This window comes from Lathamus discolor, chromosome 3 (assembly GCF_037157495.1).
Source record: "Lathamus discolor isolate bLatDis1 chromosome 3, bLatDis1.hap1, whole genome shotgun sequence".
NCBI lineage: Eukaryota > Metazoa > Chordata > Aves > Psittaciformes > Psittacidae > Lathamus > Lathamus discolor.
In genome coordinates, this window is record NC_088886.1 from 100,187,963 (window position 1) to 100,326,916 (window position 138,954).

At 40.3% G+C, this 138,954-nt stretch overlaps 5 protein-coding genes and 1 long non-coding RNA gene across 19 annotated transcripts; 2 read left to right on the forward strand and 4 right to left on the reverse strand.

Annotated features, from left to right (window-relative positions):
• Nucleotides 1-955: 955 nt before the first annotated feature.
• On the reverse strand, nt 956-11,202 carry NCOA4 (nuclear receptor coactivator 4). The gene is given in 13 exon segments (XM_065670794.1): nt 956-2,754; nt 3,330-3,419; nt 3,901-4,902; nt 5,129-5,272; nt 5,898-5,969; nt 6,561-6,669; nt 7,162-7,250; nt 7,369-7,509; nt 7,959-8,112; nt 10,639-10,664; nt 10,666-10,747; nt 10,749-10,998; nt 11,001-11,202. Coding segments are annotated over 13 exon segments (2,352 nt in total). The 5' UTR covers nt 11,188-11,202; the 3' UTR covers nt 956-2,748.
• A 14,676-nt stretch (nt 11,203-25,878) lies between these two features.
• On the reverse strand, nt 25,879-63,027 carry GPRIN2 (G protein regulated inducer of neurite outgrowth 2). Of its 8 annotated transcripts, none has more exons than XM_065670800.1 (4): nt 61,676-63,027; nt 59,657-59,739; nt 58,926-59,030; nt 25,879-28,542 (listed from the first exon to the last, which is right to left on the reverse strand). In XM_065670800.1, the coding sequence occupies exon 4, from the start codon at nt 28,524-28,526 to the stop codon at nt 26,730-26,732; it is 1,797 nt and encodes a 598-aa protein (XP_065526872.1). In that variant the 5' UTR covers nt 28,527-28,542; nt 58,926-59,030; nt 59,657-59,739; nt 61,676-63,027; the 3' UTR covers nt 25,879-26,729. The 8 variants fall into 8 exon arrangements, 7 of the variants coding, with proteins under 7 accessions (XP_065526872.1, XP_065526871.1, XP_065526873.1 ...); XM_065670799.1 differs by having other exon boundaries at nt 58,926-59,482; XR_010610761.1 differs by lacking the exon at nt 25,879-28,542 and adding an exon at nt 58,134-58,688 and having other exon boundaries at nt 58,926-59,482.
• SYT15 (synaptotagmin 15) lies at nt 55,311-67,352 on the forward strand. Of its 3 annotated transcripts, none has more exons than XM_065670807.1 (9): nt 55,311-55,669; nt 56,091-56,217; nt 58,852-59,044; nt 59,706-59,848; nt 60,438-60,736; nt 61,775-61,945; nt 62,460-62,580; nt 63,941-64,120; nt 65,398-67,352. In XM_065670807.1, exons 2-9 carry the CDS (start codon nt 56,211-56,213, stop codon nt 65,532-65,534), a joined length of 1,251 nt encoding a protein of 416 aa, XP_065526879.1. In that variant the 5' UTR covers nt 55,311-55,669; nt 56,091-56,210; the 3' UTR covers nt 65,535-67,352. The 3 variants fall into 3 exon arrangements, with proteins under 3 accessions (XP_065526879.1, XP_065526880.1, XP_065526881.1); XM_065670808.1 differs by having other exon boundaries at nt 55,311-55,537; XM_065670809.1 differs by lacking the exon at nt 55,311-55,669 and adding an exon at nt 55,719-55,773.
• Nucleotides 67,249-82,185, reverse strand: SHLD2 (shieldin complex subunit 2). 4 transcript variants are annotated; one of them, XM_065670795.1, is made up of 8 exons: nt 80,356-82,185; nt 79,253-79,360; nt 78,819-79,013; nt 76,813-76,947; nt 73,939-74,145; nt 72,689-72,923; nt 69,046-69,161; nt 67,249-68,409 (listed from the first exon to the last, which is right to left on the reverse strand). In XM_065670795.1, exons 1-8 carry the CDS (start codon nt 81,863-81,865, stop codon nt 68,237-68,239), a joined length of 2,679 nt encoding a protein of 892 aa, XP_065526867.1. In that variant the 5' UTR covers nt 81,866-82,185; the 3' UTR covers nt 67,249-68,236. The 4 variants fall into 4 exon arrangements, with proteins under 4 accessions (XP_065526867.1, XP_065526868.1, XP_065526869.1 ...); XM_065670797.1 differs by having other exon boundaries at nt 68,297-68,409; nt 69,050-69,161; XM_065670798.1 differs by lacking the exon at nt 67,249-68,409 and adding an exon at nt 69,426-69,469 and having other exon boundaries at nt 69,072-69,161.
• Nucleotides 82,186-85,472: 3,287 nt separating this feature from the next.
• LOC136010122 (uncharacterized) lies at nt 85,473-101,090 on the reverse strand. The gene is made up of 6 exons (XR_010610762.1): nt 100,510-101,090; nt 98,892-99,041; nt 98,684-98,754; nt 90,992-91,224; nt 86,960-87,025; nt 85,473-85,630 (listed from the first exon to the last, which is right to left on the reverse strand). It is a non-coding gene; the product is annotated as an uncharacterized LOC136010122 (long non-coding RNA).
• A 289-nt stretch (nt 101,091-101,379) lies between these two features.
• Nucleotides 101,380-134,745, forward strand: GLUD1 (glutamate dehydrogenase 1). Of its 2 annotated transcripts, none has more exons than XM_065670810.1 (13): nt 101,380-101,879; nt 114,786-114,866; nt 115,692-115,747; nt 116,627-116,690; nt 118,387-118,481; nt 125,191-125,370; nt 127,009-127,146; nt 128,263-128,400; nt 128,513-128,593; nt 129,456-129,579; nt 130,555-130,646; nt 132,592-132,654; nt 133,302-134,745. In XM_065670810.1, exons 1-13 carry the CDS (start codon nt 101,453-101,455, stop codon nt 133,419-133,421), a joined length of 1,659 nt encoding a protein of 552 aa, XP_065526882.1. In that variant the 5' UTR covers nt 101,380-101,452; the 3' UTR covers nt 133,422-134,745. The 2 variants fall into 2 exon arrangements, with proteins under 2 accessions (XP_065526882.1, XP_065526883.1); XM_065670811.1 differs by lacking the exon at nt 101,380-101,879 and adding an exon at nt 105,620-105,686.
• The last annotated feature ends 4,209 nt before the right edge of the window (nt 134,746-138,954 follow it).

Consider the following 138,954-nt stretch of genomic DNA (forward strand, 5'->3'; position numbering starts at 1 on the left):
TCCTCATCAGGCACACTCTTAACTTGCAGAGTCACCAGCACAGACATTACACAGCCACAAAGCACTTCAGTTACTCTGCTCAGAAGCAAGTCAGGAGCATTCACTTGTTGCAGAAACACAGCTCAGGGAGAAGCAGAAAGTAACTGCTCCAGCTCCACTGGAGAGAAATGGAATTAAGCACTGCTCAGTACAAGGCATCAATCTGATAATCTCAGATTGTTCAAAGTAAGGTCTCCACATGTTTGAGATGAGCATTCTCTGCTCCCACTACTCTGCCCTCCTTGTCTTTGGGAAACCTTAAGTATTTCCCCCCGCCGCGTCTTTGAAAGCTAAACATTCAGGATACATGTCCAGGAGTTCCGCACGTGGCTGTTTCTAACAAAGAACCTCCAATCCACTTAGAAAAACTGCGCACGCACACCCACACATGAAATTCAAGGTAGGGTGGTTGAACGGCTGCCAGGCCCGGCTGCCTCATGAGAATGTTCTCTTCATGGTACAATGCAGCCCAGTGGAAAGAAACGGAAAATCCTCAGAGGAACAAAACATGCAGTGAGTTCAATGTCCAAAAACCAGGAAAGAAGCACCAGAGAGGAGCTAACTTCCAGTTGCACAGCCAGACCAGAGATGTTTCACAGCCATAGAGAAGAGGACCAAAGGCTGCTTAGACCCATATAGCCTCCTTAAGTATTCCAGAGCTGTAAGAAACACACGTGTCATGTTGTCTAAATCTGCATTTCGTGCTGCAGTGCAGTAACTGACAGGGGTTACCCTGGTGTGCTCCTGGTGCCGGGGTCCGTGCAACTGCGTGTCCTAGAGACAGGATGAGCTGAAGCAGACGAGTTGCAGTCCAGGGCTGGAGACAGAGCTGCAGCCACATCCTAACAGAGGCTACCTGGGCAGTGAGCCACAGCGTGCTGTGTGAACCACCATGCAAAGGAGATGTACCACAGCCTTTGGTTGTAATTATTTTTTAATGGAAAAGACTAATCAATGTTTTACATAAATATCAATTAGTGATAACAAGTTGTTGAGTAAGTAAAGGAATACATACCCTCAAGTTTTAAAGGCTCGTAATGAACTGATGAAGTAGCACACGATGATGACTACAAGGAATTATAAGGTGGGCTGCACGTCAATCACATTTATTAAGTTCAACTGCTAATCAAATCAGGCTGTTACTGGAGTTAGTCACAGTGCAGTCTTCCCATGCAGCAGCAAGGACACGTTCAAAGGGCAAAGAGAACTTCAGAAACATGTTACTGCTTTCAGCAGAAAGCCCTGACTACAGAAGCCTGAGCACTGCAGGTGGTCTGCTGATGTCCTTTTGGGGCCCTTTCAGGGCCTCTTTCAGATGTGCAGTGTCCCTCTCTCAGACTAAACTGACAAATGCACAGGTTCCGTCAGGCAGGCACATGTTCACACTGCCATGTGACACCAACATTGGATCTTGCTAATCATTTCTACAAGGTTGTGAAGAACAACAATCACTTTTACTCCTAGCCAGGCTGCTGGGCTGGGAGAAGGGGAGGTTGTTTTTATAGTCATTAAGAGCCAGTATAAGTTGCACCAGGAACTATGTAACTTCACAGTTTTTCATGCAAGCTGACAGGCGTGATCCACATTTCCATCTCCACACTCTTTCCTACGGGCTCAAAATGCTAAATAGCTGAAGAGGTATTGCTCGTATTATGTCCACAGCTACAGGAATCAGAATTACCCAACCCCACTTTCATATGCATAACATGGAATTCCACAGATAGATTAAATATGTTTAAAATGCACCAGTGGGAGCCATGCAGTTTACTAAGTTAGTGTCTCCCAGTTAAATAGCATCATATCAATCTGAGGAGAAGGCATCTAATTCCCCAAATATTACCTTTAAATATTATGTGGCTAAGACGCCTGCTTTCCAGTGGTTTAGTCAATAAAAGTTCACTATGAATTATCTAGAACCAGCAGGAACATACACATTTCATCTTAGAGCTTTTTCAGTGAAATTCAAATCGTTATAAAGTGCTGGGGACACAGCAGGATCTGATCTGCTGATGCATGAAGGTTAACACCCTCCCCTGTTCTCTGAAGGGCTCAAGGATCTGCAAGAAAAGTTTTCATTCACAACTAAGTTACTGATTCTCCTGCCACATGTCATGTCCCGTAAGCTCTTGTCTTTTTCAGAGTCTAGACTACACACACTCAGCCGGGAGATGCCCTTCTACAAGATGCAAATGGAAACTTTAAAGTTCGCAATTGCTCAATAAAAGAAATTAACTTTCAAATACAGCCTAAGTCATCCTGCAATCCCAGTAAGCTGGAACCCAGCTCACTTGTAGCTCACCTCACCTAACCTCACCACAAACTTGTAGCAGCTGAAAGGAACAGCAACACTCCTAAAGTCCCTGCCAAGGGTGAACGTTTCACAGCACCAGGGAGATCTGCTTTATATTTGCACTGGCTTCAAGTGACAACCCATTAAAAAGAATCACACAGTCCCATAACAGATACAAATTTACTAACATCTCTATAGTATTGGATTGTTTATGCTCAGTGGATATACATTTCAAAATTAATCATGACAAAAAGGCATCTTCTGCACTGTAACTCGGTTATATGAGTAATCTTCGTTATAATTTGAGAAGAAAAAGTGGATGGCCAAACACAAAACACAAGAACTCAGCTGGCTGCAGTCACTCAGCGGGATGTGCGATCCATCAGCGGGAAGGGGACGATTTCGATGCTTCCAGTTCTTCACATCTAAACAAATTTGAAATGGGGTTATTCTCTGGGGTAAACCAAAAGCAACACTTCTGGAAAAAAAAACGTGAGACACCCCCTGGGAAAAAAAAACATACTAACATACTTCCTGGAACTGAGTATCTTGCCTTCTAGGGCTTGCAATGCGCCCGCTAAGAAGGACTTCTTCATGAACTTCAAAAACAATGATAAAGAGTTATCTCAGCAGAAAGGAAAACATGACGTCAATTGGAAATACACTACTGAGATAAGAGAGAAGCTGCCTGGAAATTTAGACACTAATTGCACCTTCTAGTTACAGTAGTTACCAAGATTTTACCAAATGTCAATCAGCTGAAGAGTGATCTACTCAAGAACACAAGTAATTCCCTTCCTGGCTTGCGATCAAAAGAGGAGGAATGATGAAAAACTAGAATGGTCCAAGCTGTTAAAAAGGTGTGTGGGAGGGAATCACAGTGCTGTTAGACACTACATTTTGAGAACTGTGAAGATGCCAGTTAGCTGCCAGTGCCTGTATTCCATACCCCCGAGTTACATTTAGGCTCAGCTGTTCTCATACATTCTGTGCATCCTACCTGTAAAGGAGTCTGATACAGCCATTTCTCTTTATCTCCACTGAGTTTCATACAGGCAAAAAGGTCACAAACTGTAGGAAGGCCAAAGTCCTGAAAGAGAAGTCACCTCAATTACTGATCTCCAAACATAAACACATTCATGTTCAAAAGCATGTAGATGATGCCCTTAGTGACGTGGTTTAGTGGTGGACTTGGTAGTCCTGGGGTAAAGGTTGGACTTGATGATCTTAAAGGCCTTTTCCAACCTAGTCGACTCTATGATTCTACAATTCTGATGTATCTTCACATTCTGTCAAGTGTTCAAACAGAAAATAAAACTGACTTCTGAGACTTTGAGATACTTGCTTCATTCAGTAAAACATGATCTTGTTTTGTGTTAAAACACTGGCCTCATCTACGTAACTAAGTAATAATCACGAAAACATTACAAGACGTAAGACACCTAAAAACTGTCAGTCAGTATTATCCAGAAGAGCTATGAATTTAGAAGAGGAGGCAAGCATTAAATCTGGAAAAACAATAAACCTGGCACATCGGTTTAGGGTACGAAGTAACAGAAACTTATGCTCACTTGTGCTTTCTTGCGTAGAAGCCATTTATCTTCTGCTGGAGGCGGGTTAGCATTTTCTGGGTTGTTTGAAGTCAGCACCCAACTATTTACGTTCAAGGGGAGGTGGAAGAGGTCTAGGAAAGGACTCTTGAAACTATTATCTGCTTTTTCCCTACTCGCCTTTTCTTCTGCCCCTTCTGCTTTGTGCTCAGCCTTAACTAGCCAGCTTGTCAGAGGCCTTTCAAGCAATACTTTCAAGGGTTCTGCGATCTCTGCTGAATAATCTGCCTTCTCTGCACTAACAGGTTCCCCTGTGAGCTGCTGTGTGGGGTTAAGCCAGCTATTGGTAGCAGACTTGGCCTTCTCATGCTCAGGGCCTGGTACATCTTTCTGGCTGACTGGAATGCCGTTTTTATCCTTCCCTTCTTTCTTCAGAAGCCATTTACACAGAGCCACTTTTCCACAGTTTTCATCACACATGCATTCTGAAAAACTGGCACACAGCTCATTAGCTTTGCACACATCTTCCACTTTAAACGGGGCCTGGGGATGCTGAAGAAGCCAAGCATTCACAGCAGATGTAGGGGGTGATTTCTTTCCATCGAGATGCTCATTCAGGCACTTCAGATTTCCCAGGTTCTCAATTTCCACACTTTTGATCTGGCTGCCACAACAACTGGTACATGTTTCAGCTTTGAGGAGCCAATCATTCAGATTAAATTCTTCCCTAAAAGGTTTGAATTCATACTTCCATTTCTCATCTGAAGCAGTGCTTCCATTTTCTGTGTCAGCTGTAAGCAGCCAGTCAGAAAGGTCCATCTCTTCTTGTCCAAGGGATTCTAATTCCTCCACCTTTTCAATAGTGGAAAAGGACGAGCTGAAAGTAGAGGTGGAGTCCTTGTGGCCAGGGGAGTCTGTCTTCCCAGCAACATCCCGCTGTTGATTCTGCAGGAGCCAGTTTTCCAAATCTTTCAGATTTCCCCAGGCTTGCTCAAAATAACAAACTTTGGAAGAATTTAAATCCTAGTAAAGACACATTAGAACACGTGTTAACACTGAAAGGCAATGTTCAGTGACTGTTTGCACAGTACAGATTGGAGCATTCTGATAGCAAGTGCAAAAGTCTTAGTTCACCATGAGGCAGAGCGAAGAGAATTACAGAAGGTTTAATTCCCACTGCATTCTGCCTGCAGTCAGAAACTCTGTTTTCCCCTTTATTAAAAACTAGGTTAGTGCATAAAAGGCTTACCTGGCTGGGCTCTGATACATGGTTTTGTGCAACCCATTCTGCAAGATTGGTGCTGGGAACATAAGGAGCCTGGCAAGCACCCAGAGGTCTGCTCCCAAGTAACCAGTCAGCAAGCGAGGCACTCACTGTCCCATACAGTGTCTTCTGCGGAGAAAGAAAGTTCTTGGTTATGAGAAGCTCTTAACTGCTGAGGCAATCTATGGTGAACATCAGAACAGGCATTCAGCATGCATCAGTATTTCTGAACCAGAATCAAAATCAGCCCCTTCTAAGTAAGCAAAAAGATTGTATGACTTTAAACCACTGCACTGACAGATTGTTTTGTGATCCCAGATTCTTCAGAGAGCAAATGACAAGACAGCAAAGTGACAACTTCTACAATGCACAGTTCTGATACCTGTAACCCTCCTTCTGACCACAATTCCCAATTTACTACTCTCCTTCACTGAGGCTGTTTCTGTGCAGAGCCCAACATAAGACAGCCCATGAATTTCTGCATTAAAAGGAATCAGTTCCAATCCTGGCTTGACAACATTGAGGAACATTCAATTAGAAGATTCTGACTGACAATATCACTCCAAATTCCCTTTCACACTATGTTCTTGCGTGTCTGTTCCTGCAGCAGTAACATCGGATCACTGCTGCTGACCACAGCGACTTACTGGCTACTCAAGCACATTAACAAACAAACACAAGCAATCTAACCTCTTGTGCTCGAGTTCTCCTTTTCCCCTTTAATACAATTAACCATTCACAGACACAATCATACCTGCTCACAGTTCATTAGGGCACAGTTCTGCCCTGGGAACCAAGGAGAAGTATTCTCTTTCTCTGAGGTTTGCTGCAAGGAAAGAAAAGTTCATTTGAACCTCAGTTTTCTCCAGTTTCTAGGACGTATTCTACACAAAAGCAGAAGTAAAGCACAGTTACAACTCACTGGTTCTTTGTGGCTAACAATTTTCTCAATATTTAAAAACAGAATGGAGGAAGATTTACTATAAAAACACCACCTCCGGTCCATTTCCTTGAAGAAAATTATCCCAAACAATACAGGAAACACGCTGCTTATATAAAAAGCCCACAATATTTATAGCACAGAAAGCCATCTACGATGTGTAACCATTAATAGCTAAAGAAAACCATAACATTAATTTTCAGCTGCTGGAATAGAGTAAGAATACTAACATTATTTCCTCAGTCTCTGCCAAAATATATTAAGAGAACATGTACATAACTAGACTGAAGCTCAGTCAAAATCAGAACTGCATGCAATAGTTAATAAACCACTGGGTATACATTATACAGCTGAAACCATATGACTCATACACAAGATCCATTCAAGCTGTAACTAAAAGTAGAAATACCACTTGGAATGTGTTACAATACTGCCTTGGATTTTTTTCCAAGTATTCCAGCCTGGGATAGTGCTTACCATTGTTTTAATTGAACCAAATGAGGTAATAGCCTGGCGAAGGTAAGATGTGTCAGCCTCAAAATTCAGGATGGAAGACTCCTCTGGTTTAAGAGTAAGACTCTCCAATCTGAAAGAGGAAGATGATAGTGACATAAAGAAAAGTTAAAAAACAAAATTAACAATCTTCTTGCTTTGGAATGTCATGCTTTGGGAATCAGGCTGTTATTTCACAAAATGGCTTCCAACTGACTTGGCACTAATTAAGTAACAAAAAGACTTTTAATATTTGAATAGAGATGCCTATCCACAAACCAAGAACAGAATAAATAGCCAGCAAAACACAAGTTTCTTCTTACTTCAACTGCCATCAACAACTAATACGTGACATTATCTGCACAAACGAAAACCTCTCGTGCTCATTGTAGTCCCGTTTTTATAATTAAAGATAAAAATTATGAGAGGAATCATATCTCAGACTGCTCTGAAGATCTTACGAGAACTATTAAAAATGTAGCAGGTTAGATCTATTATTACTTCCGTTAGAATAAAAAAATCAGACTAAATTAAGAAATCAAAATAAATAGCAATTGTGTTAACTTGCATCATAAAACGTATTTACCTCTCCAGGCAAATAGAAATCTGGTTTGCTAGTTCGTTACTACAGGAGCGCTCCAGCTGATGAATAAGGCAGTTGAACTGTCCCAGATACTGCATGGAAGACAAAACACACATTATTGTCTTGGCTTCTAAGATTAAAATTGAGAAAATACTCACGAGGACAAAGTTTGCTTAAATTCCAGCGCAACAATTTACAACCAAATCATACCCAGTACAGCTGCTGCGCCTGCTGCTGCAACGCCTCTTCTTTGAGCTGCTGGATGAGATCTACCTGCTCAAAGAGCCAAACCTCACGACTGCGCAGGCATTCCAGGTGGCGGCTGATGTGGCTGTGGATCTTTGCTTTCACCTGTGAGGAAACATGTACCATCTCTAGAGCATCTGTCAAACATTATGAACACGCATGTGCTGCACTGATGATAAAACAGTATTTCCCACAGGTAAGTGTTATTTTTGGAGCAATTTGTTTCTAAAAAACGAACCAGTCGCCCACAGCATCAGGTGACTAAAGTTTGTAAAAGTTCCAAGGTCACCTTCAAAGAAGTATCAAAGAACGTTATTTGCCATATCTCTCTATTCTGATGTTTCATCCAACAGCTTTAAAAAATTCTGCGTGCCTAAGCTAGTAATACAGAAATACCTTTATCAAAAGCATGACCAAATTACACAGCAAGATGGCTGCAAGTCTCTAGGAAAGTTTTGGGCCATCACTGCAATAAAAGTACTCTGGAATAATAAGAATTGTCATTAGAGTTATACTAGTTATTAAAACATTTTTTACAAAGAATTTAAAATTACCTCCCGCCAGTTCTCTTTAATTTGTTGCTCAGCTTTGACAATTCCAGATATTGCTGTTTCCAGGTCCTTCTTTGCCTGAAGGCACTTTGCCAGAGGCTCACTGCTGCAAGAATTTCTGCTTCTATCTTGTGGTGGACTCATTCTTGAAGTGTTCCTAAAACACAGTGGAAAGAAAAATTGTAATAGTTTCTATTCCTCTTTAAGAGAACAGGAAGAGCATTGTACAAGGAACCATCTGCTCCACTTCACTATAAAGGTGGAAAAAAACCACCAACTAAGACTTGACACAGCTGCAAGTTTTCTAAACATAGATGAGGATTTCTCCAGGAGCAACAATGGTCTCTCAAACTCCTCAACCCACAGAACTTGCACAGTTACAGGAAAACCAACAGATATTTGCCAACAGCTTCAACCGCAAGAGCTTAGGCAACCCTCCCCTGCCATGCACCTTCCCCTGGCTTTTATGCCTAGACAGCAAACTGCAGCAGCTGAGGCCTGATTCAGGCAAGGTCCAGCAGCTCTGCCAGAGCTGGAGGAGAACAGCCTGGCCAGGGGAAGGAAATGTTTCAGTCGCCCTTTTTTCAGGTACAGCCAACAAACTGGCTCCCATAAATGAGAAAATTCTAATACCCTTTGACCAACTGGAAAAGCAAGTGTTGATACAAGGATCACGCTTTACAAAGCTGCAAAGGCTAAAACTTGTGGCAGTTGCCCATTATTTTGTGGGTAACAGCCAGGGTAACTTACTCAGCTTCAGCGTATCCTCAAATAAAAGGGGCTCAGGTACAAAATTTCTACAGAAGTTACCCTGGTAAGGATTCTGCAAGAAAGGGGGAAAAAGCTAAATATGGACTTTAAGTAAAAAAATGGGAAGCACTGATATATGCATTTTTCTAAATGGTGGGTATGTTATCAAAGAGTTCTAATTCTCCTGCTGGTTTTATGTGACTCCTAAGCACTAACTAAAGACTCACAGTACATGTTCTATTTAAAACGAGTCTTCAGCAATGACAGCTATGGAAATTCCCAGCAGAATTAATTAAAGAAAAGCTAAATACTTCATAGATTTTACCACCTCTCTGGAGGGAACTAAGTATTTTGAATATGACAAGACAACCACAGAGCTCGTGTTAATGAGCAGCTATTTGGTCTGCAATTTCCAAGCCCCATGACCTGCAACCCAAAAATTCTTCTACAGCCAAGACCCACCAGATATAACAGTTGTGTATTTCAGAGAGGAGAGGGCTAGGAGTAGTTTGCAAGTGGAAGCTGACAGAAAACCTAGGCTTGTTGTGAGGAGAGGTTGCACCTCCCTTGGTTCCCTCCAAACCACATGGTTCCCTCCAGACCACACGCTCCCCTTCTCCCATGTGCCCCCTGCCATGAGACACAGAGCAGACACAGGAGCCAGCCCAAACCCCTGCACACAAGTCACTGCCATGTTCATCATAACAGCTCATCTAGGAAGTGCAGAGCACAGCTACAAGAGAGTGACCTTGAATTTCTTTTTTAAGCTTATGTTAATTCTACACCAAGCTAGATGGGGTACAGAAGTCCAAAATATATCATTCTCCATTGCTATGAATGCCAGCTTTGTCCTTGTATTTGCATCCTCTCATTCATGTACAGGTTCAATTCTGTAAGGTTTCATGAACTTCACCTTACAAATGATGTTCAATAAAGGGTAAGCTTTCTCTTCACAACATCCCTTAGATTTTATCGTGCTCATCAACTCTCTCGTGTACAGTCTACAAGAAAAAGATAAGTAGAAGCCCCAGTTCTCAGATGTAATCTAAAAGTATTAATACAAAGGAAGAGATATACACAAGGATAGTAGATATATTAAAAGCTGTCATAAAAATAAAAAGGTTCATATCATTCTTTATCATTCCATTGATCATACTCTTACGTAACAACCAAGACAAAGTCTGAAAGGCTAAATGCAATTGTCATGCTTGCTTGCAGAGTAGATAATGTTTTGTGAAAATTATGTTAAGCTGCGTATCTACAAACGCCAAGCTCCAAGTATCCTGCATTACCATTTATGTGTTTGCTGAATTTATGCCACTAGGGAATTCAGCTCAGTGCCTGAAGAAATTTTTCACACTTTGCATTAGCAGCTTCATACAATTGAAGGAACATACATATGCTGCTCTAACGATCTCCGAGTACTTGTGCTTGTTGCTTTTCTGTTTTTTCATTTGCTTGCAAGAACCTCTCTCCAAAATGTACACAGAGAGAACAAATGATGCTTTCCTCCAGCCAGCCGGCTCCTGTAAGACGGCTGTTCTAATGCTTGGTCAAAAGTTAGTCAGTAAAACCACCATTATTGTTGAGGATAAGATTCAACCCTTCCTTCTTTTCAATTACCCCAAGCTTTTAACAGAAACAAGTGGGGGTAACCCCCTTTTCCTTGCTTCCCAATTACCACCAAACAGCACTAGGAGTTTTGAGACATGAAAATGTCCCACGCTCTGAAGCACCCGAAAGGGCACATTTGGCCTGAACACTAACAAAATACAGTTACTTCTGCAACATATACATGGTTGCAACAGTCACCGGTGCCGGCAATTTCTGTGTCATGGAACTGTTTCCAACCGCACGGAGCTGCCCCACCGTGGGCACGCTGCGCCGCGGGATGCACCGCCCTCGACCCCTCTCCGGCCGAACTTGCACTTACATTCCGAGCGAAGGAAGCAACTCACTCCCCAGCGTCCCGCTTACAACGCGGTCTCCATTTTCTACCCTGCACAAGCGAGGGCTCCAAAGGGTCTTTACAGAGGTCCCGCAACTGCCGCCAGTCCCGCCGCAAATCCCGCTCCAAGGGCCGCGACCCGAGCCGGGTCCGGCCCGCCCGGGGGAGCAGCCTGGCCCCCGCCCCGCCCGCGCGTTATCGTGGCGCCCAGCCCGCGGCGCGGCGCGGCCCGCCCCGCGACACCGCGCCCGCGCGTCAAGCGCTGCTGCCCGGCCCCTTCCCCCGAAGCCTTCCCACCGCGCGGGGACCGGGGCCAGGCACATCCATTCGAGCCCTGCCCTGTCCCTCCTGCCCCGTCCTGTCCTCGGGCGCGCCGAGCGCCGCCCCGCATCCCGCTGGCAGCTTCAACCGCAAAACCAGAACCTTCTGCAATAAACCCGCTATCGCTTGCAACCTCCGACGTGTGGCAACGCGCCTTCTTTGTGTAACAAATGCAACAAAGCACAGCCGAGCGCTAAGGCTGCTTAGCCACATACTGCTTCTGCAGCAACAAGGGCGAAAAGGGCCGCGAGCCTACACAGCTGCCAAATTAAACCTTCCTGGTGTGCCTGGCCACACACAAACTGCAGCACCGAGAGGCTCCCCAACCCAGCCCAGCCCCGAACCTCTGAAGCTCCAGAAATCCTTCTGTGACAAACCGCTTGGATGCCTTTAACTCCTGGAACGATCAAAATGACACTTCCACGCACAGTTCTTACTTATCACTTCTATTCCTGCTTCTGCAACTTCACACGCAGCTGAGGAAGGTGAACGTATACATCTGCATGTACTGAGTAAAAATGTCACAGCTATGAAACCAAAGCAACTTCCCGAATGAGGCAGGAAGATAATATTACTGTTCCACAGACTAACTGCGGAAAGATTTCTGTCTGTTTCTATTAACACCCAAAGCCTCACTCGAGAGCTGTCACTTCAGCCACAACTCCTGGTCACAGCATTACTTCTCCTGGGGCTCAGTACAACCTCCACCGGAGCTGTAACTTCCTCTATTTGTCCTCTTTTGCTTCTCTCTTTGTAGATCAGAAACTGCTGGACAAAAGTCGTATATCAGATTCCAACTAAGTCCCACGGCTGGGGAGCAGAGACAACCTTTCCTTGCCGGTGCAACTGCCCACAGGCCAGCACAAAACTGGTTTTACCAGCTTTTCACTTTTAGTACAACCATCCCTGCCACTGCTTGGCAAGATCATTGTTTTCCATTTCAAGCGGGTGCTGAATAACCACAAAAAGATGGCAGATTCCAGGCTTTACTGGGAAAAAGCTTCTGAAGGGAACAAAACCTCACGTTGAACACTCTATTTATAAATGTGTAATTTCTTTCAGCTGACAGGACAAGGCTGTTCCAAGGGTTTCTCTGACCTGACTTTATGTGGTTTTAGACCAGGTGGCTTGCTTAAACTGAAATCACCCCTCATTTCCATTTTACCCTGCCAAAAAAACAGTAGTTCCTCTTAAGCAGCTGTCCCAAACCGGGTGCTTGGGAGCTGCGGTCAGGGAGTGAAGTAGTCTAAGTACATGAGCTGAATCTCAGAACATTCCATTTACATCCAAACATAACAAGCATGCTGTACAGTACAGCATTCACATCACAAGCCAGGATCCGTGTGGAGCTTCTGCTGGGGAGCTCGTTTTGCTCCAAAACATGCAGGCATCACCATGTTTTTTAAGTCACAAGCCATGTGCACAAACAATTTAATAAAAAAAAAAAAAAAAAAAAATCACAGAATGGTTTGGGTTGGAAGGGACCTTAAAGATCATCTGGTTCCAACCCCCTGCCATGGGCCGGGACACCATCTACTACACCAGGCTGCTCCAAGCCCTGTCCAACCTGGCCCTGGACACTGCCAGGGATGGGGCATCCACATCTCTGGGCAACCAGTTCCAGTGTCTTACCAGCCTCACAGGGAAGAACTTCCCTACAGCTAATCTAAATCTCCCCTGTGTCAGTTTATGACCTCTAAAAGTTCTGAACAAGAGATGTTTACAAATATGTAAAGGGTGGGTGTCAGGATGATGGAGCTAGGCTTTTTTCAGTGATATCCAGTGATAGGACAAGGGGCAATGGGTGTAAACTGGAGCATAGGAAGTTCCACGTTAACATCAGGAAGAACTTCTTTACTGTAAGAGTGACAGAGCACTGGAACAGGTTGCCCAGGGGGGTTGTGGAGTCTCCTACACTGGAGATATTCAAGGCCTGCCGGGACAAGTTCCTGTGTGATGTACTGTAGGTTACCCTGCTCTTGCGGGGGGGTTGGACTAGATGATCTTTTGAGGTCCCTTCCAACCCTTGGGATTCTGTGAAAGTGAAATGAACCCCTTAAAGGACAGTAATTTTAACAGTTTCAGGCAATAATTTTCTAAACTTCAGGCAGTTTCTACTTGCCTGCACTGTATTGGATCTGTGCTGTAGACCTGAACACACACAACTACATTTCTAGCCTATTTTAGCCCTGGAAGAGTAAGCTCTTTGTGCATGTACACAGAACACATGTACTGAGATGTTTTCACGAGAGCTGAGTTCTAAAGAGCTGCAAGTCACCAGTACAGCTGTGACAAGAAGCCTGGTCATCATTTTATACCATCAATTGCAAAAACGTATTCCTTAAGTACAGCACAGCAAGCATGTAAGTAAAATCACAGAACATCTGAATACGAAGGCCTGAAATCACTATGCCATGATTATATATATATGCCATGATTATATATAATACCAAAGTAGGTATCCCAGAGTGGAAAAGACACATTGTTATCTTAACAGATTTCACATTACAACACAACTAGCTTTCAGACTTTTGTGTTTAAAACCCTTTGGAAAACAACTGCGAAATCCCTCACTCTGCTTGAAGCATATGGCCCCGGAGATAGCATAGCCATGCTCGGGATACATCCATCAATACATTATGCACTTGCAGAGTTATGAACAGTATTTGTATATGACTGCCAGCTTTCTTTCCCTTCCATGACTGCATACTTTACCCAAAACCCTACTGTAACAATCTTGCTCCTCTGTCAGCTTTTGCATGTGATCCCAGCCACAAATACAGAGTTTGAAGCTGAAAGCATATCAAACAAAATCCCCGAAAGCCCTGGCTCAAGCCACTTACCAATTACCTAGCAACATGCGCTTGCCAAACCTCCCGTAAACACAGTGCATGACCACTCCTGGTCATTGGAATCCAAACCCGGATTGCTACTGCTTGCACCTTCGAAAAGCGCAGCTGTTTACAAAAGATTTTGACTTTTCGATTAAGGGGCAAGATTTCTTTAGGTGTGCTAGCGGCTTAACTTCTCCCGGGCATAAAGAGAAAGCGAGATGAATGAAACAACCCATGTCTTCATATTCCATCAGCGGTAGCCCCCCACCACAGAACGCTGGCTTCCCGACCGGCCTGCCGGCTCATGCCCTACCCAACCCGTGCCGCTTCAGCGACTTTCAGCCCACTACTCCTGGGCCGCAAGCAAGGCGCCCGGGACACAGGTCACGCCGCCTCCCACCGGGGAGCGGCTCCGCTCGGTTACTGCCTCCCCTGCACGCGGGGCCCAGCGCCGCTCCGCCGGCCCTGCGCCGAACCCCGGCCGCGCCGCACGGGAAGGGGGGGGGGGGCAGCCACCTCCTCAAGCACAGGGCCGTGCGTCTCCCGCGAGCGGGCCCGAGCCTGCGGCGACACCGACACCGCTGCAAGAACACCCGCACGGAGACCAACGACACCACCTTTCCTGCCCGCAGCGCGTCCCCGGCCCCGAGCGCGCACCGGCAGCCAGCCCGGCCTGCGGGACCCACGGCCGTCCCCGTCCCCCCCGGCCCTTCCCGCCGCGCTCACCGCCGCCCGGCGTGATGTCCTCCCGCTGCCGCAGCTGCCCGCCGAACAACGGCCGCTCTCGCGAGAGCGCCGCCCCCGCCCGCCCCCTAGCGGCACGGCGGAGCGGCTGCGGGGCCTGGCGGCCGTTGGCGCCGTAATGGCGGCGGCTGGGGTTGTGAGAGCGGCGCAACGGGGTGCTGTTACACACACCGACCCAAACCCAGCACAGCAAACCTCCGCACACACCATGGCGGCCTCCAGCCGGGGCAGGGCGGCAGCAGTGCTGGCGGAGGGCAGGGCATGCCAGCTGCGCAGCACCTGGTGCGGCCCCCAGCAGGATGAGGCCTTGCAGCGGGGCACCTCTGACAACCCCGGCCCCGTACTTCCCTTTCCCATTTTGCCTGTCATGGTTGGGGGGGCTGCTAGGCAGGCGGGTACCTGGCGGGCTGCCTGGCTCCCACAGCCGCGCACTGTCCAAACCACACTGCCCAGCACAGCAGCAGGTAGCAGAGTTGAAGTGTACCATCACCAGCCTGACCTGCTTCAAAACCTCGGAGAACACTGGGCCTCCTTCCCTGCCTGCAACAGAACAGGGCAGAGGAGAAAGATACAGAACATACCAGCTGACGTGTAAGATGAGGCCCTCAGCAACATGGTTTAGGGGTGGTCTTGGCAGTGCTGGGGTAATGGTTGCCCTTCAGCATCTTAAAGGTCTTTTCCAACCTGGCTGATTCTATGGTTCTACGTAGCGAGTCTCAGGTTTTGGTCTTTTTTGTGCCTCTGGGAAATCCGCAGTGTGCATTGCCTGGTTTGGCCTTACGCAGGTGCTCTGTTTTGGTTTTGTATTTCCTCAGGTATGGAGCACAGCAGAATACTTCCTAATACCTGCCATCAGAGTTTTCATCTGATCTGGAGGGTAGCAAGAGCAGGCTGTACTGCCCATGCTTAGAGCTATTCAAGGCAAGGAGGTCTCAGCATTTCTGGGACCACCCAGCCAACATCTCTGGGAATGCATGCAGGTGTTTGCACAGTACTTAAAACAGACATTAACAGAGAAAAAGGGCATCAAATGGAAACCCAAGTAGCTGTGCAGCTCTGCATACATGTGGTAGCTGAGTCACCATTTCCAACACGGGAGATCCTCTGGGCACAGACCAAGGAGCTGTTCTTTTGGCCAAGACCTTACTTGTGGTTAGGGCTCATGGCTGCACAAATAAAGCAATGCTGACATAAGAGAAAATAGAGTCAGCCACCTAATCCCACATGTCCTGTTGCCCTAGGAACTTGCATTTCAGGCATTTGGCTTCCCCATCTAACCACGCAGGAGACAGGATGTGTTATATAATCCTGCTCTGTGTATTTGGATTTAAGAGAAAAAAATAATACCAACCCTGTCTGACCTTGAAAACCAGCAGCATTCACGTACCTGTGGTGTCCCCACAGCCAGTCACCCAGCAGGACTGTCCTGTGTAGAGAGAGCAGCCTCTCTTGGGCAGTCAGGCGTAGTAGACAAAGCAGTTTGCTGTTCTGTACTTGCCTGGTATTGGCAATGTCATAATCCAGGTGGTTTGCGTGGTTTTCGTGGAGGCACTCGTGCTAGCAGATTTGCTTCATGTGGTACATTCTCTGTGTGGATTCACTGTGGCTAAAGTTATGCTTTCCTAGGAGGATTCGCCAGTTGGATACAACTTCCATCTCCTCCAAAAGGAATTTCAGAGAAAGGAGCCAGACACGTATTAGTGTGCTCTTTCCTCCCACCACTGATGGCAGTGCACACCACTCCTCCCTCTGCCATACCTGTCGCCACACCAGATGATCCCCTTTACCCAAACTTACACAGCAGACCAAAAAATCTCTAGCCTAAGCAAAGGACAGATTGGCATTCTGCTCAAGGAGGGGCAAAAGACTGGGTAGGGATGCAATTTTATGGAAAAATAAACAAGATCTCCTCCTCTTCAAACAGTAGTGAAGATGGAGACTTATGTACTGTGTCGTTCTTTGGTACTCAATAAAACTGTGTATCAGTATTGACAGTAAGCCCCCAACCAGAGTACAAAAAGAAGCATTTTGGATGCATAAAAGGGATCTACATACACATCAGAAGTAGTTAATGAGTGTAAATGCATGCAGCTTTTCCCTTGAGAAGTGCATGACACCACATAACGTGCTCCTGTATCCAAAATCCTGTACTATTTCTTGCTGGATGGGAATCACACATGCAGTCCTGCAGCATAAAGCACACCTTCGTGACAAGCCATCACTTGGCTTTGCCTTGATTCAGCAAAAGTGCTTCATGACCCTCTTTGTACACTTCAAGACATTCTTTCTTGCTCTGCTGCAGTGTGAGAGTAAAAGGGAGGGCAGGATTCATCCCTTCACCCCTCCCCGAAACAGGCACCTGGGCAGAGAAGTGGAAGCTTTTCCTGCAGTTCTTAGGTATTGGCCTGCCAAACTGTACTACTCTGCACAACCCAAAACACAAAGAACCTGAGGAATGTTCTCTGCTGCAGTGATTTTATAGCAAAATTCAGGGGGTTTACACACATGTTCTTGAGGAATGTTTCTGGTTCCTGTTTAGACCATTCCTCTTTCAGTAACTACAGTAATTTAGTTGAAGAGAATCAGTTGTGTTAACTCCTGTTTTTAAAGCCCTGTAATGTATGTCCCTGTTCTGCAACTCTACCACACAGTTAAGCAGCACATAAAGAAATGCAGCACACTGATGTCAGTGCAGCAAGCATTGCTCAGCTGGAGGTGACGCCAGATGCTGAGGCAGACTAACAAGCTGAAGCCTCTCCTCTCAGCAACGGTCCCAAAGCAGAGTATGAAATTACAGAAGAGTTGCCATGGTAGGAATTATGCATCCATGCAGCTCTTGGAGGAATCACCAGTTGCATCAATCTCCGTGCCCTGGAAGCCGGCTGTTTTCTCTTTGTTCCTTCCAGCCCGGATGCCTGGCCCTCCCTTGCACATATCCTCTCTGACGTCTGTCCTTGGTCCCCTTCCAGGCAGGCTGTGACCTGGCACTGGGTCCCACAGCTGCATGCCAGATCCGTCCCAGCCTTCCCTCACAGCTCGTCCTGCCCGTGGCCAGAGGCTGACCTTGCAGCCACCAACCAGCACAAGAAGCAGTGGGGCAGCAGTCGGTGGTGCTTTAAGTCCACCTTAAGTCACTGCAGGGCTTTATTTCCCCACAGGGGATATTCAAAGCTCTATGCACTGTATTTACTCACCTCAAATCTTTGCTTTTTGTATTGAGCCATCCTACTGCCAGAGATAAACTAAGTATTTTTGAACTCCTTCACAAACTGTTTCATACATAGACTACAAACAGATGTTTTAATAACCTTTTCCTTCATGCCACACTTGGCCTTTTCCCTTCCTCTAGTTTAAGGAATCGGTACTGCAACTCACACATGCTTAACAAATGAGAGTATGTCCATGTGTGTTTTGTGGGTTACAATAGGCCTGACCACATCTTCAATGACAGCAGGAATGCCCTGATAGCTACACAAAAATGTGCCAATATGAAGTGCTGTTCGTCAGTGTGTAACTGACTTCAGCAGTGACCTCTTCCAAGACAGTGCTATTCATGTCACTGACAATATTGTCATGAAGGCTGTGCATGCTTGTAACAGGAATTGTCAAGGCCAGGACTGTGGTTTTGCTTCAGTGCCTGATATAATTCTCCCTGCGGTGTTTGGCTGAAAATGCCCTCTGCCACAGTTTGCCGGCCAGCCTGCAGTACACAGAGAAACATTCCATAAGCAAACTCACATCCCCACAGTAGTTTATTGATCCTAGGCTTGGTGGCTCCTACAACTTGAAATATTGAGAAAGGAAATATATATTAAACATGAATCCTTAGTCATGTTCCTCATACACCACACAGTCACTTTTTGAATAGCTGCCAGGCACAGCTGGGGTGTTAAAAATGCTGTAAATGCAAGAAATCAGAACATCCATGCAACAGTTTCCCATGCAAGTGTAGAGCTCATTGTTAAATTTTCAGGGATCTCTAGTTTCCCAAAGAACTGAGTTTTGTGGTTAAAAGCTACACGCCTCTCAGCCTGCAAGTAAATGGCTTTTGGGACAAGGCAAGTGCTTTGCCTTTGGCTACTTGGAGGATAGCTCAGATACAGGCTAATGGAGAGCATCTGGTCATGAAACTAAGTTTGAGTTGATTTTGAGACACTGTCTGTGAAAAACCTGCTTATTCCTAGGGACTCACTTTGCCCTTTAAGTAGAAAATAAACAAAGAGTCTTTGATCCGGATAAATCTGTTTCTCCAGATTGTTCATTACCTCCTGCTTGTTGTGGCAGGGTTGAGGAGATGAGCTCTATGAAAGGTTGTTATTAATCATCTTTGGCAAAAGACAGCTGGCTTCTGCAATGCTAGAAAGGTGGGAAAGGGATACAGGAAAGAGCTGGTGTTTGGCACAGCATAGGAACTTCCAAATTTAACATCCCCAGTAGAGAGAAGTACTTTATTTCATTAAAAGGCACATAATACCCAGGTATTCTGTGAGAAAAATAACAAAAAACTTAACTAACAACCCAATGAGGAGAAAATGCACAGGGAAGGCACGGACCTGGTGACTCACAAGCACCTATATTGGAACACGAGGGAAGGGTCTCCAGGGTATATGTGCATGCTTCCTGCAGCCCCTCTCAAGGTCTCATGTCAGCACTGGGGCACAGCACGGAAGGCCTCACACTAGGAGGGAGGCAGACATGTAAACAGTGTATAATTGCAAACAATTTTAAATAAACTAAAACCACTCTTACAAAGCTTCAACCTACTTCAAAAACTTGTATTGTCCCAAACAGCTATAACGAAACAGCTGTGTGATTTTGGTTACTGAACACTGAACTGTTTTTTCCCTATATATGTATATACACACACACATAATTCCAGTCAAAACTGGAGCAAGAAAGGACTCTCAGTGCAGGCTTACTGCACAAGGGCTGTTTTATCTGACAACTATGCTGTGTTAGGGCTCTCCTGATTGCTATCATGTAAGTGGGTTGTCGAGCAACAGGTATCACACAATCAAACCAGGTTTCTTCTGCTTTCTCAGAAACACTTGTCTTTTTCCAAGGCCCTTTTTAAGAAAGCAGCTCCAGCAGCATGGCACTAAATTAATCCCTAATTCTACTGTTAGAGTGAGGTCGATGCTGAAAGTGTGAAATTGCACAAACACAGATCACTATGAAAACAAGGAAGAAATTACAGCGTAACCCATCACATCATGAATTCAAATTAATGCACAGGCTTTCCTGAAATTGGATTATCCGAAGCATTGGCTTTTGTTGTGTTTTCCAGACATAGTGAACACAAGACAGCATTTAATTTACCCACATGCAGGAATTTCTGCTCAGTCCCAGCCTGGGGTGAAGCCGTTTGCACTACAGCCAACACAAATTACTTATAACCATTGCAAAAAGCAATTAGAGGAGATGAAAGGACTGACTTCTTATGCATGTGTTATTCCTGAGCGTGTTGCATCTGTGGCAGGGGAAGGACCAGAAGCTCCATGTCCTGATTGTTGTGGTTTAAGCCCAGCAGTCACTCAGTACCACGCAGCCACTTTCCCACCCTTCCCTTTCACCTCCTCTCCAGGCATGATGGGGAAGAGAATCAAAAGAACATAAACCCCATGGCTTAAGGTAAGAACAGTCCAGTAACAAAGGTATAACACAAACCTACTACTAATAATAATCATAAGGGAAATAACAAGGGGAGAGAATATAAAACTAAAAGGAGAAGGGAAAAAAAAAACAGTAAACACCAGTGATGCACAATACAATTGCTCACCACCTGCCAACTGATACGCAGCCCAGCCTGAGCAATGATTAGTCCCTTCTAGGTGACTCCCCCCAGTTTATATACTGGGCATGACGTGCTGTGGTATGGAATATCCCTTTGGCTAGTTTGGGTCAGGTGTCCTGTCTCTGCTTCCTCCTGGCTTCCTGTGCCCATCCTCACTGGCAGAGCATGAGAGACTGGAAAGTCCTGTATCAGGGTAAGCACTACTGAGCAATAACTGAAACATCAGTGCGTTATCAGCATCATTCTCAGACTGAAGCTAAACCACAGCACTGCACCAGCTACTAGGAAGAAAATTAACAGTTACAGCCAAAACCAGGATACTGATGTTGCTACCAGGGCAGCACAGTGCAGATCAGATGAGGGTGCCCAAGAGTGGATAGTGCTTCCTGCACTGGGAAGAGCTGCTGGCAGCAGTTGTATGCTAGAAAGCACAAGCAAAAGGGTGTTTCAGAAATAGTCACTGTGCAGGAAGCTGTGACCCCATCTGAGCTTTACAGTAAAATTTGCAGGAGAGAGCAGGGACCAGAAAATGCTTGGGGAAAGAGCAGGTCTGTACTGTCAGCCCGTGCTGTGTGCCAGGCGCTGAGCACCAGGTGGAGCTAGGAGATGGAATCGTGGCCAGGGGAGTGCATAGAAGTGCTTGACCCAGGTTCGTCATGTTACACTACCTTTAACACCAGGCAGACAAAATCCCTCCTTGGTCACACCACCGAGCCACCACCAACACCGTTGTTGCTGGAGTTGTCTTTTCTGCCCATAGGTGAGCAGGAAGGAGGTGGCTGGAACAGCATGGAGGTCCATAGTGTCAGTTCCTTGCTTACGATTCCCCCCTTTGTTTTCTAAGCTTCCTTCATATGTCATCTGAGTGGCGTAGACACTTTCATATATACTGTGGCCCATAGTGTATTGAAAGGCTGATGATAAGATAGATGACATCTGTTTAGGTCACATAGTAGGTAGGATTGATGCTTCTAAACACTCACAAGCTACAGCTTAGTTCTCTGCTATCTGAACACATTGACCCTTGTACATATGGTGGCAGTCAGCTCAAGACTCGGCACTTCCACAGCTTGAGATGGAAACCAGCTATCCGAGTGACCATGGCAAAGAATGTGCACCATTCCCTTCACTGATGCAGACCAGCAGTAAAAGCCACAAGCAACCATGTGTTCAGTCTTGTGAAGGACTTCCTGGAGGAAGAACCAATGCCGCAGCACTGGTTTTGCCCGGGACAGGGGTTCTGCTCCACAGAAAATGGATACGCTCATTCCAGCTTGCAGAGGTGAAAAGGAGCACACCCGTTTTTATACTGGGCAGAGTTTCTGGCTGCAAGTTTCTTTTCAACTGAGAAAAGGAACTAGCTTCTCACTTACCCACACATCACCTACAAAGCCTACCGTGTGGCACTGCAGAGCTACTCCTGGTAGAAGGGCAGGGGAGCGGGATGCCCTGGACCCTAACATCAGCAGAAAACACCAGGGCTCCCTCCCCGCCTCAGCAGGCACACAGGACCTGCAGACATGAGCAGCCCAGGGCTTTGCACACCCGTTCACGGGCATTAGATTCTCCTTATTTGCAGAGGTCAGCTGGATCTTGTGACCTGTGTAAATAACAAGGCTTTGGAAAGAAGCTCAAGAGGCACCTTATGTTCTTCATTTCAGAGCCATAGTTCTGGATGGAGGGAGAAGAAATAAACTTAGAAATCAAAACTTGCTTCACTCTTGAGAGTCTCAAGGTCCCCTCAAAGGGAGAGACACAAGTGACTGACGCAGCAAGTCCCACCAAGTTATTTAACTGGTACTGGGGGAGTTGATGGAATTATTTATTCCCAACTCATAAACCCACATGCTGCCTCTTTCCTCTTGCCAATTAACAGTATTACTTAGCACTAATAGACTGCTTTCATTTTCAAGGGGCTTAAGAACACGAATTAATCACCTCAGCATATCTGAAGGGAACAGATGGCAACGGAGTATTAACATTGCAATTTCACAGTTGGAGCAGCTCTCCAGGGAGGGGGCTATAGCAGTGTCCGGGGGGCACCTGGCCCTGCTCCCTGTTTGCAGTCAGGGTTCCTGGGTCTCACCTCTGCACCAAGATTCTGCTTTATCCCAATCTCACCACACATTAATTTTCCTGAGTAAAGCTGTACATTTTTCTTATTCCATCTGTAACAGTGTGACATCTTTCCAGAAGGCTTCTTAGCACGTCTCCAGACAGGTCATTACTGCTTTGGATTTAAAAGACTAAATGTCTATCCAATAATGCAATTAGTCCAGCTTGCCACTGTTTCTTACTGGCCATAAGCAGAGAAGTGACCGGGGAGAAACACATTCCTCTGTCCGTACAGTGGAGATGCTTTTTTACCCTGGAACACCTTTGGCTACAGTTGGGTATAGAATAGCAGAGTGTATTTTCCACCCCTGTCACCCCTGTCCCCGAGAGTTATGGGCATGGAGCAGTGTTGCTCCATGGGGTCTTTTGGCTCAGCTGCACAACACACCATTTCTTAAGCTGCATGTGGAAAGATGAGCTTACTCTAGAGCAGGGGTTTCTACAGCAAAACTTGCATATGAAGGGTGAAACCTGTGGCCGTCCTTAGCAGAACCAGCTCAGGATCCAGGCCGTAGCAACTAAAACATGCATGAAGCCAAAGGCAAGTGATGCGCAAACACTGCAGACTGGCCCAGGGGTGAGAGAGCGCCTACAGCACTCCTACCGTGGGGCTGCCCCTCAGCTGCACACCGCACCCGTGCTGCTGTCTCCTCATCACCCTGGGGCTGCAGGAACCACTGGGAAGTCTGTTACGGAGGCACCCATGTTTCTGAACCTGGCACGAATTTGGTTAGGTGGCCTCCCACCTGCTTAATGCAGCCATTAAGCACCCTGCCACAAACAGAGCTCCAGAAAGCCATTCCTCAGAGCATGCTGACATTTTCAGGAGAAGACCAAACAAATAAACACAGTGATTATAAAACTAACTGAGATGACACTGGCCAAGCAACTTCTCAGTCTATTTTTCCTTAAAGAATTGACCTATCTATGGAAGGCTTTTATTTACAACATTGAGATAATATCCTCTATCTCGGTATTTAACCCTGCAGGCAGAGAGTATCTCAAAGTAAAACTGTGCAATCGCAATAAAGTCAGTCAGTGTCAAATGTCTGACAGGTTTTGGCCTCTCCTCCCCCACCTCCCGCTTTTTTTTAGGCACCCATCGTATAAATGAAACAAGTTATTTTATCCATGTAGCCAATATTCACATGAGTATTTTTTCCAGCTCTCCATTAATACACCTTGTATTTTAATCATAGAATCATAGAATAGTTAGGGTTGGAAAGGACCTCAAGATCATACAGTTCCAACCCCCCTGCCATGGACAGGGACACCTCACACTAAACCATCCCACACAAGGCTTCATCCAACCTGGCCTTGAACACTGCCAGGGATGGAGCACTCACAACCTCCCTGGGCAACAGATTCCAGTGCCTCACCACCCTAACAGGAAAGAATTTCCTCCTTATATCCAATCTAAACTTCCCCTGTTTAAGTTTTAACCCGTAACCCCTTGTCCTGTCACTACAGTCCCTGACGAAGAGTCCCTCCCCAGCATCCCTATAGGCCCCCTTCAGATACTGGAAGGCTGCTATGAGGTCCCCACGCAGCCTTCTCTTCTCCAGGCTGAACAGCCCCAACTTTCTCAGCCTGTCTTCATATGGGAGGTGCTCCAGTCCCCTGATCATCCTCGTGGCCCTCCTCTGGACTTGTTCCAGCAGTTCCATGTCCTTTTTATGTTGAGGACACCAGAACTGCACACAATACTCCAGGTGAGGTCTCCTCAAACACGAACACTATTTGCATTACCAGCAGCAACTCCAATGACTATTCTAAAGACTCACAATGCCTGTAATGAGTGAACATCTATTTTCTCAATTAGTAAACCATTGGTGTCCTTTCTCCTTGCTTGTAATTTATTTTCCTCACCCAGGAATGGTAATCAGTGTTTAGTGCAAATCCATACCAATGCATAAACCATAAGCAATTCGCATCAGAGCGGTATGAAATCTAACACTTGTTCCAGCTTTTCTAGTACGCAACAGCCAAAGCGCCCAACGGACTTTGCCATATTGTTCCAGCCTGTTCTGCAAACTCTCTCTTTCTGACCTGTTTGATACCAGTCCTATTTTATCATCTTCCTTAAAGCCGGGGGCTTTATTTTGGAGGAATGCTTGGTATGGCAGGGATGGGAAGGAGAATCAAGATTATCCCACATGTCAAATAGCTTAAAAGCATGGATTATGATGGACATGGGAGCAAGGTACGCTTGCTATTTTATAGCTTTAGTTTGACTGTTCAAACCTTTAACTCTCCTGCACAGCTGAGAACAAGCTAACAGACAACACAAGGTTTTAGGCCATTAAACTGCTTAGCGTTTGTAAAGTGTAATGTTTAAAAAAAAGGAACAAATCAATGTTTGCTACTACTTATGACACTCCAGACCATAAAATAATCCCCTATAGAAACTGTTTAGATAAATGCTAAATAACATCAGAAGTGCCTTTGTTTCAGTTACTTCTCTTCCAGTACAGCTTTAATAAAAGGAACTTTAACACCTAGGCTTATTATCAAAACTTGGATACTTAAAGCTATCGAGGCATCCCAAATAAGGCATCATATTCCAGTGGTTTCAGGCTTGGTTTGCATGAAACTCATACTGAATTCAGACTTTGTTGAGGCCAAAGCCCCAGGGCCTGCATAAAGCTTCCTGAACTCACAGTGAGTTTCACGGGAGCCATCTTTGTTTAATTCCACTTTGTCCAGGAATGAACATTTGATCTTGAACTACTCTACCTTACTGAATCATGCACCACAGCACATTCCAGATAGCAGATCCTACATACAGGGATTTTCTAGATGAAATTTTAAAGCTGTCCTGGTCACCAGGGCCTCCTGTCCATATACAAAGTTCAGCTGAACATTATGTAGACAGCCTGCTAAGTTACTGGAATGAAAAACAACTCGACAAAAGCACACACGTTTAAAGAAGGAACGGGTAATTCCACAGCAGTAAGTTCTCTGACACTGCGGGTTTTCCTTTTGAGACAGAAATGAGTAATGTTCCTCTCTCTGCATCAAAAAACATTCCTAGTTTCCTGAAGAATCTCAGACATTGACCAAATGCCACATGACACTGGAAATAATAGTCTCAACTTCCCTGGCAAACTGCTCACTTTGAACAGGCCCTGCACTACACCTGCATTACAGTATCATAAAAGGCTTCTCATTGGGAAACTGTGTGCAAAGTTGGTTTGGGGAAAAAAGAAAGATTTTAGCTGCCCATATGACCAAGGTACTGGGGACAAATAACCTTAGAGCTGTACCCTGGTGAAGAAACAGGGCCTCAGTTTCAGCAGATGCTTGACATCAGGCAAAACAGGGAAAACAAGGCGAGCAAAGGTTACATGCAAACAGTCACCTGTGGTTTATGCAGCAACAAAACAACCACTGTTCAGGACAGACACACATAAAAACTTACTGGAAATTACTTTTAATATAGGCAAACCAAGACTGCTTATGATTTGTAGGGTATGATAGTGTGACAGACTAATGTGAACAGCTTTTGTTTCATGTCTCTAAAACAAGCATTCAAGAAGTAATTCACATTACACGAGTCATCTTTGGTAATACTGTACATTTGTGTCAATCACTTGGTAAACATCAGTCCTTAGTGTCATTCATCATGACTACAAACTAGTTTGAGAGTTGCAGGAGGATCCTCCGACTGTACATCAGCTTGCAAAGGGGAGAGTTCAGACAAGCAATACAGAAATTACTTCACAGAGTTACGTAGCAAAAGCCACAATTCTTCGTCATAAAGCATTACACTAGCTTGTCATTTTGTCTACAGTTAAAGTGGGCTTATCCTCAGCACTATTATAAATTAACAACAAAGTAGCTCCTGAAACAAATCGAGGGAGTAGGATTGAAAGCAAAGAACTTTGATGAAAGCGTAATTTTCTAACTTTGGTTTCTAACTCTAAATTATTAAAATACAGAAAAAGTCATCATTATTTTAAAAAAGATGCATCATTTAGAAAAGAAGTCTCATTCCTTACAAAACGATTTAAAATTAACATAGAAGAATAAAGCATTGCTACAATACAGTTAAGAGCATTCCGACAGCATGATGTAGGTACACCTGTATGTCCTCTGTTCCATGGCACAACCATGGGTTTTAACTTGCTTGGATGTGTATTTGAGAGTCACTGAACTTTTCTCACTTATGTTGATGTGGGCTGTCCGTATGTACTGTGTTAACACTTGGCTCAGCATCTATTTACAGTTTAATAGCAGCAGAGCTGTCCCACATCCTACAGCTGTGCTCACTCCACTGTGGTACTGGAACGAGCACAACAGCTCGGGTATCTCAGGGAATGTATCATTGTTCTGAATTGCCTTTTTTTCCCTGTTTTATCCGAGGGCGGCTCCTCATTGTTTTTCTCAGCCAGCTGTGCAGGCTCTGTTTGGAATTGTTCTATTTGAATCTCGAGATGTTTTTGAATGGCTAACCCAAGGACTTCGGGATCCACAGATGCCCCATATACTTCCCACGTCATTCCTTCATCATCCCATCTCACTTCACGCACTGGAGATTTGGGGGCCTCCATGTCTTGCTCTAGGTTCACCTCTGGGAACACATGTGAGTGGCCGTCTGCGGCAGCTGCCGGGCTTGTTGCCACAGATTTGCATTCCATGATTGGAAGAGTTTGTACCTCGGCATCTCTACACTCAAGAGCTGTTTTCAGTCCTTTGGTTAAATCATTCATAGAGGTCATAGTCCACATATCCTTAGTTGTCATTACCATGTTTGCACCCTGCTGGCTACTAAGGGCAACACAGGCAGCATTTGTTTCCGGAGGAGCCTTCTCCTGCTGAGTACAGTGTTGAGCATGTTGCAGTTGTTCTCCAGGAATGCTACAGCACTTCAGGACTCTTTTGGCATCCAGGCCTGATTCACTTAGTGAAGACACCAGCTTAGGATATGTCAGAATGTCTGAAGTAGAAAAGGAATGAAAATAGCCAGGTGCTGCCTGCTCTTTTCCTGACTCACTAACTGAGCACACCAACTGCGGAACAAGTTGTATAGACGGTATAGGCAAAGAATGGCAATAGGCAGGGATGGTGGCATCTACCTTCATACAAGGGTCCTTCCTTATATTACAGGGCCCTGCAGAATTGTTATGAATTGTCATCACCATGGGGGAGTATGCAGAGTTTGGAATATTACTGTAAATCAGACCGCCATGAATAATTCCAGTGGCTTGATTGAACATTGTCCTGTTTGAGAAACCATTTCCAGGCACGTGGGGTCCTAGGACAGCGGTGTGAAATGTTCCAGGATCTGTGTAAACAGTAGTGTTACGTGGCATACCACTGCTGTCAAAGCTATTTGTGGGTACTTGCTGGTCTCTGGGTAGAACTGGAGTCACAAGGTTTTGATAGCGAGGGGCATTTTCATTTGTTTCTGATCCGTATCTCTGTGCTTGGAAAGACATCCTAGCCACTGGTGGATCATGCCTGCAGCTAGAAGAGCTTAGGCTGGAGTAAGTAGCACTGGTTTCTATGTGAGTGACACAAGTCTGGTGTTTGCAACTGCAGGTCAGGTCTGAGTGGCTTCTCTGAAAGGCAGTTCCCGGTTCTTCCATTTTACACATGCTTTGCTGATGGACAACACAGGCTGAGGAAATATTCTCAACAGTGCTGCTCTTTACATACATTTTAGTGTCCCCCACTTCCCAGGATGCTGGGGACTGTTCAGTGCTAAGAAAATGATTTGTAGTCTTAGTTTTGCTCTGTGAAGTGTCATTGGCTAACTGGTCGCTTCTGGTTTGGACCACTGATCCAAGTCCCACCACCCGAGGCTGTGCGGACCATCCAGGACTCTGCACACTCCTTGCATCACTCTTGTTTCCCAGAGTGTGGCAGATGGTGCTACTACGGCTTTTCTTCAGCTCCTGCTTGTTGCTTTGTCTTTCCTCTAAACTTGATTGCCCAGTACAGGCCAGACTCGAGGAGCTCTTTGACAGGGGGTGACTGTTGACATTCAAGAGACCATGACAAGTAGAACTCAGTGAGTCCTGGTAGGAATGAGTGTGGAGCTGGTGGCTGTCAGCTGACATGGCAAAGGAGAGAGAGCTGCAAGAAATGGTGGAGAAGAAAAGAGAGAACTTCAGTAAAACATAAATACACTGGAAACTATAATCTCTGTTGACCTCCTGCCTGGGCTTCTTGCTTTTCACAGTTCATAAGTACTTCTAAAGAAGCAGTCTGTGTACTCAGACCAGCCAGTTTCCATTTTCAGTTTCCACAATGGGTTTCCCTGGATTAGGTTCAGAATTACTGAAATTCTGGGGGTTTTTCATTTCATAAACCACAAAGTTGTTACCATTCATGTTAGCACTTCCACACCTAAGAGAAGCTGTAATTGAAGATTTTTAATCTAACCAGATTTAGTGATCCATTTTTGTTGATCAAATCAGATCTTCCATTGTTTGACTACACACATTCCTTGGTGTCACAGAGGTCGTGCAACATTTGTATAACTAAGTTATTTTAATATGCTCATATATCTATATCTATCAGCACATACACATATAACTCTTTCCTAAAAGAACCCATTCTGTTGAGCAGAAAAATGTAGAGCATTTATTCATTGCTTCCAGCTCAAGTACTACTGGATGTTTTGTTGTGCAGTAAGTGGAAGCCACACTTCCTCGTTTTAGAGAGCTTTCCCGCGGGTGCATTCTGCCTCCCTAGGAGGACTTCTACAGAAACCATCACAATTTCTTGTGAACCAGCTCACTAAACTAAAAATGAATGTGTGGAACTGGAAAGGTGTGTACATGTGGTGGACAAAAGCACTCTGTAAACGTAACAGAAGCCTTCACTTGTACCACCAAGAGACCAGTGACTGCAAGGGCTCGCATCCAAACCTATGAGTGAGAAGCTTTTCATATGTGATACTTTTAATATGATGCTTACAGGCTCGAAGAGTCATCTACCCACGTAACAAATAAAGAGCATGCCTTGTACTGCATCCACAAACCAAGCAGCTCTACTGCTGAGCCTTACAGTTATCAATGCTTACATTTGTAATCCCATTTTCATTGCTAATTTTGGCAAGCCAATAGTTCAGGTTGCAATTCCTATCACCTAAAACCCATTTGCGTTGACTGTGTTCCATAATGAAACTAAATTGAGCAAGATGATGAAAAAATAACAATATTTGCAATCACTTCTTTGAGAAGCTTTGTGGGCTGCGTACTAGGGCAGAAATATCCTCTAGCATTAGAGTTTGCAGAAAAAGGTAGTTTCCCCTCTTTCATACGTGCTGGTTCAACTAGGAGTTAAACTCATTACAGACTCCTCACCAAGCCTGCTCTGTAAACCACGCAGCCTCTCTGGCCCATAGGACTCCACTACGGTGGCATTTAAGGACAACACAAAAGCATCTTTTCTTCCAGGAACGGAATTTCAGGTTCCTGGGCGAGGGGCACTGCCGAGTGCAGCTGCAGGCAAAAGCAACCACTTTTTGCCACGTATTTCTGCATGTTTTTTCAGAAGCCCTTATAAAATCTCACTCAACATTTTGAAGAGACGCAAGAACTGGGAAAGCGACAGTTTTAAAACATTTCACTCATCTCCTCCAGTATTATCTATCCTGCAGCCACTTACACATATGCGTATAGTCAGCCACATAGGAGTCAGTAGGATTAAACACCAGAGCATAGCTGTCTGTAAGGTGAAGATCTTAAATTTAATCTCTTTAGAAGATAATACCTACAAAGGCTCTCACAGATCGGGATGAAACAACATTTACTAATGGAAATCCCCAGTCACAAATACTGAGTCTCAGCTGAAAGGAAGCTTCAAACAGATGGCATAAGGCTGCAAAAACATTGACGAGCTCTCTCACAGAGTTTACAAGATTCAAATATGTGTGCATACACAGATACCACTGCCTCTATTTGCTTTCTTTATGTAGCATTGCTGCAGAAACCTCTGCAACTGGAAGAAGTGATGCAATTTGAGATTGATCCATCACCTGAATGTGAAGAAACATATTCAGATAAATGACACAGTCCAAATATGTTGACATAACAGAAAACAACTTTCATTGTAATGTTTGCAATGAAACCTTCAAAGAGAATTCTGAAGAGATTTTTTTGCCCCACTCACATACACTCCAACTGCAGCTGAAATCAAGACCAAACATGGGCCAATGCCACATGTATATTACACATGTACAAATACATATACAACATTATAACCAGCAACTATGAACAGCATTTGAACATCTTGAGTGGTGTCCCTCAGGGATCAGTGTTGGGACCGGTCTTGTTTAACATCTTCGTTGCTGACATGGACAGTGGGACTGAGTGCGCCCTCAGCAAGTTTGCTGATTACACCAAGCTGTGTGGTCCGGTTGATACGCTGGAGGGAAGGGATGCCATCCAGAGGGACCTCAACACGCTTGTGAGGTGGGCTGATGCCAACCTTATGAAGTTCAACCATGACAAGTGCAGGGTCCTACACCTGGGTCGGAGCAATCCCAGGCACAGCTACAGGTTGGGCAGAGAAGAGATTCAGAGCGGCCCTGAGGAGAAGGACTTGGGGGTGCTGGTTGATGAGAAAATGAATATGAGCCAGCTTCAGTGTGCGCTCACAGCCCAGAAAGCCAACCGTATCCTGGGCTGCATCAAAAGGAGCGTGACCAGCAGGTCGAAGGAGGTGATCCTGCCCCTCTACTCTGCTCTTGTGAGACCTCACTTGGAGTATTGTGTGCAGTTCTGGTGTCCTCAACATAAAAAGGACATGGAACTGTTGGAACAAGGCCAGAGGAGGGCCACGAGGATGATCAGGGGACTGGAGCACCTCCCGTATGAAGACAGGCTGAGGAAGTTGGGGCTGTTCAGCCTGGAGAAGAGAAGGCTGCGTGGAGACCTCATAGCAGTCTTCCAGTACCTGAAGGGGGCCTATAGGGATGCTGGGGAGGGACTCTTCGTCAGGGACTGTAGTGACAGGACAAGGGGTAACGGGTTCAAACTTGATTGGATATAAGGAGGAAATTCTTTCCTGTTAGGGTGGTGAGCACTGGAATGGGTTGTTCAGGGAGGTTGTGAATGCTCCATCCCTGGTGGTGTTCAAGGCCAGGTTGGACGCTTGAAGCCTTGGGTGGGATGCTTTAGTGTGAGGTGTCCCTGCCTATGGCAGGGGGGTTGGAACTGGATGATCTTGAGGTCCTTTCCAACCTTAACTGTTCTATGATTCTATGATCTTTACTCAGATAGACCAGTGTTCCATGCTAGCATAATTGTAACAATTACCCTGTGATTTCTGGGCTTTAAAAACAATGGGAACAGTTACCAGTTAAGTAAAACAATATCTCACCTGACACTTTCGGACATAGTTAAAGATGGGGGGAAGTAAAAAAACCAAACCAACAAAGCCCCATTCAAACAAGATGAATCAGCTTCCTGCAGGATAATGCACTTTCCTATTGTGCTGAAACCCAAAGTTACATTTTCCCAGACACCCTGAACACTTCCCCATGTACAGACCACCTGTTGGTTTCCCCTTCCATTCCCTGCTCCTTTTACCCACTCTGGAAAGACCTATGAGCTCTTTAACCACCAGCCCATTATGCCCACGTGGCAGAGGCAGGATTCTGAGCTGGACTTGCGCAGCATGGAGCTCTGCATGGAGAGGGACACCTGCAGAACAAATCGATGTCTGGTAGACCTGACCTTTCCTCACCTCTGCTGCAGCCAAATGTCACCATGGCATTTCACAGTAGCGTAAGTGAGCACGCAGGTCTGCCACACACTGCATCAGCCTGTTGGTTGGTTGGTTTTAAACTGGTTCAGCTCCCACTCACTATCAAATCATCAGTCCAGCCACACCAATCACTAATGTCAGCACAGGGAAGAAACAGAAGACCACTCCCTCTGCAGAGCCACAGATTCAGTAGTGCACATAAAACCCAGAGCAAACCTGCACGCACAGTGCCTTTCTTCCTAAAACTTTGGAAACGGCATGTAATCCCATACTCACCTTCCCAGACTCTGCATTTCACACATGCAATGTTGGCACTGATTCCCCAAGGTACACAAAAAATCTTACACATACATAGACACCCCTACAGAAGAGACACGACACTGCATGAACACATGCTAGAGGTGCCGTACTTCCTACATAAGCTCATGCAGACTGCATCCAGCTGATGACTTCTGAGAAGGGGCAGAAAGCAGAAGTGTCTGGATGGTTATACCAATATATATACCACAGAGGGGCTGGGGGCAGGTACCGAGAATGGTGTGACAAACTTCTTAAGAAACAACAAAAAACCCCTCAACCCAGGCACAAGACACCGACCCTGTCTGATTTCACAGCTGTGCAATGCCATTGCAGTTTGTGAATCAGCTAATCAGGAACAGATTACCCATGTGAAACCTGGATATAATAAACACAGCTGACTCGGTTGGTGCTTAGGGACCTGAAACAACTTTTTTTCTCATGTTGGGGGGAGAAGACTGCTTTGCTTAGACTTTGCTTTTTAAAAAGTAAAGACCTAATTTATAGGAAAGTAATTTGGGTATTTTATTCAAAAATAATAATAAAAAAATTAAAATTATTCAAAAAATTTAAAAAAATTTATTCAAATGCATATTTTATTCAAAAATACCCACTGTAGATTTTGAGTTGATCCGAGAGATTTTCATTTGGAAATCCAAAGGAAATCTACACCTGAACACACAAACAAGAAAGCATGAACTTCGAGGCAGCTACCCTGCTATGAATATATAGAAAACTGTTAGTCAAGCAGAGAAAGGATTAGGATAGAAATGGAATTAACATCCACTATTTTTGGCTTAGCTTCAGATAGCTTATGAGGGGATCTAGGCCGCTTTCACTAATTCCGCTGAACTACTTTAAAGCAACAAATGTGTATTTTGCTATGACTTATGATTAAAGTTGCGACCCATTTAACGCAGTAGTAAATTTAGTCTCAAAATATTAAATGTCATGTGTGTTGTCAACTGAGACATTCACCGGTAAATTAATGATGATTCCAAAATTCTTCAGTATTTTTGTTTTCTATGCATGTACTTTTGATTACAATTTTGGCAACAAACACAAATGGATATCAAACGGAATAATTCCTTGCAATCATATCAATATACAGAGCAAGTTCTCATGTAATATAACAATACCGCATGGTATTTCAGTATGATCGCACTTAGTTCTTCCTTTATGTATTTGCTAGTGATTGCTTTCTTCCCTGCATAGCCAGGCTTCTAAAGAGTGGCATGATAAACATGATATTCACAAAAGAACTCGTAGTTTTCATTATGAGGATAGTAATATGGGATATTAACATAAGACAATGTGTTAATAACAGAATATGTACAGCCAAGCTTGCATTTCCTCCAAGTAAAGAATATACAAAATGCCATAAAAGTAACAAAGCTGCTGCATCCTTTACCCCAGGAAAGGACTTTTTAAGTACTAACTCAAGCAAAAATCTGCACCATAACATAGCAAGTCACACTACACCGCATGTGCTCTTTTGTAAGCACTCTGTGCCTACAGTAACTAAACACATTACGACGCATTGTGAATTACCTAACACATTAAGCGGTACAAATTAGTTGCAGAATTTGGGAAGAGACAAAGAGAAATTGCATTTGAAATTTAATACAATTTACTAGAAAATTACATGCAATGCCAGAGACTTACTTTTCTAAGTAAGTTTTACACAGCTTACTTTTGCTTCATATAACCATGATGGTCAGCCCATAAATCAACAAGACCTGCAACAGTGACTGTTTCACCCTTCTCCACTTTGCTGATCATACAATAAAAAAAACCCAAACTTTTTTTTTCCTTCATATATTTCATTTTATGCTTTCAAACCAGCATCTGGCTGCAAAATAAGCGATAGAATCAGAGCCAGTTTCAGAGGTGAGAGCATTATCATGCACGTGTGAAACTTGGAAGTTAGGTGATTTGATCCGTACCAAATTTTCAGATGATGACTGCTCATTTCAGGGACTGACCAGGACCCTTCTTTGGGAGCACTAGCACTTTTTGAGAAGGCATGCAACATCAAGGGGTTTGCAAAGTCTTTGCCCAGAATTCACTCCTTCATTTGCATCATTCTGGCCCCCCTGTGCATCAGTACTTGGTCACCTGTGCAGTAATCAATCAGCTTCATAAGACATACACACAATTTTGCCAATAGCACCAAACTCCACAACAAACTCATCCATGTTTTATTCAAGAATAACGCTATTTTAATTATTTAATTAATATAATATATTAATAATATATAATTATTTATTACCAGTTTTATTCAAATAGAAGGCTACTATATGTGGGTTCTTAACTTTATTTAATAAATACCTTATTACAAACGCAATGTTTATAAATTTGAACAGGCAAGAGCAGTTTCTGATTAAAATGACGGAACTTTCATTACAACCCAAGGGGCAGCTGTCACTTACCATAAACACCGCTGGCACCTGCCCGGGACACAAGATGGCACACAGAGAAATAACTGAATTGCTGCCTAAACAGCCAAGTTATCTTGCGTACCAGAAGAAGTACAGCATATTCACACTGTGTTCTCTTCGGGCCTGGCTTTTTGAGGAACACATCTTCCTTACCAGCATCTACAACTGAACTTCTAAGATGTTTACTGTGGTAAAGTGACATAAAAAGGAATATCAGCTAATATGGCATTAATTTCTTTTACAGCTCTACTCATTTTAAAGAGGCTCATATCGCCATAAGTAAATAAATAAATAAAACAGAATATGGTCAAACTTTGTTCCTGCTTGCCCACACCGAGAATCACTGGTAACTTGCACAAAAAAGAAAGATCTGCGTTGCACTTACACAAAGATTGACGTGCTAGTATTATGAGACCCTATGGCCTGTCCCTAACTACACTCCACTGAAAGAAATAGTCCATTACCAGTAATTGCTAACATCTACGGTTGGGTGGGGGAGTCTAACCACTTGAAAGGCATTGGCAAAACAGGATTAGCCATGGTAAAAAGCTTAGAGATTCAAGTGTCTGGGATTAGGAGGGTTTTGGTGGTTTTAATTGTTATTTTATTTTGGTGAGCTATAAGGGAAAGGAAGAAATAGAGGAGTTACAGTAAGGGAAAAGGTATCACTCATCAAGGAACACCAAGGAATGTCTCTAAATTCTGTACATACAACTATATCAATGCAACTAGATTAGTATGGAATCAGGCTGAGACTCCAGTTACTTAACCTTTAATCCATCATCTTCCTTTAGGCTTTCCATTTTGGAATAGCATTATAAATTGACTATGCCTTGGTTCAGTTCAATCTGCTAATGCCTTCTTGTAAATATTTTGGGTCATCTTGTATGTCCAAGTATCAGACAGATCTACAAGGCAGACTGATCTGGGCATCTACAAACACCATCAGACGCACACAGCAAACAAAAGCATACTGTGTATGCGAATGAATGGAAGTGATTTTCAGTTCCGCACCACTAGAAGCACTGGTGACAGTGGTGCATATCACTGGGATCATAATTCACTTGTAGGAAGAGAAGTACATTTGAGAAGCTAAAACACATGAGAAAAGTTATGACACTCAGTGTGCAGCACAGCAAAAGCACAGATCGTGTGTGGTTTATGTCCTTATAAACTAATGTCACAGCTTTTCTTTCATTTCTGTTAATTATAACTTAGTCCATCAGGCTTTTCTAAAAGACTGTCTTTTCCCTATCCGAAGCTGAGCATTCTAGACAGACATCTCTGTGCATTGATTGGCAACAAAATGAAAAACAGCAAGTCCCTTTTTTCTTGAGCATTAGTGAACCTCAGCTATCTCCTTACTGAGGACCCAAGCAGAGACCTCTTCCCCCAAATGCTGAAGTTACCACGGGTAGCCTGGTTACCAGTCACCTTACCAGGGGGTAATATAATAGTAGCCATGTCAGAAAGTGAATAGATTCAAACATTTGCTGATACATTCACCTCGAGGCTAAATGATTGGGCCACTGTGTCCACAATTATCCCAACAGCACAAAAAGAGTCATACAAAAAGGATGAGCGTTCAGTTTTAAGAAACAGCAGGGGCAGCCCACAGCTGTGTTAGAGCCTGGGCCAGGACAGAAGAGCTGGGAATTCTAAATTCTAAAATGAAAAAGGCTAAAATGAGAGTCCCAGAAGAGAAGAGCCTGAGGAGGATGAACCAAAGGAGATTATTTTAATGACAACTCTAATTGAATTCCCAGAAAGGAGAATTCACGTGGGGCTGTAAATAAATTGTTGAGAAACCAGAGAAGGGTGTACTCTGTCACAAGGGAGGCACGTATTGGGAGGTAGTCCTGACACCACCACATTATGCACTGTGCAACTATGTGTCCTCTTCACCACCTTTCTGTATTTAATCATCTGTCCCAGAAATAACTTCAAAGATCTCTTAGGATTTTGATCTTTTTTTAGAAGAAGATTGTAAGCAAAACATTACTCCCACTATGTCGTCATGTGCACATAGACCGACCCCAGTGTACAAACAGCCTGCCAATACAACCAACAGAGCTAAAAGATGAGATATTGCAGAGTCACATGTGATGCTCACTGCTAGTATTTGACAGCTCACTTTAAAGCTCATCTATTCAGTCAGAAGACTGGTCATTTAAGCAGCTGTTTTCAGCAGCTGGGGCAACGCTGACCTAGAAACATGCTTACAGTGAACAGTGTGTGCCTACAGAAGTGGTACATTAATATAACTGCCTTTCTGGTTTAAGCAGAGCAGAATCATGCAAAATGAAACTGTTAACTCAGCTGCCCAGTTTATATCATTAAGAACTGCTGGCCACTGATAGCCACTGGCAGCACAGAAGTCCTGTGAGAAAAACATTTCATAATTCTGTAGGAATTAAGCTTCAACACACAAAGTTTCCAGTGACTTATAGACATTTGGATTTGTTTCAGAGAGCGAACCCTTTCCTCTTCAAAGCAGAGGATCAAATCCTATTCCATCACATGTACCAATTTGGAGGGGACAGGGTCAGTCATGTACTGAACAACGCATCCCCCTCAGAGCTCCCTTTCTGAGTCCGCTCTTCAGTTCCGAACAGGCTACTCCCAGAGCAACCCTATTGATGTGGAACTCCACAAAAACACATAGCCGTAGCTCACTCTGCAAGCCTCTGCCCATCAGAGGCCGGAGCCTGCAAATGTATGAATCACAGACTTAAAAATCATGCAGAAAACCAGAAACCCGCTTAGGACTTGCTTCCCATCTCACAGCAAGGGCGTACAACTACATGTTAACGCAATCTTCAAAAGAGACCAGCACTTTGCACAGCCAACAAGCTCCACCCAAACCAGCTAAGTGATTAAAATATCCATGTGTAGATTCATGCGGTTTAGTAGAAAATATTCATATCATCGTTTTTGCTGTTTGCTTGAAAGCTTAATAACAAGAGTTAGAGGGAAGATATAACCTCAGCTTGGCTTAGCCTCCCTGCCCTATGGATATCCTAGCTTTAACTTCAGGATTCAGCACTGTAGTTAGTTACTTTTGAATATGAGGGCAAGGAGATACTCCACCCTGACAAATGGATGTGTATCTGACACCTAAAGCTCTGTTACACTGGCTGTGTGAGCTGATGGACAGTTAGCATGCGTGCACTCTGTGCTGACTGGAAGAAGGTACCAAAAGAGCCGAGCCGAGCCTCTGCCTGATGCACCCAGTCTCCCAGAAAACCTCACTCCCTTAGGATAAGTGTTAACACCAACTGAGAACAAAGCTTTATAACCAGTTACAGTGCAGACAAAGCTAAAACAAGATGTATCTTTTCCCTTGACAACATTTCAAGGTGTACTTATCTACCCTGTTCAGTCAGCAACACTGAACTTTCCAGCAGATTCTACGCAGAAAGAAATAATTTTAAAAGTCAGTAAAAAACCCAATAAAATCCAGTTTTGAATAGTTAGGGTGGCTTTGTGCATTCATCAGCTCTCCGATTTCCAAGTCAGGTTTGCTTAGTTTAAACTGAAAAGGAAGTTAAATCTTTCAACTCAGCTCAGATGGGCTGGGTTCTGTCACTGTTACACACTGTTGACAACAGTGAAGCTCTGCAGTCAAATGAAGGTCTTACAACAGCTCAATCCCATTAAACTTCATTTGCACACTCAGGTGTCCTCTTGCTAAAGCTTAATCAGTAAATATTCTGCAGATGGAGAAATAGTCCTGCTCCTTTCTCTATTTTGTACTGAATCCACACTGCACAAGAGTTAAACCATCATTGTGGGAGACACACTACTTTAAAGATGCACACAGGAACAGGCCAGTTGAAAGGTGACCTTTGTTATGATGCTTCTCTGGTGCAGAATGATGCTTGGATGTAATTTGTGTGATTAATGCTTATACTCAACACCAGGCTAGCAAAGACCTGACTGATACCAACTTAATTTAGTTAGCTTGTTCCTAGTCCCATGTTTTTAGTATATATATCTATGTATCTATGCAGCCCCAAGGTGACTTTTTTGTGGTTTATTTTGCTAAAGATAATTTCTCTAGAGTGGAACTTTATTCTAAAGAACTTCAACCACTTTTGTAAAGGAAACAGACCACCTTCTTCCCTACCACCCACTAATCAGAGAACACTCCTGAAGGGCAGTTCTTAAAATACATATAAACTATCAGCTCTGTAGCTTTAGATTCATTCGGTAGTTAAAATGCAGACATAAGAAATATCACATCAAATGATGTTAACCAGAGAATGGCTCATTTAATATGCCTCGCTGCACTGCCTTCTCATTGTATCCCTTGTGCAAATATTCCTGACCACTGTTCTCCAACATTTATTTTCATTCCCCCTTTTTGCTTTCACAGAAAACGTATCTCTCCCACCACTGAAGCAGCCCTGCCCTCCCCCAAGCGAAAAAATGACTTCTAAGAGTTTGGGTGATTCAGACCTTCCAGAATTTTAACAGCCCAAAGAGAAGAGTTTTCACATACGACACTGTACATGCACACAGCTTTGCAGTTTACGCCAGGTAAAAAAATCATTACTGTATAACAAAAACTTCAAGAATTAACGAAACACCAGTGCCCATGAACCCTCCGGTGCTGCTCACAGTCACTTACACCAGAAGGGTTTGGGGCCACAAGCAATGAAATGTCACATACATCTGCCAAAGATACAAACTTTTGTTTCTTTTAGGAAATAAGAGAATTGCCCCATGACTTGAGGGTCACTTGCAACACTATAGCCATGGCGTATGAGAACAACAAAAGTTCTGTTTGTTCTGATTCACTGAAAAAAATACTTATAGAACAAAGAAAATTACTGAATACCATTAGCAACTCTCTGTCTAGTTCTTGAGCCTCTGAAAGCATCTTTCCTAGGCTGTATTCTCCTGCAAATTGTTTAACAGCCTGCAATATCCAAATACAAGGGACCAATCAAGTATACTCCATCCTCATTTTAAAACAGTAACTATAGGAGAAAGGAATGGAGAATTCAGCCTTTTCGGTACCCAGAGTGTTGCTGAAGACGGAAGAGGATTTTGCAGCACTAAACAGCTGCAGACAGGTATAATGTTACCTCACTGGTACAGCAAATACCTCTACTCATCTGGAGTGTTTTAAAGCTATCAAGATACTCCTTGTCATTGCCCTTAAAAACTTCAGAAGTATAATGATCATCAATAACAGTCTGTGCCTGTTCCACCCTCCCTAATACAGTCATATTTTTCAAGTGCATTTTGAATATGAATAGTTTACTATGGAAGGAAAAATATGGATTTGGTATGGTTATCTAATGGGGAATTATCACATCTGGTATTATAAACCAGCTCAGATATCACAAAGCTATATGCAGCTTATTGCCCTTCTTGTTTATGCAGCCCTAGTTAGTTGCCAGTTAAACTAAACTGCAATTGCAGCTCTCTCTGGAGTACAGTTAAGATAAAATGTCTGGATGGTAAAAATCAGCAAAACCCCATAAGCAGAGAATAGTGTTCTACAGAGTAACTGAGCCATGACATGAAAACATGAAGTCCTCATCTAATCCACCCTCACAAATGAAACCTTCCCTAAACCTGATTCTTTTACACAAAGACTCCATGCAGATGTCTTTGTACTCGTATCTTACTGCAGTCCAGGTCCTGCAAACATTCAGACAAATGCTTAACCTTAAACATGCAAACAACTATTTGCAAGGTTTAATCAATGCCTTGGTGCAAGGAAATCACCCGAGTTTTTGTATCAGATGATTACTTTGAAGCATGAGTCACTGGAAAAGAGGTAGATTTTGATTTTTATACGGTCCATCTTATCTATGCACAAAATCAACAACTTACAAAATATATTCACCCAATGGCTATCTTTCCAGTCACTTTTCATGCTTCGAATGCTCTAAGCAGAAATAATTGCTTGCTCTCCCCCTCCTTTTTAAACATCTTCCCCTAAAATCCAGGAGTGCAACAGCACAAATTCTTACTTTTGATCATAGGAGGTTATAAGCTACAATATATGCACAAAACACTCTTCTCCTGTGGTTTCTCTTTTAAAACATTTATTCTAATGACAATAAAAAGCCAAACCAAATCAAATATTTGACTTTACAAAAGACATGGTTTTGTTCAAGAGAAAATTTTATCAGTCACTCTAAATAGTGGTTGATCATTTATCTAGGAAAGAAGAGTGTAAAACTAAGCTGATATGCAGAGGGCACTAAAATATTCCTAATTTTTCTCTAGTGTTGGATATTAACTTCTTAGGAATTTAAAAAACATGGTACACGTGGTATTAAAAACAAGGAAATCCATTCTCTGGCAGGTAAGTACTAAAAGGTAACAATTTGAAGCAATACCATTTACTCTCCTTTTTTCAGTATCAAAAATCCAACAGACACACAAAAGATAATTGAAAAGCATCTTCATAAGCTTGCATGTGTGCAGATAAATAAAGACAAATGGGATTATGGGGGCTTTTCTCCTCCAGAGAAACAATGACAAACATATTCTAGGAACACTTGCTAAAAGACAAATACACATTTAAGTGTAAGTCACCAGCACAAAACCACCACCTTCTGCAGAACTACATTAAATTCAATTAAAGCTCACAGCCACAGTTCCTGTCATTTACTAAAAGAGAAAACTACAATTTCCTGGGTTTTCCAGCCCAGCTATCAACCCCCTGCTGCCAACACAGCACTTACAGAAGCCAGGGTCTGCCTCTGTGCAGCTCCTCTCCCTTCCCCTCATCTGCTTCGCTACTCTCAAAGACCTGCTGGCAAAAATGGAGAGGATTCGGTGTCCTTACAGGAGACGAGAGAGCGGGCAATACATGCCTTCCGTGGTCCTTACCTTCCCCCTCACTCACAGACTGCACATCCAGCTTCCCTGTCCAAGTTACTTGGAGGGTATTTAAAACAGATGCTCAGAAATCTGAGGAGAATGAAAGCCAAAAGAGTTCAGATTTTCTCTGGAGACTGGGCTCCCTGATCCGCCTGATGCTGTTGACACCAAGGTGAGCATATGATAAGGGGAAGGAGGAGGGATTGTTAGAAAGCATCAAAGGCAGGAAACTGGGAGATGGGGCTTTCTCTGCCTAGACGTGACGCCCCTTCCTGCCTCCCGCCTTGGCTGGAAAGGAAATAAAATGGAGCCTAGGAGGGAGGGAGAGAGATAGATAATCCTGTGGCTTCATCTAATTAGAGAAACTGGGCCTGTGCAGAGCTGGCAATGCTGCCAGGGAGGCAGAGGGAGGGGAGGCAAAGAGGGGCAGGAAGAGGAGGAGCAGAGGGGGAGGAATAGAAATGATAAGGGAAAAGGGAAAATTATAAAAGGCATACAAAGGAACTGATGCCTGGGCCAAGCCACCCTGGATGAGCTCAATTTCTAACCTCATGTAAACGTGAAATCAGTAGGAAACACCCATTGCTTTAGGCAATCTGGAGTAATCAGGAAAAATAAACAAACAATAACACCTCCCCTCCCACCTCCAAGACAAAACCCAACCAAAGCAGAATGCATCAGTTGTATAGGCATGAACTGGGAACAAGGACATCCCAAAGGACTGAAAAGAGTGGGACTGTTCTAAGCAGGGTGCAATGAAATAAAACCCAGTACACTGCAGAGAGCTGTCTAGAGTGTCATGGACAGGACACAATTTAGAACAAATTTTCTCTTGGCAAGTCACTTTCCAGACCCTGTTTCTGCTCACTGAAACACATCTTAGTTGAACCAAAGTGACATTAAATACGTATCAGCACACACATCGGTGTCTACAGCTGAGGTTGCCCTCCCATGGGTTCTACACCATGGCCTCACAGTCATTCCCACCTTCCTAAACCCTGGCACAGGCACTCCTGGGCGCACAGCACCCTGCCTAACTGTGCTGCTGTGCCCCATGGGCGATCCTCAGTGAGCAGGAGGCTGCAGCCAGTCTGGCCCTCACTGCACACGAGTGTGAGGGCAGCTCCATGCCCTTGCCCTCAGCTTGACATGGGAGCTCACCCGAGGTGCACTGGCAGGGTCTCAAGGGTGCTGTTGTTGAGCATCCAGGTCCCTCTAAGCCACCTTGAGACCGACGGTGTACTGGGGACATTAAGGATGGATGTGGCCAACGGAATCGTGTCCCTGTTTATGGTGGCCCATTTCTGTAGGGAATCTCCCCTTTCACTCACCTTCATCACCTACTACACTAAGTCCTTTCCCAAGTACCACTTCTTGCCTCTGCATTTTGAGCTGCTTTTATGTCTATCTGGCCTATTCCCCTCAATTTAAAGCTTCACACAAGGCAGGCTGGTTGGATCTCTGATGGGGCAAGCAGAAGGATGCTAAAGCATCTGAAATAAACACCTTCAAGTCCTCTTTCTGTTCAATAAAGAATTAATTTTTTTCCTAAGTAAAACACTTAGAACACATTCTCACTTTGTTCCTAAGTCTTCCCTCCTACCCTCCCATCACACCTAGGTCAGCTGGGAGATGGGGACCAAAACCCCCTTCCTGATGCTTTTAGGGACACAATATTGATCCCCAAGTCTTCAAAATGGGTTACAAACCCAGTTATTTTCTATGTGCTTCCAGGCTTTGCTCCTAAGAGGAGCATCCCCACACACTCACTGAGCAATTACTCCCTCAGGCTACAGGTCAAGAAGCATTTCAGGGGTTAACAACCATGCATGCAGCAGCAGCAGCTTTCTGGTTGCTTTATTTTACTTGCTATGTTCATTATAGCAATGAAGCAGAGCAGGGACTTGAAATCAGCTATTTGTGCTGACCTTGTGCATCCTTCCTGCAAGGCCAGAAACAGAATATGTGAAGGGTAGGTGTCAGGATGATGGAGCTAGGCTTTTTTCAGTGATATCCAGTGATAGGACAAGGGGCAATGGGTGTAAACTGGAGCATAGGAAGTTCCACGTTAACATCAGGAAGAACTTCTTTACTGTAAGAGTGACAGAGCACTGGAACAGGCTGCCCAGGGGGGTTGTGGAGTCTCCTACACTGGAGATATTCAAGGCCCGCCTGGACAAGTTCCTGTGTGATGTACTGTAGGTTACCCTGCTCTTGCAGGGGGGTTGGACTAGATGATCTTTTTAGGTCCCTTCCAACCCTTGGGATTCTGTGATTCTGTGATTCTGTGAACCATCTCTTCCAGAGCATTCTTATCAGCATTTCTGGTGGCCCAGGATCATATCCAGGCAACTCTCCCCACAGTGGTATAGGACTACAGTGGTGCTGCAGGGAAAGGACAACTCCCCGGCATTTTGCCTCCTTTCTTATTCCAGCAAAAGACCTTTGGCTGATGTGCTGAGACATAGCCCTGGCACTCGTAGCTATTACAGCATCGTTCTATGGGTGCCAGTGGCCACCTGTGTGACAACTCAGTGTACGACTCTTCCAGTCAAATGCATCTTCCAAATTTGTCCCAGGTTGCCCAAAGAACATACAAAAGATAGTGACCAACTCACACCTCAACAGGCGGTGTAAGTACACCTCATCTGAGCATCCATAACAATGATTGCCGTACAGCTTTTTCATTTTACATTTAATGAGAAAAGGCGTAAAGATGTCTCAAATCCAAATTTGAAGAATTTATCGTGTATTTTTCCTTAACAAAGTTGACAGTTAAAGGAAACTGAAAAGTCAATAGCCTACAGATACATTAGTCTAAATCCGGACAATGTTGATGAATTTCTGTTGGGAAGAAGGCATACACTGTTTTTCAATGGCATTTTTGCAGGACAGTTCTGCCACTGTTACTCAGCCTGACTAGCATTCACGTTTCCCATGAACTCCACCCAGGGTTTAAACATGTGAGAATGTGTTTAGTTTAATGAAATTATAGTCTTATGCCCAGCCATGGACACAAGATTTCAAAATGACTATTTACTGATTTGGGTGCCTGAAGATCAGAAGCAAGCAAACAAGCCACCAGCCCCATGACTTTGAGTCACATCATGTGGGAAAGGGCAGTTGGCTCCGATTGCCTGCCGAGGGGCATCGCTGCAGAGCTGCCAGGCCCACAGGCCAGTTTTTGTCACCACAGCCTCCATCCAGGCAACCAGGGCTTCCACATTCAAGAGAAGAGAAACCCAGTCCTAGCTCAGACACTCTTTGTCTAATCTAAAATTCACTGACAGCACATTTTGACCAGCTACCCCACTTCAGAAGAGAGTATGGGGTGGGAAAACCATCCTGATCTCTTGGTTCTTCCCGGTGAGCAATAAACACTTGTACTGAAGCCCTCCTCTCACCCCTTCCCATTTATAGACTGTCTGAACTGCTGTCATTCGCAGTAACATTTTCATGCCAGGTGAGGGGATTTGGACCTGCCCAGACTGTGCTTGCTGAACCCCTCCATCAGCCTCAAACCTCCCAAGCTCTTGGAGGAGGCAGGTTCAAGTGCCCCCAGTGAGAATGTGCTCTGCTGCAAGTGCACATTTCTTTCTGAGCTGACTCAATAAAACACTGCTTGCAATTAGTTCATACGTCTCTCTCTGGGGGCTCTGTACACAAACCCCAGAAGGCTGTTATTTGCTGTCTGTTGATTCAAAGCCACTTAAGGCAGTGAAACTGCACCTGCAACCAGGCCGATTTTAACTTAATGCATGTCTGGAATAGGTTCTAGTCTACCACAATAATGTAGCCCTCCAGGAACAATATGCTGTCTTCTGGGTAACACTGCTCACTTGCCAGAATGATATCTGCCATAGTCAATTTGGATCAGGTCTTGGATATCACCACTGTAAAGGACTTTTGAGTGTTTCTGAAGAGTAACAGCACTTCAGCGCAGTCTGAGAGCCTGTAAGATACCAACTAATGCACCATAGCCAAACTTAACTTCTACTACTCCCCTAACAAGTCAGAAGCTCTCCACCCTAGACACAGCTAGCTCCTTATTGAAATTGGCATCCTGTATGCAGTGGCAGGTTTGCAGTTCTTGCTTATGCTCAGATACCCAAAATAATTCCAGTCAGTCCAATATAGAAGTTAGTTTTCACACATGCTTCAGGCAAGTCAAATACATCCAAGATCATTTGAAAACATAAAACTGACCATCACCTTCCATTTGATATAGAAATCATAGAATGGTTTGGGTAGGAAAGGACCTTAAGACCATCTGGTTCCAACACCCCTGCCATGGGCAGGGACATCTCACACTAAACCACGTCACCCAGGAGTCCGTCCAACCTGGCCTTGAACACTGCCAGGGATGGAGCATTTACTGCTTTCTTGGGCAACCCATTCTAGTGTCTCACCACCCTTACAGTAAAGAACTTCCTTATTCCCAACCCAAACTTCCCCTGTTCACTACCATCTTTCCTGCCTCTTTATACACAGATATCATTCCCTTAGTTTATGGGCCATCCCTCTAAAATGTCTGTTGAACTCATTTGTTTATAAACACTCTGTAGAGGGGGTTTATATATAGCAAGTGGCATGACAACTTCTGCTTCTTCTGCCTGGGAGAAGATAACTGCTGGTTAGACAGCCCAATTATAGCAAGTACAGCTTATGAATAAGCCTCTATTCTGCAATTTTGTTTTTCTGTGTAAAAGAAGATGATTTGTTTGGGTTTATCTCATCTGTTCATTTCACAAAGTTGTTATGAAATCTGCCAGGTCACCTACATTTACCTTTCCTGGGAATAATGCCGTAACACTACTGACATGACTTTTTTCAAGGAGCAACATAGATGTAGTACTCTTCTTTGTGGGATTAATCTTTTTGAAAGCTGTCAGGCTTTTTAGTACTGTGAAAGCCGGTGGTTTGGAGCTGTGTCATCTCCCTTCTTTTTCATCTTGGATTTAAGAGCAGCTTTCTCAACAAAGCAGGCCAGATCTTTTGCCTTTATTTTGCCGTGGCAGCTTGCAAGGCAGCATGCTGACATGAGCAATCTCATATATTTCAAAGACTTAGTAAATCTCTACAAGCACTATTTTTGTTTTTTGTTCTATTCATTTGATAACCAAACAACAGCTGATTATGGAGAAGGCAAACAAGATCCCTCTTATGAGCATTTTTTGTTGTAAACCAAAGATTTCATGACATGAAACCTTAAATCCCATCTTAAATCAAGGGACTATCACATGGACACTCTGCTCTCACTTCTCCTTTCCCAGATCTCATTTCCTCCCATGCACGATCACCAGAATGTCTCCCCTGTTCTCTACTGTTGCTCAATACACAGTAGCAAAAGCCAGTAAGTAATTGCACCAAAAAACCCCACCCCAAACAAACCTTTCAAGCTAGTTTTGGGGTAGCTTTAAACTGCCTTTCATGGAATAAGGGCTTTGGCCCTTTAATCACATGTTTAGCTTCGCTCTGCATTTCATTGCTAGTGTTCCATTACTCTCAACTGGAAAGGATGCAAGCCAGCAGGGCTCCCAGAAAACACACAAAAAACCCCAACAAAAAAGCCCCAACAAAACCAAGCAAACCAAAACCAGTACAAAATGTTATACTTCAGGAAGTGTCCAGTAATTCTGGCCTATGTGACTTACCCACCAAGACTCTTGCAAATTTGGATCTGAACTCTTTTCAAAAACACATTCATGTATATACTAAACCTCCTTAGTTTATGCTTGCAAATGCTGTGATTCAAAAAAGTGATTTGGTCTGTGGATAACAAATGGAAACAAAAGTAGTGGAGGCTTTTCTAGACCATAGCTGGTGCCTAGGTCAGTGCCATGAACAAAGCCTGCTGTAGAGACAGCGCCACTTAATGGGAGTCAAGCAGCTAAACAAAGACTTAAATTTTGTGCTGCCTCAATTCAAGGATGTAAAATGAGGAAATGTTATCAGCAAGAAGCTGGGGAAAGAACAAGGAAAACACTATACAAGAGGAAAGTACTGCAGCCTGGGAGCATGATTTCTGACCCTGATGCACTTTCAAAAAGCACAGCTCTGCAGTTCCGATAAGGTTTTGTTTCGCTGTATGACCTGGAAAATTCCCAAACAATTTAGACCACAAACATCATAATGTAATTGCCCATTAGCCCCATGGACCTGTGGACTGACTCTAGCACACACAGTGTTCCTGATCCAACCTCCCTTTCCCTGAACAAATGCTTTGGCAGTATATCAATTCTCATTTCTGCCCCATGCAGCAGGAGACTGCCTACACTGGACTCTCTGACTTTCCTGGATGAGCCTCCCAGCTCATCTGAGAGTATGCTGGGCAGAGAGTATGGTGGAAGAAAGAGAAACAAAGTTCAGAGGCTTCAGAAAAGTTGGGAGGATTTGCAGAGGATTTAGATTTAGTCCCTGTGGCTGACTGTATCGCACTACTCTCGTAAGAGGCATAACCCTTGGTTAAAAGAAACAGAGACAAAACTATTATGCAACCAATATACCAGGGTGACATTCCAAATTAGACACATGCTGAGAGTACCAGCACTATATGTTGAATAAAGCTCGCACAAATAAGACCAAAAAAGTAGTGCACAGATTTCAGAGCAGCCACACAGCAAGGGAATAATGCTATTTCAAGTGTATCCACTGCCAGAGACAGTCCAGTGAGATGGACTGTAAGCCCCAGGCTAGCTCTGCCTGCAATAATCTGCAGGGTTCACTCTGTGACAGATTGAAATGCACTAACAGTGTTTATGCAACTAAATCTTGTTCTAATCTATTAGTTTATATAACCTTTGCTCATGGACATACTGACTCATAGGTCTCGGGAATCTAAAGAAAATCTCCTTTTTTAACTCTTTCCCATCCATAAATCCCTGGTTGCCAAATAAACAAATAGATTGTCAGAGGTTTCAGTCGTACTCTTTAAAGAAAAATTATGATGGTAGGCGAAAAAAAAAATAAAAGGTATCAGCTGAAGTCCTAAAATCCAGTTCTCTGTACATACAACCAAAGCTATATGATAAGATAGCTAATAGCGGGCAGGTGTCCTTCAGGTTAGCATTTCCAACCACAGAATGCATCATTTGAGCCCCAGGCTGGGAAAAGGACAGAAATTGGTTAGCTAGTTCCTAGGATAAAAACACTGCTTTCTAGCATTCAGACACTACCTTCCTGAGTAAAGCAAGGCAACAACATCTGAGGAGTTACACTGATGTTTAGATCAAAATGTTTACTTTCATACTTGTCACATTTCTTGCATTTCCTAGAACATTTTCACACATGTTTTAAGTGAGGAGCTAGCAAGAACAGGGTGCAGCATTCTTCCTGCAGCAGTCTTAGTTCTAGTGATTACTGCATGCAGCATGTCCACATCAGCTTATTTTGGCCCTTCCTGGCTAGGCTTTAACCTAGATTTGTGAGAGGATTTGAATTAAGATGAACATTTTTGGGGTTTTGGGGACTGTGGGGGTTTGTTTCGTTTATTTTCCTGCCAACTGAAGAGTTCACAAAGCTGTTGCCCATGTAACACTTGTTATCTACCCTATACCTGATTTAATTTCTAACCTCTGGTATTGAGGATTCATGCATAGGCCAAAGCTGATCAGTATCACGTGGAATTAATGTATTTGGAGCCAAATCCCATTGTATTATGTGTATTCGGGAAAGGTCATTATGCACTTCTGATGCATACTGTCACTGTCAGTACTAGACAGATATTCTGTAAATGGATCAGATGTTCCTTATTAGTCATTTCAAAAGCAGCAGAAGAACAGGCATAGTACCTGTTTCTGCTAAGTCCCTTTACATATTAGGATGGTCTCCTAGTGGATTCTGTGATCATATTGAACAGTTTACTCCGGCAGAGCCAGAAGCTGCGCCAAGATAGTACCAGTCACGTTTTAGCTTTGTCCTGTGTGGCAATTCACAAAGGAAAGTCCCCAGAGGGAGCCCAAGCATTGCACCTGCCCTGCCATCTCCTGGCTGCTTTGAAAAGAGAAAGGGATCACTTAGGGAGATGAAATAGGACTTGATTATACGAAGAGTTAATTGTTTTTCCCTACACTCAGGATTCAAATTTCTTTTCTTACATCCTTGACCCTCAAGATCTCACCACATTCTTGCCCAAAACCACTAAAACTTACAAAGATATATGGGATGGCATCTGTAAACCTGTTGTTGCTACAGATGGAGCAGTTTTAGGTGCATGTGCCTACAGAAACAACCATAAGTTAAAGCAAACAGATCTTCAGCTTTTATTATTTCATTCCATTTGTATATGTTCCCAAAACCAAACAAAATTTTGCTCTCAGAAGTTTGCATCCCTTATGGGCTACAGATTTAGGGCTATATTACATACAGGGTAATATATACATTTTTGCACTTTCCTGCACTTCATTCAAATCTTTGGATGCATTTCTGTCTACAGACTCATCTGCCTGCTCAGCAATGCCTTCACATTTGTCTTATAGTACTCATACCCTACTTAACATTGTGTCTGGATTAAATCCATTATCTGTTTCAGAGGGAGGGAAAGTTAGTAAATACTGCCTAAAATAAAAACTAGTCTTGCTTAGAGCAACATTTGTTTTCCATGGCTACAGCTGTGCAAACAGCTCATTTTGCATGTGTACATAAGTAATCTTGCAAGGCCTTGGCAAACTAACAAAGTTTAGACTACCATTGCCAAGGCTAGGTGACGTGCAAAGCCAGAGCAAAAAGTCAGATATTGCTCCTAAAACGATTTAAAGCCTTGAAGGCCAGAGCTTTGCAACTAATTTTCTCTGCAACAGTCACTACAGGCCTTACGCAAACCATCGTGAACACTGAGCTTACTAATAAAAGGCATTTGAGAGGGACATTTTGTGCTGTTTTTTCTTGAAGCAGCACCAGCTGATAACTTTCTTAATGCCATTTACATTAGCAAAAAAACCCATGAGAACATTATCATGTTAAAACAGACTTGGCATTTCTGAAATTCCTATTGTAAAACACGGGAAGAAAAAGTCAACTGAAAGGAATAAAAGTTCACGTCCTCTGCATTCTGTTTCATAAAGAAAAATAAAAAAGTCACTTTTAAGAGACCTCGGCTTATACTGTCGATTCTCAACAAAGCCCAACTTTGGACAGGAGGTGGTGCTATAGCTCACATAAATTTTATTATCCAGCAACACCGACAGTCCCAGTGTACTAAAAGCAAAAGGAAAAAACCAAACATTTTGAGCTCTGTAGAAATGCTGATATGCAGACTACCTATGTATACCTTCATAGCAGTAGATATACTATAACAGTGCTGACAAGATTTGTAAGAAGGCCCTAAAGAGAAAGCAAACGCATCATGTGTTCAAGTCTGTCAGGGACTTCCAATACCCAGCAAAAGATGAGTACCAAAGCAGGGAGGGGGGAATCCTTCTTGCACAGCATGCTCTGTGCAAGCTGTCACAGTTTTCTGTGTGCTCAATGCTCTGTTGACCAGATCTGTGCCAGAAGGAAACTGATGGGACAGACACCCACAGGTGGAAGGTTTGCACAGGTCCAGAAAACATTCTGCCTATCTTTCCCAGAGGAGTATCACAGACACAAACAGTGTCAGGGTTTTTTTTTAGGTTAAAGTTATGCTGTGTTTCTCCCTAGGCCCTTTGAAGAGGCACCAAACAGGGCAGCTTTTGAAGGTTTTTTTCCTGTTGTCCACATCGGCTCTGTCTCTATTTCATTTCATACCTGTAATTTTAGCAGGAGAATTGTTCTGTGTTGTAGCCCTAGGCAGAGTTAGAGTGGTTAAGGGCAACTATCATCAACAGTAAAGCTGAGAGAAAACAGTTCTGGCAGACTCATTCCCTTCTGGATGCACTTACTCTCCCATTCCCATCTCTTCTTTTGAAAGGAAACTAACAAACGACACCCAAAATGAATCCAAAGGATAATTCATGACAGAGTAGATCTTTCTTTCACATTTTCTCTTCTGAAACAGTCAATTTTCCATAACCTGCTGAAGCTAAGAACTGTATGTTAGTCCAAGGCCAACAGTAGATTGTGGGAGAAATTCTTATCTCAGTAACACAAGTGTGACTCTGGAGGAATTCCAGCTATTAAACAATCTATAAAATAAGGATAACAATAACTATTATTTGAAAAAGCTTTTGTGATGGTTAACTACCAGTAATTAATGCTGGTCCAGAAATCAAGAGCATGGGAATGAAAGGCTTTATAGAAATTCTAAGAACTCGTTATTTCTGCCATTCACAATCATACCTCTTAATGTAATCTATTTGTTGCAGTTAAGGTGCCCATCAGTGCTCCCTGCAAACCCTAATCTGTTACGTCCCTGACAGATTCACCAGCCTCAGTAAAACTGGCCACGTTTTAATTGGGGAAAAAAAGAATCTACCTCTTTTCAAACGCACTCTAGCTGAAGGTGCTGCCAGTGTGAAAGTCAAAATTCACAAATACAAGGAAGTGGGTACGAAGGCAGAAGAACTTGAATACATTTGACTTACAATACCTGAATTTAAAGATCATTCTAGGGCTGCTTAAAACAAAATAATTACAAAATCCTTGTATCAAAGGAGATCCATTGTATCTTCAAGATTATTAATAAATTACAGTAAGAATTAGTCTTTAGAGGGAAACTGTCAACTGAATAATACTAAGATTACTTAAGGATCTAGTGATGCTTATAATTCTACAGCTGTATCTTAGGTATTTCTCTATCCTTTGTGCTCCTAAAAAGCATTACTAAATTACTGATTACTAAACAGCATAAAGTAATTACATGCTTTCAACTTGATTGTGAAATGTTTGCTTGGCACCATTTATATCATTTTGTTTACAAAGATATTCAATTTAAAAAATACATACATTAAATTTCACCCTTGCTAGTGGAAATTATGAGAATCTCATATGATAAATGATGAAAACATGTTACTTAACTTGGTGTCTCACAAGCAATGTGACAGCACTGCTTTTAGATTAACTGCTTCGTGACAGAATATTCTGTATCTTGAGTGTTCTGACTTTTAAATAAATCCATTAAGAGACTATAATCCATTTCAAACTGTTTCTGTTTTTCAGAGATTTTAAAAGCAACATTACAGCATATTTGCAGGCTTACCTTTTCTACACATCTCTTCCAGAGACCACATCTGCCTTTGCAGCATCAGTTTCAGCTTTGCCAAAGCAAGAAGAAAGCCTCCCACCTGGGCAGCCGTAAAAATGGTATCAACATTTCAGCACTCAAAATGAGATAACTACCACAAAAGCAAGGAAATGGCCTATAAGCAGAGAGGTGTCAGACATATACAGTAAAAACTATACTATGCTATATCTCCCCAGATGCTCAGCTATGCAATTTCATGAGAATGTATGTTTTCAAAAACATGATAGAAATGTGCCACCAGAATCAGAAAAACAGAACACTGAGAAAAACATAATTAAGAAATATGCATTACTGTTTGGGGCCCAACTCTTCACTTTCGTACTACAAAAATCGTTGGGGTGAGAATCACAATGGTGAATCAAAGTGGCGAGAATGCAGCATCCTTTAGCCTGTTTAGCAACTAGGATATCTTGGTGATTATCTTGAAGTAAATATAATTTTGTAGTTAAAAGGGAATTTTTATGTGGTCTTTTAAAGGCCAAGGTTTTACTGTAAGAAGCAAGACCTGGATATGCACACAAAAAAAATGTACATGTTAACGCTACAAAAAAAAAAAAAAAATAATCCAGAAACTTCAAATACTTATAGTATAATATCTAGGTCCACAAAACGTTAAACTCCCAGCTTGCTCTCAGCTGAGAATTTACAAAACCCAGAGATGTAAGCTAGAAAGGAGGTTAGTAATCAGAAATAAAGGAGGGTAAAATTGAGTTCATCACATCCTGTATTTTGTTATCCAACTGGTGCAAGAACTCAGCACAGAAAGACTAGAGAGCAGAAAGTTTGTGGATGCAGCACAGAATCAAAATTAAAGCTCCCTGCTTAGCAGCTTTGTCATTAATTCCTTTCATCCTTGGAGAGGGTGAAATCTGCTCCTCCAAGCTCAGCCCATCTCATCTACCAACACACTGAAACGAGCTGAATCAGCAGATGGTTAGTGCTTCCCAGAGGTAAGTGCTTCACACCTCTCTACACAAACAGCGCAGCTTGTATGGGAGACGGTGCATGTGACTAGGATCATTTTAACTGTTCAGCAGCACTCTATAAATCTATCAGATGTTTAAAGCAACGTTATCACTCCTCACACAGCCATAAAAATGTGCTCAAATGAAAACACTGTAATAGGAAGCAGACAGTTGTTGGTATTGCCACACAACTCAAAATTTCCAGTTGTCTCAAACAGACATTATCCTTGCAAGTGCAAAACTACCGAGCAAAAAATCTATATCGCAATACTGATACCAATTCAATGTAGAAATAAGAATAACAAAAGCGCTGATTATGAAATACTTATTTAATAGGTACCTATGTTAAAAGTGCAAAACTGAAATACATGCAGCTTTTTATTTTTAGAGTAAAAATTAGCTCAACACTGTCTTACTTACGGAGAACTCAAAATAAATAGAAAAATAATAGAAAAAGCTAAACCATACCACATCAACATTTTAAATGAAATTAAGAGAATTCAAAGATTCCACGGAATTGGGGGATATTCCATTAGACTCCTACTAGCTTAATTCCTATGCATTTCTTCGGCTTTTAGATTAAATCACACCATGCAAATGCATGCAATAGCTATGAACAGAACAAGCATGTATAATACTATTATTAAGTGTAAGGTGTATATTCTTATCATACTGGCTGAGAAAGAAGCAAGCATTAGCAAACAAGAAGTGAAGATGAATAATTTCGTTTCTGAACTATATGTGAGTAATTTTATTAGTTAAGATCTGTTTGGTTGTATTTACTACACACACAGGAGTTGAAACCCATTACATTAATACACACAAATAGGAAAAGCTGTAATTGCAGTTGTCTAAGTAAGCTTTGGTGTTCCTTTGTGCTTATGCATTTTGGTTTGAACCAAGTGCATGCTCATTTCTTGCTCACCTGAATTTCAAGAATTAAGCTACTACTATCAAAGTCGCTTTCTGAGCACAATCACGGTTTAAAGAAATACCTCGCATAGCTGGTTAGAGTTGGAAGGGACCTTAAAGCACATTGAGTTCCAACCCCCTGCCATGGGCAGGGATACCTACTAGACCAGGTTGTTCAAAGCCTTTGAACACTGCCGGGATGGGGCATCCAAAGCTCCTCTCAGCAACCTGGCCCAGTGCCTCACAACCCTCATAGTGAAGTACTTTCTAACGTCTAACCTGAATCTACCCTCTGTCAGTTTAAAGCCATTCCCCCTTGTCCTATATGTTGCACAGGACATTTTAGGGCTGACAGAAGATTTACTCGGCACAGCGGCTACTTCTCTGCCTATTTGCACACCTCGCTCCCAGGCAGGCCGGCTGACGAGCCGTCTGAAGCCCGCAGTGCCTTGTCCCCGATCCCCAGCCCGCCAGTGCCGGCTGGCCCTGCACAAAGAGCTTCTTCCGAACGTGCCCCTCGCCCTTTCTTCTGGCCGGAACCAGAGACGCCTCTGCTCGAACTCGTGCTTCCAGCCCCGCCGTGCGCAGCCCGGGTGCCGGAGGGCCGGGCCGGGGAGGGGCCGGGCGGCCACCCGCGGGGCTGCCGGCAGCCCCAGCCCGGCAAGGGAGCGGGGAGCTGCCGCCGGCCACCGAGGCCGTGACCGCAGAGGCCAGAGCACCCGTGCCGGGTGAGTGCCCCTGGGGGCGCGGCCGCAGGGAGGGGAGTGGGGTCCCCCGCACCCCTGGCCCCGCGGGCCCTTGCCCTCCTCACGCAACAAGCAACCGGCTCCCCGGAGCCCAGCGCCTTCGGCGAAGTCAGGGTAAGGGAAGGACTCAAACCGCCTCTGAGCTCCACGGGCGGTCGCGCCGCTCGACTTTCTGAGGGAGCCGGGGGAGGAAAGGCAGCCTGCAACCTGCGGCTCGGGTACGCACCGCCGGTCTGCACTCCATGCCCGGAGCACTGTGATGTCGGAGGACAAGCCGGCTCTGCGAGACAGGCACAGCAACTGCCAAGAGCTTAACCCCACCCCAGATAATTTGGGTTTTACTGTACGTATACTGTAACTGCCAGTAAATCCGAGTACATGTGGATTAAAGCTCTTGACGGATAAGTGGCTGGTCACAACTCCCAAAGGCATGCTGCAAAGTTTAAGAAAAGCTTATTAAAAGCGTATCATTGGACATTAAGCAAAGAGGTACCCAACACCAAAGATAATGACCGTCGGTATTTCTCTGTGCTAGGATAAACGTGGTACCTATTAACAGAGGACACCTGGAGATTAAGCGATCCAACACGTCTCATCCATCTCCAGCTGCCATGATCCTGGATCACAGAACAATACAATACATCAATTCCTCACAATGACAGGTACTTATTTAAAAAGATACATATTTTTCTCCCTGCAGACTCAACTTATTTCAGTGGTTGATTTTGTGACTAGTACTACATCATGCCCTAAGCTACTGGTTCTGCTGCTTATCTGATCAGGTAAGATGAACTAGAAGTGTGCCAAATTTTCCTTATCTCATGAAATCATAGGTAGCTTTGCTGAAATGAGTAAAACTTTACCTTGCATATACCACTGTGTAAAAATAAATAAATAGAATTTCAGCCAATGGCAGTAGGTGGGTCATAAATAGCTAACAATTTCCAGTGGACAAATTCAATACATTAAACTCATTTAATCATGAGATTGGAAACTCATTCTCTTACTCCAAAAATCAATGCACAGCTGTTGTACTGTTTATTGCATTACAGTGCACCTCAGCTTACTGTCCTCAATGGGAAATGGAGACAAACTTGTTGGGGGGGAGGGAAGCACAGGCTTGCTGCTGAGAGCATTAAAGACTTTGGAATGGAAAGGACAAGTTAAATAGGCTGTTGAGCTTGCTTGAAATGTTAACTTTAAAGATACTTATGTCAGACAGTAAAACCACCAGCCATACAAACATTTGTATTGTTGATAGTGCACCTGCATGAAGTGAACCATTAATTTCTATTATGTTCACAGGCATTAAACTAAAGCATTTTTTCTGCATCTGGCCTTCTAAGCTGTAATAAAATGGCAATCTGACTGAAGACACACTCAAGCATGCCCTAAATAGTAAGAAATTAAGTAAGACTAAGAGGAACAAACACACATTTTCCATGCTCAGGACTGCATCTGTTAATGCATTTCCTCATACTGTGCGTTCTTATAAAAGAAAACTAAATGACCAGTAATAGTACAGACTTTTCTTTGTATTAATATCAACCCATACCAAATAGGTACTTGTTTCATGTTCCTCAGAACAAGTCTTGTACTGATACTGTTGTACCAATAGCCTGACTACATGCTGAAACCTATTCAGCCTACTTGCCAGTTGCAAGGACAGCAAAATTCCTGTTGCTCAGGTACAGCCATGAGCAGGGTGGTTGCTCCACAGTGGTGGGAGACATGAGTGATTATATGACTCATGGGGAAGCAGCCAGCCTGTTCCTGCAGAGAGCAAAGGCAACACACCTGGAGCAGAGCTGCGAAAAGTAAGTTGGCTCCTATGACTGTACCAAATGCGGGAAAATGAGATAGGATCACATAAAGGCCTTTGAGGCACTACGGCCAGGTTAATTTTCTAGAACAAGGTATTTACAGAAGTGTTCTGTAGCTGACGAACATTTCATATCGCTTATACGAACATGGCAAACGTGAAAAAGATCAGTAATACACATATTTGCAACTCACTTCCTATATATTTATAGCTTTAATCAATAAGCTAAACTGTAGAAAATTACTTTTGAATTCTTAATCAAGACTATTACTAGTGTTGACTGATTACTTTGTGCTTGTATTGATTTTACTTATACCATTATATAGAAGTGCCTAACTGCAAGGTATCTACCGAGCAGAGACAGATAAAAAGGAGAAAATAATATAACCACAGTTACCTCTGCCTAAAAGCAGAGAAGAAAAAAAGTCAGTAGCAATTGTGAGAGAACAGCAGGTCACTTTGCTGCTTCAGTTTCAGGGGAGATCCTGAGAAATGGCAGTACATAAGAACCCAGCTGATGGTAAACTGCCTCACATGGCTGCAGTGAGTAGTAGCTCTGCAGTTTGGGCTCAGACAGATGGATATTCTGGTAAGGCCAGTTCTCAGCTGAGACCTAATCATATCTCTATGCACCAGTACTAGTTTAGTGGTAGGCCAAGCCAGGCAAGATATAAAGTACAGTGCAGAAGCGGCTTTTCCAGACTTTTACGCTAGCATACTCAGCAAACATGAGAAAATAAGAAACTGAACCCACTATCAATCATTTACCCTTGGTTTAGGGAGAAATTTTCACAACAGCATTCCTCATATTCATATTAAATACATTTATTAAGTTTTATTAGTGTGAAAAAAATCCCAAACCCCAAATTATACAAGATATGGTTTTATCTGAAATAATCAAGATTCAGGAAACAGTGTTTAATGGATACTTAAGTTTGATGTTACAGATCAGGAAACACATGCATCCTTTAAAAAAAACACAGAGCTTTGCTTTGTTCCTTGTGCCAGGATCTAGTTTCAATTCAACACAGATTAATAGTTGGAAGAACAAACCAACAAAAATAATGGTACCTTTTGTATTAGGTACTTCTGTGTTTTCTTTTTCTTCTGTTATAAAAGCTCTAGCGCTTCTGCCATGATAAGGTAAATGCTTATGCTAACATAAAATAAGAGCCTTAACAGCTCTTTGGGTTTGGTCTCGTGTTGTGTCCCCCCCCCCATCTATAGCCTTCTACACTGCAGCCATTGCCTGCATATCTGAACAGTTTCTTATCTCTGTTGATGTCATACATCTTCAAGCGTTGCATCATGCTATAACCAAAGACGAATATGTGCACATGAACAGAATGTTTCACTTAAAAATCATTTTGGAATTTAAATCAAATAAATATTTCAGTTTTAATATTCCTGTCTATCCCCAAAACATACATAACTTTGATCCTCCTATGCTTTATATACTCCTATGTTTGAACAGAACAAGCAGTTGCTGTTGCTGGAGGTATAATAGGAGGGATCCTTTTATTTGTTCTCATTGGAATAACTGCATACCTGCTCTGGAAGAAATTTTGCTGGTTCCATTCTTATGAAAAGCTCACCGGTGCTTCCAAAACGACAAATGCAAATGCTGTTTTTCAGGATCAGTCTGAAATTCAGCTAAAAAGCACAAGGTATATATTTTTGTTTTTTAAAGCATACACTAATGGTAGTTTATTTAAACTTGTAAAATCTCAAATGAGGGGGTCATCTAAATATATTAATGTTCATAAGTAAATGAGACCTCCTAAATTGTATAAAAACAGTCATGTTCTGTTTTGTTCCTGCAGGAGAACAGTACTTTCTTTATCTACGAATGCAATTATTATTTCTAATTTATGTAAGAGATAACAGATTAAAGTGTAATCGGTGCATGGATAGCTTTATCTGTTACCTAGACAGATTCATCCTATGTTCCAGTCTTTTCTGCTGGTCTCATAATGAAGCATCTGAGAGCTAAACAATAGGACTTTGGTTCAGAAAGGAGACTCTCCTACAAAGTTAGTGCAGAGCTTTGGGGCTCTAAAACAGGCAGCTGCAGTTATTTCCTCCTCTCCTTTGAAAGATCAATTCTAAAGAAGAATTAAAGGAAAAAGTGAGGCATCTGTCTGAAGAATTAAGATTGGCTGGAGCTTTAGGCATTATACAAATAAAATTATTTGCAAAACAGTATCTTTTCTACCTGTGCACCTCCATATAACTCTTACAAGATTATGAAATAAGAACAGTAAACTTATTTTTGTTACCAAGTTTGGTTTCCAAGCAGAAGTCAGTAGCTGTTGTTGTCTTGAGCAGATCCAGAAGTGTTCCATTTATCATTCCACCAACACTGCATGAGCAAGACTGGATTAATCTGATGAACGAAGAACATGTTCAGGAAGACAGCGACCCCTACATGATTCCTCAGTCTGGGCCCCGGTCATCATTTCATTCTTTGGGTATGGCATTGCAAAACCAGGACTCTTTTTAGTGGTACTCTTTTAAAGAGTAACTTTACCATTGTGAAACATGCTTACTGGGTGCATACCAGACACCATTAGACAGTACAAGCCCTAAATACTGTATGCATACATTTTTTTTTTATACATGTAGAAATTGGGCCAAGAGTATAGCCATTCTGGCTACATCCCACAGCCACGTGCTGTGGGACCTTGTGCATATGGCAGATAAAGCAATCTCTCCTGTGTTTTGTAAAGGCATAACATGAGTGTAACTCAGAAAGTGCCTGACTGTTGTCCCCAGAAACAGTAGTGACCAGCTGCAGACTGCAAAGAACTATCAAGGTACAGTCACATGAATAGGAAAAAGAAATGTGTCACATCCTACAATTACTCCTCCAAGTTTGAGGGAAAAGGAATTAAAATACCAGGTTTATGGAAAATTTGATTGTTAATATAGAGGTTAATGTGATTATATTAATCATATTAATAATATAGAGATTAATTCCCCAAATACAGCAGTGGCTATAAAAATGCCTACTATGGTCTTGAGACTAATCTTAGTGTTCTTGGTTTTTATTTCTTGAAGCTGGAGCTTACGTTGTAGGGACCATTAACCCAGAGCTGTACAAATTTCCTGAAGACAAAAGTGAGACAGATTTTCCTGAAGGCAACATTGGCCGCCTCTGGTTCTCCATAGAATATGAGCAAGAGTCAGAAAGGCTCCTCGTCTCCTTGATCAAAGTCAGAAAACTGCAGCCTCCTGCTGCTGATTCCTGTAGTCCGTTTGTGAAAATCTACTTGCTGCCTGATGAAAGAAGCTACTTGCAGTCCAAAATGAAACGCAAAACCCTTAACCCACAGTTTGATGAAAACTTTGTTTTTCAGGTACTTTTCCTTTTGATGAAGCAGAGTTTTGTTTGCAAATATTGACTTGTCAAAGTACAGGTTTTGTGAAAATTCAATTTCTACAAACTTCTACCAAGATACCAGTCATTCCCACTGGAGATAAGAGTTATTACTGGGGCTTCTGGAGATCCTGGGCTACTGAAGCCTGCGGCTCCAGCAAAGATCTTGCTTGTTTGCACCAAAGTTGAGGATTCCAGAACTTGCTCTGGGAATGATGAAAACTCCAGTCTGAACTACATCCAAGTAGTTCAGCTGAGCAGCTCTAAAAGTCTAAAAGTTTTTCCTGTTAGGGTGGTGAGGCACTGGAATCGGTTGCCCAGGGAGGTTGTGAGTGCTCCATCCCTGGCAGTGTTCAAGGCCAGGCTGGATGAAGCCTTGAGTGGGATGGTTTAGTGTGAGGTGTCCCTGTCTATGGCAGGGGGGTTGGAACTAGATGATCTTGAGGTTCTTTCCAACCCTAACTATTCTATGATTCTTATGATTCTAAGTCCAGAACCTACCAATACTGAACTAATGCTTTCATGGCTTTTAGTTTCTTTGCTGTAGAAGTAGGCTAGAAACTAGAACTCATGAGCTATCTGGTATGCCATTTGTGTAGTGCTATAAAGCTAGGAGCGTGGCTCCCTAAGCTAAGAGGCTTTCACAGCAGGTGTCACAAGACAAAAACTTTAAAACAAGAACAGTTTGTGTTTCAGACCAACTGAAAAATGAGTGTTTACAGATTTCTAGACATTTGCATTTGGAAGCGAATGCATTGTATAATACTAGATCTCTATGAGTTAGAAAACCACCAGTTAATTGCACATTTTTCATGATAACTCATTCTACGTTAGCTTGTATCCTTAGACTTAGCATAGCTAAAACTTTAGGGAAATTAAGAAAGTTGACTTCAAATAATCAAAGGAAATCTCCACCTACCTTTAACTCACTTTGAAAAATTATTCCTCTGAAGTCATGCTAGCGTTAAAGTGTCAGATGCTTTATAACTGTTGATATGTTCTTCCTTTTCCCATACAGGTTTCCAGTAAAATGTTGTTCCAACGGACTCTGAAGTTTTTGGTTTATCATGTCGATAAACACAAGAAACATCATCTCCTAGGCCAAGTTATCTTCCCACTGAAAAATGAAATATTAACCAGTGACAACAAGCTAATCATATGGAGAGATCTGGAGAAAGAAAACTTGGAGGTATGTGGTAGCAGGCTGGTTGGCGCTGTGGAACTTCTGCCATCTTACAAGTACTAGAGAGGTACAGCTGAAGTAGTTTATACAACATATATCTACATCAAATGCAGAAGTATTTGATAAACATTTGGAATCAAGATTCCAACCTGCAGATACATAGCTGTTGCATAGGAATTATCCAACTGCCCATAAACAGTCACACAAGCTAGGAAATAGTTAAGAACACACTTGTTATTTGCTTCTGTTCTGAATTTGTGAGAGCAGAAAAAAGGCAGCAAATGCACAGAAACAGGCATTACCTGGAAGAGATAGTAGTTTAGAGGTTCCAGAAAGCTGATTAAGTGGTTCTGTCCAATGTCACAACAGAATAAAGCCATTACAATTTATTACTCACGTGAAATGAGCCCTTAGTTTGGCAGAAACCGCTAGTACAAAGGACAACTTCCCCCCTTCCCCATTCATCTGTGTGAAGAGAAAGTTTGAGATATATTTGACAAGTGTTGTTCTGCTCCCAAAGCCTCCTTCAGAGTATGGTGATATCCAGTTCTCCCTCAGCTACAATGACTACCTAGGCCGTCTCACTGTAGTGGTTCTGAGGGCAAGGGGATTAAAGCTCCAGGAAGAGAGCCATGCTATCAGTAAGTGCGATTTCCTCTCTGCTATCAGCTCCAAAATTCCTGTTTTAATTTGCTCCTTCCTCATCTGTCCACGCAGGCTTGCACTGAGTGACTCTGAAAAGAAAAAATAAACATATGGGTGACTTAATTTGTGTGGAAACAACCCATGCTTTATTACTGGGGTAATTACATTTTGATAGCTTGGTTCTGCTACGTTTTGATTTTGTTTCATAATAAGTGGTTTGTCTCATGTCATCAGAAGCATTTTTTTTCTCCTGCTTTAATACAGTGAGCAACTACCCTACTACAGAGAAGGTAGCATTTCAGGGGACGCTGACTTTAACTGAGTTGCTTCAAGGCAAAAGCCCAGAGGTAACAGCTGCAGGACAACCACTTATACTGAACAGCTGTCCTGGGTAGAACTGAACTAGGGAAAAAAATAAATATCCATTTTAGGACAGCTTGGCCATTGTCCAAAGGACCATAGCATGGACTCACAATTTTTCTCCCTTACTGCAGTGGGCATTTTCCTGCTACACCATGCTCACTTGTCCCTGGCCACAGAGTAATAAACACAGTAGCAGCATGGAATCTCTTACTGCTTCACTGGAAAAGAACAAAGCTTTAGCAATCAATTAAGATTAATTTTCTATATGCTTGTCACTAAATTTTGTGAAAGGGCAGAGAAGAAAAGAAGATTTCAGGCTGCTTTAGATCTCATTGCCAGACCTATTGAACAAGACCACAATGCAATGCAGGTCCCCTTCAGGAAGCAAAGCAATTTTTGTTGTTCTTGTTCCCACACTCACATACCAATTTTCGTAGTATTTCCTAGAAGAAAGAGCAGAGATCATTGATCTCTTCCTCAAGTTTTCTACCAAACCCCTTACCACAGGGCTAGAAGTCATTAGTAAAACCTTTTGTCTAAGGTTTCTTCTTTGACCAGGAGACTACTCCCCTGAAATTTATCCAGTCCAAACACAGTCTGCAGCACTATGATGTGGCTCCTCCCTCACAGCCTCCCTGTATGGATCAAACAATCATGTGATCAAATATACAAAATTAATTACTGACCAAACTAAGCCTTCAGAAAAGTCTCCATCAGGTGAAGGGAAGGACTAGGAATATAAGATCAAGGATGCAGGGTAAAAACAAGACTGCTCTTTTTAACGGCCCTTAAATTGGAAAATACACCGCAAAACTGGCCCCTAGGTACTTTGCGTACTCCCTGCTTAATGTTCTGCATTGCCGTGCTGCCATATATGTTTCACAAATCAGTCATGATCTAATTTTATACTTAACACCTGAAAGCAAGAAATTTCTTAAGCCTTCTCCCAGCTGCCTCTGATCTGTGTTCCTCTTGAATATCTTTTTCTCCAAGGTGTGCATGTCAAAGTCTCGCTAATGAACCATAATAAATTCATCAAAAGTAAAAAGACAGCCGCTGTTCTGGGATCTCCCAATCCAGTGTATAATGAAACCTTCAGTTTCAAGGCAGATCTGACAGAGCTGGATACAGCAAGCCTAAATCTATCTGTGCTCCAGAGTATCAAGGGTGAAAGTAAGCAATATAAATTATTACAGTTAAGATATCATAAACCTCTTAAATACTGCAGAGATACTTAAACCTGGGAGGAATTCCTTTTCAGCAATAATCATAACACATACAAAAGGTTTGGGGTATTTCACAGGATATTTCTTTAAAGAGCAGAACAAAACTTATTATTTGCAGTAAGTGTACGTGTCTCTTTCAGAGGCCAAAGATAAATTTAATGAAGACAGGAATAAAATAACTGTAGGCTAGTCACTATCAGTAGAAGGTGCTGTACTTTTGTTTCATTCTGGTATCCTATGGAAACAAGCTTTTGTAATTACCTTCTCTTTATGTGTATTTCCCAACCTTCAAAATTTTGAGGCTATTCACTGTTCCTAACCAAATCTGAAAGAGTAGGAATTTTAATTATCACAGCAGTCACTGCAGTAAGAACGAAGAGAGATTACAAGCATCCCTGTGCCCTGAAAGAAAAACAGATGCTTGAAGTCGCCTCTTACTATGTCAGAGAATGCATTAAGAAGTTCTGCTTAGAGAAGTGAATCAGAATTTCCTATTTCCACTGTTCACAAGAAAACATCTTCCCTGCAGTACAGATATGATCTTAATAGTGAAGCATTAATACCCTCATTTGGATTCGTATACTTCTTAAAAAATTCCTTTAGGTGAATTTTTGGGCAGGTTCTTTGGCTTTGAGGACTGACAAGAACTGGTCTTTCACCATTTTCACGTGCAGACAGACTAACACTTCAGAAACATTCTCAAGTTCATGTAAAGGCAGGTTTTAATTATTTTTCTCCCTCCACAGCTGACAAGTTCAGGCGCAAACTAACAATCTGCTCATTGGCAGAGGGTGGGCAGTGGCAACCCACATACTGCAACTCACAGATGTCCCTCTAAACCTATTTTTTTCTCAGCTAGAATATCATATGAATCCTGCTAAGGTTGCTGATGTCCAAAACAAACACTTCCACGGTACACCTGAGGTAGAGGGGCTGGGCAGATACAGATCTGTGTGCTTTAAACGGATTCTAGTTTAGAGTGCACACAATAGGGTAGGCCTGAATTGACTGACTACTCACTTACTGCAGTACCTTTTAATGCTGAATCTTCGCATGTAAAAACTACGTAACTTGAAATCTAGAGTTAATTCCTTGACGAAAATTTTGGGTTAAAAAAAACTTTCAGAACATGCATTAGAGAAATACAAGTTAATTTTCTAATTTAGGTAAGGATTTTGAAGCAACTACAGGTGTTAATCACAAACTGCTTTCTTTTTTTCCCAGAAACACATCTACTAGGACATGTAGTAGTTGGGCCTTTCATGTACACCCGTGGCAAAGAACTAGAACACTGGAATGAAATGATCAGCAAGCCCAAGGAGCTGGTTAAGCGATGGCATGCTCTTCGCCACAGCACATAACAGCATGGATAATAAAACCCCCAACTAGCCTCAAAATGGAAAAGCTCTCACCAATATCTTTCATAATCTAAAGGGTGCAAAAATCTTAGACCATTTTACACTCTGAAGTAGACAAGAATAAAATAAGTAAATTCTTTCCTTGCCCAAATGCAAATAGAAGACTTGGTCCCTAGTAGGCTGGAATTCTTATCTTTGCTCTCTCCAAAATATATTTCCAATTTAATTAATATGTACCAAACAAACCAGACAAACATGATCTCACTGTATTAGTTATTTTGACTAATACATTCTAATTCCTGGTCATGAGTTCCATGGCCATCATCCATCATGTGCACAGACCTAAGAATGACCTAAGAATTTTTAATGATGATAGCAGGCCTAACTGTTCACTGCATTGCATCACCATGGACAGAGTAGCTTCACCAAAAGGGATGGAAGCCCAGTAAACATGCCAGAACAGACAAAGCCCAAAAGATGCTGACTGACTACTACGTGTCCAATTTATTTAAAATAGCAGTATTATATTTAAAACATATCTTTGAATCTTTTGAATGAGTGGTGGAAAGCACTGAGTGTTTCTTGATCAAAAACTTAGATGCACCTGTTCACATTCCCCAGCAGAGCATATTTTTTGCAGTAATTCAGTTTTCATGTTTTCAGCTGACCCCAGTGTATGACACTTCGTGTTGACTCTAAGGGAGAAGCATGAAAGAAGTTCTGAAGTCACAAATAACTGGAGGCTTGGAGGAGTATAGGAGCACCCTAAGAAAGCAGCACAAGGGACCTGACCTGACCTTATGTATTTCTCCCTAAACACATCTCTACTGGAGACAGCACTGATTACAAGACCCTTGGGTTTGACTTAGTATGATCACTCTTACACTGAAAACCCGATTAGCTTAAGCCCCCAGGACATATGTCTGCCTTAGTGGTAGAGTTTTCTTTGTTAACTATATTAGTGTCCTGCAAAATAATTCAGAGCAATTATTTTAATGAAGTAAGACATTCTTCTATTCTTGAGTATTCTCTGGGGACCTGAACTCTGTACCTTTCACGCCATGCGGTCATAAATGAGACAAGACTACTGCAGCAAAGCATCTTGTACAGTTATGTTCCAAGGACGATAATCTCTGCAGCTGAAATAAAGCCAACTTGCTTTTAAACAGGATACAATAGTAATTCAAGATATTAAAAAAACATGAGGCTTTTCTGGGGAGATGAGAACACTTTCCATTTTTATATTATTATCTAAAGGAAATATGAATAAGAATACATTTGAGAGGAATAGTAAGATAACAGACTCAGTTTCACCTGATCCCTTATTTGAAATGGACCCACAGTCTGTCTGGCTAACTGCACCACTGAGTAAGACGAGCCTAGACTCACTACATTTAACTGAATTTTGCAGAATGCTTAACTGTCATACGTGTCTTTCAAATGAGTAATGCCAGCAGCCCCAGTCCCAATGTGCCATTTTCTAATTTTCCTCCCACAAACCCACTGAAACCCCATCTAATAGGCTCAACCCCACCCACATGTTCGATCTGGGAATGAAAACTACATATAAACTCTGTGATAACGCCATTACTATGATAAAGCATATTTACCAAATACATTATATCCTATTATTTAAATCATACCAATAAACATTGAAGATCTTAAAAGTACACTGTTCAAAATCTTTCAGACAGGTTTACTAGCTTATGCAGGAGGATGTGTGTAATTGTACAGTGTTTATTAATGTCAATACCTCTAAAGTGGGAAGTCACATTTCTATGTACACTGCAGTCTGAGTAATAAAACAGTGCATTACACTAATGTGGTCTCTTTTCTTCGAGCTTCTTATATATTAAAGTACCAAAACTTCCAGCTTGTGCATTCAATAATTCCAGCTAAAATCATTAAGAAACATATTTAAATGCACTTACTAATGTGCTTGACTTTGCTTGAGGTCATCCAAAGTGAAGTAAATGAGAAAGGTCCTTTTTGACTTTTCCTGAACACAAGAGTTACTCCAGTAAAGCAAGAAATGTTACTAAATAAGGGGTTACAGTGATATTGTCACATAACAAAGCAACTTTTTTTACCTACTGTGTTTTAGAGATCACCCCCCTTATCTTGTGCTTGAGAGTTATATTGAGATGAAGGATGAAAAATGATACCAGGCCTCTCAGTGCCTAACAGTACTTCTTTTCCTCTAAAATATTTTAAATTTTTACCCAGATATATAGCACAAATACCCCCATCCAAGAAATAGACACAAGATCATACAAAATGTGACACATTCCTCAATACTTCCCATTACTATTGACAAATACAGGAGCTTCTAATCTTAAAACCGAATTATTACTGTATTATGGCAGATTAGAGAAAGGCATCCACAGCTGAGAAAAATTCAGTAATACTAGTGATTTTTTCTGGAGAGGAAAGGAAACCAGATACTAAGTAAGAGTTTATTAAGATAAAAATATATTTATAAAAATATACTTATAAAAATATACTTTATGACAATTTTTAAGTATTACAGCAGCAGTATATACATTTAGCAAATATTCCATACCAGTCCTTTTTTCTTTTTACAGGTTAAACCCAAAATCCTTTCTTGTATGTTTAAAGATATTTGCTTCCTTCAGTTAATTCAGTTTTCTTCTGTTTGCCATCTGTGTATTCCTATGATCTCTGTTACTGCAGAGGTCAATGTTTCAAAGATCAGGATGAAAATTTAGCAGATGGAAATCCTTTTGCAAAGGATAGCTGTTTTCATCTAGTACAAAATGGCTCCTAATTTCCAACAAATAGGATGCTTCCGTATCTGCCAGCAGCAAATGGCACAGATCTGCTATTATTGTGCCATAGGTTATATCTGAAGAAGGCACTGCAAAAGACAGAAAAATCCAATTTACTCTTTATTTTCACAATAGCACTTAACAGTCAAGTTCCACTTCCATGAAAGCTACACTGAATTACTGGAAATGTAGCTCAATATTCAAATATAAAATTAGCTTTTGTTTTTAATTAATATTTTAAAACCAATGTGCTAATATTGTTTCTCATTAAACTAACACCTGTGAATCATGTAAAACACCTCTCAAGTCAAACAGGATGTATTAAGGGAAGTTTGTCTGAAACATTGCTCAGTGATTTACATCATGAAAGCATGTCAGCTATTTCTAGAAACTGCTAAGAGAGTCTATTTTGCATATAAGGAATCCACATATAGGAATCCACGTATTTTGCATATAACGAATACCTTTGCTCTATAAAGTACAATAAATGTTCATACCATCTGACCTCATCATTGATACCTCAACTCTTAACTTCAGTAGCTGTCTGACAAACTCAGAAGTATTCTGAGGTTTTTTGGGGTTTCTTTTTGTAAGTCTTCTACAATATGAGCAAATATCATCCAGAACAATCTCATCCCGCTTCTATATTGTCAATAGTTAAAAATTTTACTTCCATTGTGAACTTTACTCCCTGTTTCTATCACAAGTAATTTATGAAACAGTACCTACTAATCTCTTCAGCCAGTGTGCAGGAATATTCAGGAAGATTTTTTCCATCAACTCAGATACCACATGAACATAAATTTCATATCCTCCATCTTCTACTGTCATCAAAGCAGGTCTAAATCAGAAAACAAAAGACTTCAAAGTTAGCTGCTATGTTTTTTTTGAAGCAAAGTTTCTGAAAGCGATACAATGTAATATTACCCTCCAACTTAACATCAGGAACTAGAAAAACTAGAAAATCTCTACACAGTCATGCCTGTCAAATCTGTAGAGCTGGAATGAGTTTGATATATACAGATAGATACAGATATAGATATACACATACTGAACTTACTATTCAATGTTAAAATAACTTAAAAATCTATAAAGTAAGCCTTACTTTCTGACAACTGCAGAAAACAATGCTTTAGCAGTGGTCTTTTCCTGGAAGACAAGAGAACTGCATTGTTATGAAATATGTGCTATGTCGTTTATGGCTTTGAACTTTATAATTAAAGTATAAAATAAGTTATTCTATTGGGTTTTGCTGTGCTTCTGCAGGATGATGATACCTTAGCAGTCCTCTAGAGCGATGTTCAACAGGTAGTTTCTGCTTGCTTTCAAACTTGAGCAATTTTACTAAGCCTAATCTTTTATAGAACTGATGCAGCTTCTACCCAACATATGCTCTTTGACTGCCCTGAGACTATTTAGAATTTGACCTATAACATCTGCACCATCACAACCCTCACACTTCAGCAAATCTGCGCTGCTCTGCCCAAAAGAGGATGCAATGCTTCTATCCGGACCATCCCACATAAGCAACTAAAATACTAAACATCAGGACATATCAAAATAATGGAAATCCTGGTTATAGCAACATAGGAACAGTACACAAACAGTGTATGTTAAATAAATGAATAAAATAAGGCACAGTCATCTTCAATGCAGAACTTCTCAAAGGCAGATGTTCCCAAGAGGATATAAAATGTGCTCACTGCAGAGGTGGTAGAAATGAAAGAAGGACAGTCACTTCAAAAGACTAGCAGATCCGCACTGTCAGATAGGGCAGTCAGTCAGTACTGCAGTACACTGACTAGAGAGTGTTATTAACAGACTAATTTAGGTATATTCTGCATCATGCTAACTAACAGAACTAACAAATGCCTGTAAGGCATGAAGGCAAATGACTGCAAATACACCACTTTCCCAGTAGGCAAATCATTTGACTTGCCATCCATTGATCTAAAAGCTACTGCTAAATTTCATAATTTCAGTGATTAAAAGAGGTAAGAGAACTCCATGTCTGATTATGTATGGGATTATTTCAAATCTGTTGGTCTAGACAGAAACCAAGGCCCAGATTACTGTAGTTATTAAAGACTGCTGTCTCCTTTCATGACAGAAAGCTTAAGAATACACTTACATGCTTATACACTTGTAACTACCCAAATAAGTGTGGGCAATTGCCATTTTGTCTCTGAAGAAATGTATTTTGGTTTAGACAATTTATGCTGATGTACATGAAAACTACTGACTTCAAGAAATATTAAACATTAACATTTTAGAAAACAGTAAAATTAACTTAAACATGTTTGCAGAGAAAGGTACTAACAGATGTTGCAAAATTTAAAGCTTTCAAACCCATAGGCAAATGTGGTCTACAAACGTGATGCGTCACAGAACAAGTGCTACAGTAGAAAAGATTAATTTTGCTTTACTCCTGATTATTATACTCTGACTACCTGTTTCTCAGTTCATACTCTGTTCTCCAGGTCATTTAAGTCTTCTTTCAGATAATCTTATTTACTTCAACAGGAATTAACTCTCATGGTGAGAAAGAAATTTCAATGGAGTCTTAAAAACAGAGCCTAACACCTAATTATCTTTCACTAGTGCACAGAAAATGCCATTTTGTGATTAACTTTATTCCTTAAAAAACACTGGTTTTAACACGGTGAATTTACATGATTTTAAACCAGTCAGAAACATATTTAAGTATATAGCTAAATTTCTCTAAAGGCATAAATAATCTTTAGAGGCTACCAAGTAAATAGTCTTTAGTACCTTTATACTAAGCTGGTCAAGCATGCCAGTGAAATGGGCTTTTCCACTAGTAGAGAAGGGTTAGACTCAATCCATGCTTAGCACTAGGAATCTCTCATCTCATTACTACCACTGTGAAAATGTTCAACTTTTTAAAATACAAACACTTATTGGAATGGACTGAAAAAATTATCTGAATGGAATGCCAACATCATACCAAATTCCAGGGAAAAGATGCCAGGAAACAAAGTTCGGGCAAAAACAGATGTAAGAAACAAGGGCCTATCTGTGATATCTGACATTTAACAGGTGAGCTCTGGAATAGAGTATTTCTTTTTTCTTACTTTTCATGATTTTTTCTAGCTTAATATTCATACTGTCCTAGCAAAAAAAAAAAAAAAAAAAAAAAAAAAGAGGAGGAAATATTTACACACATTATATGACAACGCTCATGTAAAGTCTAGGAACTTCTCACTCATTATTACTGCTACTGGTATCGTGTTCAACATTCTAGGTATCCAACTTTAAAAAGAAAAGAAAGCTATGTAAGCATATACACATGCATCTATCTAAAGCTTGTGTCTCTGGCATCTGAAGGAAAGATGAGTTTTATTACAGTCACAGCTGATTAGCAAAACTGGGCTCTTACATTTCAAAGGAAAAAGACGACAGGGGATGATTTCATTGACCTACAGTACAGAAACCAGAGATATAAAGACTAAGTCTTCTAAATGCCAAGGTCCTATTGTAATACCTATTTTCCTATCACAGTGCCTATTTGTTAAATGTTCACACTTTTAAAATAAGTGTTATAAGTTATTACATTTTCTGAATCACAAATAAGCAAATCAAATTATAGATTACTCTTTTAAGAACTCTGCAGGGCTTAGTATTATTAAATTTGCTCGTACTAAGTGGAAAACAATATATAGATTTTACCCTGAAGGAGAGCTGGTACTTACTGCACTGCTAGAAACAGAACATACTGAATTTACTACTTCCTTATATAGAGGAATTAAAAACAATCTTTAAAGGGACACGTTGCTACGTTCAAGTTGCTACATTTCAAAAGCCCAAAGATAAATTTAAGAATTAAACAATCAGTTAATAATGTTGTTCCTATATCAACTGGATCTGTTTATTTAGTCTAAGTAAATGTGCATACTGTCAAACAGTGCCATCTGCTGATAACTTCCATCTCTGCTCTGAGAATGTTTGAAAACATGTTTGTATTATTCCTGCAAGGCTAGGGCTGATTAATCAGTTTAAAAACATAGATGTGCATTCACGTGATTTCAAAATTTGACTGAAACAAGACTCTCAAGTTATCTTTCTTTGGCCCTCAAGCTTCTACTCCATCTTAGCTTACTGACTCAGTACAAGGTAAAACTTGTCACTCTGACATCGTATTCAAAGAAATTTAGAAAAGTTATTTAAACACAGAATATTATTTATAATAGAATACAATATAATATATTAAAGAACAGCTCTCTGAAAATCCATTAGAAAAATAGGAAATGCTAAGCATGCATACCTTAAACAGAATTTTATATGAGGGAACTTAAAATGGAATAAGTTGTAGTTTACTCCCCTAATAGTGCACATTATTTTGTTTACCTGTAGAATATTTTTACTTTGTTGTATGGCAAACATCTGATACACTGCTTGTAGATCATGTTCTCATCTGCCTGTAGTTCCAAACCACATTTAGCACAACCTGAATACGTAATTATAGGCAGAGAAGCCAAAACATACTCCAGCGAAGTGTCAGCACAAAAGATGAGCTGCTTGTATTGACCAGTTGAAACAGTAAACTTCAGTTCTAAGATACGGGCTTTCACTTGAATCACTCCTACAAAAACAACGATTTCAATCAAATCTGCATTCAGTTTTATTTATAACTGAAACCAAAAGCAAGGGTTACAGCTGATAAGATACCACTATAGAAAAGCCTGAACAAAAGATCAAGGTATTACAATTGGGCAAATAATTTCCAACTGCTTTTCTTCCACATTAATTCAGAGACACTGAAAATCACAGCTTTAACAATTTAGCTTTGCACTAATCAGACATAATAAACTAGAGTTAAACGTTGCAATACCAACTCCATTTAGTTACTTCTTAATGTTTAATACTAACCTTGGCAATCTTCTACTTCACTGGTTTTGTAAAATGTGTTCTTTTGTAATATGTTTTCAATAGCAATAGCTATTTTACTCTCACTTTAGAGAATTCCAGTTTTGGAGAAACACTATTTGACAAACTTTCAGTTATTAATCACATCATTGCTAGACTGGTTAGCATGAACAACAAAAGGCAGCATTTCTTTCCGTGCTCCAAAGCTATCTTTGTATGGTGCCACATACCACACCTATTTTGCCTCTGGGCTCACTGAATGAGGCTGCAGTCACAGTCTGGCTGGGTACCGAGCACCAGCAGCCTCCAGAATAAATTCAGACTCATAGAAGTGTGCTAACTTTAAAAACAAACAAACGGAAACACCAAACAAAAAAAAAAAAAAGCAGTATTTAACCTGATCAACAGAACAACTATTGGACAAGGAGTAACCGGTTCAAACTTAATACAGGTTCAGGTTAGACACAAGGAAGAAGTTCTTTCCTGTGAGGGTGGTGAGGGGCTGGAACACATTGCCCAAAGAAGTGGTAATTGTTGCATCCCTGGCAGTGTTCAAGGCCAGCTTGGACTGAGCCTTGAGTGACACGGCCTAGTGTGAGGCGCCCCTGCCCATGGCAGGGGGTTAGAACTAGATGATCTTAAGGTCCTTTCCATCCCCAATAATTCTATGATTCTGCAATTAGTTATGCACTGCACAACAGACATTACAGAGCTATGGATAACAGCTTTACCTGAGCACTTTTCCTCCAAATGTGCCGAGAGCTTTGTCACCTGCATGAGGGATGTTTTGCTTTTCTGAAACTTTTCTTTAAATTCAATTGCCCTTTTGTCATCATCAAACAAGCACTCACACGATGACCACGGAGTTGTGTGCAGTTCAAAATCACCTGAGACAGAACTATGTTGCACCAGAAGGTATTTAAAGTCCCATATGTGATCTACAGAAAAAAAGAAAGAATAAGCAACCACAAAACCAACAAACCAAAACCAACCAACCAACCAAACAAACAAAAACCCAAATAAGCCCCAGAAGAGTTCACTTTTTATACCTTACTTAATTCTCAGAAAGCCAAGGTTACTTATAAGACTGAGAAACAAATCAGCAAGACATTCTCATATGGTCAGCTCTGCCAAATTCATTTGAAGCCTGATGACATGTAGGGCTTTTCCTTTCCCTATAAACTTTACATGAGTCCTCCCATAACAGAACAATGCTTTTATTTCACCTGGACTGAATCCAGCTTTCAAGACAACTCAACTTTTTGGAAAAGAAATCAGTTACAAAATTTCTTGTCAGCTCTAATAAGGAAAAGTTGTCAATGGTTAGAAGAAGCCATCTTTATGTTACTAATCAACTTCCATCTTTAATATGTCCTTGTTTTTTAATCTTCTATCTCCATAATGCTCTGATGTAAAATAATTAATTTTCCATCTTCCAATCAACTCTAAACTGCTTAAAAATTGAGATCACAGAAAAGCAATATATTTTAGGCTGTCCTTTGCTTTGTTGTAAGAATCAAGTATTCACCTACTAATCAAATCTGATAACTATTTAGGCTGCTATTTTTTCCCATGTTTGCTCAAGGTGAAAACTGCAGCCAAAATAATTGGTTTTGGAAGTACAGTCAGAAAAAAAACAGATTCATTACCTTTTGTTTAACGTATTGAAGTGTCTATAAGTATTTTATTAGCATATATTAGTATTTTCATATTTTTGATTAGTCTGATTTTTGGTGGTAACTTGCTAGAAGTGCAATCTCCTGAAAAATCTGCTGCCAAACACAGATTTACAGTAAAATACTCCAAAATAGCTTCTCCTCTGACCAGCTTCATTCATCTCGTATTTGACTAAAGATCTTGCAGCCTCCCAAAACGGAGTCTGCTCTGGTCCAAAGCAAGGTTCAGGCAGTAACACTACATCAACAAGAAGCAAAACCTAAACAGGAGGAAACAAACAGGCACTTGGCAACAGGGGGTACCTGGAAGTAGAGAACAGTCTAAATGGGGTACAAGATTTGGCTGAGACCCAAATTTAGCGTGTTATTCAGGTCTTTGATATTCCTCTGTTGCTTAGAAAACTGATCACAAAACATGAGTAAACTGTAAGTAATCAAGTTTAGAGAAATGTGTGATATGAAATAAATCTTTCCTTTTTTGGTAATCTAATCCAGGTAAGTGTAAAACATGAACTGAATGTCTGATGACTGTATACTGGAAGATTGGACTGATTTTTAGCAAGAGATGAAAAAATAAACATAAGTTATCAGGAACAATTTTTAGATGCTCTAGAACTGCATAGTCTTATGCACTTTAAGTGTGCGGATAGTTCAAAAGTTCAAAGTCAGTACACACATACATAACCAGTAAACACACAACACAGCTGTGCTGTTCATGGTTTGTCTGTGATTAAGAATTTGAACAGCTGAGAAATCACTCACCTTGAATTTCAGATAATCCTTTAATCATTAAAATGCTACCTCCTAGATACACAGTACACTAGTTGGAGAACAGGACACAAGCTTTGCATCAAATACACTTATTACTACAGAGCTTTATGTCTTATACTTTCTTGCTTTAAGCATTAGAGAATGTTGTCTGAGAAATTACCTTTGGTATCTTCTTTTTGCAGCTAGAAAAATTTTTTAAATTCTGTATCTTGAGAAGTCTAATATTCTAGCATTCTCTAAGATTTCTAAGCATCTAACAAACAGTATACATCTGCTCATGCTGAAGTATGCACAAAAATAAGGTCCATGTAGGTATTCTGTATTAAAGTCAATCGGTTAATGCTTAAATTGGACCATCTTCTTCAAGTAGCTTAAGAGGCAGGTCTTGCAGTTAAATGATTACTTATAAATCTAAGTGGAACTGGTAGTATTCAGACTGCCTACATTTAATAGGAAAAGATTCACTATGAGATCGTTTAACCTTTCTGGGTTTTATTTTGCACTATACAAAAACTGGCTTTTTAGGCAGGCACATTCAGCACTTCAACTAATAAAGCATTTACTTCTTAAGTGTATCCACTGATCAGAAATACAAACTCTTTAGTTATCAATTTGACAAAAACGTAGGTTCACGTATTTTAAAAGAACAAAGCCAGGAATAAAACAAAATTCAGCAATAGTCACTGCTAAAACACAGGCTATGTAATTCTTGCAAGAGATGCTTTTAGTCTGTTACAGCTAGACTTGACAGCAAGACCATTAGGATATAAAGCCTGACACTGTAGTGAAATTGAAGACAGCAAATTAAAATCAGAAGTAGAAAAACCAGCAATTCATGCTAAACCAGACAACAATAAGGAAGACTCAGCAGAACTGGTAATACAGTTAACATTCAAAGTTTTTTTATAGTTAAATAATTAGGCATCTTATACCTAGATTGAAGTTTTAAACACTCATGCTTTCTCAGTCTTCTGAAGAGAGTGCATTGCTGTTGCTGATAGCACTGCTTCTGAGCAAACATGTTACAATCTGTATCAACTATGTGGTCCTTCCAAAGAGAGTATTTAAAGCTTGCATGGAAGAATGTTGCACATTTTGAAGATATTAACAGCATCACAAAAATCCTTTTACAGCTACCTATAGCTACAAGGACTTTACCTTTTTTCCTTTGAAGTTGAGGGCACCATGCAGCCCCTGCTCCCCACAGCACCATCCTACAGTGTTGATCTCTGTTCTGTTCTACTGTTAGAATAATTTTTCTTTGGTTGCCTCCTCTGTAGCTATACACTGATTCTGAAAAAGTTTGAAATTATATGACTTCTACAGTAAAAATCTTATAAAAACCAGAAAATCCACACACCTCTATTAAGATAAATTCATGCTGCCATCTCATTTTGTAGTACAAGGGAAAAAAATACACCCAAAATTTCTTCAGGCCAGAACGAAAGCAATCAGATTTCTTCAGTAAGATTAATCTAGTTTGAAGGAATGCATGAAGTTTATCCTTTATCCATCTAAATACTCAGCAACTGGACACCTCCCTTTGAAACAGCAGGTATGTGAGCATCTTTCAGCTCCCACTCATCCTCACCAGTATAAGTGGAAAGAAATACTCAATCTCCCAGCAAGAGACTGTCATAATTGGAAGTTAAAGTTCCTGGAACTTCTGTGGAATACACTAAAACATTTCTCTAGAATTTTCACATAAAAGACAAATACACCTAGAAGCAGACCAAGAGGATTAGTAGCAGTACACAGATTGAAACAATTAAGATCTCTATAGCATTCTTACACAGGATACTGCCTGAACGTTTCAGCTGCACACTAAAACTACAGTATTTTCATAAACAAGTAAATTTTTGAACAATAACTCTTGCTTTAAGTATCTAACAGTTCTGGTGTTATGTACAATAATATGAAGATTTATATTTTCAGAATTCTCCATTTATAATGAATAAACATGACACTGATAGCGTGGGTCACGCATGACGGTAGCGCAGTATGATCAAATTTATGTGCAAAATTTATTATGCAACAGTGGTACTGTAAAGAAAAGATGATCAAAACAGTTATGCAGGGAAAAGACAGGAAGACTCCTTTTCCACGTGGGAGCAGTGGTCTTTAACTGTTAAAAAACATGGCAGGACACCGCATGAAATACTGAGAATGGCCCAAGGTAATTTGGCTTTGCTCATTTCAGAAGGTGGAGAAGATGCTAGGAAGCAGCTGTAGGACCTGATTATGAATGGAAACAAATTATCAATTTTAACATTCTTCAGCAAGAGGAATCCTGAAATAACTGCATTCACTATTAGAAAAAAAAGGAATGTGTGACAGAAGGATAAACCAAAAAAAACATATAATAAAATCAGTATATGGACTGTTGGCCATGATTCTTTGGGGGAGAGGAGCCTTTACAATAAAAACATATAGGAAACATATTTCCAAACCAAACTATGTTAACGAACTAGTTCTCTGTTGTGCCTATGCAGAAGAAATAGGAGTATCACAGTAGGACATCTTAGTGTCACACTGCGCATTTTCTAGCTTTGAAAATCAAAAGAACTTGTACAAGAAGGGCACACAGTATGGAGTATTAAAGAAATATTGGACGTATTTAAGAAATCAGGAATGCTTAGCTTTAATAAACCTATTCCAAATAGGAAAAAAAAGAAACAGATATTCTGAATAAAACATTATAAAAGATCAGAGTTTCATTATAAAATAAGAAAGGCAAGGACATCCTAAAAACATTAAAATAATAAAGAATTTATTTAATTCTGAAAAACACATACTTTCTAAGTGCCATCAAATGTTCTTTTAATGACAGAATGTTTACATGGAAGCCGGCAGGTCAGCTTCGACTGTCCCAAATGGCATTTCATAAGCTAGCCCCATTTCTCAAGCAGTGGTCAACAGTACTAGTATGCATTAAACTCACTTCAGCAACTGACTACAGCCATTATTCCCTTCCTCTCCCTAGCTCTATTTCTCTAACTGCTATGCCCCCCTGAGTGGATCATTACAAAGGTTTCACTTTGTGACTCCCACGTCAAATACTGGTGTACTGAAAGGGAAATAAACAGTAATTTTGCAAGGCGACTCTGATTAAGTTTTACCTACTGTTGAAGTTTCAGAAGCTGAAGTCCACTGGATGAACTTACCTGTTAATACGGCAATGTTGATAATTCTCAAGATCGAGTGAACCACTGTATTTGGCTGGAGCTGGTCCAGCTGCATATACTGAATACTATCCAGCCTCTGGACTGGTCTTCGTGGAATGTCTTTGAAGTGTGGAAATTCTGATGCTATGTATGCCAGTAAGCCAAGGAGAACATCACAATCGACTATGGGATAAACTGAGGAAAAAAAACCAAACCCAAAAACCAAACCAAACAACAAACCAAACCCAAAGTTAGAGGAACACTTTTTTTTTTTTAAGCTTAGAAATACAAAATGTAATCTGTGCATATTATCCTGTGCATGAGGCATTGCTGACAAAAAGGAGTACTATATATAAAATATAATATATAAACTAACTGTATAGTACAGCTATTTTACTGTGATTTTCAGGGAAACGTATGCAATATAATCTTACATTCTTCTGGATTGAGGGCTGAGCAGTTCCCCAGATTCAGTAACTGACTGGTAAATGTAGATTGCAGCATGATTTCTCCACACCAAAGATTCTCATACATTACTATATCTGCAAGAAAAAAGCAACCTTATCAACTCATGTACCAATAATATTGAAGTATGTTACATACTTTTCTTGACTACAGAACTGTCATACATGCAGGTGTGAAAGACAGTTCAAAAGAGGGCACGTGGAAACAAAGTGATATTTTTTTTATCTACCAACACCATTTACAATGAGGTAATAAATGTTCTCAGTATTTTGATGCAATTCTTCAATTCATATAAAATATTCAATACCCTCATAGCAGGTCAAGTAGGTGACTGTATTGGGTAACTTACTATTGCTCTATGTTTCAGAATGAGTAATAAAGTAGTAGGATTACCCAGAAACACTTCTGATGTATTTAGAGGTAAGAATGTCTAAGCAGAAAAGAAAAATCCCAATTTATCTTCAATCTCTTTATCTACCTTTGTACCTGCCTATAAGCACTTAAAGAACTCTTAACAAGGAGCAATAGGCATCTTAAACTGTAAAAGTATTCGAACAATTTTATATTGCAGTGGGGCACAGGGGGTGTTTTTGTTTGTTGGGGGGGTGGTATTTTTTGTTTGGTTTGGCTTGTGGGGTTTTGTGTTTGGGTATTTTGCATTTTGCAAAACCTAAATAGCCAGACTGGTATCAAGTTCTGGCCAACTCCAGCCCTAAATTAGGTACAATATCATTCTATAGTACTGTGCTGTCTTACGCAAGATGTGTTCTCTTAAAGTGAACTTTGCATCTGTTGGGTTAAATAGTACAAAGGACTTAACAGGAGGAATCTTCATTATTAGCAGACAACAGCATTTTATATTTCTCAGACCAAAGACTATACATAAGCGAGGGACAAACTTCTGTGGGACGGTTGATGTTTCACTGGAAGGATGAGTGATAATTCAAAGTGCTGTTGAATGATGTAAGTAATGCAAGAAAGAGACCTACAAATGCTTAGCCATTGTTACATATTGCTCTAAACAGACATTCTAAAGATCCACATATTAAAAAATGCAAATAACAATTCTCACCTGTAAGCAACACAATATCCCCAGGAAACACAGTGAGTGACCAAAATGCAGCACCACGCCACAGCACCACTTTTCTCTCAATTTCTGACTGGTCAATAACTACAACTGTTGCTACAGGAACTTTACATGAAGATTTTGGTCTAGTCTTCACCTGTATTTCTTTGATATGACAAGGATGTACAATTGTGACCAAAACATTGTACTTTTGATTTCTGCTGCAGCAATTCTTAAGGGCTGTTAATTTCTTTTGAAGTTTCTTGAACTCTGTCATCCTCTCTTGATCCACACTTATCCCAGGACCAGCTGGACAAGAATTAAGCTTTGCTCTCTTAGATTTCAGGTGTCTTTCAAACGCTGAGTGAAAATTATGAAAGGAATCTTCACACTTGTGGGCTCTTTTAGAAGAACTCTGATGAGAACTGTCCACTTGAGAGCACAATATCCCTGAGCTCAATGGCTCAATATGGATTTCATTTACAAGTTGTTCAACAGGAACATCAAGTTTGTGAAGCTCCTCTATATTTTCCTGAGCATTTCCTTCTGGTTTTGCAGCTTCCAAGCAAGTATTTTTTCCATCACCCTCAGAAATTAAAAGTTCAGGGAAACCTGTACACACCTCCTTATATTCATTTTCAGCTACACTGAAACATGTTCCAACATCAGAATCAAGTTTGAAGTGATGATACTGCCTTTTGTCCATTTTTTTGCCTGCTTCCATTTCCAGTAGTTTTACAACTCGCTTCTGCATCTCATTCCGAGCTTGTGCAAAAACAGCCATCTGACTTGAAGTCATTATACTACGAAACTCAGTATCTGTTGACACTGCAAAGTCTGGACAATCACTTGGTTCTCCTTTTGGCTTTGACTCTTGATTTCCAGGGAAAAACATATCCAAATATTGACTTAGATGTTCATGGTAATCATTTCTACAATCTGACTGAACACGTTGTCCCACAGACCTTAGATGTATGCTGATCTGCTTAGTACTGGCAACCAAATCAGAAATGTCAGAGTTGTTAACTTCTAAATGACCACCTTTTCTTTCAGTGAGGTGTGAACAACAGCCATGTGATATCTTATCTTGTCTAGCTGATTCTGCAAATTTTTGTGGAAGGTGTGGATCTGCAGCCTTATTTGCATTTGCATCTGTGCATCTACCTGCAGATATCTGACAATCAGAATAAATGCAACTTTCGATCCTTTTAGGTGTGCTGGTACAGGTTACTGCCACAGGTTCAAGAGATATCAAATACTCTTTTGCTACCATTACTCTCCCCTGTTCAGATTGCTGAGAGCTGTCATGGTTTGGAGGAACTGCTTTTTCTGCCTGAAGAACTAAGCAGTTGTCACCTTTGACTTTTTCAGAAAAAAGACCATGTGTATCACACAAATAATGGAGTTCTCTCCATTTTTCAGCAGCAGGTGCTGATCTGCTTTGTTCTGACACTTCTGGTGGGCTTGGAATACTGGGTGCTCCCACAAAAATATGAATTTGAGGTCTTTTTGACATTTTTGATCGCTGTGTAATTCTGACTTTAAACAATGTCCTGTACCCAGGGCAATGCAATAGGCACAACGCTAAACATTAGTAAATGCAAAAAATCAGATTTGGCTTTTCTTAACAATTAAAAAATACCCAACATTCAAGGGATCATTTCAAAATTTACCTGGTAAGAACACTACTACTTAAAGCCTATAAAATGAACGTAAGAGAAAAAAAGGAAGCTATTTGTTGAGTCAAACTTGCATAAAAATATACATTTACAGTAGGGCTTAATTTCTGACTCTGATACTTGAAAATATAGCAGACGCAGAACTATAGTAAAATTCAATTACTAATTATTTGTATTAGTATTAGTAATTAGTAATATTGTATTAGTCTGCTAATTATTAAGCAGACTTTTCGTCACTTGTTACTGCTAATTAAACAGCCAAATGTGAACTCACTATTCAGTACTTAATTTTAGTTCATGTGAAATAAATGCTTGTTAGGAAATTTCACTGCATAGTTAGAAGCCAATTTTCTCTCTCAGAAAATTACAATTTCAACTAAATTACTAAAAATACTGGAGTTATTTAAAATTAATTTAAAATTTGCTAGAAATTAAATATTTTACATGCTGGTTTAGCATGCAAATACTCTATTAAGTGATTATTTCATGATATGGAAGGTTTCAGGATACTGATGATGAATTATAATTATTTAATAAGCACTAAGAGGTCAGTGAAACTTGAGAGGATGATTTAGAACTTGCTTTAGTTCATTTATGTAGTATCATAATACCTAAGAAACTACTAACTTGCCTAGCTCATTAAAAATGAGACCACCTTAAGCAGCACAAAAGGCTGTTTGTGTTTTATGTAGTATGATTTTAAAACATTCAGCCACAGTTACAAGTGTTCATTAAAATGCAGACACCTAGCTACATGTTCTGGGAGTGGTGTTCATAGAAGTTGCTGCAATAGGCTGTTCTGCAGAGGTAGCAAACGGAGCTGCAGAAATTAAATTCAAGAGCTCACCCAGCTGCAAAGAGAAGAAAAAGAGCACTGAAATAAATACAGCATTGAAAAAGATTTACATTTTTAATTTAGCCCTTACCAAATTAACAAGCATTTTCTATCAACCCACTAGAGGTCGGTAAATCTGCACATTCATAAAGCTCATAGTAACATGGAAAAGCTATAAACATCCTGGAACACTGACCAAGAGGTCTATTACAGGTGTAACAGGAAAAGCAATATACAAACACCAAAATTAAACATATCATGTCATAATACAAAGAAACTACAAAACACAGCAGTATCTTATCACTCAGTTTTACACTCACTTCAAAACAAATAATACGTAGAAGATTGCTATATCCAAACATCTGCAATTGTATGTTTAAATAAATTTAGGCTCACACGAATGCAACTTCTGAAAGACAATTCCCATACCTGTGAAAGGCTTAAAGCTATATAAATAAAGAATGGTAACACACAAATAATCAGAAGACAACGTCACCACTACTTAAATGAACTTTAGAAATGAAATTGGAAATGAAACCTTATGGATGAGATTAAATAATTTCTCTCATTTCAAAATGTATATGTCTAGTCGTAGCTGTTTCATTTGTTACTACCACAGTTACAGCCAGTACAGATGGGTACCCTTCTTACTTAGATAGTCTACAATATAACAATATAAATGTCTCTTTATTAAGAGATTCAAGTGAATAAAAGGCTCAAATGAATTAAAAAAACCTTTTCTTCCACACATATGCTATAGTACAAAAGACACTGAACAGCCAAATTCTGACACAAGCCCATGCCACTTCTAAAGAACTTGCATACCATATAGAGATTAATGAAATAATCAGTCATTTCCAAACTGGGCTTTGGTACAGTGAGCAGCTCTTTCATTTCAATCTTCACCTTTTCTACAAAGGATGAATACTAACCTGTCACAGGTATAAGATACCATCTTATTCCAGCCTTACTAGAATAAATACACATTAAGATCTGTAACTAATATTAAGGAGTACTTTGAACATACTCAGGTGCTTGTCCTAAAAAGTATTTTATAAGCACAGCTGATACCCACACAGTGTTGACACGACAAAAATGTATTAATAACAAAAAGTGACTTACCACAGTATTAAAAACCCACCAGTACCAATGAAAAAATCTGAGCTACTCATATTAGCTAAATGTCACTGCAACAGAACAAATCTATTTTTGTGCTGCAGTTATGTATGGATAGACAGGGGGGTTAGCTACACCAAAGATAACAGCAGCTAAAGCTCATAAAGGTATAACTGAAACCTGAATGCACATATCCATTATGCCTGTTAATTATTATACCATTTCTTCATTTGTGGAAACGTGCTCTATTCATAATAGCCAATGAAAGCCTAGCTTTTTATCTCTGAAATGGTCAGAGTCTGATCTATTAAAAAACAGTAACTACATCAGCAGGTTTTACATTTGCAAGACACTGCAACTAAAGTTTAATATACCTATTTACAAGAAATGCATTATGTACGGTACACCGTGTGCTTCCCCTGACCTAAACAGTAAGACAGGAATTCTAAATTTAAAGGTTTTCAAAATGAACAACTATGTCATTAGCAGTTTGTTAATCTCTAGTCATTTGCTACGCACAGGACAAAACTAAAAACAGCTTTACAAATCCTCCTCCTATAGTTAAATACTCTATGAACATTGTGTTATGCTATATACATGGCCTTTGATTACCCCTAAAATACCTTAGAAGTATTCATTATTTTCATTCTATATTTCACTATTCACTCACCATGGTAATCAGTTAAGCATTAGGCCAAAGTAATTTAAAAAGGGTGACACGGCTTCAGCTTCCTATCACTCCTGAATTTAACGGCAGCCAGATGCCTAAATCCCTGGTTTTAAAAGTTACATACAAATACAGTTTCATCAAGTCTTTACTTAAGCCCTCTAACACTGAAAGAAACCACACTAATTCTACCTCTGGGTAAGTTTCTTTATGCCTGTTAACACAATATAGCTTCAAGCCACAAATAAAATTACAGAAGTAACAGACAACAGAGGACAAAGGATTAGAACAATATAATGCAAAAGTGTAACTCCTTTTCTCCTCAAGAATCTTCATACACACCCTACACTGAAGTTTTTGGGGATAAAACCAGTATATTCTTCTAATTTGCAGCTTTGATTTAACACGGCTTGGTGATGAACATCCTAAGCAGTAAGTAGTTACTAACTTGATTCCTACAGTATGCAAAAGAAATTCTATTGTCCTTTACCTGCTGAAAAGCTGGCCCTGTAGATAACAAATACATAAAGCAGGTAATCCTTTAAATTCTAAATTTTAACTTCCACCGTGAGCTTTCCTCTCCCTCATTTGCACACTTGATTTCATACTTCTATCTCTAATACAAAAAAAAAACCCAACAAAACAAACAAACAAACAAAAAACTAAGCACTGTTTCACTGACCTTACAACAGAAGAAAATGAGTTAATAGGCAGGTTCAGAGTATTTACTTTCAGTTCAATCCAAGCTGTAGGGCTGTTTGGTTGAGGTTTTTAATTCTTCACGTATATTGGTAGAGTAGCACATCTACTAAGACACTCGCCAAACAAACAAACAAACAAACAAACAAAAAAAAAAAAGAAAAAAGGGAAAAGAAATAATGCTTTCTCTTTACATCCCAGGAAACAATTCTGGCACTTTTACCATGTTACTCCAAAATTCAACTGTGTCTTTTTAAAAGCCAGGTACTGTAGCTGTACAATAACCTTGAAAAACCAAAGAAACAGCAAGCAGTGTACTAACAGCAAGCAGTGTACTAACAGTTTCATATACTTAGAATCTGAAACAGCTCTGGGATGAAGTGAACACATTACATGTTTGCTTGCAACTTTTCCCGGAAAAGAGAAGGATGATCTTTATGCCAACAGCTCATGCTGGCACCAGCAATATCACCTATCCACCAAATCAGTATGAACTTGGTTCGAAAATGTAAGTATTAAGAGGAACCCAATGGAAAACAAAACCTGCTAGAAATCACGCTAAGCAACTTGTAGCTAAAGCAATCTCACATTCTACATAAGACAGAGGGATGTATCATATCATCAGGCTTAAAAGATTGTATCTGTAAGTGAACAGCAGCTCAATGAGATTTATGTGAATTGCTTTACACTAGGCTAATGGACCTAACAAGAAATCTAGAGAACACATGTGGAAGAAAGTACATGTACATATGGGAAAATGGGGAAATGGACAAGACTTAATTTTTTAAGCTTCTGTTTGGTGATGGCAACAATCACCAAATAACTTTTACCTAAATTTTAATACAAGCTTTCATGCAAAGACTGTAATTCTATCTCTAACTGACCTGTTTAACCAAAGATAATTTTTCTTCAAGATTGTTACTTGGCTCAAATAATACTGTTTTTGGAATACCGTGTACAGAAGCAGTCACTAGCCAGACACAGTGGTATAGCAAGAATCCCACTAATCAATTATCTAAATTTATGAAAATCACAAGCTTTCACTTGCTTACAAAAGTACCTGTAATCATTAGTATAAAGTTATCTCTAAATGCTATCTGAATGTAGATCATTATTGACCATAAAGTAATCTCTATTAGTACTTATTCTGTATATTAAATAGCAGCAATACTAATCCATTCAGTATTTAGTTCTTGTCAATCGCTATTACCAGGGGACTACAATACCTGTTGCCCTCAAGACAGGTACAGGTGGTTTACAAATACACAAAAGCTATATTCAGCAATAATTAGCCATGACATAACATGTATCCAAATTTTTTTTTTCTTTATCTGCAGGGTTTTCAGTAACAAAGCATTTTTGAATATGAAGCACCTATGATTTAGGCATTGCAATAGAAATCTTCCTAAATATCCCTGGAGTATAAGCAGCAAGATCAACAGTTTAAATCAAAATCAGTGTTTTGAAAAGTTTCATACAGCCTGACACTTTTCAGAAGTTATATCAAAATGCTGAATGAAAGGCTAGAAACATTAAGCTGTTCTTCATAACTATTAAAATAAACTACTAAGGCTAGCAATCAAATAGCACTGTTAACATTTAACATGTACCTACTTTCCTGCAGGATGGAGGCCTGTGGTTTCTGAAGTTGTGCTCTAACTGGAAATTTGTTTCCTTGATCTGTAATAAAGATATTTCTTCTGTAAAACCAAACTTGGATCATATGGAAGCATCCACTCAGCAGTTGCATCAGCAATTCTACTTCAAAAGGACTGTTTTATGGAACCAAATGATGCAAAAATATGGACACAGATGATACATTTTCAATTCAGCCACTGGGATGGGCTTCATTGTGTTTGAAAACTGAAGCAAAGGTAGTAGGCTTCTGCGATTAACTTCATAATCCTTTTCTTACTGCCTTTGTGCCTTGTGACATCTCCTTTTAAGCAAATTCTATTTATTGATTTTTGTTTTGCAATATATAAAACCACAATTAAAAAGATCTGAACATACAGTGGCTGCTACAAACTAAAAGTTTAAAGTTCTGAGGAACAGCGACCTTTTGAGTAGGAAAGAAAAATAAAGGTAAAAGGTCAAAGATAGACAAAAGTGCTGTGCATGGGGTTTTTTGAAAAACACTCATTCTCCAAACCCTTATTTTTGAGAACTTTTTAAACAACTAAACTGCTATGGCTTCTGGCAAGAAAGATATTCTTCCAGATATTTCACCATATTCAAAAACCTCAATATTAGAATGACTTCATCATGGCTTTTTTATAAAAAATGGTTAAGTCTGCAGAAAATTAACCACAGGTAACATTTCCAGTGGAGATCTATTTTAGGATGTAAATCTTCTGATAAAATGAGGTTGATAAAACAATACAGGACCCAAGATGAAAGTGAGGCAACTAGTCAAAGAAACATGATCATAATAGCCCTATTTCCATTGAAAAGCCTGCAGATTTGATTTATTAGGCTCAGAAGACAAAAAAAGGCCAAGTTATCAGGTTAGCATCAACTTTTATGTCCTTCTAGCAAAAGTATTTTCTTAAACTGTTGTTGGTTTTGGTTTTGACCAATCATGAAAATAAAACTTTCTAAAACAAGCAATAATTCAATGGGCTTTGATTGGATTTCTGTAAAATCTATTTCCGGAACAGCAAATATCTTTCAGCTTTGACTTAGTAACACAAGCGCCAGAACATCGCTGTACAGTACAGCTCAACAGGTACTATAATACTGATCAAGCACATCTTCCTGCACAAACCCAATGTATTTTTCAGGGAAAAAAATTAATTAAGTAATTAAATAAAAAAATAAATTGGGTGGGGGAGGTATTATTTAGGATGAAATCATTATGAAAGTTATCAGAATCCATCTTCCACAACAATTGCATACATCACTGGGATTAACTCGTTATAGCACACAAGACGGCCATAATCAAAGGCTGCTCTCTCAATTGCAGTTGCTTGAGTGACTTAGGAAAGAGGATTTTTACTCTGCCATATTGTATGTGGCTTCCACAAAAAAAGTATTTAACATACAAAGCCATCGCTATTACTTTCTCACCTTTACAAAAGCCTCACTCAGAAAAGGTGAAGTTTCATAAGAAAAAATAAATGCTGACTGAACATGACAAAAAAGGGGTATCACTAATGTTTCGGACAACAGCTGTAGGTAAGACTGTGCTTGTACTTTTGTACTGTGGGAGACAGGGTGTTGAAAAGGTATCATTCATAAGCTGACTTGTGTGGGATAAATCAGTAACACTAAACAGCAGCGTTAGCAAAATGTCTTTCACTCTTCGTAAGTGAATATGTTAGCAGTACACTTTAACAGAAACCATGCTTCCTCTTACAATTAAGGCAAGTGGGGTATTGTTTCATTAACAGCCACCCACTCACGGAAGTCATACTAGGAGCACAGAAGTTATTACTAAATCAAAAGGTGCTCCAAGGCTGTGCAAAACTGGCAAATACACAGGCAGCTCCAGAAGCAGCCAGATGGCCTACAAGTTCACAAGACTTCTTTAATCAGGTGTTCATTGACCTTCTCAGTCTTTACGCAGTATCTCCCCAGAAACGCAAGGATTTTTTGATAGGATTGGCACAAGTATGGCACAAAACCTTTTCTATTCTCTACTCCGAGTCCCGTTCTGCACATTTTACCCATTTCTGCAGTATACGTACCCCATGTGGTATCATTAGCATATTTTTGTGAGGTTTGAAGTAGCTGGTGATCTGATATACTAAATACCTGATCTCCCCGATACTTCCGTATCTCAGGAAGATGAACCCTGGCTTCACACTTTTCTGTAAATCTAGAGTCTCAAAAGGCAAGTTCACCACATGCTTCTGATGTGAGCATTGTATTTTACATAAAACACTTGACAGATATTAACTACGGGACAGTACTGAGTTTTATATCCAAATCTCTAGTATTTCTGTTCTTGAAAATGCAAGGAATTTGAGGTTATTTTAAGATCTTCCTATTGCACAAACTAGACACTCCCCCTCCTCACTTCAGCCTTAACAACTGCAAACAATATGCTGCTCTGTCTAGAAGCTGAGAGGTTTATGTTTTTTTTTCAGAGATAAAGCCCCCTTAAGGAAATATAACCTTCAGACTTGGGCCAAGCTGCCTCTGTACAATAGTGAATAGCACTACAAAGATCACAGATGGTTCACTGCACACACTTATTCTTTATTGTGGCTACAGAAGCAACACACCTACAAACTTCTTTATAAAACTGTATGAATGTCAGCCAAGTAAATGTTCTTTCACAAGTACTATGTCTAAGCAGTAAAGTTGTTAATTTACCAGATCACCACAGAAAAATCAAGATAAAATTTCAGAGTATTTTAAGTTAGTAAAAACTACAGCAAAACTTACGGAAACAGGAACTTTTAAAGTCCTTTAGCACTTACTTAGCAAAAAAGTAAGATATGATACACAAAGGAAATTAGCATTAGCTTTTTAATATATAAGACTTTACATTTTAATGGTTTAGATGGATGCTAGTTTAGCAAACTGGTTAAGCTTTAACAGAGAACACTGAGTAACTATCAACACAGGCGACTGAGCCAAATGTACCTTTTAGATGCAAATTTCCCCATGTCCCAGAACTAACTTTTCTCTCAGACTTTAAGGCAGCAATGCACTTAGACTACTCAAAAATATATACTTCAAAATTTGTAGATCAATTTCTACCCACAAAAATGAAATCATCATAATTTAATAAAATCTGTGAGTAAAATGCTTGAAACACTGGTTTATATGGCCTGCACATATATCCACCCTTTTCCATTGTAAGCCAATTGTCTGAAAACACCTCAAGCAGAACAAAAAATAAGTATGGTGCTACAAGCCATCTTGGGTCTCCTTCTACTGTTGTAAGTCACAGTGCATAGCAGCATAACCACTGACAAAATTTTCATGTACGTATGTTCTCACTAAAGATGAGTAATTTTCTTCATTGTTTTTATGTTAGAGGCAATATCTCAATTATTTTCTGTACCATGCTAGTATGACTATTGCTGTGTACCTTCACTCAGTTGTCTTTAATTCATAACCTTTACATTTGATTTTATTACTTGTGGTATTACATAGTACTCATTTTTGAAGTGTATTACACTAACGGGTTGAGACCAGCCCTATCTGCGCGACTCACAGCTAATCTGAAAAGATGTCAAGATAAATTATTTCCCCCTCCCCCATTTTAATACCGAGGAATATTCTGCCCACTCTAACTCTTCCATCATGTGCTCTGAAAGTCCAGCAAAGTACAGGCGTATTTAACATGTTCACATACACCATGAACCCACACACCATGAACCCACTTAGAAGAAAGTCCATTTCTCCACAGAGATAGTGGTACTCCAGGTGATCCATCTTACCAACAAACCATGTTGACAAAACCAACAATACAAAATCGTGAAGGAACCATGAAATTTTGAGGTGTGTAACTTTCAAAGCTCCTGAAGTGTGGAAAGTTAAGAATGGAAACGGAAGAGGCTTAACTATTTATCTACTTGTCTTCATGGAGAAGCTGATCCAAGCTTAAGTAAAACTATAAGTTGCTTCTGAGTGTAAGTCAATATATCCTCAATATAATGAAGAAAAACTAAAGATTTAAGAAATGCTCACCTCGTAGCGTACTTAATACTGATTCCCCTACTGTGAGAATGAAAGTCTCATGACTGAAGTCAGAGCTCTGTCCACTGAGGTTACATTGCTATACACAGGAAGACAGGGAAATAACTAAACTGCAGTATCTGTACTCCCAAAAGATCAGTTACAGTTAGCAGTTCATGCAGTTCCAGGTCTGATAAAAGTCACTTTGGCCCACGTAATCTCCAGATTTTATATTCTTTTATGATCTAGGATGGGAAAACAAAATAGAAAAAAACCAAGTGTGAACAAAGTTCAAGAAATTACACTGTGTTAAAAAAGCTGATCTGATATTCTCAGCAAAAAGGCACAATCATATCTATACTGGCACATTCCCAAAGAACTCGTGCCAATCTAAGCATCCAATTCCTTTGCTGAGTAATTTCCCCTTACTTTGCATTTTAGGAATTTTTATAACCAATATAGTCATAGGTCAAGTTATATTACTTTCTCTTCACCTGTCATCATCAAATTTGCTGGATGAAGACTTGCTGAAAGATGATTTTTTTTCTGCAGACATACTAAGGACATAGTGTAGAAATAACGTAAATAACCTCTGCTTGAAAAACACCCATATGTAATGTATTTGACAATCACTCCTTTTATCCAAACTGGCGCACTGAAGCAGCATATGGATGCAGATACAAATATCTGTTATTTCAAGAGAACTTCTGTTGATTTCTCTAACACTAATTTTTAATTTATATGGATTCTTTTAATCCAACAGAACCTGGAAAATACTATGTAACTTCATTTTTCATTATCTTCAACATAAAATGAATTAACTGTAGTTCCATTAGAGCTTGCTGTTTCTTCTCCTAACAAGGAATAAGCTAAGTAAATTTAATATTATCTGATAAAAGATAAACATTCAAGACATGAAATATTTTACTTACAACTTAGATTAAAATCTAATACTATTTCTCTAGTTCTCTATTTCCTGAGAAATTCCTTGAGTTTCTCATTAAGAATAAATACTGTAATTTCTGACATTCAGAAATTCCATTCAGATATGAAGACCACAAAAGTCTGTAAAACCACCACAGTTCCAAATGATAACGTATTTTGTTGACCTTTACAGAAGTAGGGAATAAGTTATCATCTGTTTTCCTTATGGGAACTGAAGCTAGGAAAGTTTAAGTCACTTTGAATTACACAGTAAGCTGAAACAAGTGGAGAACTCTGCGTGAATCTTTCATACTCATACCTTAAAACTGCACTATCATTCCCCAGTGTGTAATACTTTGTGTTAAGTCATAAAACTATCTTTTTCATCTCAACTTTTCTTCCTGCAATATAATATTTATATATTTATTTTAATAAATAATTTAATTATTAATTATTTATTATAATAAATACATATTTAAATATATTTGTCCTCCATCAAAATCTTTTATTCCTTACTTAAGGTCTCAGCTGCTTACTTATGCCAGCATAAAATAATCAAATTATTCAAAGTTGGTATTTACACAGGGTACTCAGTATTACTTTTTTGTTTAGTTCTTAAGCATCATACACTATTTGAAAGAGGTTTTCTCTTAGCTTATGTATCGTGCAGAACCTACCCACCAGCTAAGCCTTAGTTTTCAAAACATTGAGAATTACGTTAAGTTCTTTAAAATTTAAGTGCTATATTCTGATGTAACTTTAATACTCACAAGCTCTGGGAGAAAAAAGGTGCTGAAAATACAGTGTTTTGCCAAATAAGATACCTTTCTTCTTTTTGTTAACAAGAGACAGTAAACCTAGAACTAAATAACACTAATGGACTTGCACTACAGGTATGGGTTGTAGTAGGTAGGTAAGGCATAAAGTATACAGGGGGAACAGAACAATGAAGAAGACTGGCTTCTTTTTCCTTCCTTCTCCCTTATTACCTTCATGAGACATTTGTTACATAAGGAAGAATCTAAATTTCTGCTTATATAGCCCAGTGTAACATTTATTTATATAACTACCATAATGCTCACACAGACTATAAACCCGAGATGAACACATGGCATATGCTCTCTGTTCAGGAAAGCTGATCTGTAATGGTAATAGTACAATCTAAAAGCATACATTATTTAGACAGCCAGTTAGTTTCCTTTTACTAAATTAAAGACAAACACCAGCTTATCTGAAAAGCTGATAAGACAAAACAAAAGAAATCAAGATAAGCTTTTACAAATTCCAGGACTATTTTAACTTAGTCAGATGACAGCAATATAATACTCCTCCTGAAATCTGAAAATCTGTTAATGATGTGTAGAGACTCTACCTTAACAGGATTTCAAAATAAGTCAACTTACTGACTTTCAAAGGAAAAAACAGAAGAGATAATGTCTTATTTACCTGTTCTGCTTTATCTTGTCAGCATTGACAAGATTAGACAATAAATAATCAATAAAACCTTAAAGAGCACAGTATCTTCAGCTTTTTAATCAAAAGAAATGTTTAACTAAGGCAAATCCTATGGTAGTGCTGCAGGTTTATGGCAGCAACTGCAAACTGTTCTCATATCAACTGACATGAGCATCCCTTGGAAGCTCATCGTATCTCTGGACACCACACTAGGACCATCCCACCCTTGCTCCTTAAGGCACCTACTGCTCCCACACCAGCACCAAGTAACAATGACAGCAGCAACGCCTCCAGAAAACATTCCAAGATAGATTTTGTGCACACAGGTTTTGCCACAACTCCATAAGGGGTCACTTATGTCTGGCACTGCATGCCTATACATTTAGCATGGCTGCCATATAGGCACTTAAACACCACATATAACATGATTAATGAATTCCAGAATTTCCACAGAAGGGCAGTATTAATAAACCAAGCCATTTAACAGGAAAACAGACCAAAGTGTGCAAAAATCTAACTTCTTTTTTTTTTTTAATACGGTGTTTTCAAAAACTGTTCAAATGTTTTAATTAAACTGCCCATCTTGAGCACATGTATTTTTCATTCTGACCTAATTATAGCTCATCCCAGATTTCTCTGGGTTGAGCTGTAATAGTGTTTTTTGCACTGGATACCTACATCCAGTGGACCCCATGAACAATCTTGACATTTACTGAAGATGACTAAGATACCAGTAATTATAGCTCATCCCAGATTTCTCTGGGTTGAGCTGTAATAGTGTTTTTTGCACTGGATACCTACATGCAGTGGACACCATGAACAATCTTGATGTTTACTGAAGATGACTAAGATACCAGTCAATATACTCCTGGACTTTTCTGATGAACACCACCAATTTTTTTCTACCAACAAACATGAGAGGCAATTCTTAATTCTTCACCATCTTTCACAAAGGATTAAGCATTCAAACGTATTTAAACAATAGGGATTTCCATAACCAGCCTGCCAAAGTGAAAAAGGATAAAGTTGAATCTGTTAACAGAAAAGCAAATAAGACCACTGCAGAAGACTAGTATTCTCTGGTTCCTAAGAGCTTTAATGTTTGTTATTTAAACAATACACACTGTGTTTATGCTAACAGCTCTTGATTGCCAGTTAAGTATTAAAGCAAGAAAAAACTGGTTTGCCCTCCCTGATGCTGTGATTCCAGGCTGTTAAGATCCAGGGTATAATTTTCAGCCAAGGCCACCAAGAGCTGCAAAAACCCATCTATTTCAATTGTAAATATTACTTTCAAACAATACTCAGTACACTCCTGGCAAATCATACTTTCTACTCCTTCATTGGTTGTGTTGACTAAAATAGACAGGAATTCCTTAAAAAAATGGTATAATAGCCACAAAATAAACTGACTAAAGTACTTTTGTTCATAACCTATTTAAAGCAACGAAGCTCACAGTGCATCAGTGAAGGTTTTTATGCCTATATACCTGTCAGACTTCCCATTAGCTTTTTCATCAGCTAATTTCAACACATTTAGCAGTTACATAGGAATCTCAAATATACTGGCTTTGGTAACTGTATCATTCCCGCTTCTGTCTTTTAAAGTAGAAAAGAGTTTAAAAGAAGCAAAAGCTAAAGATCATTCCACAAAGATGCAAAATAGCTGCTTTAACAGATTCTCACTGATAAAGGAAATGAGAAAGGAACAGCCTTCACAATAACCAGCAAAAGCCATGTTGACTGAAAGGTCACTGAAATCCGATTAATTTGTTACTGAGTTCAGTAAGTTTCAGACCAGACCTGCAGACTCCAGAGAAAGTTACCTTTTGTCCTAGCCATCTGAAAACCAGAAGTAGCATTAAGGGAAATAAGTGATATATAAAGCATATTTTATATTTCTTAGTCATATTATCCGACAATGCCTATTAGCAATATATTAGAGTAACAGTACCAAAATGTGACACACAAAATTTTTGCTACCTGTAGACTGAATAAGAGATAAGGACATTATCTCCTGTATACATGAAGAGCTTTTTGTATCTGTTTTTTCATAGACCTGAAGTAATCAATCACTTGGCAACATCAGTCATTATTCACAGCAGCAATATAAACAGATGGAGACAGAAGGTCTTTAAAGCTAATAAACACAAGCACCAACACTTTTCATGGCAAAGAAAACTATATTTACTCATGAGGTAATTATCAGAATTTACTCAATGTTTTCTGATTCCTCCAGTTGAATTATTAACATTTTAAAACCTCAGGAAACTGCCCCCTGACACTTGTTGAGTCCACTTACTGAAGGTTTTTCAAGCACTTTTCACTGAAAAATTTAGGAACCCCTGTCAAATTTACATTCTGGAAAACAGCCCAAAAATTCTATTGCAAGAAATATGAAATAAGAATCACATCTTGTTGCAGAACTTCTGGAAAGGTAAAAAAAGATGATTGTTTAAATAATAAATATAAATATTAATTTGCTCAGCTACTGACTTGTGTTCTGTAGGAATGCCTCAAGTAAAAAAACAAATCTCTCACTTTAGACTAGTATTTCCTAAAGAAAATAATTTCTAGGTTAAACCTACCAACTTCCTACTTTACTTGTACACTTATGAGTTTCACTCCCTGCTTCTGCAGTGCTATAGACAAGCAAAAAAGTTACTCTTCGCATATGAGCTTATACTTAAATTTAGCAACCATGAAAACACCTAAATTTAATTTAATACAAAATAATACATAATGCTAAATAATCAGACCACGGGTACCTAAACATCTCACTAATAATGAAGTCTTTATCTCAACGGGAAGTTATCTAAATACCTCTCCTTCAACTCTGCAGTATTACAGAAAACACATCTCAGATTTGCAGCATATGCAAATCTACCTTCTGCAGCATGCCTGGAAAAACACCAAATTCAGACTCTTCTGTATTAAGGCAAAGGGAGCAAAGAGAACCTGCCAGTCTGCTCTCCAGCTCTGGAATGGCTGAACACAGCTGAAGCTACTTATAAAGGAAAGAAAGCTTAATTAAGGGATTCAAAGTTCTTTACCACAATTTTTAGCTGGCTCCCCTTCTTCTCTAAACCAATCAATCAAAGTATTGATACCTTATGCCAGTGAAACAGCTCTTCATCAGGTTTCATCTCTAATAGTTTTTAAAGAGATGACTGAAATGAAGATTTCTAGGCAAATGTTCACTTTGTAAAAGTCCTTACATAGATAGACATGTCACAAATTAAAGAAAACTTCTGGGATCCACCTAATTCATGTGTTACACGCAATGGCATCTTATAGAGCCAGCCCTCTAGCAACGCTGAAGCTTGACAACTGTGCCACACTTCTCATTTCCTTCCTGTTATATCATGTACTGTCTTGGCATAAAAAGGGAAGAATAAAAGCAAAAAATGTGACATTCTGAGTATACTAACTTATTCACAAATTTGGAATTAAAATTAAGCTTGGATCATGTTAATAATACCTTAGATTCTTTAGGTTATAGTATATTTATTTTACAAAATTATACCTATTTAAAAGAACACATGCTTTATCAACATTATCTCCCATTATTGTGAGAACTGAATACTGTACAATATCTTCATGCAGATACAGAAACAGCCATTTCTACTTTCATATCCCCTGCTAAAAATAATATATGATACATGAATATTTACTTTAAAGCATAGTGAAGGCTGAAAATATGATCCATAAAACTTGAGAATCTCTCAAACTAATGATCAGCAGATGGCTATTTTGTAGTAGGCAGCTCCAGTGCAGGAGGATTATTGTGAAGCCCTACATATGTGCTGCATACCCTCTATTTAACAGAAACACACACAGCGTTTCTATGGCTAGAGTTACAGTTAGCATTCCTGACAGAATCATACCCACTGATTCTTCCAGTAACAATTATTCAACCATTCACAGATCTGTTAACTCAGAGGCTGAGCAGTTCTTCAACAGTTTGGGATAAAACAATAGCCTCAGCTCTCACCTACTTAGTCACACTACCAAGATACATAAGCTGTACAGCATACCACTGAAGTCCAAGAAAAAGAAGCATTTTCTTGCAACTTCTGGTGAAATGAGGAAGAGAAACATAATTGCTCATATTGGCAATTCGAAGGGGAACACGAATTTGTTTCAATTTGTACAATATCCAAAATTCTCACATTCTGCTAGAACCTCAGTTTTACAACTTTCCACATTATTTCCGGAATCACTACAAAAAAACATCTTCATATGCAAGTGTTACCAATATTTGGACATTATCTCAAAAAATGCTTTAAGCAATGGGTAACAACTGCCAAATGCTTCATGTAACATGGCTGACAGCTTAAACTGAAGGCTGCTGAAATAAGTGTAATTCCATTTGCGGAGTATTTCAAAATCCACTTCTGTTTCCAGAAGAAAGTCTGTTTACCACAGAAAGGAATTAGTTCTCTGCCCACTGTATGGATCAACCTTCCTAATGAACATGTTGTCTAATGGATGTTCAGACTCTGAAGTCTCTAAACTGGAGACAATCTCAGAGTTACCCTGTACTTGAAGGGGCTTAGCCAGACAAAGGGCAGAGTTATTCAGAGCCCTGTGGAGACCCCTAATTTCCTACTGGGATAACTAGCTTAGCTTCTGAGACAATCCAGTACTAGTACATCCTAGGAACATTTTAGCCAAACTGACAGATTTTGCTAGAGAACACTAAACTGAACCTGACATTTTAACTTTAATACAAAAATACTTATCATTTATGGCACCACTATTAATAATGTTAGACGCAGGAAAAAGATTACCCTGTTCATCTATGTATTTTCAAATAGCTAATACTCCAAATAATATAATGGATTAAAGCACAGCACTGGATTCTTGCCTTAGATCACTTTTTTTTCAATAAAACTTTAAATTCAACACATAATAAATTTGACTCCACTTGCTATGAAATTGGTAATTTCAAAAAACATAGATCGCTTCAGGAAGGCACAATACAGTGTTTATTACTGTTCTTATATACCATAAAAATAATGTTAAAATTATGTATACAGATGATTTAGAAGAAGCTTAGAAAATTAATCAACTTGTTTGTTGTCTCCCTCACCCATACTTCACAGATTTTAAATAAAAACTTCCACCTATCATGTATACACACTTGAATATGACCTTGTTGCAAAGTCCATTAATCACACGGTTCCTACCACACAGGTATTAATTTTTCTCTATGTATCTCTCTTCAGATGCAGGTCTACAACCAACATTCAATATGAAACTTTCAATATGAAACTAGAAGAGTTAGTGAAACTTCTGGTTGTGAAGATGACAAAAAGTTACCTTGGAATTCATCCAAAACTTTTTTTTTTTACTGATGTTACTCAAATACGACTCTTCTGGTGGCACCCCATCTGCTATGTGAGAACAAACAAGACAGTTAACCTTTTATTACTGTAATTGCCACTTTCATATTTGCTAGCACTCACTCATTCTAAAGCATGCAAATTTTTATTTCCTGCGACAAACAGATTTTGCTTTAATTGCTCACCATTTACTATATGAGAATACTGGAATGGGGTATGTGACTCTTATTCTTACTCTTCGTGAACACCCTCAGGCAGCATGGTTATTCTTGCCTCCAGAAGGGATTTGAAGCAAACAAAAATCCTGTAGAGAACTGCTGAGGCTGCTAAAGTGTCTGTAAACAGTACACATGATTTCATTCATTAAAAAGTGCAAACAAAAATCCCCAGTTTTCTTTCATAATATTTAAAGACTAAGAAATGAAACATACTGATTTAGTTATTCTTAGCATTTTGCAAACATATTGTTGGACAGTTTCCTGAAATCCAGCCTTGTTTAGAAAAGAGGCCAGCTATGGTGCTACTCAAAAGACATCTGTGTGACTGAACCCATAGAAAGACCCACTTTGGTCTCACACTGTCATGTCCCATAGCTGGTTTCATATACATTCCAAATATGTACTGCAAGCAGTCAGTAATTGAGTAAAGCGAAGGCAGGATAGGAGCTAATCCCATTTACCTTATTTTGATCTAAGTCTACACACCTGAGCAAACTGGTTACTTGTATTTTTCATTCAACTTTTGTCTGTGAAATAGTGTTCTAGCCTACAGAACGATGTGACAATAATTAGCTGACAAGGCCTATTTACCACAATACCTTTCACCACCTCCTTTCCTACATATTTAAAAAAGTTAAGAACTTGTACAGAAGTTAAGTTTTAGACAATGGAAACGTGCACATGACAAATCAAAGAGCAGCACAAAGCTGACACAACCACTGAAAACACTGCAATTCTGTGAACTGAAAATTAAGGCAATAGAAGTTACTTATGAACCACCTCCAATAAGGGCAGAGAAACAAGTCAGTAAGGTTGCTTCTAAAGCCCAGTGGAAACACCCTAATAACAAACAGTCCTAAGAACAAGCTCCTTTCTTGCTTTTGTTTCCACATCACTTACTATCAAGTATCTTTGTTCTCTAGGGTACAGTTATAAACCATCCTCATTACAGATAAAAGGCAACCTTATTAGTGGTCCTTATGACAACTTTTTAGGATAGAAACAAAGTTAAATCAAGACAAAATTTGAGTATCGGTTGCCCTCAACACACCTAAACCACACATACACACAAAAACAACCCACAAACAAATAACAACAATAAAAAAAATCCAACCCAAACAAGCAACAAAACAAAGCAAAACAAAAATCAAACCTGTATTTTCCAATTAGCAGCTCAATCCTACAGGAAGTTTATTTCTTCGGAAATGAACCTCGTAAAAATAGTGCCAAAATACTGCCACACACCATCTCCCATGTTCTGAATGCAGATCTTGCACAGCTTAAAGCTGCAAGACGCACTCAGAAGTCTAAGCTACATAAACCCCAACCACCTTCAGTGGCCCAAGACTCAGCAAAAGGCAACATACTACAAATATAACCCGAGCAGACAAAGCAGCAGCGTTAGCAGCTTGGCTTGAAGCTTCTATTTTCTTTCTTGACAGGGCAGTCACTTAAACACGCGTGGATAAAGTGGGTTTTCCTAACAGGCCCTCCTCAAAAGGGGTCTTCACGCAAACCGCATTTTTCCTAAGAATTCTGTACACTGCAACTGTCGGGAAGTGCCCTTACTTGTATTTGTACCTACCCGAAGAGAATTCGTATGTTTTACTCAGCTAAAGGGCAGCATCTGACAGCCAGGCCAGGCCTCCCTCGCCCAGGGCACTGCCATGCCACTCTTCGGAGCGGAGGGGAGCAGAGCAGGGCGGAAGGCGCTGGAAGCTAGCCAGAATCTCACACTGGTGCCTTAGTGAAGACTACTTGCCCCACGCTCTTCACCAGCAACGGCTCTTTCCCAGCACAGCATAACGGAGCTCAAGTGCAGCAGCACCGCGCCAGCGAGGGACGGCGGAGCCCCGTACCCCCCACCCCTCCGCCCGGAGAGACGGACCGCAGCCACACGCGTGAGGCGCGAAGGGCGGGCTCGCAAGCACCCCGGCCGCGCTCTGCCACAGGAAGCAGAAAGGATCTACGCGGGGGGGAGGCGGCGGGGAGGAGGAGGCGGCGGGGAGGAGGCGGCGGCGGGGAGGAGGCGGCGGCGGGGAGGAGGCGGCGGCGGGGAGGAGGCGGCGGCGGGGAGGAGGCGGCGGCGGGGAGGCGGCGCCTTCCTCCGCCGCAAGCCTACCGAGGCCCACGGGAAAGCGGCCAGGGCGCACCCGCGCCCCCTTCCGCTCACGCGCCGCGTGCGCGGACGCACTCCTCGGGAGAGGACCGAGCGCGCATGCTCACCACACCCCCTCCGCCCCGCCCATAGCGAGACTCCCGCGCGCCGCGCCCTCTCCCCCTCCACGAATCCCGCCGGGGGCGGGGCTGGGCGGGGCTTCGCGCAGGCGCGGAGGGGAAGGGCGCCGTGTTCCGCTCCCCCCCTTCCCCGACCCTCCCCTGTCGCCGCTGCCCACCCCCGCGCCGAGGCCGTTTAAAGGCGAAGGCGGCGGCGCGCTGTGCCGGTTGTGGCAGCAGCAGCAGCGCCGCGCAAGGGCTGCCGTTGCCTTGCCGCTGCGCGCGTAGCGGAAGCGCTGGTGGCTGCCGCCATGTACCGCTACTTGGGCGAGCTGCTGGCGTCCCGCCTGGCCGCCGGCGCGGTGCTGGCGGGCGCGGAGCCGGGCGGGACGGCGGCGGCTGCTGGGGGGGCAGCGGCGGCATGGGGCGGGGGCAGGTGCCCGCGGCGGCACTACTGCGAGGCGGCGAAGAAGGAAGACAACCCGAACTTCTTCAAGATGGTGGAGGGGTTCTTCGACCGCGGCGCCAGCATCGTGGAGGACAAACTGGTGGAGGGGCTGCGCACCCGCGAGAGCATGGAGGACCGGCGCCACCGCGTTCGCGGCATTCTCCGCATCATCAAGCCCTGCAACCATGTGCTCAGTGTCTCCTTCCCCATCAAGCGTGACAACGGCGAGTGGGAGGTGATCGAGGGCTACCGGGCGCAGCACAGCCAGCACCGCACCCCCTGCAAGGGAGGTGAGACCCGCCGTCCCCTTGTCCCCTCAGCCCCCCCTCCCGGTGCCCGTGGAGGCCCGCAGAGCCTCTGCCCGGCAGTTGCTTCGCTCGCCCTGGGATACTGGGGAGGTGCCGCTTGGTTCCTCGCTGCCCGGCTGGCCAGCGACCGTTAGCAGCCATTCCGGCGGTGGCAGCCAGCAGCGTCCCTCTGTCACCTGCAGAATCGGTATCTGAGTGGAAGGCAGGAGCAGGGGCAGAGTGGTTCCTACGCAGCCCTTCAGCGACCCGTTGCCCGGGTTGTTACCCGAGGTGTGAGGTCTCACAGCGGCTGGTCGTGTGGTCTTTGCAGTAGCCACCGTCGGCCTGGCCTTAGGCAAGGCCAAGGGTGTGAGGGCAGCCTGCGCAGTTAGTGTGACTCAAACCTCACTAGTGTTTGTTGAGAAACATGGAAACTCTATGCTTAAAGTGTGTACTCTTGAGGCAGGAGCTGGAGAAGTCATCGTTTAACACGCTGCTTCCTGGGTTCACTGAAGACCAATGCTCACACAGGAAACGTCAGTAGAGAAAAACAAGTTTTCCCAGCTAGTGGCTGGATACATAGCAAGAAACAAAAGTAATTTTTCTAGGGAAAGCTGACTTGGTATAGGTGAGGCCAACACTATGCCTGTTGTACAAGGGGGCTGGGAGGGTCAATCCTGCCAGAGCTGAGCAGAGCTGAATTCATGTGGCACCAGCTCTGATCTCAGAGGAATCAAACTCCCTTTTAGTCCAGGATAGATGTCATTTCCTTGAAAAACAAATACAGATGTCTTTTGCCATAACTTACTCAGGAGTTCTGATCTTTGTGGACAGTTAAGTAGTGGAGGCCGTTTCAGGACTGTGTCTCAAACTAGGTCTTCCGTGATCTGCAAATACATTTCTTTTTTCTTCAGCATATATACGTGCTTCATGGTGAATAATGATGGCTGCTGAAAACAAAGATTTATTTGTAGATTCTGATCAGTGACTGACTTTGAGACTAGAGTAGGAAAGGTTAATGTGTTCTTGATCATCAGTTTGGTGTATATGATGTGGGACGTTTTCTCTTTGCAGCACAATTAGTCTGTCCTGCTAATGTTTCCTAGCTTTAAAAAGTAAAATAGGTAGTGAGTGTCCTGTGACATGTTGAATTCTTAGCCAAAAGGGACTAACTCAACTTCTGGTGCTTCCTTACAACAAGAGTTACCAGCATCAGACTTAGTTGTGGCTGAAGTCAGGTATGGTTGATGCTTACTGTGTGTGGACCTACTGTTTCTCTGCCATTGCTGTAATCTCCTTTAAAATAGTGATGAGTTGTTAGACTGCTGTTTTGTCACTGCTTAGGTTAAGTTACTTTTTGCTGCTGTTTACAGAAAGTAATTTTCTGTACAGCCCGTGTTTCTTGTAAGATCCTCACTTGTATACCAAAATACAGTTCAATGGTAACTGAAGTAACAAGATAGTAGTTTATGTATGATAACATCTAATATTTCACATTAGTATTGCTCAAAATAGAAGGAATTAATGTTTTCACTACAAAGAAGTAGAAAAGGCTTTGTATATGAACAAAAAATACCAATTGGGTGCTGGATACTGTCTGTTCTGATACCTGTATTTCTAAATGCTCAACAGAATTTCTTGATTTTCAGTAGCATTTCTTAGGTCTGTCTGCCCTGGAGCATTTCTGGAAAGTTACAACTGTAAATTTCAAGGCAATTTGAAATGACAGCTAAAGAAGATATAAAGTCTCAATAGTATGTAATTTTCTTCCTGTGCTGTTCTCTACTCTGGGTGGGCTCAGGGAAGGAATTGAAAATGTTATTTCCTTTCCAGTCTTTTCAGCGTAGCGATCATTAATGGTTTTCACCTTCTAATGCTCTATAGGGATTTGCTCACTATCAGATGACAGATCTGGCTTTGCAGTAAATTTAAATGGGACGTGAGATAAGTGTAGATGGACTGCTTGAAACCTGCTGTGCAAAAAAGGTGGGAGGAATTAGAACACTTCTATTTAAATTGGAAAGAACAGGAATGTTAAAGATATTTCTGCATTTATGATACATTAGATCCACCCAGAATACACCAACAACTTGACCTTTTGTCTAGAAGTGATGTTTAAACTAGAATCCTAGTAGATTCCAAAGGGAAAAAATCAAGAACACTACCTCACCCCCCCCAAACCCACCAAAAACCTCCAAACAAAACAAACAGTTTTCCCTCCCAGTAAAGACCAGATAAATAAAACTCAGACTCCATATGGTTATGAAGTGGAAAAACTTGGTGAGGTGGGTGTCCCACGCACTGTGGAGCCCAGAGTCAGATGAAGATAATTCACACCAGCAAGAAACAGCAAGGGACATAGGGCACCTTTTAAAAGAAGGTATGAGTTGGCATCTGGAAGGCTTGCAGAGCAGTAGGAGAAGCACAGCTTCCAGATCTTTTCAGATGCAGAATTGTGAACTTTAAATCTGCACTTACTGAAAAAGAAAGTTTGTTAAAATAAGGCTCCCCATACTGTTTTGTTTTGTTGCTTTTTTTTTTTTTAGTGATTTTTTTTTTTTTATTTTAAGGGTGTGTATTTGGTACTAAGAAGCAGCATTTAGTTTCTGCTAGGTAATCACTAGCAAGTAGGGAGGGATGCGTTGTCTCTGTCTTTGTCTTCAGCATTGTACTTTAAAAGCTCATCTCTTGTAGTTTTTGAGTTTTACATAAGCTGAAGAATAAGAGATCCTGTTTAGAGAATATTAAATACTCTTCTTTATGCAGATTAGACAAATGATCAAGGTGTACTTTAAAACTCAAGTGTAGAATGCAGGAAAGCAAATGTTTTTAGGTCTTAAATTTAGTTCCTCATTTCTTTTGTACATCCATACCAAAATACCTCATTAGCAACTGTAAGTTACTTCTGCATACCTTTTTGCTTGCAAGATCATCTACAGATTTAACTGTGAACTAATGAAGAATTTGTACTGTAAATCTAATTTTAAAAACAATATGTAAATGCTCTAAACCTATAGACAGCTGAATTTCTTGAGGAAAGAGAGACTAAAAACATTTGAATTATCTCTACTTAAGGAGACCTTCTGTTTCTATTAAATGGCTGTAGGTTAGTATTATAGTAGTTAGATTATGTGCCTTCTGTCACAGATGTCAGCCTCAGTTTCTTTGCCTGCTCATTCTCTTCTAGGATGAAACCTCAACCCCTGCTCAGTAGTCCAGCCCAAATCTGGAAAGTGCCAAACTTCTTAATGCAAAATTGATCTTTATGAAGCGAGCTTAACACTTGCATGTGCATGTCAATGATACCTGCCAGTATCTGCTTCCTCTACTAGTAGTCCTTCTGTACCTCCTTCTCTGCTGGCTTCTCTCTTGCCTGCAAGTAGAAATAAGTCAGCAGAGTGAATGCCAGAAGGGGCCTGCTTTGAAAATAAGACTTCTGAGTGGATGGATGACTGTGGCATATTGCAGAAATGGAGTGGCAGACCACATGGATTGGGCTGGGTGAGGGCAAATTTAAGATCAGTCTTATGTGTTCTGTGTGGGTAAACTACATCTTGGTTGGGAACATGACTGTCTTATTTCTATTCAAGAAGCTAAATGCTTTTAATACCCTAGTTCTAGTAATCTAAGGCATGGTTAATAAAAATAGGAAGTTGTTTAATGGCTTATCCTACTCTCCTCTCTCCCCCCAAAACAGGTGTAGAAACACAAGTCAACTTGATTTTTGTTGGACACAGTTGTCACTACACGGTAGTGCAGGTGATTCTTCATTGAGTCAAGAGAAGTGCTTTTCAGGAGAACTGGCACTAGGTACTGAAACATGCTTTCTTTCCAGTTTGTAACTTGTGGGGTTTTTTCCACCTCATTGAGAGAATCCAGAAATAATATTTCTTGTTGCATTTTGTGGTGCTTACCTATTTCATTGCTGTAGAAATTAATCCTTAATTCCTACTTTGGGGGTTGCAAAATTTTGCCATTCAAGAAGGTGGTGATTCTTTTTCTTTTGGTGTGCTTTTCTTCTGTGCTTTAGGAATCTTTGCAGAACGGTCATGAATATACCCATTGAAGTGGTAGCCCTCACAGTATGTCCAGCGCACAAGTCCAAGTTTTAAAGACTCTGTTTTCTGCAATTTAACTGTTTGCTGGAAAGGAAAATTGTTAGATGCTTCCTCATCCCATTGAGAATATAGGAAATAAGCAGCTTTCTTTGTGTGTTGGAACTCAAGTTGCTTATGATCCAAACTTAGTATTTATACAACTGGGCTGATGCTGCATGGTAGCTGAAGTAATGCTGAAGGGTCAGATCACTCTTTCTTTTGCTTATGTGATGACTTGCATGCTAGTGGCCAGCCCTAACAGGAAACCACAGCTGCTGTTGTTCACTGCACTGACAGCTGCCTGAAGAACTAAAACATACCAAATAGGGTACAGGAAATGAGATGGCTGAATACAGATGACTGTTGAAAAGAACTCTGACAGTCCCTACTTAAAATTATTTACAAAGATTCATTATTTTATCAGGTTCTGCGAAAGGTGTAAAACTGGTTAAGCTGCTTTTTCATGTGGCTGCTGACAGCTGTTTTCATTAGTAGGACAGTTTCAGAAAATCGAATAAGCTTATTGAGCTATTACCTGCTTAGTAGTATGGAAATGATTCCATGTTTGTTAGGCAGCATCTACTGTGGGGATAAAGCTAGTAAATGGGTTAAATTTTTTTTTAAAGCCTTTTCATGTTAACCAACTGTCCAACAGGTCTGTTATCAATGAAAGCAAATGAAGCAGACCTGGGAAACAGCCTAACCTTTTATGTTCACCCAAACTGCCTTAATCAAGTCTCAGCTGCCTCCTTAGTTAAGCAAAGCTTTTTAAAACCATCTTTAGTTCCAGACTAGATTTAGTCTAACTTTCACTTAAATAGGAATTTTGCAAAATTTTGCTGTATATTACTTTGAAGTTCTCTATCTGTATGCAAAGACAAATGATTCTTAACTTTATTTATTAGTTGATTTGGAGGGGAATTAATCTTATTTTCTGTGTGGTGCTGTCTTGGCTGGTTAGTGGAAGGAGCTATTCTACATTACAAAATTTATGTCCTGGTTTTGGCTGCTTTTCTTATGCCTGTAAGGATCTATCCTCATTTGACTTAAGAGTTTATGTTAATGAGTTTCTTACTGCATAAGGTGACATTTATTCATGTTACCTTAGCTGTGGTTTTTCCAATTGCAGAGATCTAAGGCTGATGCTAATCTTGGTGCCCAGCCATGTACACATTGTCTTGTCTGAAACAGTATACACGTACGTGCAAGAGTTGGACCAGTTCAACCCCATGTGCTGCCTTGGCTATTGTGACATTGTTTATTCCCTTTTGTAAGTGAGGAAAGTAAGAAGTAATGCTATAAGATATTTTGACTTCAGCAAACTCTGTTTATGCTGGGGTTGTATTGGTGGCTTAGCTTTTTTAAGTCATGCATGGATAAAAGCTCTGAGGTCATGTCTTTGGCCTAGGGGTCTTCAAGGATAATACATGGAAATGTACCTAGTGACCATGCAACAGATGGAACTACAACATAGACCATCTGTAACCTAAAATAAACAATGAAAACTGATCAAACTTCAAAGGAATAAGTTTTACAGGAAAAAAAAAAAAGAGGGTAGTTAGCTTAACTGTGATAACACTTGCTAGCTAAAGCTTATACGAATGCCTTATTTTATAGGTTTCTGTCCTCTTCCTATAGCTTACTTAACTTTACAACTAGTTCAACAGTGGTTATATGTTTAAATTGCAAACTGAAAAATAAAGAAGGACAAAGAATGGGTGTCCTGTGTTTTGCTGTCCTTTAATAAACTAGTTGCAGTTCTCAGTGAACTCTTATCAGTTTTGTGTTTTTTCCTCTTGTGCTCTTGTAGGAGGCTATTCCTTGCTCTTCTAGCTATGAATCTTTTCAGTCTCGGCTTTCTCATATAATCAGCTCATACTGTTTGTGCAGTAGCCAGCTTTGTCCTTGATCTTCTATAGCTGTTTTCCCTTGCTACTGTTGCCTCCTTGTCTATTTATAGAGATATCATACAGCTCTCAGCATTGGGCTTTCTGGATAAACACGTGCTGGAGAGGGTGAGAAGGGGAATCTCTTGTGTGATAATCTCCCTCCTGTTCCATGGGTCATCCTAGCAGGTATTCTTTGTTGCATGAATTGCAACAGCTTTATCTTGTTAGGAAATAAACTCTTAGGAAGAGCATGGAATTTGCCTGCTTCGTGTCAGCACTGTGGTGGCTTTAGCTTATTGTTTTATGGCTTCTATGGTATTTGGACTAGCCAGGGCCAGCTCGTGTTATTTCCGCCCTCTGCACACACCCATGCACTTGGTATTAATATTTACAGGGAAGTAGTGTCACTGCATCTGTCTGTATCAGTCCTTGTTACTACAGTGTTGAGTGCAGTTTAATGAGGAGCCTAATCCTTTAGGTAGGGTTGAGGTAGTTCTGTAAGTGAGACTCTACTTAGTAGGCATAGTCTAAGTGCATACATTCAGGTAATATACCTAGTGGTAATACTGAATATCTCATATTTGCATTTAAAACACAAGGTCTTACTAATGCACTGCACTTTATTTTTTAATAGGTAATATTACTGTTTTTTCTCTGTATGGAATGAAATAGACATGCGTATATGTTTAAGTATATTTCAAGTGTAAGTATAGCTTATTAAAAATATTCAGGAAGTGGTGTACTGAAGTGTTCTGTCTAGTTGACTGCCTTATGGTCACTGAATAGATACTTTTGGTTAAATCAGAAGGGGGTGTATTCATAGGAGAATCTTTCCTGCCCCAGGTTATAGCTGGCTAATGCTGTGTGGGAAAAGATAAATATTTTTATCTCCTCTCATGTCAGCTAGTGAATTGAATTTAGGAATGAGTAGTTCTTGCTGCCAATTGGTATACAATAATCATCATTTCCAGCACTGAATTACTCATCTGGCTTTATTAGGTTTGTCTGGAATTTCTTTGTCATCAATAATTACAAACTAGTCATTGTGCTGTTTACCACAATTTCCAAATGGTTAAATAAGGCTAAGCACTTTTCATCTAGGGAAGGCTGGATTTTATTTTTTTCTGGATTTAGAAAAATGTGCTGAAAGCCTAAGGATTGCTTTGAAGATTTGTTCCTGCTGTTTTAGGTATCAGAGATTACTTAGAGTTTTGTAGTAGTATAATCACAGTCTCACTTGTTCACTTCCTAAATTTCATGTAAATGAAAATTTAATACATAATCCAGAGTTAAAACATTAAGAAACTGAGGCATTGCAATAATGCTGATTTATGGGGTTTGGGGATTTTGATGAAGAGTTTGAACAAGATGTGCATCTTTACTGAAGCTCCTGGCTCTGGATATTATGTCAGCCTTTGGACAGGGTCAGGCAAGCTGTTAACCCACAGAGCCACTGCAGAATCCAGTGTTGCTAACTGGGAGTTTAATATAGCAGTAGTCACTCGTAAAACCTTTCAAAAGAGATAAGGAAATATGCTGAGTACTGTATGGATAGTGTAGGTTAGCTGCTGCTTTGGAACGCTTGTTTGATGAGCAAGCAATTTGCAAATAGAGGTGAGCAGAACAAATGCACCATCAAGAACTGTATTCTATAAAGGACCCAAATTAGTTTCAAAGTTCAAAAGATCTTCACAACTAGAAGAAAACACTGAAGTCAAAGCAGGGCAAAAGCCTTGGTTAGACATTAATAATTCAGGCTGAGGTGCAAAACTGTTCCAGGTTCTGGGGAACTTGAGAAACTTGCAAGATATTTAGCTCAGGAGTTCACTGAGTGTTTTGTCCTGAACTGTTACTATGGCTACTGTTTAGTTTTGAGACTTGTCTTTGAATACTTCATGCTCATTAATGTTGAGGGCACACATAGATATTACCATTTAAGATCACTGCACTTAGAAAACCAGGTAATAATGACAGCAACTCATTTAAGTGTAGACTTTCAGGTGTACCAAAAAGGCAATAATCATCCTTGAAGAGCCGGTGGTTCACAACATCATGGACTACTGAAATCTTGTAAAAATCTAGGGGCAAGTGTAGAGTCTTGCATCTGGGGAAGAACAACCCCATGTACCAGTACAGGTTGGGGGGTGACCTGCTGGAAAGTAGTGAAGGGGAAAGGGACCTGGGGGTCCTGGTGGATAGGAGGATGACCATGAGCCAGCAATGTGCTCTTGTGGCCAAGAAGGCAAATGGCATCTTAGGGTGCATTAGAAAGGGAGTGGTTAGTAGGTCAAGAGAGGTTCTCCTCCCCCTCTACTCAGCCTTGGTGAGGCCGCATCTGGAATATTGCGTCCAGTTCTGGGCCCCTCTGTTCAAGAAGGACAGGGAATTGCTTGAAGGAGTCCAGCGCAGAGCCACAAAGATGATTAAGGGAGTGGAACATCTCCCTTATGAGGAGAGGCTGAGGGAGCTGGGTCTCTTTAGCTTGCAAAAGAGGAGACTGAGGGGTGACCTCATCAATGTTTACAAATATGTGAAGGGTAGGTGTCAGGATGATGGAGCTAGGCTTTTTTCAGTGATATCCAGTGATAGGACAAGGGGCAATGGGTGTAAACTGGAGCATAGGAAGTTCCACGTTAACATCAGGAAGAACTTCTTTACTGTAAGAGTGACAGAGCACTGGAACAGGCTGCCCAGGGGGGTTGTGGAGTCTCCTACACTGGAGATATTCAAGGCCCGCCTGGACAAGTTCCTGTGTGATGTACTGTAGGTTACCCTGCTCTTGCAGGGGGGTTGGACTAGATGATCTTTTTAGGTCCCTTCCAACCCTTGGGATTCTGTGATTCTGTGAAATTGTATACCCAATTTTCTTTGAAATAAAGATACTTGTTGCATGCCTGTTAGTACACTCCGTATTACAAGCTGGCTGAACTAAAGGGTAACTGACTGCTCTTCTTACAGAATCCAAAATCATAGAATCATAGAACAGTTAGGGTTGGAAAGGACCTTAAGATCACCTAGTTCCAACCCCCCTGCCATGGGCAGGGACACCTCACACTGAACCATCCCACCCAAAGCTTTGTCCAACCTGGCCTTGAACAATGCCAGGGATGGAGCACTCACAACCTCCCTGGGCAACCCATTCCAGTGCCTCACCACCCTAGCAGTAAAGAATTTCCTCCTTATATCCAATCTAGACTTCCCCTGTTTTAGTTTTAACCCATTACCCCTTGTCCTGTTTCTACAGTCCCTGATGAAGAGTCCCTCCCCAGCATCCCTATAGGCCCCCTTCAGGTACTGGATGCAACCTGACTAATAATTACTACTTTGATGTTTATTTGAAAAGTGTTTCAAGTGTTTTGCTATCTTCATTTGGAAAAGTGAAAATTAATCCATAAGCATCCAAGAAGCTAAGCTTAAATCATGAGCAAATTTTACTCTGGCCAAAACAATTATTGAGCTTGGTGCAAGAGGTAACCCAGTGAAGTATAATATATCCAAAATACAGATTGCAGAACCAGAAAATTTAAAAAACATAGATACTGCAATGTGATGATAAAGCCTTCTCTTTATACTGAACAATAGTGAAACAAAATTAAAATGAAAACATTTCCTCATCTAAAAGGTCTTGTGCATAGAAAACAAAGTCGCTTAGCATACTGTTGAACTTCTTGGGGTGTGGCAAGGAAAGAGAATTCTCAACTAGAACAAGAATTTATATGTTTCCCAATGAAAAGTATTTTCCATGGTAGTGAGTCATACTGTAACTTGAGGCTTTCTTCAAACTATTTTTTGTAGCTAGTTTGCTGTAAAAGTCACAAGTTTCCAGAGACTTACTGTGTGGTACTTGCCAGGGTTTAGAAAAATTAAAATCTTTCTGCATAGCAGTGACTTTAATTTGCTTCTGTATTAAAAAAATCTTAAAACAAAAAAAAAATCTTGAGTATTTTATCTGTGTTTATGGTCCATTTTTAGACTCAGGCTATTGAATGCATAGTAGCACTGCCAAAAGAGCCATACAAATGCATGGCAATACTCTCCTGCCAAATTAGGAAGCTGTCAAACTAAATTTCACTGATGTACAAATAGAATAGAAATTAAGTCTTTTATCTTTGTGCATCCCCTTGCAGAAGGAATGTACAGCATTCTCAGATGCCTGCTTCTCATCAGTCCTAACAGCTTAGCACAAATAACTTCCCTGTCAAGAGATGGGCCTCCTGTAGAGTGATTTCAATTTCTGAAAATGGTAATTGGCTGAATTGTGAAAAAGAACGAAATGTTAGCACGTCTTAAATGTTATCCACTCCTGCCACAGAAAGGAAAAAGCATCACACCTGTGAGGAAACCTGGAATCCACACTCTGAATTTTGCCTTACACTGTAATGGAAGTTGTTAGCAGATAAACTGAAACAAAGTGGCTAGTGAAGTCAGCAAAGCTCTCAGAATTGACTAGTCTCCCACTCCAGAAGATAAAGCCTTCAAACAAGCCATTTTGATTGGAACTGTTAAAAAAGGCTAGAAAAGAAGCTAAGTCTTGCTCAGAAGTATGAAGTTGTCCAGAAAAAGACAGTTACAGCCTCAAGTCTGAAAGTTTTCCCTATTTGGGTACATGTACGTGGGTGACAAAAAGGCAACTTGGCTGAAAACCTTACAGTGCTTGGTTAGTCTTGGGGCTTTTTCCATATTTTCCTTGGAATGAAAGTTTAATATTTATTACAGTAAAGTTTGTAGTAAGCCATGACTGTAATACAAGGACACTGGAGATAGAACTGTTTAGCCTGTGTTTGAGTGTGCTAGTTAAACTGCTCCTTGTTCACCTTTTCAGATCCCATCTTCCATATGATGTGCAGAAGAGACTGCTTGGTCCTTTCATATTTTTCTTCCCTGTCAAAAAGTATAAAGTGACTATTCCCAACTATTTAATCCCCCTGCTGCTTTCCATATATCAATAAATAACATTTGGTGTGCCTGCAGAAGTATAGTTACACCAAAACTACTTTGTATATGCAACTTGAAGTTTTAATAAATATGTAGCTTGAATAAATACACAGTGGTCTAGTTCAGCTGGGATGGAGGGGCAGAGTACATTTTTGCCCAGCGTAGATTATGGCTTCAACGTTGGCTGACTTGAGCAATGCTCAAATGAGACCTGTCCCCAGAGTACCCACTCGACCAAGAGAGAACTGCCCCCCTGGAAGGACAGTCAATGCCATAGGTGGTGTTTTTTATTTGCTCAGGGCCTGGCAAGAAGGATAACTGCACCTTTGAAGGATCAGAGTAAGACATGTTAGAAAGAACCCATGTATGTTGTAACTGTGACTGGTCTGTTGGGCTTTGATAGATTCCACTTACATTTTGAGTACTACTTCCTGTGAGAAGGTTCTTGAAATCCCAGATATGAATACCTTAACCGCTATTTAAGTCAGAAACTAGTTAGTTTGCTTTTGGAGACCACCCTTCCCCCATATACACACTAAATTTAAATTCTGTTGTGCAGAGGCACGGTACTTTCTTTTACCAATTGAACTCGCATAAAGCAGCACTTGGCCCTCAGCTTTATTTGAGCAGCACTCAGTTCCTTTGAATCTGGGATTGTTTCCAGAGCATTCAGGAATGGCTTCCATAGCAGCACAGTACTTTAGTTTGGATAATGTATGCTGGCATTTTTTCACTTCTAAGGACCTGAATATGGTCTTCTCTTTACATAATAGGAAATTTGTGGTGCCTTGTCCTGACATCTGAAGGACACTCTGTGCCTGCCACAAACTGCCGTGCAACTTGGCATAGCCTACAGCCAAGGATTTGGGGAGCAGAGGTGGGGATGATAAATTCTTCATGGCTCTGTTAAATGCTTAGTGATGTAGGAGAAGGTTGGATAGAAGATAATATATAGCCGTAGGGTTTGTTTTTATTATCAGTAGCCACATGATTTTGGGCACTGTGTTGATCTTAAACATCATGTTTAGGGTGCTGTGTATGTGCGCTGTCAGTTTGGTTAAATGTTTTCTGCTCTGCAACTGCCTCCACAATACATGAATTTTAATTTTGAATGCAGTCAATTTATTGCACAGCTGCAACCTATTTCTTTAGAAGGCTGGTAAGAGTCAGGCAGGTGATACATCTCCCTGTCTTTATGTAATCATTTTCCTCTCAGTTTTGAACTGCCATGAAGACTGGGATAACCCACTGTGCATCCAAGCCATTATCAGACCACAACTACTTCAATTTGCATCTGGACCACCTGTCAGCACGCACTTGCAGTTCTGCTGAATGGCTCAGAGCAGAGAATGCAGGCTTGGGCTGGCTTCCATGTAGATGCAGGCTGGGTGGCCCTGGTCACACAAGCTTGCTACTGGGATAGAGTTACTCCATCAAAATGTTTTGAACAAGTTTGAATTAATGGAGTGAATTGATGCTTTCTGTTATGTGACTGTGCTTAGCAGCTAGAGCCTTGAAACTACATATGGCTCATAACAGGAGATTGCATTACTCTAGTGAAAATATCTTGATTATAACCTGTACTGATAAGTTATGTTAAGGAACAAAGTTCATCTTGTATGTACAGTGAATGAAGTCCAGAGCTAAAAGTCTTACGGAATGCTGATGAGCTTTATCAGCCTCTCAAAAACTGTACTTATAGTTACCTATCAGCTTGTCTCATCTTCATCACAAGGAATACTCACTTTTCTTCCAAGGTTGAGTACTGCTGTTAAACTGCTTAATTGAGAACTACTGAAGTCTTGAATTTCTGCTAAGTAAAAGATATTTAAGTAGGAGAATGGGGAATTGTTCTTCAACTCTTAAATAAGTTGATAAATTACATAATTGTATGTTACAGGTGGCTGGTATAGAAGTAACCTTCCCAATTTATAAATACCAAAGAAGTTGTTCAGTGAATTCCTTTTTTTCTCATGTGTCTCTTACAGGTATTCGTTATAGTTTGGATGTTAGTGTGGATGAAGTAAAAGCCTTAGCATCTCTAATGACATACAAATGTGCTGTGGTTGGTAAGTGATAATTTTTCAAGCAAGGCTACAATCTTTAATTTCACTTAGTACTGATGTAATTTACGTAAGAAAATATTTAAAGGCACTAGATCAGACACTGATCTGCCTAAAATCTGTCACAAGATGGGAAAAATACATAATGACCAAAATAATAATGCAATATTCCCTCTGCTGTTACTGTAGATGCTTGAATAAAGTTGAATTTTCATTTGAAAAGTCCGAATTCTGCTAGCTACCGCCTTCTTTAAAATGCTGCATCTTGAACTCAAATCAAAGTATGACAAACTTGGATTAGGAGGGGGCTGATTTTAGGGGGAGCAGATGGAGGCTGAAAAGGACTCAGGGAGGGAAGCTGTGGGGAGAGAAGGGTAAAGTTCCTTTATGGGTTATAAAGAAGTACATTTCATACATGACTACTAAATTGTAGGGGAGTTTGGAGAGAATCTGCATATTATGTATAAGAAAACAAAATACTTTTTGTTTATAAAGATACTTCACTTATGACTTTCAAAGTAAAATTTTTTGAGCTAAATCAGTAAAATATAAACTGTAGAACTCACTGTTTCTACAAATGCCTAATACAAGAGCTTGAAGTGTAGGAAACCTAAATCATGAACTTCTGAGTTTTGAAGACCATTTTCAAGCTGCCCTTGAAAGATTTCCCGTTTCTGTAGGAATACCTAAATCATGTAGCTTAAGCTTGTGAAGCCCTAAATGTGGCAAAACCAAATTCACTACTAAGATCAAAGATATTCACACATATTAGTGATGTGTTCTGCCTTTATTGTTGAAAAAGTAAAATAATTTTCCTTTGCATTCTTGTAGATGTGCCATTTGGTGGGGCAAAGGCTGGTGTCAAGATCAATCCCAAGAACTACACAGTAAGCTTAATCATAGATAAAATTTCAGTTTTCTGCAGTACTGAAGCCAGCCAGTTAAAAAAGCTCTCCTAAGGGCATTATTGACCACTTAAAACTTCCTGCCTCTTCTGCCTCTGTAAAGGCGGAATTTAGCTTGTGCATGCCATAGGGAGGAAAAGAATTCTTTAAAAGTCTGTGTTTCAGGGGTGCAGTATTCAATATTCAACTTACTACTTTTTTCCTTGAAGTCAGGAAAATACAAATCATTTAGAACTTGAACTTTTAGCAGGTTGATATTCTTAATAAAGGCTTAAATTAAATTACTCTTAGAAAAAAAGTAAATATTTTTGTCTATTTTGACAAATAGTTTTATGCTTTATTAAACTTTTCTATGTGGTGTTCCATATGAATAATAACTAACTAGGCTTACAGAAGGTTTATTGCAGGCTTGTCACCTTGCCCTAATTAAAATAACTTATACAGAAAGGAATACTAGAATATGTAGCAGATATTCTAAGCTCAAAACTGCTGTAAGGATTTGTGTGACGCTGTTCGACTGTGGTGGTTACACAGCTGGCAGGCCAGCTATTGCCGGTTATAAATCTCTCTCATAGGATATCAGATTTGTTTGCTGGAAATCTCTGCTACAAGCACAGGTTCTTCCTGTACCACACTGCCAACTTCTTGTGGATCAGAATGTATAGAAAGAAAGCTGAACGTGTCCTTGTGCTGCCTGAATACTAAGGGTCTGTTAGGGAGTGGCATATGAATTATATTAATATATGAATCATCCTTTCTTCTAGAAAAAAAAGGGTGTCTGTTTATACTTGGGCATAAGTTCTAGCCAATACTCATAAACACTAATGATTTCTTGTGATATTTATTGCATTTTCTCTGTAGGACAATGAATTGGAAAAGATCACAAGAAGGTTTACCATGGAGCTGGCAAAAAAGGGCTTTATAGGTATGTTGTGCAATTTTACTATTACAAATTAGGAATCTGATTTATTGTGCATGGACAGCACCCACTAGATAGTGTCCTTAAATAACCATGTTTTTGAGAGCTGTAAATAATTTGGGTATAGTACTTTCAGCAAAGAGCCATAAAGAATTGAGTCATTGCATCTTGGTGGATTTTAAAGGGAGCTGTCTTAACCTTTTTATTGTGGCTGTTCTGCAGTGAAAAGCCACAAAAGCTGAGCTCACAGGATCTGAAATGAATCACATTTCTCTTAGAGATAGGTTATAAAATAGTGACAAAGTCTGTTGCAATTTTAATCTCCAATATCACTCTTCACTGTTACTGTTTCCTGTAGTCTCATTTGAGGCTTTTGGCAGATATCTGAGGAAACACAGGAAGGAAACAGAAGATCCACCCCAGAGAAAGTTGAGGGCTTCATCCATGGCAACCACAGGCTGCAAGGACAGGCAAAAAGCATAGGTGCCTGTTCTAACAACCTCAGGTTCTTTAATATTACTAGGTGTTTGATTCAGACTCTCAACCCACAGTTGTTTTGATAGCTCGCTGTCTGGCATTGCTATCTGGAAGTCTCCTCTGGAGAAAGCTGAACATTACTAGCTCAACTTGTAATTAAATGGAGGATTTTACCTAAACGAGATTGTTAATTCAAGGGAATAATAAGGCACGTAACTAGTTAAAGGTCTGTCATGCATTCCTGATGTCTGGGAATTGTATATCCATTTATCTGCATTTTCTTGCTCTTCAGCCAGGGTGTTTGTCATATGCTCTTCCAGCCAGAGTGTTTCTCATCTAAATTAAGCTTCTGTATAAACACACTTATTGATGTTACATGTGACTAGGGTAATACTATACACTATGCCGGCTATGGTGATTGTTAGTTCAGTGACAAGTAAAATGGTTTGACTAAATCTGTCTTCATTTTTGATTCTATGGTAGGCCAAAGCTTTCATAAACTGTTTAAAAATACTTAAGAAAAAAATTGGTAGATGCAGAGTTGCACTTAAAATCTTGCTGAGCAAGTCCCTCTTATCTTAAATAGGTTGGGCCAATGCCATTTTTAGTTATCTAATAAAAACAGGCAGAATTTATTCCTTGAAGGGTTTATTTAATCAAGAAAAATGTAGTGTCTCTTTCTTGAAGTGGGCAGTAAAATCAAATGCATATGCTAGAGTACAATGACTAGGAGTAGCCTATCTTCAATTTTTAAACACAGGAACAAAAAAGAAATTCTAATTAAAAAGAACAAAACAAACAAAAAAAAACCACCAAACCAAAACCACACAACACCAACCAACCAATTGGACAAAAAAACCACAATTAACGTCATGATTTATAGAAATCATTACCTAGATAGTGCCCTTCCTGTTGTTACACCAATGATAATTAAAAAACCTATAAATGCTTTTGATGCATTACCTTACTCTGACTTTTTATTGACAAACTGACCTTCATTTTACTGAATGGCTTGTTTGAAAAGTTGGAGGTTTTGACAGGAGTGTACAAATACATGATACGGCATCTAAGACTGAATCTGACTGTATCTGTTGCTTGCACAATAAACTGGGGATAAAACAGGAAGTTATTCTCTGCAAAGGCCTGCACAGTTCCCAAGGGAATGATGGTTGAAGATAGCTATTCATGTTTGATCCTTAAAAGCTGTTTTCACTGTTGCCAACAGGACCTGGTGTTGATGTGCCTGCTCCTGATATGAGCACAGGGGAGAGGGAGATGTCCTGGATTGCCGACACCTATGCCAGTACCATCGGACACTATGTAAGTTTTGAGCAGAGGCTTTGAAGTAAAAGAGCTTTCTTGGTCTTTGCAGAAATCCTTTTATCTAGAAATTTATTACTGTGCTGCTTAACCATACAATTTTGTTTCATTATGTGGATCTAAAGGTATTCTTTCAAGCTGTAACCACTGAATTGGTGTGAGGTAAGGAAACCTTAGCTTACACAGATAAGGAAAAATAGCTTTAATGCTTTTAATTTAATAGCTTTAATGCTTTTACAGTAGGCTTAAATTAAGTTTGTCTGATACAGTACTGATTGCAACTGTTCAGCAAAAAGAAAACACACTGATTTTAAACAGCTCATACATAGTCTAAAATTGGTTTCTGTTTCTACCATTTCCTTCATTTTTTCATTGTATATAATGAAAAAATAGTATAAGAATAATAATGAAAAATATAGTACTGAATATATATATTATATATATTCAGACTATAATTACCAATTTGACATTATTAAACAATTAGCTCATAATACTTGGTATAGTCTTAAAATATGGAAGTCTTTCAATTTCAGACTTTGAATTAACTAATGTTATTACATAAATGCTTGTGGTTTATTTATCACATAAACGCTTTGTGCATTCAAGAGACCATGTAAAGTAATTAAACACTATTAGTAAAATCTGTAAAAATATTAAAGTTCTCTACGGTCCCCTAAAAGTAACTAGTGTGTACTTCAGCAAATTCTCCAAAATGTATAGCAAGCAGACATTCATATAATTTATTGCCCAGAAGGCAATAGAAAAGTTAAAGTTTGGGGTGTTTTTTAATATTTTTTTAATTATAGCCTGTAATCGGGCCTTTGTCTTATATTGCTGGGCTTATTTGTCATATATTTGTCTCCATAATATTCGAGAAGTCATGTCAGTCAGGTGTGGTCCCTGGTGACTGGAAATAGGGCAATATCACACTCATTTTTTAAAGAGGAAGAGAGGAGGACCCTGAGAACTACCACTCTCTCCGCCTCACCTCTGCCTGAGAAGATCATGGAACAGATCCTTCTAGGACCTATGCTAAAGCACATGGAGGACAGGGAGGTGATACAAGATAGCCAGCCCGACTTCACCAAGGGCAGGTCCTGCCTGACCAACCTAGTGGTCTTCTATGATGGAGTTACTACATCAGTAGATAAAGGAAGTCTATGGATGTTGTTTATCTGAGCTTCTGTAAGTCGTTTGACACAGTCCCTCACAGCATTCCTTCTCTCTAAATTGGAGAGAGATGGATTTGATGGGTGGACTGTTCAGTAGATGAGGAATTGACTGCATGGTTGCATCCAGAGGGTAGTGGTCAATGGTCCTATGTCTGGGTGGAGGTCAGTGACAAGTGGCATCCTTCAGGGGTCTGTATTAGGACCAGTACTGTTTAATATCTTCATCAGCGAAATAGACAGTGGGATTGAGTGTGCTGTCAGCAAGTTTGCAGATGACACCAAGCTGAGTGGTGCAGTTGATACACCCCAGAGCTGGGAAGCTATCCAGAGGGACTTGGACTCAAGAAGTAGGCCTTTGCAAGTCTCATGAGGTTCAACAATTCAAGTGTAGAGTCTTGCACCTGGGTTGGGACAACCACCGGTATCAATACAGGCTGGGGCAAGAAGGGTTCAAGAGTATCTCTGAGGAGAAGACCTTGGAGGAATTGGCGGATGAAAGATAAGACATGAGCCAGCAATGTGTGCTTTCAGCCCGGAAGTCCAATTGTATCTTGGGCTGCATCAACAGGAGCATGGCCAGCAGATCAAGGGAAGTGGTTCTGGCCCTCTGGTCAACTCTGGAGCTCTGGAGTCTTCAGTACAGAAAAGACATTCCCAGCCCCCCCAACAGACAATTTACAGCATCATTTGAGAGTTCCAAAGGTTTTGAATGGTACTGTTGAGACCTGCCTGCTGATTGAGATGGGGATCACCAGGTTGGCATGCACACAAAGTGTGTTTTACCCATGACTGTTTCAGGAGTTAAGCAGAGTCAGGTTTGGGTCTTGTCTATGGTTAGACGATGATATAGGAGGACCAGGAGGGGTTTCCCCCGAGGCTGGACAGCCACGAGTGGCAGGGTTTGTGGGATAGTATGGGCAAGTATGTGGGATAGTGGGCCCCTCCAGTACTTTGGAACTTCACCACTGAACAAGTGCAAAATCCAGAAAAATTAAGTAAAACACTTAAATGAGGTGTGTTGTCAGTGGGGCCATACCAGAGAGGGACAAATCATGGCAATGTGCTAGGGCTTGGTCTGTGCTTACAGGGCCTTGTTCAACACCATCCAGTACCTTCAAAAGGGGAAAAAAAAAAATAAAAAATAACCCAACCAAAAAAAACCTCACTGTTGTGGTTTAAGCCCAGCTAGCAACCCAGAACCACGCAGCTGCTCACTCACTCCCCCTTCTTCCTCCCCCCGCTCCTGGAGGGATGGGGAGGAGAATCAAAAGAATGTAACTCCGACAGGCTGAGATAAGAACAGTCCAGTAACTAAGGTATAACACAAATCACTACTGCTACCACCAATAATAATAATGATAAGGGAAATAACAAGGGAAGAGAACACAACCACTCACCACCTGCCAACTGATACCCAGCCTGACCAAGCAGTGATCTAACCCTTCCAGGTAACTTCCCCCAGTTTATACACTGGGCATGACGTGCTGTGGTATGGAATACCTCTTTGGCTAGTTTGGGTCAGGTGTCCTGTCTCTGCTTCCTCCCAGCTTCTCGTCCTCCCTGGCAGAGCATGAGGCTCAGAAAGTCCTTGGTCAGACTAAACATTACTGAGCACCAACTAAAAGCATCGGTGTTATCAGCGTTGTTCCAGGCTGAAAGTCAAAAAAACAGCAGTGCACCAGCTACTAAGGAGAAAAATGACTGCTACTGCCGAACCCAGGACATGTGTCCAGAGAGATGGTGTATGCACCATCCCTGGAGATGCTCAAGGGTGTTGTTCTGGGCAACCTAATCTAGTTCAGGATGTCTCTGCTCATTGTGGGGGGGCTGGACCAGATGAGCTTTGAAGGTCCCTTCCCACCCAAACTATTTATGATATATATATCTGTTTTGACTGCACCAAAACCATGACTTTTGATCAAATACTTTTGTTGTGTGCTTTTGACAGGTTGCATGAAAGAAAAATGTATTATGGACAACTTATTTCTTAAGGGTCTACTGCCTATGCTACCCAAACTTTCTAGTTTCTCTTTCAGATGTTGTGAGCTATCCCAGATCCTTTTAATTATTTTTTAATTATTTAATTTGATTTTTTTTTTACTTTCTGCAATCCTTTCCAACAGTTCCTTAGGGAAAACAGTACAACCACCCAACATGTATTTCTCTCTGGCATGTTTGTTCAAGGCATGCCTGGCTTTCCCAAGACAGTCTCTTGGAAAAATACTTGTTTTGTGCTGTCTGATGCCTATAATAATAGGAGGATGGGATGGCAGTGGTTATTCTAGATCTGAAATACAGTCTAAGGTATCTTACAGGGTGAGGGAGAAAGAAATGCTTGAGGGATAGGTTACAGCATGCTGATTAGTTGGGTTAAATTACTTTTATGCCACGTTGCCTGTTAAATAGGGATATTGTTATAAAACATTATTTTCTCTTATTCACATACATAAATATTTTATTTCAAACTTTAAACTTGATAAAAACCAAAATAATGACTTCAACACACAGAATGGCAACTTGCTCCCTCAGTCATAACTTAAAATTCCAATGTTTAAGAAAACTACTGCCTCAAAGCATTTTAACATTTAACTCACTGCACTAAAACGCATGTTTCATTGTGATACAACTGCCCTGTTGTACTACAGCTGACGCAGAAGGCTCAGAGCACATGACCTGCTTTAACGTTTGCTGTATTTTTTAGTAGTTCACATACAGTTTTATACAGAAACTTCAGAGTTTTTAATAGGTGGAAAACGAAACACTGGTACAGGGGAAGGTTTTCAAATTATTAATTTCTTACTCTTTCCCTTTCCCATCTCAGCTTGTTGTGTAGTCCCACATATGCACATACTTCAATGACAAAAGAAAAACCAACAACTACTGAGGATAAAAATGCAATATGAGTTATGCCACAACAGTTTCTTATAATCCTAGACTCTCTTTGCATGGCAGTACTTGAAGTTCTTGAAGACTAAAAAGAAAAAAACAACTAACCCCCCCACAAAAAAATCAACCCCCCAAGAGGATTTAGATAAGTTTCTGAAAAGTTAATTAAAGAATTGAAATAAGGAAAAAAATCACTTTACTTAATTTTGTTGGATTGTTTGTTTGTACATGGAGGAGAGAAGAGTAGCCATAGTGGAACTTTTGAACTACTGTGGCACAGAGAAGGAAGGTGAGAACTCTGGACAAGTGGAGTAATCTGTCAAAACCAGTTTGTAGAGCAAGATGTTCCAGATAACTGTCTGGTCGAGACACTAAGAACAAAACTAAAGGTGATTAAGGAATACTAAATATATGAAAGTAACCATGGGGAAAGAAGGGAAGGGAATGAAGAGCATAAAATGACCATGGAACAAAAGTGAAACTAACTGTAATTCAGAAAACAGGTGGAAGCTGTGCAAGGGACTACATTCAGATTAATGGAAAGATAGCTCATCAGTGAAAGTGATCTGTCTGAGAAATCTACAGACCTGGTGAGTCAGTGTGGTTAAACACAGATGTGTTCAGGGAGGTTGAAGTGGAAAGCATAAGTCAAATAACAAATATAAACAGATAGGGGAGGTCTGCTTGAAACCTAACATACAGATCCAGGAAGCTGGAGAGACAAGGAGAGTATTAGTGCAGTGTAGAAAGAAGTTAACAAACAAGCAAAAGTTCAGTGTTACAATTTTGCCAAGTTCTAATATAGAAGTCTTTAATGATAGCCATGAGCCATTTTACAAGCTTCTCATTAAAAGCCATGGTCTTTCTTTTTTGCCCAAGATGTGTTAAACATTTTTTGATTGACTCAATACTAAGGTTTTTAGGACTTCAACATTGACTGTGGTTCGTAATATGTGACTTTAAGAGGACCCAGACCTGCCCTCACGTCATGCTCTATTCCCTTACCAAACCATGCAAGTCTTTAATAACTACCATGTTAACTGTTCCAGAAAATCCACCTTAAGTTGCTGGATCACTGAATTATATATAGCTGAAGTTTTTGATTAAATTCGTGCTTTCCACTCTATTATACATCCTGACACATCCAACTGACTTTTGGGCATGTGAAGGAGCTTTAATAAATACAAATTGTACATAGTGGGAGGCTGTATTTCTTCAAGTATTTATAAAAGATACTTCCTCCTTTGTGAATGGAGGAAGGCTAAAATGCAGTTTAAGTCTGAAACAGAATGAAAACCTAAAAATAACATCAAAACAACAGCCCAAATTGTTCCTAGTAGAGCACCACCACAGATGTTTATAGTTGATACACCACCAGAGGGAGCATACAGCTTAATGAAAGCAATGCAGCCATATTTTGGGAAATGTAATTAGGAATTTTCTGGCAAGCCCAGCATCATTTTTATTGTTTTTAAAGAGGGGTTATCTTTGGCTTTATACGTGAACTCACTGTCATTTTCAAACAGTAAATAGTTTTCATTTCCATTAAGGCTCTACGTATCTCCTGTCGTTCTGCCTCCACTTACTTTTGTCTGCTCATTTCCTTCCTCTCACCAAGCATCTTGCATTCACGCCACAGGCATGCAAATGCATTTGGCATAAGTAATAGAGAGGAGGGAGCCTCCCAGTGAATATGCGGTTGGTAGAACAGAAACCCATCCGGCTGCTGGCAGACTCGTTTCAGTGGATTCTCTTTCATCCCTAAACTTTTATTTGTATTGGTGGCCAAGCCAACTGTGTGACTGTGCTCCCAGGGTGTGGGAGCATGGGAACCAGTGGTGACAGAAGAGGGAGACCCAAACAGTGTCTAGTTTGGAAGTAGTTGTTCAAGTTATTAATTTCAATTTGAAAAATTAGCACTGGTTTTAAATAGTCTATTTTATCTTGGCTAGCTGTCTAGCATATGGGAAGTTTAATTTTATTACCACCAAATCAAGAATACGGGCTTGATTATATGTCACTTTTCTGAATAAACATACTAAATACTTCTCTAACTTTTCCATATGACCTTTGTATTGTAGATTTTCCTCTGACATCAAACATCCCTATATTCTGACAACAGGATGGTTGGCTAGTATTGTTGTTTCAAAATAAGTGAATTTAGTATAAAGGAACACTAAGCATTTTAAAGATGATTAAAAACCAGTCCAAGATATGTCTGAGCATTTTTAAAGATTAAAATATCAAGAAAAATGACAAAAATCATGCCTGTAATAGGAGCTAACTTTGAGAAACATACCCAAAAAGCTTTTTCATTTGTCAAGTCTGCTTATTGCTAACAGTACAACATAGATATCTCCATAATTAACTAAGTACAGGCTGAAGTGAACATATACGCTTTAATACAATGAAAAATTACAGAATATTTCCAATACCGCATTACTCAAATTTCCTGACAGCTACTAGAGTACTTCTGAGGTGTTCGCACAAAGTGAGGAAGGAAATAATCTTTACAAACTAAATGTGTATAGACTATAACATGTTCTGACTCATGATTCATGTTTTTCCTTCTCTCTAAAGTGTACAAACCTTCTAGTTCTAGTTGTTCTTTGGTTAATTCCACAGCTCACAAGTTCTTCACTGTTTTACAGGATATTAATGCACATGCATGTGTAACTGGTAAACCCATCAGCCAGGGTGGGATCCATGGACGTATATCTGCAACTGGTCGTGGTCTCTTCCATGGAATTGAAAATTTCATCAATGAAGCATCATATATGAGTATACTAGGAATGACTCCTGGATTTGGAGATAAAACATTTGCTGTTCAGGTAACTTTTTTCCTCAGCTGTTGGGAAAAAGTAGTAAACAAACTTCCAGTAGAGCTGCTTTTAAAAAGGGCTATAGCAGTAAATCCTGTTAAGGTTTTACAACTTCCTTGTTAACCTTTACTCTCAAACTTTGAAAACGCTTTTCAAGCAACACAGGTGCCCTTTATTGTGGACTATTTAAAAAAAAACTGAACTTCCAATTGCGCTCTATAGGCACAAAGCCCAAGTCTCCACTCCTTATAAATATAGGCTGCAAGAACAAAGTGAAATACTAGTACAGGAGCTCTTTAAACTAAGGCATTGCATGCATTTTAATGAGCTGTGACACTGTTTCTGCCTACATGCAATTTGTTGCACTGTTTTGTAATAAAACATTTTAGGGAGAGAAGGAATTGAGGGTTATGTTTTTGTTCCACTTTGCGATTAGCAGTTGGAAAAGTAGAAACCAATACCTTATCCTAAGACATAAGTCTTTGGTGTTCATAAGACCTCAGGATTTATGTAGTTGAATTTTGGAGGGGTTTGGTATTCAGTAATATGCATTATTATTCTTAAAATTTCAAAGAAACAACTTTTTCTGTCCAGCTTCAAACAGCATGTTAAATGGAGGATCTGAGAGATTGCTTTGTTGTTTTCAATGCACTGTTGGTTAAATATAGTGGAGTAATTGTAACCTACAAATTGTCTTGTAGTTACCCAGTGGGGTGAGTCATCTCTGCCCTTCACAGACCCATCAGCACACTCATCTCCCTACACTTTGGCATTTTCATGCCTGGCAGAGGGCTGCCAACAGGCGCTTAGGCATAACTTGGACTAAGACATGGCCATAAGAACAGCTAAACATAATTGGAGCTGTGTTATACAGGAAGTTAATATTCAGCTTTTTCCCAGCATAGAATCTTACTACAAACTTTTGGCATGGGTTGTATGACCTTTTGGTGTGCCACCTGTGTTCCTTTATTTTCAGAATATTGAATAATGGTCTGGAATTAGGTTTTCTACACTTGTCAAGATGTAAAACATGCTAATGAAATGCAAGATTATCTGAATTTAAATTTGGGAAATATGTTTTGTACAGGACCATTTCAGAAATGTATTAGAAATTACGTGGCTTCCTACTATTTTATATGATTTAATGTGAAGAATTAATGATATTCTTTAATACTTTGCATTGTGGGATAGTTTTACACTTATAAGCCCTCATTACCCAAATTAAATGAATATTTAGTTTATTTCTTGGCCTGAAAACATTAGTCAAACCTTTGAATCATCGTACAAAAATCCGTGAATCTCTCTGGAACAGTGCTTGTTATGAAATACACGTAATTTTCTTATGTCAATAAACATCATGGTTTTGGCACTTTCATAGTAGCATTAGTGCTTCCTTTCTGTATTTCCAGTATAAAAAGCATAGCACGACCGTACATTGCTGGCTACAATGCAGAATATCTACAATGATATTCAGACTGGAATAGAATGTGTGTAGATTTTTTCCATCTTTCTTATGCACATCATCTGATGCCAAGATAAGCCAGTAGGTGAACTATTTAAAACTATTCAAAGCTATATAAGCCTTAGCAGTAATCATCATTTTGGCTGAAGGGTTAACTACTTTTCCCTTTCTCTTTCCACCTATAGGGATTTGGTAACGTCGGCTTGCATTCTATGAGATACTTGCATCGTTTTGGAGCGAAATGTGTTGCTGTTGGAGAGTTTAATGGCTCTATCTGGAATCCTGATGGGATTGACCCAAAGGAGCTAGAAGATTACAAGCTGGTATGAAACTTAGCTGAGCAGAGTTTCATTTTTGTCGGCTGACAAAATGAGTGTAGACAGGTGTTAATTTGTGAGATTTAAGTCATGCTGCAATTACTACTTACAAAATGGCTTAGGAATGCTGATTCTTTTGGCTTTCTCCTTATACCCAATACAAATGCCTCTGTTACTTTTCTTTACCCTTTGACCTGACTCTCAGAAAAATGGCAAAGGCTTGCATATGTGCAGACTAATTACTTTGGTTTCAGAATTGGAGTTCATGATTATTTTGCCTTTCTTATTACTAAAATAGGAAGCATGTCTGAAGGAACCAGAGCAAAAAGGTTCCTGAAGGATTCCTGACTGAGAATCACAAGCATATGGACATAAAGACTTCAAAGTGCACTTTTACTGCTTCTTACCTATTGATTGTTTCTGTAACAAATGAAAGCCCGTGTGTCAGTGTGAACTGTATTTTGTAATGAAAACTGGATATGGTCTTTTTATTTCAGTTTCAAAGTGGAGCAGACTTGAGGGAACAGTTCACAGGCACTAAAATGTGATCTTCTACTTAGTTTCTAAGGGGTTTATTTGATGCATCTTCTTTCACACAGTGAGAATTCGATGTCTTTATCAACCCCTTTCTCAAAAGAACGATAAGATTCTGTTGCTAAACAAAGGTTATCATTGTAGTACTGAATTTTAAAATGGTACTTTTGAATTTTATGTGATGCAACTTAGCCTGTGTGTGGCAGACTGGTGGGTCATTTCAGTTGTTTGAAAACTATTGTATTAGCTATGTATTTAAAGAGTTGAGGGACTTTTTTTGTTGTTGTTTGCTTGTTTTGTTGGGGATTTTTGTTTTGTTTAAATAATCCAGAGCCCAAATAGTTGTCAGTGTCTTTGGCCAGAGAGCAGTTATGCCTCAGTCATGAGAACTTTGACTGTTACCCAAGCTTTGTAGCTTGCTTTTTTTATGTCTAATCTAAGTAAGGGTAGGAATTACTTTATATGCTGTCTTTCTAGTACTGTTGTTTCTCCCTTCTTTCAAAAACGAAAGTTAAAAGAAGGGAAGGAAGGCAAACGAGTACACACACACACACACTAAAAACACTCTGGTTTGTTCTCTTCAAACAGCAACACGGGACAATCATGGGCTTCCCTAAAGCACAGACACTTGAGGGCAGTATTCTGGAAATAGACTGTGACATTCTTATCCCTGCTGCCAGCGAGAAGCAGTTGACTAAGGCCAATGCTCACAAGGTTAAAGCAAAAGTAAGTTGGAGAGTTCAAATGCAAATGAGAAGTAGAGAAGGCCTTTTTAAATACTACTATTAAATAATTAGAATGGTCAGAAACAGAGCTACTCTGCTGTGATTCCTTTCAGATTATTGCTGAAGGTGCCAATGGGCCTACAACTCCTGAAGCTGACAAAATCTTCTTGGAGCGGAATATCATGGTTATCCCTGTAAGGTTCTATTCTGACCTTTGATTTTCATTACAAGGGTAATATTTTTGTGAACTGTAGCAAGATGGTGTTTATTGAAGGCTTTTATTAATAGCCATTCATTCTCTTAGAGTGGTTTTTAACAACTGATGTCTATGAAATGGGTATCAGTGTTGCTTAAGATTGCTGCTGCTACTTAAAGATCTTACTGCATCTGTAAATGACCAAAGATAGCTATTACATGAAGTCTACACATTCGGAAGAGAGAATAACGCACAAGCAGTTCTTAAATCTGTCATCTTGCATTTTGGAGTATTAGCTGATATTTGATCAACTAGTCCACCAAACAAAGGGAGAAGGCAGAGTAAAAACACGGGCCAATTTGTTTGTAAACACTGTGTCTGTGGGTGATAGTCTGACAGAAGTATGTATTGTAGATTGTGAGAGTAAATATTACCTACAGTGCTAATTTGGAAGAATAAGACCTATTCAGGTATAATGATAATATTTTCCCAGAGAAAGGGTGCCCTGATCAAGTGGTATTGCTAGGAAGAGTGGCTGATCTTCAGCCTTTACTCCCTGAGATGGCCTAAGAATGCCCTAATTTTCTTGATTAAAAACTTGTGGTAAAATAGAAGAAAGCAATCAAGCACACCTGAACTTTGTGTTCTAAAGTCAAGTTCTCTGTTAAATAAGTACAAGTAATCCCTGGACTGCAGAAGAAAGAAAGTGTAGTAATGTAAAAGTAGCAAACTAGATCATCTTCTGTACTGCGGTTTAAACTAATACTTTGTACATAATACTTCTGTTTGCTTTTACTTAACACGATAAAGCTGTCTTTGTCACATGGTCACAATTCAAGATATTTACTATTTCTGTGCAGGATCTTTATCTGAATGCTGGGGGTGTAACAGTATCCTATTTTGAATGGCTGAAAAACTTGAACCACGTCAGTTATGGCCGCTTGACTTTTAAATATGAAAGGGATTCAAACTACCACTTGCTCAGTAAGTCCTCAGTTCCGCTTTGACTCACTATTTAATTAATAGACCCTAACTATTCTATGATTCTATGACTAGCAAACACTGAATGTGGGAGAAAGAAATACAGAACTATTTTGAATTCACTGCAGTTTCTCACAGATCTCGTTGCTGCATGCTGAAGATTAAGATTTCACAGGTTAACTGACTTACAATTCTAATGACTTAAGTTAAATGCGTAATTTTTTCAGTTATCTTTTAGTTAATGAAAGTGATACTTTCCCCAGTTTTGTGAAAATATTGAACTCAGGCCACTTATGTGAAATATTTATTACTTCTTCCGGGATGTCTTTCAGCTGTACACTTGGTATTAGAGATGTATTCGAAGTTTGAGTGGGTAACACTGTTCTGCATGTATAACAATAGAGGGTTTCTATAAATGGCAGTAATATAATTGGTACAGCACTGTACAAATCTGCTTGTGGCCTGCAGCTCCACTTAAGGTCATTTTGTGCTTCCCAGTTTCTGGGCCAGAATACCAATTACATGGCTAGAGGAAGCTTAATGGAGAAGAACTGCAGGATACAGCTCTCTTTTAAACAATATTCTGTAGAAAATATGTGAGAATCTTGGGATATTGGACGTGACAAAACATACGTCTGAATATTCTTTTAATATAACCTTTTCTTATAAATGATACCTTTCAAGGTGTTTCTAAAGCAGTTGAGGGGTACGGTAATTCTTATTTAAACTGCTTTCTTAACTTCAGGACTATACTGTAGCTATAATACTTCTACTATTGGAGACATTCAGCTACATAAAGAAAAATCAACAGCTTTCCTTTTTCTTAGAAAACAAAAATAAGATTACTCCCTTTGCCCCTAGTCCCTGTGGTCTGGATTTCATTGCACTGAATGCTGAAAATTCTGGGGTCAGCTTCTTTATTAGGAGGCACATTCCTTTCTTTGTCAGTTAACTTGCCTCTGCTTTTTTTCTTTCTAGTGTCTGTTCAGGAAAGCTTGGAAAGAAAATTCGGGAAACATGGTGGAACTATTCCAGTTGTGCCTACAGCAGAATTTCAAGATAGGATATCGGTAAGTAGTAGCTGCTTGGTTTTTTAGTTATTGTAGATGCACTCTGATATTATAATTGTAATCTAAATTTTACCATTACTTTTGTTACCATTTATCTCCATTTACCATAGCCATCATGGAGGTTTTTTCCTCAAGCAAGACATTAGTACATAGTTAGCCTGATGACAAAACAAATAAGCAGCAAACGATCTGAAGCGCTTAGGAATACTGGAAGTAAGCTGTTTTTTCTTTCTTTTACTTGAGGCCATGGAAAGTAGTCAGAAATAACTGCCTCAAACATCACCAGAATTTGTTTGGCGATCTTGTTAATGTAGTTTGGCTAGATTTCCAAACAACTTTCAATAGGATCTCACACTACAGACAGTTTTGTACACTGTTTCTGTAACTCCACATTAATACAGGTAAGAGCTGGGTGAAAAATTGTAAAATGTTCCTATAAGACTGAGTTAATGGAAAAAGAAATGTCAGGTGAAATTCAGTGTTATCTTATGTGTAGCAATACATGGTGAGGAAATTTCCTTATAAAATGTTGGGATTTGAGCTCATCTGGGAGTAATGATAAAATACAAGCTTAGAAATCCATAGCAATCAAAAAGCAAATCCAGCATTAGGAATGGTTCTGAAGGGAAATGAATATGACTGACTAATGATGCCACAATATAAATACAGAGCTTATCTGCCTTTTGAACACTGCATGCAGATTAAGTCCCTGTATCTTCTAATACTGTAGATGTGGAAGAAGTTCAGAGCAAGATCAGAGAATGATCAAAGATAGATACAGAAGCTGCTCATAGATGGAACAATGAACTAACCTAGGCCCTATTGGCCGGAAGTAGTCCTAGGGTGAAGACAGTAATCTATAGAATGAGTGATGTGAAAATAGATGGGTACGGGTAGATTCCTCATTGTAAGGAATGATGAACAAGAATGAGATGTGTTCAAACAAAGCCAGCAGAGTGAGGTGCAGAATGATGGACAGGGGATGGTTTCTAGCACAGCAGACAGTTAAGATGTGTAATACTCTGTCAAGGGATATATGGCAACTAAAAGGATCTGTAGGTTTGGTTCTTTAAACACAAGTTCAGGAGATGGGACAGATGATAGGGGGAAAATCTCCAGTGAGTTGTGAAAAACATTAACCCATGTTTCCTCAGGAAGAAATCAGGGGAAATGCATGTAAACTCAGACCACTCTTAGATGATAGAAATAGACTTTAGGCTGACCCAGTATGATGTTTTCACAAATGTTAGGCTGAACAAATAGCATGGTAAATAGGTTCTGTGGCTTAGAGCGGTTGCTGTGATCTCTTAAGCACAAGCCATAAAAACTGGCCAGGTAACTTCTATATCCCTTCCAAACTTGTATTTGAGGGAAAGCGTGTATTTTGTGAAGCCAGGTCTCAAATTAAGATAAATTACAGGAATGGCCGTGATGGAACATTCAGACTGATAGTCATCATAATACAGGTTATTGTAAATTATTTATTGTTCTGTGTTTTTACATTTAAATGGGAATGAAGTTATTCTGGAGTTGCTCAGGGCTAATACAATGCTGAGTATATGAATTGGGGATCCATACACTTCTTAAAATATGACTGTCTTCAAAACAACTGCAAGTAGCCTCTATAGATTATTGACTCTTAGGAGCTTCTTTGTTTAACTCTTACTGTGTGTTCTGAAGGCTGAAAACAGTAGTTATAACATCAATAAAAAATGCTGGCAGTATGGATCTAGAAGCTAGGTATACAAAAGTCTTCAGTGCTTACTTGTAAGGTTTTAGGATTGAATTGACCCTAATTAGCTCTTCGAGTAACACAGTAAAGGCAATTCTTACACCAGTCATTAGAAGAATATCAGCAAGCAAGCTTCAGGAATTGTCCCTATTACACAACTAGTGCCTTTTTGTGTTTTGGATTAAACCCCGATTTTCTTCTCTGTTGTTGTAGGGTGCATCTGAGAAAGACATTGTCCACTCTGGTTTGGCTTATACAATGGAGCGTTCTGCCCGGGTAAATATGGCATTAGTAAATATGCTTATAGGAAAAAGAACTTACTTATATGACTTTGCATAAGTTTTCAAATGGATTGTACAGAATTTTTTTTGCAATTAAAGGAGTAAACAGTTCATGATAATGGAAGACACCATGAGTATCAGGTAGAGGTATTTCTGCTCTGTGCTGGGATGGTCCACTTTATCTGAATATACTAAATATTAGAGACTAAAGATTCTGTGAAATCATGAAATATTTTCTAGTAGAAGCTGTAATAATTAGAAACTTTTTCACTGTTCTCTTGTACCTGCCTAAGCATACCTAAGACTGCTTTACTTTACCATCAGCAGTTTTAGATTAATCCCTTATGCAGTATTTTTAATTAGCGAGGCAAAGACTGCTTGAAACACCTTGTTTCTCCCTGTATCTGGGGTACACATGGATCCAAGACACGAAAAGGTGCAATGTAGTAATCTAGAAAAGATTTTCTTCCCCTTCATATCTCAGTCGTAAGGGTAATCAAGAAATTTTGAAAGTGATCCACAAAGAATCAGAGCTCTGATACCAACCTAGCAGCTCCTTATAACTTGGATCCTCCAAGCAAAGTCTAGTTTAGTTCTTATGGAGAAACTTGCAGAAATCACAATTAACCTTTTCTGTTTCAGCAAATCATGCGTACTGCCATGAAGTACAACCTGGGTCTGGACCTGAGAACAGCTGCCTACGTCAATGCAATTGAGAAAGTCTTCAAAGTGTACAATGAGGCTGGCCTGACCTTTACATAAATAAGCCATTACCGCTCCTTGTTGTATCCCATCCCTCTTGCTGTTAATGTACCCTCTTCTTGAGAAAGCTTATCACAAGTTTACATGTAACCACAAAATTTTCTTTTCTTCGACATTATAGTGGATTCTATTCTCAATTAGTTTCAGTCCAAACTAGTCTTTTTTACAATAAAAATCCATGGATTAGGAAATTGTATACAAGTATGTATCTGAAGATAACAACTCATCTGCGCTTGTGGGGGCCATTCTGGGCATTTCACCTACAAAACAAAATGGTACATTTCATGTATGAAAGAGTGGTCTTGCCACCTGAGCCACTTGTCAGACTTCAGATCAGATACTGTACTAGATGAGCACTTAGCTCATTATTACTTCATGCACTTTTGTTTAAAGATGTAATTTTGGCTTTGGCACTTTCAGCAAGGCCTTGTATGATCAATGCTGTCGCATTGTCAAGTCAAAAATGGGCCTCTAGCAGGGATTAACTTTGATAGGAGTCTAATTTTTATTTGTAGTAAAGCTTCAGGCCTGATTTTCTTTAGGCAATGTATTTTCTTTAACTGTGCTGCTGTTATAGGACTGCCTTTTATTGCTTGTTCAAACTAGCTTGACTATCACCATGAAGTACATAGAGGTGACAGACTAATATTTTTATAAGCTGAAACTATTGAGCAACTTTACTTACATTTTTAAGCAAGTATCTATGTAACTGTTCTGACCGTAGGTTTTGGTTTCTTTGTTGTTTTTTTTTTTTTTCTTGGCTTTTTTTTATTTTTGGGCTTTGTTTTTTTTTTTTTAAGAAAAGGGATAGTCTGAATTTGGTAAACAATCATACTTAGGGTTTTTGGAATTCTTTTGGAATCTTCAGGGCTTTCCGAAAGTTAGATACTGCCTCAGTGAACAACTGAAGTGAAACTGAACCCAGAAATCATTGGCCAAACTACAGAGGAACTAGAATGCTGCTATAAACTTCATCACTGTCTTAACACACACAGCCTGTTTTGTGGTTTTGGATTGTTGGGTTTGTTGTTGGTTGTTTTTTTTTTTTGTCATCAGGAGGTCTTGAAAGTATTGACCATATTAGAGTACAACAAAATGGACCTCAACACAATATTGGATCAAGCACAGTTTTTAAAGTGTAAGGCTTTTGTCCCGTGGAGTCCCCTTGAAGTGCCAGATGTTATTTATGTAATGAATATGAATGTTTTTTTTAAAAGACAACTAGTCCCTCCCAGAAACTCATGCTTTTTTTCTAACTACTTTGTAACTGCATGACATAACCTGGAGAGAAGAGCAGTTATTAAAAAAAGTTGACCTTTCCAAACCTCCTATGCTGGTGTATTACTGTTTTCTATCTCATGCAATAGCTTTCTGTAGTTACAATCAATCCTCACAGCACACTTGTTTGTTCATTACATAGAAACTGATAAGATACCTTTTCTGAGTTATCCTAAGGGGCTCACTAATACAGATCTCTGTCTCTTAAACTTGCCTGTCAGAAAAACTTTTGAAGTTGGATATGTTTGGTAAATCATACCCGGTCTTTACTGTGTCCTCTCAAATTTGTGTGAAGAACTATTCTAGTAGCTAGCACGGAGCAATAAACCTGGGTGATGCATTTAATTAGTTGCTTAGTCCATCGTATATACTGATAGCCAGGGTTATAAAAGTACTGCAGATCACTTAAATGCAATGTGTATATATGCTGGCATTTATTGAAAACAAACAAAACAAAAAACCCCCCACATTTTGAGAGTTAAAGAATTGCAGTGATCAAGGTGTGTACCTCTAAACAGGAGATCTGTATCTTGGAACAGTTTTTATGCAAACTTTCGTTAGACAGTAAACCAAAACCAAGATTTTAACAATTACACTGTGACAATTTGTAACCTACTTCCGCCAAACCTTAGAAGCTAAAACCTAATAAATAAGTACTTGTATTACTGAAAAGAGAAATAATCTTAAAAGCTGAGCTATGTTATCTGTCAGCAAAGTTGTCAAAAGCAAAGTGCAGTAGCAGTAAAGAGACTTGGCTAATTTACTGTTCTTCCTCTCTCTAGCTAGTAAAGCATCTCTGTTATGGCTGTGCAGACCTTAAAAATGGGACCTTTTCAGTGTCAGAGCATATGAAAAGCTGGCATAGATAGCTAACTGGGATGTTTTCGACCTCCTACCCACTTTGAAAGGGAAAAAACCCACAAAAGCTGCACAATGCCAGAGTTCCCCAGTTAGAATCGTAAAATCATAGAATAGTTAGGGTTGGAAAGGACCTTAAGATTATCTAGTTCCAACGCCCCCTGCCATGGACAGGGACACCTCGCGCTAAACCATCTCACCCAAGGCTGCGTCCAACATTCATTAACATCTTACATTCTTGTACACCCACAAGCTAGCACTTCTTTTCCCAGGATGTTTGAAAGAAAGCAGACCTGCCACCTGACATGATTTTACCTAATCCAGAGATGAGCCCTTAAGGTTGACTGAATTTCTCCTCAACTGACTTGATTGCAATGGTTAGACCAAACTACCTAGGGAATGCTCTCTTTGCGTAGACATACCCCTCCACAGGTGGTGTCTTCCACCTGAGAACACAGTCACTGCTTGTGTTCACTTACATACCACTAAATGCTCACCAAGCTTGGGTGCTTGTCAGTGAGCCAGTCAGTACTGGATGTTAGATTTGAAAAGAGATTTGAAACTGCTCTGAAGCATACCTACTACCTAGAGCAAAATGCATCCTTAACACAGCAGGTGTTTGTAATCTCTTATGCTGATTACACAGGCAGTTTGTGTTGAACAGGATCTCCACAGGTACTCCACAGCTGCAACTGAATTTCATAAGGATGACAACTACTGTGCTCAGGGTTACATGATGCCTGCAAATTACTAAATGCAAAATATCTCCATTATACAGAAGAACAAATAGAACAATCACATTTTTTATCCCAGCAAGGAACTCAGTATTATGCCTATATTCATTGATGACAACTGAAAAGAAACACATCAGAAAGAAGTGTTGGAGCAACAGTAATTCTTGCTGATGCCAAGTAAGTGACCTCTAAATTACTCTATTAGGAACCGGTGAGTCTAAAGTATGATTCTAAGATCTCATTCAAAGCTAATGTGCGCACAGGGTGTTTTTGGTACCTGAGCTTTTTTGTTCAGTTGGGATGGGGTTTTTTATTGTTTTGTGTGGCTTGAGTTTTTGTTTGGGTTTGGTTTTGTGTGTGTGTTTTGGTGGTTGGTTAGCTTTTTAACAGCCCAGACTTGCTCAGTTCTCATTCTTTCAGCTTCTGCTTGATTCAGTGCATCTGTGCCATCTGTGTGTTTAACGGAAACCTTGCAAATGCCATAAATGACTCCATTGCCATACTGCGTGCTTCGTTACTCATCAGTACCTTGCTGTGCTGTTGAAGCTGTACCAGTGATGCAGCTCAGGCAGTGTTAAGCAGTTAGTGGTAAGCTAAGTGCTCTGCTGGCAGTAATGCATCACTGCTGTTAGCATCAGTTTGAGTATCACAGTGCTAGCGTTCAGCAGTTATGTGTCCCTTAAACACTCTTGAGTCTTCATCAGCACAGTAGCTAATTGCAACTTTACAGATAATACCAGAGGTTCAAGCAGTCACAGAAGTACACAGGTACTTACCTTGTCTTGAAATGGGTGTTGAGTGCTCAGCTTGAGAGACTTACACTCAACGAAAAGATGAGAAATACCAGCTGTGAAGTCCTTGACTTTACATTGTGCTTATTCTGAGCCACCCCTTACCTCCTCAGAAAGGGTTCATGTTAATAGCATAGTACAGCTTTAGCTCTCTGCTCTCTGATGTAATATGGTCCTTCTAGGCCAGTGATTCTAAGTGTTTAATACACGTAGCCAAAGATTCCCAAGGAATACACGCAATCCAGGTAGAGTGGAAGTATTTTCTTTTTATTAAGACTACATGTAGTAGAAACTTGTTTACAAAAATTTCAGTAGTGTTACATTTTAATCTTCATTGCCCAAAGCTTTTGCCCCACGAGGTTGCTTGATTCGCTACGTTTTTAACAGCTTTTTCACTGGTTTCAGCAACTTTGTAGACTTCATCAAGAGCTTTTAAAACAGAAAAAACAAAGGTAACTGTATCATTCACTGCAATACCTTCCCCTTTCCCACCAGGTGTGGAGCAAGGAGCAAGGCAGGGTTGGGGGACATAGCTGGGATTTCACTGACATGACATTGTTGAAATAAACAGAAACATACCTTTCTGACCAGCATCCTTAGCCTGTTCCACTGCTTGCTGCACAGTCTGGCCCACAGCATTTACTGGAATTAGAGGAAAAAGTGTCAATTAAGCAGTCTTTACCCTTGCCCTAAATTTCATAATCACACATTAGAAGGGTTCTCTAAATGTTTCAGGGCTAGAAGGTAAAAATTTATTCCACAAGGATGGGCACCCTGATCTAGTGGAAGAGATTCTGTTAGGACTCTAGCTGTAGTTCTCCGTGCTATCCATGTGTCTTGGTACATATGAAGACTGTATGTTACAATGTGTGTCACCTACAGTGTGAAGCAGCATGCTGGAAGAGCAGCACATCAAAAACTAGTTATTAGTCTAATACTTTCTCTTGTATCCAGAGAAAGTTTTATTCTATAAAAGACCCATCTAGTTTTAAAGTAATGAAAGCGTTCAACAGAGGAGACTTACTGAGACATGAAGAGCAAGAGAAGGTATTTTCTCAAAGGGAAGGAACTGCAGCCTAGAAAATAGTGATAGCTATTTCTATGATCAGTCTCTAATATCTGTGATCAGAGAAGTCTTGCTCACAAGAGTCAAATCAAAGTTTAGGGCAAACAGCCTTCAGTTGAGCCTGTATTTGTTTCATTCCCTCCTGGCTCCAAATACTACCTTTTAAAGCAAACATACATTCTGCAGAACAGACACTGAAGGGGACTGATTTAGCAAGCCAGATTGCTCATGGACATTGCATGAGGGAGAAGTGCTGAGGTGAAGAAGGATATTAGAGTAGATTGGGAGTGTCTCAGACTTCAAAGATCTCCAGGCTTGTACTGAAGGGCTCTTCAACAGTAGTTGTTTCATTAAGTGCCTTGTAAAAAAACTGACCCATTTCACCTTGAACTTGTAGGACACTTTCTGTTACTCAAAAGACATTATCTTCATACACCATCTTTTCCTGTAGTTTCCAAACATGAATGATGTTCACTGCCCATAGGGTGCAGCTAAGGAAAACACTTCCCATAGCAATCTTATGTCACAGCCAAGTTCATGGCTCCTTTCAAGAGCCGTGGAGTAGCTGGTAATTTTAGGTACTCCCAAAGCCCAGTTGTGCCACTCCACACTTAGCAACAGCTCATGGGACTGAGCCTTTGGGGCACATGCAGGCACAACATAAGTAGTTCAGAGACAAGGTAATTAGTAGTTGCAGAACCACCAGCAGGACAGTCTTGTTGTAGTTAAACTAGTGTAAAATCCATCTTTATTTTCATTGAGATGGGGATTTAGAAGGTACCTCTATAATACTTCCAGAAGTTGGT

Bases quoted from the DNA above. Each gene is read 5' to 3' on its own strand.
- SHLD2 (XM_065670795.1), bottom strand. From the start codon at position 81,865: ATGTCAAAAAGACCTCAAATTCATATTTTTGTGGGAGCACCCAGTATT. The intron at 79,361-80,355 runs GTGAGAATTGTT...TTTTTCTTGCAG, and splicing joins GGATATTGTGTTGCTTACAG to ATATAGTAATGTATGAGAAT. The intron at 68,410-69,045 runs GTACTGTTTCAT...TGTCTTTTGCAG, and splicing joins CTGGCTGAAGAGATTAGTAG to TGCCTTCTTCAGATATAACC.
- GLUD1 (XM_065670810.1), top strand. From the start codon at position 101,453: ATGTACCGCTACTTGGGCGAGCTGCTGGCGTCCCGCCTGGCCGCCGGC. The intron at 125,371-127,008 runs GTAACTTTTTTC...TTCCACCTATAG, and splicing joins ATAAAACATTTGCTGTTCAG to GGATTTGGTAACGTCGGCTT. The intron at 129,580-130,554 runs GTAAGTCCTCAG...TTTTCTTTCTAG, and splicing joins TTCAAACTACCACTTGCTCA to TGTCTGTTCAGGAAAGCTTG.
- GPRIN2 (XM_065670800.1), bottom strand. From the start codon at position 28,526: ATGTCAGCTGACAGCCACCAGCTCCACACTCATTCCTACCAGGACTCA.
- SYT15 (XM_065670807.1), top strand. The intron at 62,581-63,940 runs GTAAGTGCGATT...TTTTTCTCCAAG, and splicing joins GGAAGAGAGCCATGCTATCA to GTGTGCATGTCAAAGTCTCG. The intron at 64,121-65,397 runs GTAAGCAATATA...TTTTTTTCCCAG, and splicing joins CCAGAGTATCAAGGGTGAAA to AAACACATCTACTAGGACAT.